The sequence below is a fragment of the Argopecten irradians genome, chromosome 9 (assembly GCF_041381155.1).
Source record: "Argopecten irradians isolate NY chromosome 9, Ai_NY, whole genome shotgun sequence".
Taxonomy (NCBI): Eukaryota; Metazoa; Mollusca; class Bivalvia; order Pectinida; family Pectinidae; genus Argopecten; species Argopecten irradians.
The window spans coordinates 33,910,979-34,025,022 of record NC_091142.1 but is presented as its reverse complement, the minus strand read 5'-3'; the positions used below and the strand labels follow the sequence as shown (position 1 = coordinate 34,025,022).

General features: G+C 35.2%; 2 protein-coding genes and 1 long non-coding RNA gene across 10 annotated transcripts; 1 reads left to right on the top strand and 2 right to left on the bottom strand.

Annotated features, from left to right (window-relative positions):
- Positions 1–5,970: 5,970 nt before the first annotated feature.
- Positions 5,971–86,367, bottom strand: LOC138332133 (septin-2B-like). 8 transcript variants are annotated; one of them, XM_069280116.1, is made up of 13 exons: positions 64,541–64,806; positions 25,886–25,991; positions 24,504–24,590; positions 22,825–22,948; positions 22,259–22,393; positions 21,803–21,920; positions 21,095–21,196; positions 18,104–18,249; positions 17,728–17,835; positions 16,794–16,829; positions 12,359–12,431; positions 11,938–12,066; positions 5,971–7,674 (listed from the first exon to the last, which is right to left on the bottom strand). In XM_069280116.1, the coding sequence occupies exons 1-12, from the start codon at positions 64,601–64,603 to the stop codon at positions 11,953–11,955; spliced, it is 1,212 nt and encodes a 403-aa protein (XP_069136217.1). In that variant the 5' UTR covers positions 64,604–64,806; the 3' UTR covers positions 5,971–7,674; positions 11,938–11,952. The 8 variants fall into 8 exon arrangements, with proteins under 8 accessions (XP_069136217.1, XP_069136215.1, XP_069136212.1 ...); XM_069280114.1 differs by lacking the exon at positions 64,541–64,806 and adding an exon at positions 57,191–58,525; XM_069280111.1 differs by lacking the exon at positions 64,541–64,806 and adding an exon at positions 31,963–32,996 and having other exon boundaries at positions 12,359–12,422.
- Positions 71,424–87,911, top strand: LOC138332135 (uncharacterized). Its single transcript, XR_011209781.1, has 2 exons — positions 71,424–71,747; positions 86,300–87,911. It is a non-coding gene; the product is annotated as an uncharacterized lncRNA (long non-coding RNA).
- On the bottom strand, positions 87,805–113,679 carry LOC138332132 (SH2B adapter protein 1-like). The gene is made up of 7 exons (XM_069280109.1): positions 112,742–113,679; positions 104,760–104,861; positions 97,442–97,572; positions 96,316–96,362; positions 95,773–95,952; positions 93,848–94,062; positions 87,805–93,553 (listed from the first exon to the last, which is right to left on the bottom strand). The coding sequence occupies exons 1-7, from the start codon at positions 113,567–113,569 to the stop codon at positions 93,128–93,130; spliced, it is 1,929 nt and encodes a 642-aa protein (XP_069136210.1). The 5' UTR covers positions 113,570–113,679; the 3' UTR covers positions 87,805–93,127.
- Positions 113,680–114,044: the final 365 nt, after the last annotated feature.

The window sequence follows — 114,044 nt, the reverse complement described above, 5'->3', positions numbered from 1 at the left end:
CAGTACTAGATTCTGATCACTTTGCTGCAGTATAGCTGGGACCTAATTAGTAAACTACAGTCAGTGACAAAACTTCTTCAAGAATTGTACAGTATATGTAGGATATTTCCGATTCCACTTGTCGTAAAACTCACCAGTCTTAATTGACGTTTCTACATACAATTACATACATTAATTACATGCAGTAAGGTCAACCTATGTCGGTCGTTAGAAACCACGATCTTCTTAAGGGAAAGTTTGACCATTGAATTATTAGCATGATAAAATAGTGTAACTGTTTGTGCTGAAACATTGTAAGGGTGAATAGTACTAATTTAGACAATATCATCAAAAATGTCTTTTATGTTTAATTTTGCGGTTACCATACAACTTTTGACGAAGCAATCAGGGACATAAATTATACATATAAATCATAAATCTCTATTAAAATGAAATTCTGCCTTGTTTTTTTAGATGCGTATCCCGCGAAAAGTTCCGATGTTCAATATACATTATTGTCATAACACCTACATACGTATAAAAACGAAGTCTCCAGAAGTGCATGTATATGTTCCATAGTTTCTAAACATACATATATATATACGGGACAAGGAAGCAATTCCAACCGTGTGGACAAAAATATTGTCAAATTTTTAACATCTCCTGAAGAACAGCGGTAGCAGTGAAAGCGCCAGAGATGGCAGATTTGTTTCAGTTTTGTTTTTTCGTCTTTTAATTCCATCACAAGGATATTCAATATATATATATATATTGTATATTCTATTCTAATTACAATACAATGCAATGTTTTATTTATTTAGAATAAAGTATCGATGATAAGAGTGATGTCCAAAAAACTTTTCAAATAGATAAATTACCCCTTATGGAGCCTCTTTTTTTCAAATCGAGAATGGCCTAGATCAATTAACATTACAACTAGTTCGCGTGCACCTCGTTAATCAGACAAAGCGATCAGGTCATAAACTCTGACCCCACTTGACCCTGACGGAGGTTTGACTCGTGGAACCATCTGGATTTGTGAGAGTGTAAAAAAGGGGTAGGGAGATGGAGAAGAACGGAGAGACTCAGAAGAGCAAGAGTGTACAAACTGAAGTCGAGAGATTGTAATACTACACATAATATATGATATGCATAATGAGAAATGGAATGATAGCTATTACGATATTATTGAAGAAATAGAAGATATGAAGAATCATAAACGATTTCTTTTGAACATATGAAAGTCACGAAGATTCGAAATTTTCTATAAATAAACAAACCATAAGACTTTCGAGGGAACGGAAAAGGAAACAATATCACTATTGTACCAATGAGAGTTAAGCAAAGGTAGACAGTACTTAACTCGGCTACACTGACCTTTGTACAAAGGATAGGCCTACTGGTTGAGAGATGTTTCGAAAATGGCACCTTGTTGCTATAACGAGTACTCTTGAAAACATGTACATTTATCTACAGTCGTCTAGGTACTCCTTAGATACAGCTGTACCTAATATCATTTCAGCCTCTACATTATATAATCTTCATAACTTTCCCACACAACTTTTTCATACAATAGTGCCATTGTCGATCTAGATTTAATTTCGTTCTTTCATATAGCCGCACTGTTGTGTGGTTCGAACTGTTGGTGTCTCCATGGTGCTTGTTCTCATATGACCTGGACTGTTGGTGCCCCAGAGATCCCCTGACCTTATATAACACTGACTGTTGTTCATCCTTTGTTGGCTTGATCCAGTGTCTTCACCTCTCCACCAAAGACAAGCACCATCGTTGATGTTCAATAAATTGCTGCTTTCTTATTGTTGCTCCTTGTCCCAAAACCATTCGCCATTGAGATTGGGCTGAATATCTCGACCAGGTAGGTTATCCGATAAAACCATGTTCAAGTCCATCACATTTCTCAGCGCTGTGTACCATTAAGAATCCCACCGTGTTATACCTCAAACATTGCTGGAGTAGATGAACCTGTGGTGTCTTTCATTCTCCATTTGAGGTATATTTTCTAATCGGATCCTCCTACATCTTATCACATGGTACGTGTTCAAGATTTTGGGTTCTCTTCAGGTTGATAATTTTATTTCCGTTGTTGGATCCAGACGTGTCCACAAACCGAAGCTATTTGCAGATTCTCGTATAATGACACATGCTAATTTACACATGGCCGACGTTTGGTCAGATTTACTGTTTTATCCAGCAGTAGCTGGCTGTAATCTGTTTCCACTGAATACTGAGAAAACAACTTCACTTATGTATGACTTATGTGTGATTGTGTTCAATGATTTTAGTGGCTTCAAATTGTTTGCAATCCACCGTATCGGACGTCACCAGTTGCTGGTTGTCTGTTTCCAGCTCCACTTAGATCATCTTATTTACAACCATCTTCGAGTATACGATTACTCAACTGTCATGGATGATCATATACGGTTTTAGACCCTGATTAAGCTAGTGATATTTTGTATGGCTTTATATCGTTTCTATGCAAAGTGCCAACTAAAATCTACAACTCAACAGTAATACCGACGGTTAGGTCTACACATACATACTTTTTATCAACTCAATTATTGGCATACAAAATATCACTAGTTTAAACATGGTCTAAACCTAAACAGCTGCTCATCTGACTAACATAGACTCCAGACGTTTCTGAAACCCCTTGCAAGCTAACGTCATCGGAAAGTCATACATACTGCACGCATTTGGACTTTCATTTCCAAAAGTGCGTCATATTGTTCAAAAGATTTTTGATGCTGCTTTCGATCATTTTAGCATGTAGCCAGGTGCAAAAGTTTATCAGATAACATTTTCTGACACTAACTTATCGAAATCGTTGTCTTCAAATTTCATTTTTAATTTACATTTTATAACCTAGTCCCAGTTTTCTCTCGTTTGCCATTACATTGGTGCTCTTTTTTTATAGCATGACCTCATCTAATTTTTTCCTAGATTTATATGATGCGGATAGGTAGACTCACAGAGGGAACTGATGGAAGATCTGACTGAGCAAGAAGAGAGAAGAAAGCGGCTAAATTTGGCCTTTAGTTTCAACAAGCTACCAAGCTTTAGGCAACATGGTAGAAGTTCGATACGGACGTCGACAATATCCCGAATGTAATGCTAGCTAGGAATAATGATAAGAAGATAAAAAGAATGGCCACATGTATGTACAGCATGAGGATAGAGATTTGACAAGGAGGAAACAGAAAGAAAAGGGGTGGAATCAACCGAAAAATAGAAGAGAGAAGGTAATTGGTGAGCTGAGACTAATAGTGAAGAAACCATTCAAGGAAGAGTCAGACGTCCAGAAACAACCTACATGTATCATCGAGCTGATGCAGGGCCTCCGGGAAGGACTCAAGACACCGTGAAGAGCAAAAAACAATAGCAGGAATCAGTCAGAAACCAGCTAACATTGCACATGTCTTCATATCATATCAGGAGGGAATTTCAGATAGAAGATATACGTGGCGCCATGGCTAGGTCCTTAAGGAGGTAGCAGCAATTCTAGACCATGCAAGGAGGAAAGGAAAACGCGGACATTGCCAAAAGGACCAAAGTTTGCTACCTTTATAAAGTTCAGAACCCATGCTACTGGGACAGTAGATGTTGTGATATACTACATGTAGCAATAGACTGGGAGATGAGGGCAGACATCCAGAAGAGGATGGATTTCCCAGCAGAGGTGGCATAAACACGACATTGTATGTGTTGTGGCCCAGAAGCTCTACGCATGTAGTCGTGGTGGAACTAACCGTGCCATGGGAAGACAGGATTGAGAAAGCCAACAAACGAGGCAGCAAAACTACTGGCAGCTGGTGGTGGAATGAAAACAGCAAGGATGGAAGACATGATGCCTGATGGGTCTGATCAACCCAGCATCTGGTGCACCTCTGGAGGACGTCGTGGAAACTGGCGAGATGACTAAGGAAGGAGGATCCACCAGATGAGGGAACCAGCCAACATAGGATTGGAGTCATCCTGTGTATTCAAGGTCAGGGGATACAAATTTAATCTCAAAGGTAAGAGACTGTAATTGAATCATATGAAAATATTGAAAAAAGACATAAAATTAAATCTGAACACAAGGTCTTGTAGTTGTTGTTTATTAGATCTATACTTCCTTTGTCTTGTATTTTTTTTTATTAGATCTATACTTCCTTTGTTAAAATATGACTATTCTCTATTACCAGGTAATTCAAATCAAACATAACAAACGAAAATGTCTTGCATTTTGGATTAATTTCTTTATTACAATTTTGCAAATAGCAAAGATGAATATGGCTTATCAAAAAGAATAAATTTCCTAATATGGAAATACACATGTACATTCCCTTACAATTATGGTAATACACAATTTACATATTCCCTTATATGGTATTGATACACAACATACAAAAGTCTCCATTTGTTTGTGTAATATTGACAACAGATTTGACATCAAACGTTTTTAAATGTTAACCTTACATAAAACATATGACTCAGCTTATATTGGTAGGATTATTCCTACTTAACTTTATGATTGTGAAATAATGTTAACGTAGGTTATGCTGCCATCAAGCTTACACATTTACAGATGTTACCATGGCTACAGCACGGGTATATAACACAAGCAGCGTTCGCTGTAGGGACAAATTGCTTCAGTTTCTTCTACATTTACGTGCAAGCTAATCAAACACTGTTCATTTATAAAAGTTTTAATGCTGGAAATTGGACATCTGATTTTAAATGACTTTTCTGATGATACTATTCAGTGCAAAAATGAATCAAACAAGAAACAAAGACCATGGTTTTGTAGATTATATTCACAATCTAATGTCTATATTAATGATGTGATCAAGTGAAACAGAAACTCCAGCAAACCAAATCACACATCTACTGAGCATGAAGAACATTTGACACGTGGTCATCTCAAATGTAAAAGGAAAATTATTTATTAAATCTTTTGGAAAATATTTATCGTTTTTGATACATGGTCTAACTTAAGACTTACTTGATGTATGGTGATCTCTGCAGAGTTCTTTCTACATAGACAAGCAAAAAAGCAGTTTTATGCACAAAAGCTGAATGTATGATTATAATGGAATAAATTCAGGTTATATTTTTTCTCTCATTTGGTAAGCTACATACAATTTCTAGTTACTTTAACTTTTTTTCCAAAGCAGAAATTGACAAAAAGCTCGCCTTTGAAATCATAGCTTATCAAACTTAATTTCAAAAAATATTTTTATGTAAGTTTTCTAAAGTCAAGGATTAAATTTTGATAAATGTCTGAAAATTGTATTCATATACCTGGTACATGCAGCTGACTGATTTCTATTTTACATTAATTACAGAGTTTACAAGGTTGCATGATACTTTGGTAAGTAATTACAAATCTTCATGAATTCAGCTTTAAGCTCATTTCTACAGCAAAGCATTAACATAAAAGGATTTACAACTTTTCGCTGAAAACGGCTTTTGATTCTACAAATTGCTATGTTATTATGGATATACAATGTATATTTAAATGAGTTACTTTATCTAAATGCTAAAGATGATTATTATGCATAAATGTAAGATCTTTAAAATGGAAGGTAACATAACGGAGGAGTCAATTCTTGAGATTTATTGTCAATGTTCAGATTTTCCAGCTGTGTTCAAAATATCTTTAAAACATCCTTATAAAAAAATGTTCTTAAATCATTTTCTGAATTAAAGATTTATAAATCTTCAACACCTTTCATAGAAACTTTAAACATACTAAAACAGACATTGGTCAGACAAATCAATGTTCATCACACATCAAAAATGGCACTTATGTGAAAGCAAATCAGTTTATTGTGGAAAATAAATTTGAAGTACAAATTTACAAAGTTTCATTTTTTGGAAGGGGAAACTATAATCCATACAAAACCTTCATTGTTAAAAAATAAACAAAAGACAAGAATCTGGAAGAAATTGGGTACATTTTTACGCAGGAAGGTTACGGTTAAGAATCTGGAAGAAATTGGGTACATTTTTACGCAGGAAGGTTACGGTTAAGTTATTGCACATGTACTGATATTGATTATAGATTTCTCCTCATGTCTAAACATTGACCATTTACTGTAAACCAACTTATTTTCAGACTAACTTAATTTTGTGTGTTCATACCAGATGATACGTCTATTCAAATTTGTGACTAAGACTCTGATCTGTTGTATCTGTGCTTAAAACATTTTCACATTGATTTATTTTCTTGCGTTCAAAGTATGCTAAATGTAATGGCACACAAAAACAAGTTTGTTTACAGTTGATTAAACACTGACCTTTGATTTAATCAAAGGGACATTCAATCATTGCGTGAATCAAAATCTAACGAAAGTTTGAACAGGATTTATGTTTGCTTTGACGCTGACTACAAACAACAATCACACAACACATATACTCCTATCTACAAAACTGAGTTAGAACAACAGTTGGATAACAAACCACCAAGCATTTTCAAATTCTCTTATTTCATTGGTCAGATTAGGAAAAAAATTTGACCAATCACAAAGATGATAGCTTTGAATTTCAACAAATAAAATCACAGACTGATGGAAGTTGATATTTGGTGAATTTGAAACCAAGTGAAGTAATACTATTAGAAATAATAAGATACTATTGGAAACTATATAACTTTGTTAAAATTCATTAACCTTTAATAATATCTATACATATATATTCTATATCAGTTAAATAAATAAAATGTCATAAACTGTCCTATTTCTGATTTCATCAATCAAACAGGACTTTTTTTTAGAAAATATGTGAAATTTCCAAGGGACTTTATACAATATCTTTTTCTCTCACTATTGTCTAAAGAAATTGAGGATAATTATATGTTTAGCCAATAAAATCACAAATACATGTACTGAAGTGGATATTTTTCCTAATTTGTTCCCTTATTAAACTTCACACTCAAATTGTGGAAATAATGAATGACAAATTAAAACCTTTTTAAAGCATGTGATAACCTTAGTTGGCCCAGAAATAACAATTTGAAGCACCTACAATACTAGACTCTACATGACATGTTTTGGCATATTTCAATGTATAATGCTATTGACTGGAACTGCAAATAGTCAACTAAAAATAAATTTACAAACATTCAACATAATATCAACAAAATTGTCTCTAAATGGAAATATATGGTTTTGTAACACAGTTTTCCTAACAATCTTCTCCTTTATCTAACTCTTTCTATTACTATTTGACCTTCCATTTTTATTTTGATGATTCTCAAAACTTTACTAAATTTCAACAGTATTTTATGTGATTTTGACACCGTACATCAATCATACCTTGACTATGACATTTTCACTTCTGTACTCTACACTAAATATGATTAAATGACCAGTAATAATTGCACTGAGTTAAACAACTTGGTATTGGTTTTGTAGGAATACTTAGAGTTATCTCCCTTGACTTAACACACACAGCAGACGAGCAATGAAAAAGTATGATTGTCTACAAGGCAAGTCTCGGTAAAATGTCTCACAGCTCACGATCAAGCCACTCTTATAGCTCCCAAATATACAGGTCTCTGATTGGTGATGCCAGATAAAACACTTCAGTCGGCTGAAGTTATAGATCCTGTTCTCAGCTGGAGTTATTGCCTCTTGCTGCATATCAGCATTTGACGTCAGATGTTGATGGTCAACGAGTACAATTGAAACCCTGAAACAGTATAATCAGTTAAATGTTACGTCAAGGTATCTTGTAAATAAATTGTATTCATGACTAAACCATTTCTTTGATAATTAATCTTGCATTCCACTTAACCTAAAACATGAGCTGGGACCAGTAATTTTTTGGTTGGTTGATGAGGTTAGCCTCAGGGTCATTTAAGGACAAGTTCCTGTGTACGTGGTGTGTTGAGTGTGTTAAGTGTCTGTATATTTTGGGAGACTACAGTATGTTTTTCCTATGTACGTGGTGTGTTGAGTGTGTTAAGTGTCTGTATATTTTGGGAGACTACAGTATGTTTTTCCTATGTACGTGGTGTGTTGAGTGTGTTAAGTGTCTGTATATTTTGGGAGACTACAGTATGTTTTTCCTATGTACGTGGTGTGTTGAGTGTGTTAAGTGTCTGTATATTTTAGGAGACTACAGTATGTTTTTCCTATGTACGTGGTGTGTTGAGTGTGTTAAGTGTCTGTATATTTTGGGAGAGACTACAGTATGTTTTTCCTATGTACGTGGTGTGTTGAGTGTATTAAGTGTCTGTATATTTTGGGAGACTACAGTATGTTTTTCCTATGTACGTGGTGTGTTGAGTGTGTTAAGTGTCTGTATATTTTGGGAGACTACAGTATGTTTTTCCTATGTACGTGGTGTGTTGAGTGTGTTAAGTGTCTGTATATTTTGGGAGACTACAGTATGTTTTTCCTATGTACGTGGTGTGTTGAGTGTGTTAAGTGTCTGTATATTTTGGGAGACTACAGTATGTTTTTCCTATGTACGTGGTGTGTTGAGTGTATTAAGTGTCTGTATATTTTGGGAGACTACAGTATGTTTTTCCTATGTACGTGGTGTGTTGAGTGTGTTAAGTGTCTGTATATTTTGGGAGACTACAGTATGTTTTTCCTATGTACGTGGTGTGTTGAGTGTGTTAAGTGTCTGTATATTTTGGGAGACTACAGTATGTTTTTCCTATGTAAGTGGTGTGTTGAGTGTATTAAGTGTCTGTATATTTTGGGAGAATACAGTATGTTTTTCCTATGTACGTGGTGTGTTGAGTGTGTTAAGTGTCTGTATATTTTGGGAGACTACAGTATGTTTTTCCTATGTACGTGGTGTGTTGAGTGTGTTAAGTGTCTGTATATTTTGGGAGATACAGTATGTTTTTCCTATGTACGTGGTGTGTTGAGTGTGTTAAGTGTCTGTATATTTTGGAACCAGTATGTTTTTCCTATGTACGTGGTGTGTTGAGTGTGTTAAGTGTCTGTATATTTTTTAGACTACAGTATGTTTTTCCTATGTACGTGGTGTGTTGAGTGTATTAAGTGTCTGTATATTTTGGGAGACTACAGTATGTTTTTCCTATGTACGTGGTGTGTTGAGTGTGTTAAGTGTCTGTATATTTTGGGAGACTACAGTATGTTTTTCCTATGTACGTGGTGTGTTGAGTGTGTTAAGTGTCTGTATATTTTGGGAGACTACAGTATGTTTTTCCTATGTACGTGGTGTGTTGAGTGTGTTAAGTGTCTGTATATTTTGGGAGACTACAGTATGTTTTTCCTATGTACGTGGTGTGTTGAGTGTGTTAAGTGTCTGTATATTTTGGGAGACTACAGTATGTTTTTTCCTATGTACTGGTGTGTTGAGTGTATTAAGTGTCTGTATATTTTGGGAGACTACAGTATGTTTTTCCTATGTACGTGGTGTGTTGAGTGTATTAAGTGTCTGTATATTTTGGGAGACTACAGTATGTTTTTCCTATGTACGTGGTGTGTTGAGTGTGTTAAGTGTCTGTATATTTTGGGAGACTACAGTATGTTTTTCCTATGTACGTGGTGTGTTGAGTGTGTTAAGTGTCTGTATATTTTGGGAGACTACAGTATGTTTTTCCTATGTACGTGGTGTGTTGAGTGTGTTAAGTGTCTGTATATTTTGGGAGACTACAGTATGTTTTTCCTATGTACGTGGTGTGTTGAGTGTGTTAAGTGTCTGTATATTTTGGGAGACTACAGTATGTTTTTCCTATGTACGTGGTGTGTTGAGTGTATTAAGTGTCTGTATATTTTGGGAGACTACAGTATGTTTTTCCTATGTACGTGGTGTGTTGAGTGTGTTAAGTGTCTGTATATTTTGGGAGACTACAGTATGTTTTTCCTATGTAAGTGGTGTGTTGAGTGTATTAAGTGTCTGTGTATTTTGGGAGACTACAGTATGTTTTTCCTATGTACGTGGTGTGTTGAGTGTGTTAAGTGTCTGTATATTTTGGGAGACTACAGTATGTTTTTCCTATGTACGTGGTGTGTTGAGTGTGTTAAGTGTCTGTATATTTTGGGAGACTACAGTATGTTTTTCCTATGTACGTGGTGTGTTGAGTGTGTTAAGTGTCTGTATATTTTGGGAGACTACAGTATGTTTTTCCTATGTACGTGGTGTGTTGAGTGTGTTAAGTGTCTGTATATTTTGGGAGACTACAGTATGTTTTTCCTATGTACGTGGTGTGTTGAGTGTGTTAAGTGTCTGTATATTTTGGGAGACTACAGTATGTTTTTCCTATGTACGTGGTGTGTTGAGTGTTTAAGTGTCTGTATATTTTGGGAGACTACAGTATGTTTTTTCCTATGTACGTGGTGTGTTGAGTGTATTAAGTGTCTGTATATTTTGGGAGACTACAGTATGTTTTTCCTATGTACGTGGTGTGTTGAGTGTGTTAAGTGTCTGTATATTTTGGGAGACTACAGTATGTTTTTCCTATGTACGTGGTGTGTTGAGTGTGTTAAGTGTCTGTATATTTTGGGAGACTACAGTATGTTTTTCCTATGTACGTGGTGTGTTGAGTGTGTTAAGTGTCTGTATATTTTGGGAGAATACAGTATGTTTTTCCTATGTACGTGGTGTGTTGAGTGTGTTTAAGTGTCTGTATATTTTGGGAGACTACAGTATGTTTTTCCTATGTACGTGGTGTGTTGAGTGTGTTAAGTGTCTGTATATTTTGGGAGACTACAGTATGTTTTTCCTATGTACGTGGTGTGTTGAGTGTTGTTAAGTGTCTGTATATTTTGGGAGACTACAGTATGTTTTTCCTATGTACGTGGTGTGTTGAGTGTGTTAAGTGTCTGTATATTTTGGGAGACTACAGTATGTTTTTCCTATGTACGTGGTGTGTTGAGTGTGTTAAGTGTCTGTATATTTTGGGAGACTACAGTATGTTTTTCCTATGTACGTGGTGTGTTGAGTGTGTTAAGTGTCTGTATATTTTGGGAGAATACAGTATGTTTTTCCTATGTACGTGGTGTGTTGAGTGTGTTAAGTGTCTGTATATTTTGGGAGACTACAGTATGTTTTTCCTATGTACGTGGTGTGTTGAGTGTGTTTAAGTGTCTGTATATTTTGGGAGACTACAGTATGTTTTTCCTATGTACGTGGTGTGTTGAGTGTATATAAGTGTCTGTATATTTTGGGAGACTACAGTATGTTTTTCCTATGTACGTGGTGTGTTGAGTGTGTTAAGTGTCTGTATATTTTGGGAGACTACAGTATGTTTTTCCTATGTACGTGGTGTGTTGAGTGTGTTAAGTGTCTGTATATTTTGGGAGACTACAGTATGTTTTTCCTATGTAACGTGGTGTGTTGAGTGTGTTAAGTGTCTGTATATTTTGGGAGACTACAGTATGTTTTTCCTATGTACGTGGTGTGTTGAGTGTATTAAGTGTCTGTATATTTTGGGAGACTACAGTATGTTTTTCCTATGTACGTGGTGTGTTGAGTGTGTTAAGTGTCTGTATATTTTGGGAGACTACAGTATGTTTTTCCTATGTACTTGGTGTGTTGAGTGTATTAAGTGTCTGTGTATTTTGGGAGACTACAGTATGTTTTTCCTGTGTACGTGGTGTGTTGAGTGTGTTAAGTGTCTGTATATTTTGGGAGACTACAGTATGTTTTTCCTATGTACGTGGTGTGTTGAGTGTGTTAAGTGTCTGTATATTTTGGGAGACTACAGTATGTTTTTCCTATGTACGTGGTGTGTTGAGTGTATAAGTGTCAGTGTATTTTGGGAGACTACAGTATGTTTTTCCTATGTACGTGGTGTGTGAGTGTATTAAGTGTCCTCTATTTTGGGAGACTACAGTATTTTTTCTATGTACGTGGTGTGTTGATCAGTTACTACCTTGGTTGTATATTTGGAGACTACAGTAAACCAGTAACATCAGTTACTACTTATTGGTATAACATTAACTTAAAAACACACTGATCATATCCTACCTGAGTTTTTATGGCCTATACATCATGTGATTTCACCCCACCATTTTGGGCTTTCTGCGGAGTTCCTCCGTGTTTTTGTGCGTCCATTTCAGCCTGCATGCGAGCCAACATCTCCTGCATCTTACGTAGCTATGACAACAGAGTACAAGTTACTATTAATATGGCACCAAAAATGTTTTATAGTGATTTTAACAATACCTGCATCAACTTGTATTAAACTCAATAACAAACTTGAAATTTGAAATTTTAATTTTGAATGCAAGAACTAAAATTTTCAAGAAAACAGATATTGAAATTAAATAGTCTTAGAACATAATTATTAAAATGCTACCCTCCCCAATGGAGAAGACAGACAATGTTCAATTTAAGCAAATATCTAGAAATCAATAACAAAGTATCGGCAGAGAGATTTTTCGCGTACCTCAGCCTCTTTTTCCACCAACTGTTTCTCACGGTCTGTTAACTCCTGGGCCTGACTCTCAGGTCTACGTTTACTGTAACATAGAAATCACAAACCGTGAAGGAACCATCTTACAGATATACCAGGTATGTCATGTCATTAGAAAAGGTCGTTAGCTAGGTCAAGGTCAATCAGACCAATCTCACGCATCAAACATCTTTTTCAAGACATAGCTCACAAGACTGTTGCAGCATACACATTAACACCAATGTACAGTATGTTTCTCTTCCTAATTTAATTTATGATTAAAAACTTGTCCATTAATTTGCTAAGAAAATAGATAACTTAAGAAAGCAAATCAAACACTTGCTATTTGCCATTTATATGTCACTCAAACCTCAATTCATTATTTGAGATGATTTTCAACTTTTATATTGTCATCTGTAAGAATTAATTAAAATCTGTGTATAATCTAATACTGGTCATTGATATTTTTGTAGCAGATGTGCATGTGTATAATGCAAAAAAAGTGTTGAGAACATTGTGGCCAAAGCTAGGGTCATAGTTTTTAATGAAATATTGCTTTTGTATTATTGTGACAGTCATCATTGAAGAAAAAATTATCGCCATTTGAAACAGAAAATGATTTCCTGAATATCTATGAATTGCTAAGGTGCCAAAGGAGATTACAGGTAAGTTTACAGGTAAGTTTTTTTTTTTTTTTATACTGAGTGTTGGAATGAAAGCTCCTGGTTCAAATATAAAATGTGCTACAAAATAAAGGCTCTTTTTGCAGGTTACAGATATTGACATGCAGGAGTTGATGGAAATATAAAGATGTTTTTAGATATTATAAAGTCAGAAAACATAATAGATTTCCTTTTTGCTGAATAAGATATTTGTATAACCACACATACACGTATATTTTATATCACACAACAAATATCTAAATCTCTGTTGTTAGAACAAACTGGTTTTATTATATTGAAATTCCAGGTACATTTATTCATGCATATTCATATCATGCAACGACAGACACGCCCTCTAATTCTCCCATTAAAGCTCCACCCCTTATTACTGGGAGTCATTAAACTTGATATAACTTAAGTAAATTTAAAGCATCATTATAAATATCATGTCAAAAATGATCAATATTACAAATTATAGAAAATAAAAACTTTAAAGAAATTAAATACAAATTAAATCCAGATTGTAACATGACATTAAACTCTGTTATCAACCACCAACACCCAATCTATGTATACCAACAACCTTCTATTGACAAGCTGCTACCATTTTACATTGTAAGAGTTGTTTCCCTTACATATAGAATCCTCAAACTCATTCACAGATACGATTTATATAAGTTTTATTTCATTTCTACTAATATTTTTACATTAATCCAATCAAATTTATAAAGAAATATTTATATTTACATTAATTCAATTTCATTTAATCTCAATTACATATCTCTCTCCAAGATTAATCTTAATCTATCCTCGCGTTTAATCCATTTTATACTTCTGTCTCTAAGATCAATTACATTAAGATTATTCATTAGTCTACTCATTAGTCTAAATTAATATTTACCCCTAGAGATGAATTAAATTCCAATTAATTGTTGAACTCTCTACTGTTATTATTCCCTCTACCACTTACCGTTTAATAGTACAGAGGAAGTTCATAGAGATACCACTATTAGGTTACCCAGGGTGTGGTTGGTCAATCAGATGTATTGGGTACAAAGAGGGGGTTTGTTGGGAACACATAGGCAGTAACATAGATAGGATTTACATACATACTACAGATCGCACATGCTTACCGTGAAATGTGGCAGGAGCGAAAAAGGTAGGAGAAAAAAAACAAAGAGAAAAGGTGTTTACAATCAAAGACAAAATATAGCTCTCGTTGTAAACTTAAAATGTTTAATAGCTAATTCATGGAAAATATTCATCACCATATTTAACTACTCAGGCAGGAATTAGGTAGGAAGCTAAGTTGGAACTGGCTGCTAAACTCCTAGAATTGTCACTATAAATATCCTAATGCAGCTACATTATTTTATTCTGTCTTTCCATATTACCGAGTTATCTCCCATGCAGGTAGATATCCATTGTAACTGTTATCTTGAAAGCAAAACTGACATTGTTTTCCTTGAAAATTATGATGTTACGCTCACAAACACATGACATCACAATCAATACCTACCTGCAAGGGCAGATAACTCTGTATTATACAAATGCAGAATATTGGCAGGAAGCTACTACATTGGTTTAACTATCGTAACTACAGCAGATCATGAGCTTAGACTGTGGCTAAATATTGAATCTAAAATACTATTGGCTCCATCTGGTAGGGGAAAAATAACATCTTAACTGTCTTGAAAGCTTAAGAATATCAACAGTAGGGTGAGCTGATAACACATTGCATGTAAAACAAACAAGGTATATATCTCAGGGATAAACAACAATAAACTAAACACTTTGTGATAGGCTATAAAATGCTGCAAAGGAAAACAAATTAACAAATTAAATAAAACAATTGTGCTTTGGAAAAAAATTAATATCAACAACCGGTATATATAAGTGAGAAAGTGAAGAGTGATATGGCCCCAGATATCTTCAGTATTGTACAGTAGTAGATCTATATATGTTGTTGTATATTGACATATAGCATAAATATTATTGAGTATTTGAGAAGTTTGAAAACTAGAATCAACCTGCTAAGCTTCTCCAATAGAGAAATTCGACTGAAAAACAAAGTCATTGTAAATGAAACATTTTCACTGCAACTGCGTCGTAAAAACAAGAGAAAAAAAAGGTTATACAATAGTTAAAACATATTTAGATTTCTTTTCAACTATCTTCCGTGGATAACCAGGGAAATTCCTAGTGCAGTGTAAAGTTATTCTATTTGTATTTAATAGTTTTGAATACATATATAGGCTCTATATAAAAATAGCTCCATAAAACCCTCGAGAGGAAGCCTAAAAGCAGTAGGTTTACCATATAGCTAACTACTATACATATCCTGGGCTCCAGTTAATACAAGCTCGATTACAAATCACACTCTTGGTCAAAGAATTAAAATCTTCAATTAAGTAAAGCATGAGGCAGCATATGAAATCATCATTTTTACCTTCTTTTTTATATGATATATTTAATTGTGGCTAATAATTATTGTCACAAATGCATATAAATATAAACAGAGCATTGTCTATCGTGATATACTGAATAGTACTGTTTGGAAGCTAAACTTTCTAATTATACAGAGTAAATCAAACACATGGTTATAAATGTATCACTGCATTCATATCATACAGGGAGAATGAATAAAAAGGCTAAATTTGTCCTACAAATAATTGGTACATCAATTATATTTTTGCATGAAATGCATCAATTCACATACACATACCATTTCATATATTGAGATAATATAAAGTAAAATTCTTCACATCAGTCTATATAAACATGAAAACTTACATTCAACTAAAATCATATAGCAATATGTATATAATATAGAACACAAAATCTGTATGACAAGCACGGCCATCCATCATCTGATATGTACAGGGATTTCTATACATGATTGTGGAGAGGAAGGTGTCTTAGTGGGAACACATATTATAGCGGAGGTCATTGTCCTGATTTGTTTTTTGATATCTTTCTCTTGCATCCTACATCAAAATTGCTAAAACAATTCAGGACATGTAAAATGAATTTTAATTAAATTATGAAATTATTTCTTTGGAATTGTAAATCAGGGAAAATCGCAAAAACAACATGCAGGTGCGAAGGCGCCAGGTATGGCTTGATGAAATGCAAAAAACTGATTATGTCACTTATGTGGCCAAAGGTTTTCTTTTAACAATCGTGAAAATTATTATATATTTTTAAATCTTGTCGTATGATTGATAAGCAAACAAATTAAATTCTGAAAATGCAAATGTTAGACCGATCTGGAGATTGATTCTTACAATTAATTCTTTAATCTGCATTTTACAAAAGCAAAAGTAATTTTTTTTTTTGAAAATTTTTGTGATAAAAGTACAATTATTTAACATACATGAGAGATGTTTTTCTTTCCTTTTTAAAGAAATACCATGGATGTGATTTTTACAGAAGGTGTAAGAAAACCTTTGACAGTGACCTCTCTATAGAGAAGATGCTGTATATCGTTATCAGTTCTCAATCTGTACACAACATCAGCGAGAAAACTGCAGATTATAAACATTTCCTCTTTCAATTTGAAATGGTGAATCTTTCTTTTCTCATTCTTTTTAGCCAGTTTGCTGTAGTTTCTTTCTTCAAATAATTTTCACATATATATATGTGTATAATATAAAATTTGATGAGATTTTAGACTCATTGATTTGCTGATGTAGACATAGTACAGAATGTGACCTTTATTACATGGACATGTTAGAGTCACGCAAAAAAAAGAAAATGACACGTACTCTTGAGCATCAATCTCGTCCCCTCGCACTACCCTTCTGTAAGAAACGTGGCACGCCAATCAAACATGTCTAAACCTAAAGTTATCGCCACACAAAACTCAACAATACAGTGTTCTCATGTGTAAACTGAAAGTTATAACCACACAAAATTCAACAATACAGTGTTCTTTTTATCATTTTATAAACCATTTGATAATGGATTTTATTCATATCTAAATTGATTTGCATGGTCCTTAATTTGTTGCATTTTTTAGCATGCGAACCGCGAAAATAACTCGCCGTGGAAATAACTTGGTTTATAATAACCTTCACATTCCATATATAAGAGTTGACAGGTATGATCTCATGAAAATAACAATATAATGTAAAGTTGAACTTTTAAGGTTCTTGCAAGGTAAAAAAATTTCAATTTGAAGTATTCTGTTTCTTCTTTGAAAAAAATTGGTGATAAAAAGAACACACAAACAAGGTTAAAATTGTCACACCCTGTAAAAAATAATTGATGAGAAACTTTACAATGATATTAGGAATGTCAATAACGTCAGGGAAATGAATGGATGATCTGATGTGGTATTCTACGGGCAATGAGGGAGTATTCTAAAGGTAGAAATCATTAGAAAAAGATATGGATGAAATATCTATTAACTAGCCTACAGGAGGTTACGGAGAATTTAATGTTCTACAGGGAAATAAATTATCAAAAAAAAACATGTGAAAAAAAGCTAGCAGGCTGAACAATTGTGAATATATTTAACAAAGGGATAAAATCACATCACAGAATCGAACAAGACATACAGAGTTAAAAAAAAAACCATGAAGAATATGGAAATGATGACAATAGCAAGCCTCATGTTTCTGCAATACTGGACTCATAAGTAAAATGAGCCTATAATTTACCAGAAGAACATGATTATCTATAAAGCTTTGCCCATACCTGACTGTCTTCTTTGCTGCAGCACCGCCACCCTCAGCAAGTTTTTCAGCTCGGAAGTTCTCATAATGCACTTCTTGCGTTACTTCCTGTAGGTCCTGCATATGTGTACTGTGCAGAAAAAGAATTTCATTCAAATCACAAAATGATTATTGTTAAATAGATTAAGAAATATGACACTATTAACATTGACTATTGACTGATAATGTAGGTAGACACTGAAGTATATCAAATCACGTGTGATATTCAATGAAGATTAACCAAAATATGGAAAATACAATAAAAACTTCATATCAGTAGTATCTGTCTAAAAAATTGCAATAAACTCTAGTCTGATTGGTCTATAAAAGTTAAAATAACCAATCACACAAGTACTTACATCAGCATTGTTCTAAGTTTGATGAAGTCACAGTGTTCTGGGTTTTCCACCTCTACTACTCCCCAAGGATACATGCGACCTCTGACCTTTCGACCTTTGACCTCTATTACTGTATTGGCCCCAATAACTGCAAAAGGCACTGCTTCCTGGAAAAGGAAAGAAAACAATTTTTAGCAATGGAATTATTCTATTTCTTAAAATATTTTTCTCTTGCTTTTATCACTTCAAGTTTTAGCATGTTTAATGGTGACACTGATCGCTATGGTTACCTTGAGTTGATGACACTAATTGCTATGGTTACCTTGAGTTGTTGACACTAATCGCTATGGTTACCTTGAGTTGGTGACACTGATCGCTATGGTTACCTTGAGTTGTGACACTGATCGCTATGTTGGGTTGACACTGCTATGGTTACTTGAGTGGACCGCTATGGTTACCTTGAGTTGGGGACACTGATCGCTATGATCGTATGGTTACCTTGAGTTGGGACACTATGCTATGTACCTTGAGTTGCACTAAGCTTGATCACTGATCGCTATGGTTACCTTGAGTTGAGTAACATGGTGACCTATGGTTACTTTGATTTGACACATGATCGCTATGGTTACCTTGAGTTGGCACATGATCGCTATGGTTACCTTGAGTTGGGACACTGATCACTATGGTTACCTTGAGTTTGGCACGATCACTATGGTTACCTTGAGTTGGACACTGATCTATGTTCCTTGAGTTGGCTACATTGATCACTTGGTACCTTGATTGGCGACACTGATCGCTATGTTACCTTAGTTGGCCACACTGATCGCTATGGTTACCTTGAGTTGGCTACATTGATCACTTGAGTACCTTGAGTTGGCGCACTGATCGATATCATATGATGTTACCTTGAGTTGGCTACATTGATCACTATGGTTACTTAGTTGGCCACACTGATCGCTATGGTTACCTTGAGTTGGCTACATTGATCACTATGGTTACCTTTAGTTGGCACACTGATCGCTATGGTTACCTTGAGTTGGCTACATTGATCACTATGGTTACCTTGAGTTGGCTACATTGATCGCTATGGTTACCTTGAGTTGGCTACATTGATCACTATGGTTACCTTGAGTTGGCTACATTGATCACTATGGTTACCTTGAGTTGGCTACATTGATTGCTATGGTTACCTTGAGTTGGCTACATTGATCACTATGGTTACCTTGAGTTGGCTACATTGATTGCTATGGTTACCTTGAGTTGGCGACACTGAGGCTTTTGGTTACCTTGAGTTGGCCACACTGATCGTTATGTTTCCTTGAGTTGGCTACATTGATCACTATGGTTACCTTAGTTGGCCACACTGATCGCTATGAGTTACTTGATCACTTGAGTTAGCTACATTGATCACTATGGTTACCTTGAGTTAGCTACATTGATCACTATGGTTACCTTGAGTTGGCGACACTGAGGCTATGGTTACCTTGAGTTGGCCACACTGATCGTTATGTTTCCTTGAGTTGGCTACATTGATCACTATGGTTACCTTTAGTTGGCGACACTGATCACTATGGTTACCTTGAGTTGGTGACACTGATCGCTATGGTTACCTTGAGTTAGCTACATTGATCACTATGGTTACCTTGAGTTAGCTACACTGATCACTATGGTTACCTTGAGTTGGCCACACTGATCACTATGGTTACCTTGAGTTGCCTACACTAATCATTATGGTTACCTTTAGTTGGCCACACTGATCGCTATGGTTACCTTGAGTTGGTGACACTGATCATTATGGTTACCTTGAGTTAGCTACATTGATCACTATGGTTACCTTGAGTTAGCTACATTGATCACTATGGTTACCTTGAGTTGGCTACATTGATCACTATGGTTACCTTGAGTTGGCTACACTGATTGCTATGGTTACCTTGAGTTGGCTACATTGATCACTATGGTTACCTTGAGTTGGCTGATCGCTATGGTTACCTTGAGTTAGCTACATTGATCACATGGTTACCTTGAGTTGGCGACACTGATCGCTATGGTTACCTTGAGTTGGTGACACTGATCACTATGGTTACCTTGAGTTGGCTACATTGATCACTATGGTTACCTTGAGTTGGCCACACTGATCGCTATGGTTACCTTGAGTTAGCTACATTGATCACTATGGTTACCTTGAGTTGGCGACACTGATCGCTATGGTTACCTTGAGTTGGCTACATTGATCACTATGGTTACCTTGAGTTGGCGACACTGATCGCTATGGTTACCTTGAGTTGGCTACATTGATCACTTTGAGTACCTTGAGTTGGCGACACTGATCGCTATGGTTACCTTGAGTTGGCTACATTGATCACTATGAGTACCTTGAGTTGGCGACACTGTTCACTATGGTTACCTTGAGTTGGCTACATTGATTGCTATGGTTACCTTGAGTTAGCTACATTGATCACTATGGTTACCTTGAGTTGGCGACACTGATCACTATGGTTACCTTGAGTTGGCCACACTGATCGCTATGGTTACCTTGAGTTGGCTACATTGATCACTATGGTTACCTTGAGTTGGCTACATTGATCACTATGGTTACCTTGAGTTGGCTACATTGATCACTATGGTTACCTTGAGTTGGCTACATTGATTGCTATGGTTACCTTGAGTTGGCTACATTGATCACTATGGTTACCTTGAGTTGGCCACACTGATCGCTATGGTTACCTTGAGTTAGCTACATTGATCACTATGGTTACCTTGAGTTGGCTACATTGATCGCTATGGTTACCTTGAGTTAGCTACATTGATCACTATGGTTACCTTGAGTTGGTGACACTGATCGCTATGGTTACCTTGAGTTAGCTACATTGATCACTATGGTTACCTTGAGTTGGCGACACTGATCGCTATGGTTACCTTGAGTTAGCTACATTGATCACTATGGTTACCTTGAGTTGGCGACACTGATCGCTATGGTTACCTTGAGTTAGCTACATTGATCACTATGGTTACCTTGAGTTGGCGACACTGTTCCCGATAGTCCTCATCTTCGTCAGAGTCACAGTCAGGCAGTGGGTAAATACTGATTCCATGTTCATCTATTTGGTCCATCACCTTCAGGAAAGGATTTCTGATTAGACTTTATATTGTAAATATATATATTTATATATGATATCTTAAATAAATGTTTATTTCATATGAGATTTTATGAAATTAGTCTTCAAAAATTTTATTTTGAGAGTCTTTTGAGAGTTTCTTATCTCAATAAACACAGTTTCATAATTCAATGAACACAAATTCAAGATAATTTTTATCACATGACTACAACATCCAACCTTTCAAAAGAATCTCAATATCAAAATTTGTTGCAAAAATCCAGCCAAAGGCCACCACTTTATCTTGACATCCTTGAATCATGACGTCACATCATTGTTTATTGACATCAAGCCATGCTGATACAGTCAATGAAAAGTGCTCCAGGTTATATTACACTAAAGTCATATGTAATGATGTTACAGGAGTGAATTCACTAGATCTCAGGAAGACTACCTGGGTTTATTCAACATATCTAGAAATACAGTATATGGTATCACTAATTACTTTTTCAGTTTTTCTGCTGATATTGTGTTACTTGTCTAATGGACAGTGTTAATGTGCCAAGTGAAGCATGAAGAAAACTACTTTTATTTCTGTTTATTTTTATTTCAAATTGTATTGTACCTTTTTCTTGAGAGAGAACACTTCCTGTAGTGTGAGGGTGTCAGCCTTGGCAATCACCGGTACAATGTTGACTTTGTTGTGAACGGCCTTCATAAACGCCACATCTAGGGGGCGCAATCTGCTCGTTGAGAAAAATGAATTTAAGTTTTATACAAATTATCTCCCCTTACACTGCTGACTAAATTAAGGATTTTTTTTGCTCAACACTTTCAAAGAGAAGGGTTATTAATATTTCATCATAGAAAAGTAATGCTAGAAACCAAGACACCGGTATACAGGCATACATATCAAATAACTTTTACATAACAGTATAGAAATTAATGTATCACAACCTGAATGTTTTAATCTATTGAAAGGATGTAAGAAGTGTGGCATATGTTGCATTTACCTAGGTGTTTGAACTTTCTATGACCTTGAACTACCCATGACCTTGACCTACATGTGACCTTGACTTACCCATGACCTGAGGGGTTGATGAAATAGAAGCAGCAGTGGACTCGGTTATCGATGATGTGGCGTCGGTTAAGACCACTCTCGTCCTGTAGGTATCGCTCAAACTGGTCATCAACATACTGGATGATTGGTTTAAAACTGTAATAAAGCAATATTACAAGATTACATGTATAAACTTTGTTTATCTTGTCTTTTTGTCAAGCCATTTTGGCAAAATTTTAGAAAATTTTCAACATTTTTTTCAATATCATCGAATAATATCAAATTAAATTATGAAACAGCAAGCATTAGGGGCTGTACATATTTTAAGTAAGATGTAAGCCTCAAACTGTGTGCCTTCCACTGTGTAATGTACCTTATATAACTGACTGTTTATATCTTATATCCTTACCTCATTTTCTATTTATTTCAAGAATTATTGATAACCACAGTATCTACTATATGAAATAAATCCTTAAGTATACATATTATTGACTAGCATCTAGACTGAATTCTCCAGCATTAGATACCAGGTAATACAATATCTGTTCTACTACTACTGAAACCATATCCTTTGACAGACCCCTCACCAGTCACTAGAGTTGAGGGAATCCCCGAAGCCTGGGGTGTCCACTACTGTAAGTCTGAGCTTTACTCCTCTCTCCTCGATCTCTACTGTGGACGCGTCAATTTTTACCGTCTGTTTAATTTTCTCTGAAAAAAAAATTGAAAATGCAATTAAGAAACAAAAGATCTACTTTGTACCTATTGTTTACATTGATGCTGTACCTACATATGATATCTACTTAAGTCTGGAAATGTTTCAAATAAATCTCGGATATTTTAATTGATTTTATAAAATATGGAAAATGTCAATTATTTGTGTCAGTAATAAAGACTTACAGGTAAGACCTTCAATTCACGGTAAGGTGAAGCCAAATTTACCTTTAATCTTTGCTTAATAATAATATGAACACAAAATCAATTTTGAAGAATTTCAAACTGATCGAAACAAAGAACTATATTAAAGCAATAAACTAATACTAGCAGTGCTAAATAGTTGATATCAATGCAATTTGGGAGACAGATCAACAGAATATTTATAATTATAAAGTAATTTAAACATGTCTTTGTAGAGATTTCCATAAGCCTGCATGGAATATCTTGTACTTATTTCTCACAAGTCTCTTTTCAGGTTGCTGGTGCATGCACTTGTATCACATGCTCTCAAATCATTTCTCATTTTAGTAATGTATTCTTTTGAAAAATATTTCTGAAAAGGGCGAACATTTTTCAGCATCTTTTATGGATGATTTCTAATTGAAAAATTTGAAAATGGTTTTTCTTCTGAAAAGAAATAGGCAGCCTAATGATATTTGGACTTAAATTTGAGACACAATTTATTTTTGAAGGAGTGCATGTAGCTCGGGAACATAAAAGTTAAATTTTGGTGTCATATTCTATCTTTTAATTTACATTTAGACTCTAACGCTGTTCCATTGTCACATACTCATGTATTTTTAAAGATATCACTTTGACAGAGAGTCACCTGAAGCATGAAATTGGTGAAATTTAATGAGAGTGATTTCAGATGTAAGCATCCATTGTGGTGAATAATATGATATATTTTCTATGGTAAATGGAGAGTGATTTAACCAGAGAAAACACGCTGCAGTCTGTATCGCATCATCTTTTATCAGGGCTAGATTTTAAAGATAGTCAGCGAATCGGTCATGCATGATGTTTTTTGTTATAAGTTTTGTGCACTACATTATAAAAGACACAGTTATCTAGGTCATATTACATTGTTCGTTCAAAAAAAAATATCAATGAATTAAAGATTTTTTTTTTCTTCTTCTGAAACTGAAACAGAGTTGATTCTGGAAATTAACATTGATTTTTATACTTTTGTTTGTGCATTGTTTACCCAGCCAGACATTGCATGAATACAGTTTAAAAGCATGTGGGCTGTATTCAATGAGATAGAGAAAAAGAAAGAGAGAGCGAAGAGAGTGGAGCCTTGGTCGATCATTTACTGCATGAACAACAGAATATACAGTGTCGATACAAAGACTGAATCAGTGAAATGGAAACTGCTGTAAATTGGTCTTGATGAAACATGTCATGAGATTACCATCAAAATATTGACAAATTGTATTTGGCAATCAGATCAACTAGCTGATATCAATTCTAGCCAATCACAGTCAACATTAATTACAATCAGATCAACTAGCCGATACATTGGTCAGCCAATCACAGCCTATGTTACCTGCAGCAGAGTGTATGTGTCTTTCTGGGTAGAGGTCGGTCAAAAACAGGCTGTTGACCAGTGTAGATTTTCCCAGGCCTGACTCACCTGAAACACAAATGGTCAATTAATCACTGCGGACAAATATGGTCAGTTCATACTCAGTTCAAACTGTATTTCCACATTTATATGATACAAAAGATATCTAAACAAGAGGCACAAAGGGCCTATATCACTTATCCACAAATTTCACTAGATATCACAACATCTGTCTTTGAAAATACTCTTTCCTGGAATGTTCATTTGATGAAGATGCCAGGTTTCAGTGCCAGATGAAAACTGGAGTGCATGTAGAATCAATCAAACTGTAGTGATTTAGTGGTTAAAGTGACATATTATTAACACTACAGCCCTCCAACTGTAAGTTGTGTGTTCAAAACCCATCTGGGGCATTTGTCAGGTAATAACTGTAGGTTTTTCCCTGGGTACTCCTATTTCCCTCCACTCCTACACTTGACACCGTCAACCACTTTTGTTAAAGACTATGGATGGAATCTAAACTAATGGAGTTGGTCATTCTAATCCTTTGTAAAATTCCAGATCAAACCATTATCAAACCATCTACAATTACTTCTGATCCACTATCAGTGATGTTGACGGCTTCTTTTTAGTTTCAGAGAGGTATAAATAAAATGTACAGTTTTATAGTCACATTGCCCTCTTTAGCCTACCCATCACCCCCAGTGTAGCTTAAAGTACAAATCTGGATCCTTGCCACCTTACAAAACTAAGGAGATGTAGAATGTTGACATGTTTGTATAGACTTTGAGTCTACTGACAACAAATGGTAAGCTATCATATTAGGTCCTTAGTTTACCTTGTTATTCTTGATACTCCTGTAGACTAACAAACTAATGGTGGTCAGTTCCAATCTTTCCAGAATGATCTTTGTTAAGTCATTTGTATACCGTATTCGATCTAATAAGTGCTCCCGTCCCTATATATAAGCACCCTCCCTCTTTTTGGGGCCTCAATTTCATTTACGGTACATGGACTTAAAATCAGACTGAAACTATGAAATGAAACTATGAAAACCGTATAGGTTTCTTTATTTATTTGATTTCTTTTTTAAATTTGATTAATGACTTACTCTGTGCAATCATTTTGTGAAATATGAATGTCCAAATGTGGTCCTATTACGCCCTTCTTTCATTTTTCACATTTTGTGAAATATGAATGTCCAAATGTGGTCCTATTAAGCCCTTTTTTCATTTTTCAATCCTTTTACCACCCACTGGCTGCTTATTGGGTAAACTACAGTATGTTATAGAAACTCCTAATCATGAACAACTAAAAGAAATACGATCAGGAAATCAATTCTATTTCCGTATTTCTCCACTTACCCACAACCATGAGTGTGAATTCGAAGCCCTTTTTGACAGACTTCCTGTGAACTTGGTTTGGAAGGTTAGCGAAGCCGACATATCCGGGCTGTTCTGGGCTTGTGAACTGTAAAGACACAGAAAAAACGATCTATAAACTTGTACTGTATTGATAAATTTGTCAATGATTTCTGTCTGTAGGACGTTATTATGATCATAAATGCTGCGGAAATGTGAGAAAATTACACATGGCTGGATCTATTAACACAGTTAGTATATTTATATCATCAGCTTTATCTTTAGACTGACTATCCTCAGCAGAAGTCTAGTAATAGATTATCTCCCCCTAGTTTGAAACCCCTAGTTTGAAACAAAGAATCAGACTTAATGAAAAGACAAAAATATCAAGTCAAATTTAGTGACTTTTTGTCAAAATTTTGTTGAGTCTTATGATCATGAAGCGGGGTCAGCACAGATCCACTAAAGTACACACATGTGCAATACACGGGACTGATTACAGATGTTTTCTAGTAACATGGGTTTTATAGCATATCATTGCATGTTCTCCAGCCAACCATCAAACCACATTCATAAAGTGAACAGAAAAAATTCTTTATGCTTCCACATGAAACCTTGACATAGAAATCATTTTTTACATGTACTAGAGGTCCTGATAGCTGACTGGAAATATAACAAATATCAAGTTTGTATATATGTATTAAGTGAGTTTTAGCTGTTGATTTAAAACCATGCAGGTGGATTCTAATGGTTGGTTTAATCAGTGAACACACCATGGGTTTGATAGAAAGACTGACAACACAGAATCCATTTCTGTACGTCTGCACACCGCCCTGACAGATAAAACATGGAGCTCCACGTGCTGTTACACACATCAGAATACATGTCTATAACATGTTCTCCACATTGAGGAATTCTCATGTTTATCATTTAGTCAGACTTATTATAAAATCATCACCAACAAAGTAATTTTAAGAAACACTTTTCAAAATCGTCATAAAAACAATCCCGCCCCATCCATTCAATTCTACTAATGTTATCTAGATATTAAAACATTGATGAAAATTGGGCAAGGTATCCAATTTTCTTCCAACAGCCTTCATTTAATACACTGCTCAATAATTGCAATCAAATATAGAGACAATAATTGTTCAATAACTTGATCAACCATTTAGTTTATAGAATAAAGTAACATGCATGCACAATGTCTTCTAAGATCTATCCATTGGAACATCTCTTTCCAACGGATAACACTACCCAATCACAAGGTTATAACAAACTTTCTGATATACGATCCTAAACCGGGTATTTAGTTCCGCCCCAATATATTTACACAATTCTGTTGATCTTGCTATGAACCACACTTACATTTTCATCCCCTCCAAGACAGAACATGGTGTACGACTTGGACCGTGAAATCTGCTGCCAATTATCAAAGTGTTTCTGAGATCTTTAGATATAATTTCACACCTCTACTGTAAATTCCAGGCTGATGATATTTCCAGTAAAATCATACAGTGTCTACAGCACTCATCAGCCCTCATACACATATACAGCTTCCATGTTTTCCTGTTCAAATCCAGGATATTTTTTTTGCCTCCCACATAAAGAACTGCTTGTTTTCGACTACAACTGAAGCTTTGGTGATGGATGCAGGGAAACCAGACAGAGAAAAAGAGGGGGAGAAGAAAAAAAAAGATGTGCCAGTTTTAGTATTCAGCTGTATTGAGAAGAGTGTGATAAAACTAGCCTTCCTCCTCACCAAAAATGTGAGATATTTCTTATGGGGTCGGATAACCTCCTGAGACTGACAGCTTGATGCTGAAGAGTAAACAATAGCAATATTACAGGCAGGCATTGTGTACACCAGGAATGGTAAAGTCTGTCTTAGACTGGCCATCTGATCAAACCTTCATATAGTGTTGATATTTACTTCATTCTATATATTCAGTATTCTACGAAATAAACAATTTTAATCAAGTTTCGGAGAAGGGAAATATTTGGATAGAATGCTAGCTAGCACTATATGTAGTTGGTATCAGATATTCAGAAAAGATAAAGCTATGTTAGTTTAAATCATGAACTTGTAAATAAGTATTTTTGTTCAATTAAGTCTATACATGTATATTTCATTGATGTATGTGTCGTTTACCGACTTCAGTTTGAAGGATGTTATTTTTTGTCATATTACATTTCGACAATTTCCTTATCAGCCTTGATCCCGTAAAAATTTCTACTGTGTTTTAAAGTCAAGTTGACCAGACTTGTGTTCAAGTGAAGGCCGGATGAAGGAGTTGGATATCTGTGTAAATATATATCTCAGCTGGTATACCAAGATAAAGTAACATGACTGGTTAGCTTAACCTGTCTCAATATAGCAAGTGACAATGCAATGGTAGCATCAACATACAATCATTGAATTAATCAACACCCCTGAAATTTCTTAATGGACTAGTCTAGTCTTTGGTTTAGATGAGTTCAAATGTGTATTTAGGGGTGAAAGATTTAAAAAGGATTAATATAATCATGATCTATAAGCTATTCAACTTTGGTAATTTTTTTTTTACATTTCATTGGAATGTATTGGGATATATCTAATATATCCCTTATAATGTTAACATGTTAGAGATTTATAACAAAATCACAAAGGTTTATTACAACGTATTTTACACCATGTGCTGTGTTACATCAATAACATGTTATTGTCCCACCATAGACCTGACACAATGGTCTGTTTACCACCAACCATATCAGATCAGACATCAGCATCCTTGGGTAATTCCAACCATATCAGATACAATCAGACATCCAGAATGGGGCCACAGTGGCCGAGTGGTTAAGATGTCTCTACACATTGCCACAAGCCCTCCACCTCTGGGTCGCGAGTTCGAATCCCATGTGGGGCATTTGCCTGGTACTGACCGCTGGTCGGTGGTTTTTCTCCGGGTACTCCGGCTTTCCTCCACCAACAAACCTGGCACGTCCTTACATGACCCTGGCTGTTAATAGGACGTTAAACTAATAAAACCAAAAATCCAGAATCCTTGGGTAATTCCAACCACATCAGATGCAATCAGACAGTCAGTATAAATTGATATTTTGGAACATGAGGTATAAATACTATTGCCAAGGTACATAACTCTTCCTGTAGTGTACAGAAAAATTCCAGAGGAAGGAGGATTAAGGAGGAAAATGAGTACGAACACATTACACTTCATCAAACTTCTACATCAATATGTATCTAGGTTTTATGAATGTCTATGATATCAGGTTGTTGATATATTAAAGTTTCTACATCAATATGTATGTAACTTTGATGAAATCCTATGATATCAGGTTGTTTATATGTACCAGTAATGGTGTGTGGCCCTGTAATGTTACACCAGGGGTCACCAAGGGACATCACCCACAACTCTCACTTTCATATCTATAAACAGTCCCTGAACCATATTAATTGTTGCAATATAGTTTCTGAATCTAAAAACAAAATATGTAATGACCATATTATAACCCCTTTATTGGAACTATAGTAGGACATCCTTAGACCTCTTGTAGGAGTCTAGGACATCTTTGTAGTCCTAGCAGGATATCATTATGATTCTAGTATGACAGATCTATTGTAGGATATTTACATATGATATAATTTACATGCGTGCTACGTGCTATATGATACGCATAATTCACATATGTGGCTACACGTGATTTACCCATGTTGAAATTTACGCATGAGGCACATGCGTTTCTCGCATGATTCTCATATGTGGCTACACATGATTTACTAGGGCTGGGTATTGGAAGGTCTGAAACGATACGATACGTATTGAAAATACACTGAAACAATATACAATACGTCTTGACGATATACTGAACCTTATTTTTCAAATTCAGTTGACCATTGTGTTTTGAATATTGTGACAATAAAAGACAATTTTGATAAAACATTGTATAACCTGGCAAAAACCTACCAAACATTTGATTTGGTTCACCATTTGTGTTGATTAGTTTCTGTCAATTCGTATTCTTAGTTATGAAAAGACATTTCTAATCCATCTAGGTGATACAGATGCTTTAAACACTTCCTTTTGATTGAAATGCTCTTACTTGAATGATGTTTAAGAATAAATTTTGTTTGAATTTCCTCTTTCTATAATGAAAACAGTAGGTTGAGTTGTTAAAACGATACAACGATATACAGCATGTTTGCGTATCGATATTTGATACGCTTCTGAAAACCGATACATATCGGTATATTGATATATTGATCCAGCCCTATGATTTATGCATGTGAAATTTCTCGCATGATTCTCATATAAATTTTATGCATGATATACGGGTGTGCTCAAATACGCATGAAATTTTTGCATGAAAATCATGCGTTTTACACATGTATTTCATGCATGGCACTTTTGCCTGTGTAGGATGTATACATTATTATTGTTTGATTTTTATGCGAATGGTGTTTGGATGTATAGATTATCGTATCTGTACATCATAATTACTGAAGTAAGTGGACATTGTAGACAGGTTTTTACTGACGGCCATACACTTACAGCAAGGGACGGACATCAAACAATATGATAATTAAGCAATAGTAATGACAAGTTGATAACATGTTTTTTAAAATTTTGTTTTTTTAGATAAACTGTACTTTTTACGTAGTGTATCCATCTGTCGCCATTGCCAAGTGTAAAATTGTTGTATCTGTACGTTACCTGGAATAACCTGTATTACACCTGTGATTGACCTTGTTTTACCTGTGTATCTCAAAACACATCCACCACTTTATCTAGGAGAGATGTGCAGGTTTGTGACCTTTAACATACATATCAATCTCTCAGCTCAAATCTTCATATAAAATATATCCTAGGCTATAATGTATGTGTGTACAGTGTTGTTAACCTGGCTCAAATGGACTAGGATCACAGTTTCTCTATACTGTATAACATCAGAGACCATCATCTATAAATATCAATATGTGTATACATTTGTGTTTACTAAAGGAAACACATATTGTTTACTAGACACCACATATCATGATATGTGCTGAAATCATACATCTTAACTCATCCTTGTATGCATATTGTAACCAGTAATTAGATATTTCCTGGTATCTATGCATATTGTAACCAGTAATTAGATATTTCCTGGTATCTATGCATATTGTAACCAGTAATTAGATATTTCCTGGTATCTATGCATATTGTAACCAGTAATTAGACATTTCCTGGTATCTCTCCATCTCCATACACCCTAGTCTATCTGTCTTGCCAAGGAAAAGATACAAAGTGATTAACAATAATATTGGAGCAGTATAAGGTGTGATGGCCCTTCCCTACTACAGACTCCCAATAAACATTCTCTGTTTATGGTACTGGTCCATGTTTGTTGATAATAAACAAAGAAACAGCTGCCTGTCCCTACACCACTGAAGAAATAAATCTAATATTATTCTTTACTCTCCTCCATCCTCCCATTACCACCATACAGGACGTGCTATGTTAAAACCACAACCGGTGCCAAAAATATAGGAGTACAAAATTTTACCCGGAATCAGCGCCCCTCCTAATAAGCGCCCTTCCCTTTTTTTGGCCCAATATTTCATTCTGTACAAATTAAATACAGACTGAAACTATGAAAACTGTGTAGGCTTCTCTATTTTACTGTTTTAGCATATTGATCAATTGCATACTGTTTTCAAATATTCGTCCATTGGTTCGTTCAAGCATCAGCCCCTCCACCCTCCCTCTTTTTTTTTCAATTTTGTAAGTGCCATTTGGGTAGAATACAGTAATGGAAATTATAGTTGTGAGGGACATCAGAGTGGATGTAACCAGGGGTGATTGTGTGGACAGTGACTTGGTAGCCCTGAGGATCAGACTTGTCATACTCCTGATGCTAGTGTTAGGGGACATTAGGCTTATTTGTAATTTGGATGTGGAGACAGGGGCTAATGTCAGAGGTATGAAACCAGGCTTATTAGTGGGCAAAACCCCTAGAAAACAAGACACACTATAAAATAGTTAATTATATAAAACTCACCAAGAGGTAAGTCAGGTTTATTACATTAGAAATACTCTTACCGATTGTTTGGATGAGTTTGTGGTGGCTGATTTGGATGAGCTATTTGAGTGTTGAGATGAAAAAGAGGCTGAACGAGACGGATGCTTTAATTCATCCGGAGATTTCGGACTTTGTGGAGATTTAGGTCCAGTATGTTCTCGGTGATGTTCGCGTTCGCGCAGTAAAATGGACGCTGACGCACTATGTGATGATGACGATGCATTTGATGTTGTCCTGGATGAGAAGGAGGCGCTGGATAGCCCCCCAGTCCTCTGTGTACGTCTAGGAATCATGATGTTTATAGTTACAGTAACACTACAATACAGGGATACAGTTGTAAACTACTGTAACTCAACTACTGTCATACAGACTCTTACAGTTGATTCATGTAATGTTGTATAATCCAATAACCCACAAATTAACTGCCTCTGATGCTTACACAGGTACAAACACTTCCATGTGTTAAACAACCAGGTGATACAGAAGTAAAAGTTCCAGGTGTAAATACATAGGTATACTTCCTTTAGGTACAAGTTAACATCAGAGCACACTTATGTCTCAGCAGTTATTTACAAGAGTTTTACTGACCCACACGTTGTTTGTGTTGTTCACAGCCTCGACACAACGTAATAAGTGGACGTCATGTCATTGTCAACTTTTATGACGTTTACTGCACTTTTGTCTCCCAACGACAAATGAACATCCGACACCAACTATCACAGTCCATATGAACAGGTATAGGGTCGTTAGTGTGGTCTCAGGTGTGCCGTACAGGTAGATATCACTGTTATCATCCGTGGTCATACATCCAACTTTTACCACATCTCTAAATCCTGTATCTAAACTCTCGACATTTGGTAATTGAAATACCAGTCAGGCCTCCTGATGGTCTTGGTAATAGTATATAATCTGATCACTGTCCAGCCCCTACACTGACCGATGGTATAAGTCTAGTGGTGTCTCCCACAGATACACACTGCTAGGTACAGTAAGTCTCTCACCAGGTGTAGTATCCAGGTGAGTACGAATCCTCGGTACCTGTAACACTTGTGTGTTAACTAATACATATCTGATAGTCGAGGGATCAGTGAATGGACAGGAATCTCCTAAACTTTCACCTTGTTATACCAGAATATCCACCCACGTGTTACGAGTCCACAGTCAGAGATTAGGCGGGACAGAGGCAGGTGGCGAATTCTTTAAAAACAGACACAGCCCAGACCACAGAACTCCTGTAATGGGGCCTCACCACTAACTCTTAACATCCTAAACCCTTCATGTGCCTCCCAATTAACACTGCATCGGACACCCCACTGGTGCCCCCCAATTAACTCTTGATCTGTAACAACCATCAACACAAATGTTGAGGTTGATCTGATGCAAACAAAATAATGCTTTTCCCAGGTAGAACTTTGATTGTTATAACAATAATGGTATGGAGGAATAACTGAAAGTCAGTCACAGTAACCAAATAAATCATATAACACTATAAACACATCATCTATGGCGAGAAATTACTGAAAGTCAGCCACTGTAACCAAAACAATCCTATAACACTAAATAGATCATCAAATTGTCATTTTCTACAGCTGTTATTATCATAATTGTCATCATCATGAAGATTCAGCCAATGTTTAAAATGAAAATTGTCATGAAACGATACAATTCACCTTTAGTGATTACTAGAAGAAAGTCTGAGCATTTAGCCGACCACGCTAGAAGAAAATTAAGATTGGAAAAGATATTGACTATAAATTGAGTATCTGTAGGACAATGTCCTGATCATCACCTGCCATTTACAATTTCAACAAAATTTTATTTCAGTTTAATAGAATATGGATTGTACAACAGGCAATGCCTATGTAAATTCTCTCCAATTTAAAAATTGGGACAGGACACAATAGGAATGTGGTGTGGCAGGACGGGACATCTAGCTAGGACAGGCCAGGACACAACAGGAATGGGGTGGCAGGACTGGACATCTAGCTAGGACAGGCCAGTACACAACAGGAATGGGATGTGGCAGGACAGGACATCTAGCTAGGACAGGCCAGGACACAATAGGAATGTGGTGTGGCAGGACGGGACATCTAGCTAGGACAGGCCAGTACACAACAGGAATGGGATGTGGCAGGACGGGACATCTACCTAGGATAGGCCAGGACACAACAGGAATGGGGTGTGGCAGGACGGGACATCTAGCTAGGACAGGCCAGGACACAACAGGAATGGGGTGGCAGGACTGGACATCTAGCTAGGACAGGCCAGGATACAACAGGAATGGGGTGTGGCAGGACGGGACATCTACCTAGGACAGGCCAGGACACAACAGGAATGGGGTGTGGTAAGACGGGACATCTAGCTAGGACAGGCCAGGACACAACAGGAATGTGGTGTGGTAGGACGGGACATCTAGCTAGGACAGGCCAGGACACAACAGGAATGGGGTGTGGCAGGACGGGACATCTACCTAGGACAGGCCAGGACACAACAGGAATGGGGTGTGGTAGGACGGGACATGTAGCTAGGACAGATCAGGACACAACAGGAATGGGATGTGGTAGGACAGGACATGTAGCTAGGACGGATCAGGACAAAACAGGATTGGGGTGTGGTAGGAGGGACATCTAGCTAGGACAGACCAGGACACAACAGGAATGGGGTGTGGTAGGATGGGACATCTAGATAGGACAGACCAGGACACAACAGGATTGGGGTGTGGCAGGATGGGACATCTAGCTAGGACATGCCAGGACACAACAGGAATGGGGTGTGGCAGGATGGGGTGTGGCAGGATGGGACATCTAGCTAGGACATGCCAGGACACAACAGGAATGGGGTGTGGCAGGATGGGACATCTAGATAGGACAGACATGAATAACACTCTAGTCTCTACCGTGATATGAGCATAAAACATGCAAAAAGGATGGTGAGGAATTCTATCAACAAATTTTTATTGTCAAAATGAATTTGTACCGGAAAGTCATAAAATTCTAAATTATTTACCTCATTTGACAAGCTTTTTATAGCGATGATAATCTACAAATTCAATAATGTCTTCCAGCTATCTGTCTATAAATAACCTCAATCATTCTCACAAGATTCCATTAAACCTAGCTTACCCACCACAGATATTGTAAATCAAAACCACAAATATTCTTTCTTCCCTTTCCACAAATTATACATAATACAAAATACAAGTTAGCTTATGATGATGAACCGATAAAATATAATTGTAGGATTGGAATTACCTCCTTTACCAACCCCTGTGAAGTTGCACTTTTTACTAGATTAAGCTGACCAGTAGCTAGATGACCACTGTCTGGCTGTAATAATGAGCTGGACATGGTCAGTCACAATAGATTTGTCTCCTGACATGTATTGTCTGGTCTGAGTCCTTCAGGCGTCCCAGCTAGGCCACAACAAATTAATTCACAAGTGACCAGGACAGAAAACAAATCAGTTATTGCTTGTAAACCTAGAACAAAGCTATTAAATACAAATAAAATGGATTAACTTGTAAAGTCTGTAAAATGTCAATGCACTGAACTCTATATCAAAGTTGGACGTGTATGGGACTTGACAGGATGCAGTGGGACATGACGGGACACGACAGGACGTAACAGGAGGAAATGGGACAACATGGAAAACAATCTACACAACAAATTTACTTATTGCAATCTTGAAAACAGATATTAGGCTAGGGTTTCAGATTAAATCAATGTGGCCTTGAAATATACATAACAGCTAAAAATCAACTTGGCATGACCTTGAAATATTTCGGAAACACATATAAAGGTCAAGGAAACCATGAAACATAAGTGAATATGCATAAAATCTATTGATCAGCGACATATTTCGTTTGGTTTCGCCTGGGTTGTTCCATGCATGAACTGAACAATGAAATCCTGAAACATGTAAAAGAAAACAAAATTTTTTTTATTTGACTGTACAACAATTTAACATCATTTTGTTGATGGGTGTTTAAGTTAAACTACATACATTTACAGCTGTAAACAAATTCACAGCTCTTTATAGACTCTTTAAACTATCCCAACTATGGAAGGAATGAAAATTTAAATTTTATGTAAATTCAACATAATAAGCTATGATTGAGTCACACATAGTTTGTTTGCTGTCCTTTCCTGCCCTGCTACTGTAATTTTCTCTCAAGAATTATGAACTTTATTTTACACTTGCCCCAAAACAGCTCAAGACACATGATGTGCAGTTTTGTGTCACTGCAAAGGTGATAAAATTGGAAACCTGATATTTCAAAGTGCCGCCTTTTTCTGAATCGGAGACAAAAACTGTCTATAAAAATGTTGACCTATCAGAGATGTTATATACATATAACAATGTTAGAGTTATCTAACCAATCGTGGAGTCGATCTGATGATATAAATCGTAAACTGCAGGTGGAAATTCTGTCCCACAACAGGTGAGTGTTTATATCTTGATTATGATATAATATCTTGAGGTATAGCTTTCAAAGAAAAGAGAATTTTCATGAAAACAGAGCTTTAACATGTGAGAAGATAAATAACAGAAATAACTGATGTATTTTACTGTAACAGATCACCGGGGGACATGCATCACTTTCCTGGTTTGGGAAATATATAGTTCATGTCAGCACATGCATACCTGTATAAAGTAGCAGTGATAAATATATGTGTGCATCACAATTAATGCAAAGTGTATATGTATAGAATTCTGAAATTTCTAGAAATGAACCAATCTCTTTGGTGATAGTGAACATGAACATGACATAATAACAATGTATGAGAAATAATCTAGATTAAACACAGGCTGAAACCATAATAAATTTAATTGTCAATTTGCAGTTTGATGACATCACTTAAAGTGATTCATGTTGTTGGATTTTCATCAAAAATATTACAATGTATTTGTGTAAATTTTTTGAAGAAGCCAACGTGTTCAAGCAATGTATGCAAAGCTTGATTATGATATTTCTGTAGTTTGATACATCAAAATACACTTGATGATTTAGAATTGAATTCAGGAGTGTTGAAACATTACCCTTTGAAGATTCAGGGAAATTCTACAAACAGCTGTGTTGTCTGTTTATATCTAGTGGTCCTTGGTTTTTTGTCAATTTGACATCCAGAATACAGTTTGCCCGAGGCCTAGTGGCCATCATTATCATACCCCATTATCATATCTCTGAAGACAAAATGGCCGTCTGCTATAAATGCTTCTCATTGTAGCCATCACATAAAAACTCTCTTCTATTCTCCTGTCACCAGCTCTCGTTACGATGACAACAGCAAAACTTAATGTCAAGTGTCTCAATGTCCAAGGTCAAAGATCACAAATCTATTTATAGTTTGTGTAGATAAATTATTTCAAAAGTTGCATTTTATTTGGTAGTGTTTGCTATAAAATGCCCAATTTGACTTCAAGTAATGAAACATGTGGTAATTAGTTAAGAGTTAATTTGACCAGAAACTCTGTTAGATGATCCTTCACAGAAATGCATGGTGGTCCCCTATCTTAGTCTGAGGGTCATAGGTCAGTTCACATCAGGATGAAATCTACACCAGTCTGTGAGGCCAAAGGTCAAATTAACACAGGTGTAACGTTAGAACCACACAAAATACTACACTCAAGTCCTGTTTCTAGGTGTTTTAAGTCTAAGGGTTTCTGATTTTTATTGGAGGTATGGTATATCCCACATCTATATGACAAAACAGTATACAGACATAATTGTATCAGATATTGTTTATACTGAAATCTTTACAAATGTTTCTATATCAAAATATCAGACAATTTCATCAAAACATTTGATAACCTTTACAATGAATGGACTTTTAAAACAAAAATTTCATACATCTTTATTTTGTACAGTCTATGTTGATATACTTTTTCAACTGAACAGTTATATTACGTCATAGACAAAAAAACAGTACAGGAAATGTTCTCATCACCGGAAGAAACAATGACAAATTTGAAAAGCAGAAAGGTCAATCTTAATCTGTTTTCTTGTCCACAAATATGTCACCAGTCTTAACAATACCATATCTTTCTTTACAATTTTACACCAATGATTTATAAGTTTTCAGAAGTGTATGTGAAGGTCATCTGTCAGAAAAGTGTAAATATTTCAGGTCCAGTCTCTCACCCAATAGTGTTTCTGATGTATCAATACTGGATTTCTTCAAACTTCCTATTATACTCAGTATTTCTGTCCTACGCAACTAAAAACATGCAAACACAAATTGCCTATATCTAAGCTGAAATGATTGAGATGCAGATAAAAAACAGGAGAGTTCCACTTCCTCCCATATGTTGTCAGAAACACATGTTCTAACCTGATCAGGTGGTTAAACACATATACCACCAGTGGATATCCTCACCACATTGCTGCCATGTAAATTTCCACTTCTATAGATCAAATCCTTGTTGATATCTGTACATGTGTGTTCTGAACTCTATGTAAACTACAAAAGCACAAGTTTCAATACGGAGATGTAGAAATGACACATTGCTTATTTTACACCTAAGCAGGAAAACAGATTCTTCAAAATTTTGATACAGGTACAAAAAATTTGTCATTCTATATATAAGCTTAAAGACATGGTCAACAATTAGAAACTGTCACAGACTTAGACCCTGGTATAGATTTGATTAATCTAAGTAAATTTTAGTCAGGACCAACAAAATAAAGTCAAACATGGTCTTAAATGCTGTAAAACATGTCTGAAAGCCAGTTAGTGAATCGATCTATGGACACATATGTCAATTCCTCATATTTTCACCATAAACACAGACTTTAGCAGCAGTATGATGTCTTAACTATAACACGTTATTATGTGTTCATGCTACAATAAAACTTTAATGTCTAATTATACAAGTGTATAGTGGTATAGGTTTTATGTTGAGCATAAATTATCATAATTTAATATCCTTATTACATTCTTTATGGAAACTACATACTCATACAGTCAGTATATTTAAATTTTTCCATCAACATATTTTCAAAGACTAGTTTTTTTCGTTCTGTATTATCTGGAGTAGACTAACATCCTGTTTCCATAATGCATTTCGTTATCCAAACAATTCTTATCAGATCTTATAAAAGATGACAAGTTTTTCACAAACAGATGTTTTATTCAGAAAAAATGTCAACATGTAAATGCTGTATAAGAAAATCAACTTCGACAATGATTTATGAATATTACATACAAGTTATCTGATAGTAAGAATTTCATTCGATTTTAAAAACTGAGACGTTATCCAATCAAGAGTCAGCAATTTTTTTTCAGAGTGACACCGTTATGTCACCACAAAGGCCGTCCTCACTCATCCATCATCGAGCTGAAACCCAATCGTCTAGATTTATACTCTTTCATCTACCTCTGTGACAGAGGATAAGAAACACAAATCGTAAGATGAATAGCTACAGAAGATATATAATTTGATCCCTGTTCACAGGTATATTTCCTGAATCTGTTGTGAAGGGTGACCAGGGTGGTCTTTTATTAAATGTTGAGGTCTAAAGAGATCAGGACAATCAAGGCAGCTTACATATGTATTGGGGGTAAAATGTTGAGGTCTAAAGAGATCATCAGGACAATCAAGGCAGCGTACATATGTATTGGGGGTAAAATGTTGAGGTCTAAAGAGAGCAGGACAATCAAGGCAGCGTACATATGTATTGGGGGTAAAATGTTGAGGTCTAAAGAGAGCAGGACAATCAAGGCAGCGTACATATGTATTGGGGGTAAAATGTTGAGGTCTAAAGAGATCAGGACAATCAAGGCAGCTTACATATGTATTGGGGGTAAAATGTTGAGGTCTAAAGAGATCAGGACAATCAAGGCAGCGACATATGTATTGGGGGTAAAATGTTGAGGTTAAAGAGATCAGGACAATCAAGGCAGCGTACATAGTATTGGGGGTAAAATGTTGAGGTCTAAAGAGATCAGGACAATCAAGGCAGCGTACATATGTATTGGGGGTAAAATGTTGAGGTCTAAAGAGATCAGGACAATCAAGGCAGCGTACATATGTATTGGGGGTAAAATGTTGAGGTCTAAAGAGAGCAGGACAATCAAGGCAGCGTACATATGTATTGGGGGTAAAATGTTGAGGTCTAAAGAGATCAGGACAATCAAGGCAGCGTACATATGTATTGGGGGTAAAATGTTGAGGTCTAAAGAGAGCAGGACAATCAAGGCAGCGTACATATGTATTGAGGGTAAAATGTTGAGGTCTAAAGAGAGCAGGACAATCAAGGCAGCGTACATATGTATTGGGGGTAAAATGTTGAGGTCTAAAGAGGGCAGGACAATCAAGGCAGCGTACATATGTATTGGGGGTAAAATGTTGAGGTCTAAAGAGAGCAGGACAATCAAGGCAGCGTACATATGTATTGGGGGTAAAATGTTGAGGTCTAAAGAGATCAGGACAATCAAGGCAGCGTACATATGTATTGGGGGTAAAATGTTGAGGTCTAAAGAGATCAGGACAATCAAGGCAGCGTACATATGTATTGGGGGTAAAATGTTGAGGTCTAAAGAGTCAGGACAATCAAGGCAGCGTACATATGTATTGGGGGTAAAATGTTGAGGTCTAAAGAGATCAGGACAATCAAGGCAGCGTACATATGTATTGGGGTAAAATGTTGAGGTCTAAAGAGACAGGACAATCAAGGCAGCGTACATATGTATTGGGGTAAAATGTTGAGGTCTAAAGAGAGCAGGACAATCAAGGCAGCGTACATATGTATTGGGGGTAAAATGTTGAGGTCTAAAGAGATCAGGACATCAAGGCAGCGTACATATGTATTGGGGGTAAAATGTTGAGGTCTAAAGAGACAGGACAATCAAGGCAGCGTACATATGTATTGGGGGTAAAATGTTGAGGTCTAAAGAGATCAGGACAATCAAGGCAGCGTACATATGTATTGGGGGTAAAATGTTGAGGTCTAAAGAGATCAGGACAATCAAGGCAGCGTACATATGTATTGGGGGTAAAATGTTGAGGTCTAAAGAGATCAGGACAATCAAGGCAGCGTACATATGTATTGGGGGTAAAATGTTGAGGTCTAAAGAGGGCAGGACAATCAAGGCAGCGTACATATGTATTGGGGGTAAAATGTTGAGGTCTAAAGAGATCAGGACAATCAAGGCAGCGTACATATGTATTGGGGGTAAAATGTTGAGGTCTAAAGAGATCAGGACAATCAAGGCAGCGTACATATGTATTGAGGGTAAAATGTTGAGGTCTAAAGAGAGCAGGACAATCAAGGCAGCGTACATATGTATTGGGGGTAAAATGTTGAGGTCTAAAGAGATCAGGACAATCAAGGCAGCGTACATATGTATTGGGGGTAAAATGTTGAGGTCTAAAGAGATCAGGACAATCAAGGCAGCGTACATATGTATTGGGGGTAAAATGTTGAGGTCTAAAGAGAGCAGGACAATCAAGGCAGCGTACATATGTATTGGGGGTAAAATGTTGAGGTCTAAAGAGAGCAGGACAATCAAGGCAGCGTACATATGTATTGGGGGTAAAATGTTGAGGTCTAAAGAGGGCAGGACAATCAAGGCAGCGTACATATGTATTGGGGGTAAAATGTTGAGGTCTAAAGAGATCAGGACAATCAAGGCAGCGTACATATGTATTGGGGGTAAAATGTTGAGGTCTAAAGAGCAGGAAATCAAGCAGCTAATATGTAGAAATTGAGGTCTAAAGAGATCAGGACAATCAAGGCAGCGTACATATGTATTGGGGGTAAAATGTTGAGGTCTAAAGAGATCAGGACAATCAAGGCAGCGTACATATGTATTGAGGGTAAAATATTGAGGTCTAAAGAGATCAGGACAATCAAGGCAGCTTACATATGTATTGAGGGTAAAATGTTGAGGTCTAAAGAGAGCAGGACAATCAAGGCAGCGTACATATGTATTGGGGGTAAAATGTTGAGGTCTAAAGAGAGCAGGACAATCAAGGCAGCTTACATATGTATTGGGGGTAAAATGTTGAGGTCTAAAGAGATCAGGACAATCAAGGCAGCGTACATATGTATTGGGGGTAAAATGTTGAGGTCTAAAGAGAGCAGGACAATCAAGGCAGCGTACATATGTATTGGGGGGTAAAATGTTGAGGTCTAAAGAGAGCAGGACAATCAAGGCAGCGTACATATGTATTGGGGGTAAAATGTTGAGGTCTAAAGAGATCAGGACGATCAAGGCAGCGTACATATGTATTGGGGTAAAATGTTGAGGTCTAAAGAGATCAGGACGATCGTGACAGAATACATATTATTGGGGTAAAATGTTGAGGTCTAAAGAGATCAGGACGATCAGGCAGCGTACATATATTGGGGGTAAAATGTTGAGGTCTAAAGACGATGCAGTACATTTTGGGGTAAATTTGATCTAAAGAGATCAGACGATACATATGTATTGTGAGGTAAAAAAGTTGAGGTCTAAAGAGATCAGACATCAAGTGTGACAGAATACATATTTGGGGTAAAATGTTGAGGTCTAAAGAGATCAGGACGATCGTGACAGAATACATATTTGGGGTAAAATGTTGAGGTCTAAAGAGAGCAGGACAATCAAGGCAGCGTACATATGTATTGGGGGTAAAATGTTGAGGTCTAAAGAGAGCAGGACGATCAAGGCAGCGTACATATATTGGGGGTAAAACGTTGAGGTCTAAAGAGATCAGGACGATCGTGACATAATACATATTTGGTGTAAAATGTTGAAGTCTAAAGAGAGCAGGACGATCAAAGCAGCGTACATATGTTTTGGGGATAAAATGTAAACCAGCAGTATCGGGACTGGGCACCAGACCCTAAGTTTATATATTGATAAGATCTTCTCAGTAGAATTCTAATAGTAGATTATCTCCCCCTAGTTTGAAACTTAGGCTGCTGTAGAAACAGACATGTCTCAGAAACAATAATTTTAGTGATGTTTTAATATTATAAACTGATAACCAGTCAAGAGAAATTAGAGTGATGAAGAAAATGTATCCCATCAACCAAGTTTTTAAAAGTTTAGGATTCTAATACTAGATTATTTCCCCCTAGTTAGATCTCCTAAAGACTGATAGATGGCTTAGAAAGGACATTAATACTAGAAATTCTGAGCATCTGATGAAAATCTGAAGAAATTCATTACCTGTAGAAAATTTGGTTACTCATGCGTAACTGAATGTGTGATACACAATGACCTGGTCCCTCCTACTACAACATCAAGGCTATCTCGGGTACCACACACATGGGTGGTGTATACAGCCTCAGATATATCAATGTGGGGTACTCATCATAACATTGTGGAAGTCACATTTCAGAGGCAACTACATCAACAACATCAAAACAATTATTTTTATTGGTTACAAGTAGCATGATAAATGATAGTGCAAAGGTTCATTAAATACATTTGAAACAATTATTGCTGGCAAAATGTCTATGATATATAAATGTCCCTGTCTCCATTAAGATAGATCAAAGCGGACTAGTATGTGACAGGACAGGACTGAAGGGGATTGGATATCCCTGTATGTCCCCCTCCGTTTTATATGGCAGTATTGAAAAACATAATTACTTAGATTAGAGGAAGAAAACACAAAGTTTTCATAACTTAAAATGTCCAAAAAACCAAAGTGAAAGCTTTTTAATTTTCACCATACTTTCCAATAGTTCTAAATTCTAAGGTGAATAAGGTGCTAAATGAACACAAAAGCAAATCTAGACAAAAGCTTGAACAATGCATTCTTGTAAGGAGCCTTGCTAGAACTAGCTTACAGCGATCCGACCACAGTGATTCAGCGAAGGTTTCCTGAACTGTTCTAATGCTACAGTTCTCTATTTGCCTAATGTTAGCGTTTTCTCGTCTGACTGAGCAGCATTCATTCAGAAAAGTTTTCTGTTGTACAGAGACATTTACAACTGTTACTACACATTCCTTACAAACACATCACCTGACCCACAGGTACAAACTCATTAGTTACCATGGAAACACTCAGGTAGTATCAGAAAAACGTCTAGTTGGGATTTGAAACACTGACAAAAGTTCATGCTTCAATACTAAGGACAATTCATTTTGCATTTTTTTTTTCATTTGTCAATTGAAAATTAAGATTGAATTGCATTTTCATTTGTTTAACAAAATATTATTGCAATTGTATTTTTATCAATCAAATATTTAGTTTTTAACAAAATATTATTGCAATTGTATTTTTATCAATCAAATATTTAGTTTTTTTTATGTTTATGTATAGCCATATATTATAAATCTTAGGATTAATATACTACATTCAGAAAATTTCACAGCATTGAAATATCTTGCTATTTATACTTTTAAAATGTAAGATAGCAATAGTGTAACACGGTACTCAATACAGCCTTTTTAAGAAGCAGAACTTTTAAATGCTGCTTAAATCTCCAAAATATTTCCTAATTTTAGGTAAGAGAGACGTATAAAAATTTCCTTATGTCCGTGAAATAGTGGTTTGAACCCTTGGTAAACAATGATCAGACTGAGTACAATATACAATCTACCAACTTGACAAAGATCACTGAACTTTATAACAGGGCTGCTTCTCCAACAGAAAAACTCATTACAGCTAGGGTAAAAAGATTTTAGATAGAACCAATAAATGTGGCGAGATTGTCCAAAAGTAGGTCAAGGGTTACCTTAATCATAGCTTTAGTACCTAACAAATATTTCAGTATTTACTTTAAACTACGTGACCTGAAAATGACAGTTGTTCTGTAGTTGTCCACCGGAACCTTTTGGTTATTTGATAGAGCTTTAGACTCGTTCACTAAGAAATCTTAAAAAAAAAAAAAAAAAAAAATTGACGATAAAAAATGCATCTTGTTGTGTGACTGATGTGTTTGATAGGTCAAGGTCTTCCCCACCCCATTTAGATATCCTACTTGTTAATACATTATCATTAAATTACATGGTGTCAAGATTTACCCTCAGAAAGATATACACAGATAGATTTGTATCCAATTTACTAAAAGCGTTTAATTTCAAATTTTATGTCATATCGGGATTTACAGAAGGTTACCTTTTTAGGATGGAAAACAATTCTTTTACAACCAAATCTGATCATTTTTACACCAATTCCATTTCAATTGAAAGTCAAAATGTTGCACCCAGGAACTTATATGGCACAATCATCATTTTTTAGGATTATCTCCCCTTTGCTGTCACCCATTCACATGAAGCCAAGAATGTAGTTATATTAGTCATTAACTGCCAGAACATTTTTTTACAATATCTGCCTACAAAATATCTGTAAAATTTCAAAAACTAAATTTTCTTCTTTCTGTTTTTTTTTTTTTTAAATGACTCGGTTACCCCTGGTATATTACTACATAAAATGTCGACGTCATTTTTGTCTAAGGAGACATAACATCTCGCTGTCATAGCTTAATATATGGCAACTTATATCTTCTTTTGATGCCGATGACAGAATTTTGCAGCTATGTTACAATCATTACAATGCTAGACATACACTTGGCCTCTGACAGTTCCATTCAGGTCATATTTATAGTCACAGGAAAGATAAACGCAGGGTGACAATCTAATGTATCCAGTTACGTAGGATTAAACACGGCAGATGTAACAGCACGTATCTAATTGTTTTTGGTTTCATATACTTGTACTGTATACCTGATACCAGTATAAAATCTTTTCTACAGTTTTATGCCTCCTGTAACCAAAGAAGCAAAATGATAGTGCTTTGTAAGAAAGAGTAAAGTTCAATTTTGACAGGCAGATATATATCTGAAACTTTGTGACATCTAACTGCTTATTACACCAGTGTGTCTGTATGTAACATGTTTTTTGGAAATTTAGCCTATTTATACGAATGAAGAGTGCTGATATGTGGTTTGGAAACTTAATACATTTAATTTCAGAATATGTTTTTCATAAACAAAAATAATGATAATTTTGCAGGAAATATTGATTAAAATCCATACTTTTTTGCAATTGCTGACTTTTAACCAAACTCAATGTTTTATTTAGTAAATCGTACCAGTTATAAAGCCTCAGTACTTTATCTAATGTAGTGTAGTGGAATTTGACGATTTTGTCTTTTGTGAGAATTAATGCGGTATAGTGTAAGCAATTAAAACTGACATGAGAAAAGTCAAATCAAATACATGAGATCTATTGGTGTGTATGAAGTGATCAGTACATTCTCATCAATCTATGCCTGATGTACTCTCTTCTCTTGTTCCTCCTCCCCCTTCAAACTCGCTCCCACCCCCCTCCATACAAACTCCCCCACCTCCTCCCCCTCCATACAAACTCACCACTATCCCCCTCCCTCCATACAAACTCGCCTCCACCCCCCCCCCCTCCTCCCTCCATACAAACTCACCCCTATCCCCCTCCCCCTCCCTCTATACAAACTCGCCTCCACCCCCCTCCCCCTCCCTCCATACAAACTCACCCTACCCCCTCCCTCTCCCTCCATACAAACGCGCCCCCACCCCAACCCCCTCCCTCCATACAAACTCACCCCTCCAAAAATACCCTCCATACCTTACAGAGATACCTCTTAAGCCATTGACTTTCATGAACATGTGATTTTCATTTAAAAAAAATTAAATTCAAGACCCTAAATGACATTTGAAAAATAATGTTTTTATTCAAACATATGAAAAATAACTGACTTTTACTTTTAATATGAATTTGCAATAGGTATTTTATATGAAACCTTTTATAACCTTTCAGATTATCTACCAGATTTCACGTGATGTTTCTTTATAAATATGTAAAATATATCTGTTATCAGCATTATGTAAAGTGAACATAAGTATTATCTAAGTTTTCATCTTATCAGACTTTTATTCCATTTTACAAAATCATCAAAATTATCAGTAGAAAAATGCTCTCAAGTGTCACACTGTTATTCAGATTTCCAGATCAGAAGATGAAAGTGAGATTGTATTAGCCTACGTATAAAAGTTAAGGCTCCAGTCCCACAGTAATGCTGATATGTATGTTAATTAGAAACTAATACAAACGCTTAAAAGATATCCTCTCTTTATCAAGGTAAGTAGGATTCCTCCTAGAAACATATTTAACTAACCATACACGACAAATTGGTTATGTAACTGGTACAGGAATAGTGAGACCTAGACCAGACCTTCTCACACAAACCAACAATGACCAAAAATAAAACATAGGGTCAAGAGTATTAGGACGTTATGCTAAGAAATGTTTTCCATCATCAGCGTCTTGTCTTTAAAAATTACAGAAATCTTATGATGTAATCTGTAACATATGATAGGAATAATCCAATTTTAGTCCTGTTCTTGGTCATGAAATTGATACTTAACACTGATACAAGGTCTGTATTCAGGCTATGAAGGCCTAGGCCTGCTACAGTAAATGTATTTATACATGCGGGTGTCACGTCAGGAAAAGGGGAGTAACTCTTACAGACTACTCCAAAAGCACTAAGACTTTCAGTCACTTTCAGAAATTCAGTCTTAGATCATTCATTAAAAGCATATTAAATCTATAATACAATATAATATAAGACTTTTGATATGTTAAACTTTTTAAAGCTATACAACATCATACATGAATCAATATTCAAAACAAATGAAAATCCAATGGATAAGCCAAATGAATCATTGTAATGATGAAGGCAGAGAAATATTTTGCTAGTGCTGGTTTTACATTAATTCATAGAATCTCAAGTAATGATCACTAAGTAACAAATGTATTGAATCATATTATATCTAGTGTAGTGTATCAGAGAGAGTCACCCTCCATTTCACAATCAGGGCCTGAGTTTGTAATGTCTGCAGTGAAAATCAGATAAATACTTTTTGAGTTGTAGTGAAATGGATTAAAGTTGTAATTGGTAGCCATATTTACATGAAGTGTGTTGGGGGTTGTATTTTAGACAGATGTTACCAAGTTGTAGAAGTCTGGTGAGAGATTGATAAGTTCCACACACTTTCCACCCCACAGTGGTGGCTGATGCTGCTAGATAACCATACTGTATTACACTTCCCAGACTGCCAACACCTCCATATTGTTTCTCTCTTCTTTCTCATTTCCATTTCCAACATTTATACTTCCGTATCTATTTTACATGTGTTTTAATGTACTTTTGTTCTGCTTATAGATTCTGTAGGTGCACAAATTTAGTAATTCAGTCAATGACTACGCATCACATGCTTGGGTCATGACATATTGCTGGGTTAAGATGGTGGAGGAAAGCAGGTCAGCAGCAACTGTCCCAAATGGGATTTGAACTCATCACCCAGAGGTGGTGGGCTTGTGGTAATATGTCAGGACATCTTAATCACTCGGCCACCCTGGGCCCCTTATATAGCAAGCACAAGACAAGTATAAACTATATACTAAACATTAGTCATCTATATCTTATGTCACACATCATTGATACATTGTATATGTACCAGCTAGGTTTTGATGGGTGAAAAAGCCAGAGTTCCCAAGGATAAATCACTGATATAAAGCCTATTTCATTTCTTTTTCATGAGTACTGGAACATTTCGTGTTATACCGTATGAGAAACTAATTACCAAAACATATTTGGGCATCAATGAATATTAAAGATGAGCAACACTACACTTCAACTATTGTTCATTTCAAGTTCAAATCAGTTTTTTCTACAACTTACATTAGAGATTATAAATTGGATCTGAAATATACTTGTATGCCTTTGCTAATTCAGAGCACCTAACCCTATTCTTCTGTTATATATATTCAGGGAACTATTTTATAAGTTTGAAATCCGACTACAGAACAATGGACTATCTTTTGTGTTTAGTTGAACTCAGTCTGAACCTCTGAGCCAATGTTTATCAGGAAGGGAATCAGTCGATGTATAAGATGAATATTGTTCTATTATGATTTGGCATCATCACAGCATATCTACATGCAGTGAAAAGTTTCCTTAGGATCAAGAGCCGAAAGACAAAGATCAAATGAAAATCAAGATTACAGCAACGTTTGAAAGGAATATCAAACATAACCACGAAGATGTTAGTAAATTGACTTATTTTTATTTAACACAACCTGAATACTGATAAAGATGTTCAAACTAGAAGAAGAGACATTTTATACGAGGATGTAGTCTTATCAATACTATCATCAGACTTTGCCAAATGTTGCAGAGTTGATCTGGTACTTTCACCTGTGTATACTTAAAATGTTTCCCAAAACTACATCGATTAAAGATAAGGAAATGAGACTTAGACATTATAGCAAATCTTTGAGGCTTTCTAAACCACAAACAATTTTACTCTCTTTGGCAGAGCTTTTTAGTTCTATGATAAGCCTGACATTGTCGGAGAATATAACCATAACATAAGACTAACTCATGGAATTATGGGTTCTACACCTTGTAAATATATCATACACTTAACTTAATTCTTAGTGCAGATCTCAACAGGAAGTTTCTATACTAGTATAGAATGGAAGAGTGATTCAGGAAGTGGGAAAAAGTTCAATAAAACAATGTACTAATGTGTCTCCAACTCCTTAAGAACCAAACAAAAAATAATTTATTTAATGATTGTCTTGATCTTCATCAATGGTTGAAAAATATCACTTAAGTTTTTAGATGCCACTTGTCATTAAAACTTTTAATATGCTTGTCACTAATAGATATGCTGAATGTTAATTTCTAAACCTTATTTCTCAATTTTTGTCTAAGTTAACTTGTTTTGTGATCAATTTCAAGATTGATAATTTTATAACCAAATGACAACATGCAATCTACATTCAATTAGGAGGGCAGTGTTATTAGTACCATATCAATTGAAAATAGTTCAAATGTTCAAAAATAGTGTTGACATAACATTAACTTCTTGTTAGGCTAAACAGAACTGCATGGGTGTAGTCTAGCTATCTATGTTAACAATACCATCAGATGAGAGGGGTTATATTAGTCTAGCTATCTATGTTAACCATCAGAAGAGAGGAGTTATATAAGTCTAGCTATCTATGTTAACAATACCATCAGAAGAGAGGAGTTATATTAGTCTAGCTATCTATGTTAACAATACCATCAGAAGAGAGGAGTTATATAAGTCTAGCTATCTATGTTAACAATACCATCAGAAGAGAGGAGTTATATTAGTCTAGCTATCTATGTTAACAATACCATCAGAAGAGAGGAGTTATATTAGTCTAGCTATCTATGTTAACAATAACCATCAGATGAGAGGAGTTATATTAGTCTAGCTATCTATGTTACAATACCATCAGATGAGAGGAGTTATATTAGTCTAGCTATCTATGTTAACAATACCATCAGATGAGAGGAGTTATATTAGTCTAGCTATCTATGTTAACAATACCATCAGATGAGAGGAGTTATATTAGTCTAGCTATCTATGTTAACCATCAGAAGAGAGGAGTTATATTAGTCTAGCTATCTATGTTAACAATACCATCAGAAGAGAGGAGTTATATTAGTCTAGCTATCTATGTTAACCATCAGAAGAGAGGAGTTATATTAGTCTAGCTATCTATGTTAACAATACCATCAGAAGAGAGGAGTTATATTAGTCTAGCTATCTATGTTAACAATACCATCAGATGAGAGGAGTTATATTAGTCTAGCTATCTATGTTAACAATACCATCAGAAGAGAGGAGTTATATTAGTCTAGCTATCTATGTTAACAATACCATCAGAAGAGAGGAGTTATATTAGTCTAGCTATCTATGTTAACAATAACCATCAGATGAGAGGAGTTATATTAGTCTAGCTATCTATGTTAACAATACCATCAGAAGAGAGGAGTTATATTAGTCTAGCTATCTATGTTAACAATACCATCAGAAGAGAGGAGTTATTATATTAGTCTAGCTATCTATGTTAACAATACCATCAGAAGAGAGGAGTTATATTAGTCTAGCTATCTATGTTAACAATACCATCAGAAGAGAGGAGTTATATTAGTCTAGCTATCTATGTTAACAATACCATCAGAAGAGAGGGAGTTATATTAGTCTAGCTATCTATGTTAACATCAGAAGAGAGGAGTTATATAGTCTAGCTATCTATGTTAACAATACCATCAGATGAGAGGAGTTATATTAGTCTAGCTATCTATGTTAACAATACCATCAGATGAGAGGAGTTATATTAGTCTAGCTATCTATGTTAACAATACCATCAGAAGAGAGGGGTTTATATTAGTCTAGCTATCTATGTTAACAATACCATCAGAAGAGAGGAGTTATATTAGTCTAGCTATCTATGTTAACAATACCATCAGAAGAGAGGAGTTATATTAGTCTAGCTATCTATGTTACAATACCATCAGAAGAGAGGAGTTATATTAGTCTAGCTATCTATGTTAACCATCAGAAGAGAGGAGTTATATTAGTCTAGCTATCTATGTTAACCATCAGAAGAGAGGAGTTATATTAGTCTAGCTATCTATGTTAACAATACCATCAGATGAGAGGAGTTATATTAGTCTAGCTATCTATGTTAACAATACCATCAGATGAGAGGAGTTATATTAGTCTAGCTATCTATGTTAACAATACCATCAGAAGAGAGGAGTTATATTAGTCTAGCTATCTATGTTAACAATACCATCAGATGAGAGGAGTTATATTAGTCTAGCTATCTATGTTAACAATACCATCAGATGAGAGGAGTTATATTAGTCTAGCTATCTATGTTAACAATACCATCAGAAGAGAGGGGTTATATTAGTCTAGCTATCTATGTTAACAATACCATCAGAAGAGAGGAGTTATATTAGTCTAGCTATCTATGTTAACAATACCATCAGAAGAGAGGAGTTATATTAGTCTAGCTATCTATGTTAACCATCAGAAGAGAGGAGTTATATTAGTCTAGTATCTATGTTAACCATCAGAAGAGAGGAGTTATATTAGTCTAGCTATCTATGTTAACCATACCATCAGAAGAGAGGGGTTATATTAGTCTAGCTATCTATGTTAACAATACCATCAGATGAGAGGAGTTATATTAGTCTAGCTATCTATGTTAACAATACCATCAGAAGAGAGGAGTTATATTAGTCTAGCTATCTATGTTAACCATCAGAAGAGATGAGTTATATTAGTCTAGCTATCTATGTTAGAGAGAGGAGTTATATTAGTCTAGCTATCTATGTTAACAATACCATCAGAAGAGAGGAGTTATATTAGTCTAGATATCTATGTTAACAATACCATCAGATGAGAGGAGTTATATTAGTCTAGCTATCTATGTTAACCATCAGAAGAGAGGAGTTATATTAGTCTAGCTATCTATGTTAACAATACCATCAGAAGAGAGGAGTTATATTAGTCTAGCTATCTATGTTAACAATACCATCAGAAGAGAGGAGTTATATTAGTCTAGCTATCTATGTTAACAATACCATCAGAAGAGAGGAGTTATATTAGTCTAGCTATCTATGTTAACAATACCATCAGAAGAGAGGAGTTATATTAGTCTAGCTATCTATGTTAACAATACCATCAGATGAGAGGAGTTATATTAGTCTAGCTATCTATGTTAACAATACCATCAGATGAGAGGAGTTATATTAGTCTAGCTATCTATGTTAACCAATACCATCAGAAGAGAGGAGTTATATTAGTCTAGCTATCTATGTTAACAATACATCAGAAGAGAGGAGTTATATTAGTCTAGCTATCTATGTTAACAATACCATCAGATGAGAGGAGTTATATTAGTCTAGCTATCTATGTTAACCATCAGATGAGAGGAGTTATATTAGTCTAGCTATCTATGTTAACCATCAGAGAGAGGAGTTATATTAGTCTAGCTATCTATGTTAACCATCAGAAGAGAGGAGTTATATTAGTCTAGCTATCTATGTTAACAATACCATCAGAAGAGAGGAGTTATATAAGTCTAGCTATCTATGTTAACCATCAGAAGAGAGGAGTTATATTAGTCTAGCTATCTATTTTAACAATACCATCAGAAGAGAGGAGTTATATTAGTCTAGCTATCTATGTTAACAATACCATCAGAAGAGAGGAGTTATATAAGTCTAGCTATCTATGTTAACAATACCATTCAGAAGAGAGGAGTTATATAAGTCTAGCTATCTATGTTAACAATACCATCAGAAGAGAGGAGTTATATTAGTCTAGCTATCTATGTTAACAATACCATCAGAAGAGAGGAGTTATATTAGTCTAGCTATCTATGTTAACAATACCATCAGAAGAGAGGAGTTATATTAGTCTAGCTATCTATGTTAACAATACCATCAGAAGAGAGGAGTTATATTAGTCTAGCTATCTATGTTAACAATACCATCAGAAGAGAGGAGTTATATTAGTCTAGCTATCTATGTTAACCATAAGAAGAGAGGAGTTATATAAGTCTAGCTATCTATGTTAACCATCAGAAGAGAGGAGTTATATAAGTCTAGCTATCTATGTTAACAATACCATCAGAAGAGAGGAGTTATATAAGTCTAGCTATCTATGTTAACAATACCATCAGAAGAGAGGAGTTATATAAGTCTAGCTATCTATGTTAACAATACCATCAGAAGAGAGGAGTTATATTAGTCTAGCTATCTATGTTAACAATACCATCAGAAGAGAGGAGTTATATTAGTCTAGCTATCTATGTTAACAATACCACCAGAAGAGAGGAGTTATATTAGTCTAGCTATCTATGTTAACAATACCATCAGAAGAGAGGAGTTATATTAGTCTAGCTATCTATGTTAACCATCAGAAGAGAGGAGTTATATAAATCTAGCTATCTATGTTAACAATCAGAAGAGAGGAGTTATATCAGTCTAGATATCTATGTTAACCATCAGAAGAGAGGAGTTATATTAGTCTAGCTATCTATGTTAACCATCAGAAGAGAGGAGTTATATTAGTCTAGATATCTATGTTAACCATCAGAAGAGAGGAGTTATATTAGTCTAGATATCTATGTTAACCATCAGAAGAGAGGAGTTATATTAGTCTAGATATCTATGTTAACCATCAGAAGAGAGGAGTTATAGTCCAATGTTCTACACCTTGACAACATAACTAAGGTTAAATGGTCCATTATTTACTACACGATGCATCTCTGACCCAGAAAATCTTGACCTAGATGTGAAATTGAGTGATTTTTATTTCAGGGAACATGAATTTTTGAAAAGTGAAAATCACCTTGTTTAATATGAACCCTTGTTACACTCACATCTGTAGCTACCATCCTCATTATCTGTGTGCATGCTATTAAAATGTATAGTAATATTGACCAAAATTTAATGAATCAAATCACAGAGAACAATAAAATAGATCAAAACAGGTCAACATGGAAGTAATCGGTGATAAAAATTGTAAGGCATTGTCTAAATGTCGGGATTGACAGAAGAGAGTGCGGAGGGGGGGGGGATTAAGTGAAAAGGGGATATAAATACATACCCAAGGAAGATAAACAATATAGACAGGGTAAAACTATCATTAATGTCACCATCCTCCACATATACAGCTTATCATGCTAAAAGCATGTACAGTAAACTTACATGCCTGGTACACGGAGTATTTTGTGGTTAAAGCTTTCTCCTATCTATCCAATAGAACTGGTCCTCATCCTATAGGAATGTTCCCTAGCATATCGTGTGAGGACCCTACTTTGATTGCCAGAGAGATTCTGATAGATATATCCAAACTGACAGCATGGTTAAATAAATATTGTTCTATTCTTACTTTTGAAGAATATAAATAAGTTTTTTTCACAACTGTATGTCCACATACAGAATGCAAAATTTCCTCTACAAATGTTCACTGGCTTCAATATTCTGAAAATGTGTAAAATAAAGTCTAAACTTGTAAACTAATTCCTTAATTATACACAAACAATGTACTGGTTTTTTTATTATTTAAGTTTGTTTCCAGAAATCTCTCATTACAAGAGATTAGGTATTATCTGATTACAGAAGAAATTAAGTATTCTCTCATTACAGAAGATATTTGGTGTTCTCTCATTACAGAAGATATTTGGTGTTCTCTCATTACAGAAGATATTTGGTGTTCTCTCATTACAGAAGAGATTTGGTGTTCTGCCTTCTCTCATCGACAATGATTATCTGCTCACAGAACATTACTTACTTAACATGTAATGCTGAACTGAAATTAACATTGTAAAAGAAAGCTAATCAGTCAATTTACATTCATTAAGATAAAATATTGGTAAATATAAATAGATTGACTTATGTATAAGGATAAGAAAGTGTGTACTTGAGTGATTTGATCAATCCAATGGGTATTGGTGTACTGCCCAGACGGTTTCTGGGGTGGTCATCACTACAGATGTCTATCTGTATAATCTGATCAGTCCAGCTGGATACTTAAGTAGCCATTAGTTGTGGTCAGTATCAATTGACCACTGTTTATACATCAGGTACAATTTGTTTGACCTGACCAGACTCATTTGGTTTTTGTTTATATAGCTGGTCATTTTTGTGTTTCTTCCTAAGTGCTTGGACACAGGAGCTAAATTAATGTTATCAGGGTCATGAAAAGGGAAAAGGGATGGAGGTGGGGGAGGCGATTATAGGCTGGAGAAAAGGAGAGCAAAGATGAAAGGGGGAAAGAAAAAAGGCAGGGAGTGGCAAATGGATAATATAAGGAGGGAGATATGGAGCCTAGGGAAAGGAAGAGTGGAAAGAGGCAAAATAGGATAAGGAAAGAGTGATATGGAGAGGGGATGTAAAAGAAAGGGAAATGATAGATAAATATAGGATGAGGAAAGATAGACATAATTGAGAGGAAGGCCAGTGGAATGAAGAAAGACAGAGAGTCTGAGAAGTGGGGAGACAGTAGTTATGGGGTTGGGTAAAAGCATGGAAATAACAAAGGGAACAAACAATTGTGGAGACTCTATCTGGCTACACAAACTAAGCCATTAAAACATGAACGCTGCATGGAAACTGGATTTTATCATAACTATCAACAATCTATGACTTATCAGCATTTATATAAAGAGCATGAAATCATGTTGTGTGGTAACTATAGGGGGAGATAACTCTGAACAGTTAAGCGGCATGTGAAGGGGGGCACATTGGGTGGATGTGGTATCGGAATCAAAAGCAGTAGAAAACATTGGAGGTAAGGGGAGATAACTCATGCAAACACAGGGAGACTTTTGAGGGGACACCCTTAGGAGCAATATCGAAAAGTAGCTCAGAATAATAATAGAATTAAGGGATACTGTGGCAAAAAATAGGAGTACTTTCTGGTGAAATTTTAAACACATTCAATGGAATTTAAATATTTTACCAAAGGAAATCTTGTATTAAAATGACCTTTTATGTTATTATAAACACTACATCTGTACGAGATTATTAATGACATATTTTGATTCTTTTGAGCTAAGCCAGCAGGAGAAGCTCCTCACCAATTGGACATATAGCTAACTCCCAGCTGTGTTTGGATACTCAGATAAGGATGGTTGTAGCGGATCAGAAGTGAAAGCATTACAGATCAAATTTCCTACACCAATTCACTGCCAAATTGACTTCCCATCTTTCTATCTGGTATAAGGTCCAATGTTATTTATTACACCTGTCTAGTTACCATCCAGAGCTGCTGTTCTTTTATATAAATTTTACGTATATACAATTTCAAAAGATTCAATGTCTTGTTGAAAAATTACTTAATATTTTTGTGAAAATCTACATTTTCACATTTCAGTGATATCACTTGCTATGATGGAAGCAAGTTAGTGTAATGGAGATATAATGTAGCTCAGTAAATAAAAAAATAATGACTGAGTCAAGCTTGAGAAGGATTTGCATTTGAATCGATACTGCAGAAGCTTGTAACAATAGAAGTGAGGATGCACCGAGGACTTGCTATGTGATAGCCCCAGTAGGGTAACTGGACAAGGCCTGTGGTGCTCTACGAGTCAAACACCTGTGTTTACAGGAAAACTGATCTTTCTTCTCCTGAGGTATTGTCAACTTTCTTCACAGTGTCTTTCTAAAGACACCCTACATTTACACTGGAAGTGAGGTCGCACAACTCGAAGCAAACTCGGTGTGCCTCAACAAGAGATCATTTCAAGGAGTTAGACCATTTTTATTTATGATTTACAAATGTCTGCACGATGCTAGTACATAAATAAATTTGCTAATCATCCCAAAATAGCACATTTATAAATGGAAATGACCTTATGTATTGTCTAATAATAATATACTTGTTACAACGAAACAACTGAAACAGGAAGCAGCACTCACTTTTTGATATCGAGACAGGAGAATCTCTCCGCAGGTTTTACGTAGTTTTAGTTGTCCAAAGGACTCCGACCCTCCAGGAGACGTGGTCACATGTCGACTAGGACTCTCCTCCCGGGAAAACGAGTTGTCGCTGTCCCCCATTGCACGACGGTCAATACACACAAACAACGCGTGTGCATTTCACATCCTGTGCCACAAGGACATTGTTTGTGTCCGTACCGTGTGGTTACTATCCTTTAAGTCACTCAAGTACAATTTCCTATCATTCACATGTAAACTTTACCAAGTGGTATAGTGTTGTTACATACATGTATAAATACTTTTATCAAAGCAACATGTACGTATCTAAATACTGCACAACTTAAAGGTTCTCCATATTATACTTATATACACGGTATTGACCGGAAGTTTCTCTTCCACACAATGAGTTTGTCGGATCCTGATTAACAATTATAATGATGTATAGAGGATGTTAAAATATGAATTTTTTTTTTTTCCTTAATTCAGCAAGCATCTCAATACAGACAATATTACTAACAGTTCAAACTCACTGTGGATTTTTGTTATCCATACAAGTCACTGAAATAATAATGCCCTGGTCCATATGTTTGATATAGTATAAGATATACGGCACTGTCAAGTAGAACCTTCCTCGACATAAATCAAGAAACTGACTGAGCAGGCGTAGCTGTGTTGAATTACACCAAAATAACGGTCATATGCACAGTTCACATGTTACACAAATGTTCGATTAGATATCAAAGCTTTTTGTACAACCTCTGTTAATCTGTGTCTTTATGGTCTTAATGCACACAATACTCCACGAATGTTCACAGGAAATATAATATTAGTAACTGTAGGTCAACTGGTGTACTTCACCAACGTTTCATAATCAAATCTAATCAAATACAGAAATGGTAGAAATAGGTATCCTGTAGTCTCTTGTTTCGGTCTTATACCACTGAACATCAAAAAGTTGCACTTTAAAATCGGGCAAACACTTCACGGAACTTTGCGTCATATATAAATCACCACCATCACAAATTGCAGTTTAAAATACAGAATTTCACGTCGAATCTAATCGTTTTAGAAAACGTATTAATCTTAAATCCACAGTTGATATTCAGGCAATTCAACCAACTTTCACCTTATGCACACGTCCTATATACACAGGGGTTGTAACTTCAGCGTTAATGTCTGTAGGCCTAACAAGTCTTCAATAGGTGCTATCATGTAATATATGGGAGAAAGTATCAAACCAATTATCACAAAACCCCTGGAGCAGACGTTCAATAATTGACTTAGAAATTTTAGTTTAAATCTGTCTCCCGATCATTACATGTATAACTAAGACCAATGATTAACCCAATCAGTCCACAGAGAGGATGGCGGTTAAGACCATCAGGTATATATAGTCAATGGTTATGAGTAATTGAGTCTTTCTTGTCCTCCCCTCTATAACAGTCATTATCATTAAGTGTGTACATATGTGTTTCTGTGTCACACACGATATTTATATACAGAGAGTGTACACATGTGTCACACAAGATATTGTATACCAGTTGTTTTTAAAACTGCTGATTTCTGATAAATCTTTTGGGTTTCGATAAAAACCTTCACTGATGAACAGCAAACTTCACCTTGGCGATGATAAGACTCCCGAAGTAACCTTATCACTCTTTTATGAAACAACATGCATTTTCATGCACGTCGTTTAGAATCCTCTACGATTAGAGTTCCTATATTCAGAATTCCTTGAATATTTCCTGATAAAGAAGACACTTGATTCACTTCCTCTCCCATCACAATCGGCACTCAAATTCCCAGTGGTTGTACCACACAGTTCAAAAACACACAAATTTCAAAAGGAAAAGTTCAAAATGTTGAATCTGATACCAAGCTCTGTCTTTCTGAGTTTTTAAACACAGAATTCTGCTATCTAATTGCTTTATATTAGTTTTTGGCCTCCAACATACCTTATATCGTGTACAAATATTACAATCAAATCCACATATCTCATCTCACTTAGGATCTGTCCTTCAGCTTGTATAAAAATGTTCATTAATCCGAAAAAAAAAATTTAGGGCAATTTTTTTCATTCAGTACCGAAAAGATGTGATCCTTTAACAATCGTCCATCCGGAACTTTAAATGTCTACTTTCACTTTCATGTGGCGAGTTTTGATGAGGTATATCGACTTTGCTGAGGCCTCCCCTGATATCTGATCACTCAACCATGCCTTGAGAAGGGATATGTTGGGATTATAATGTGCAAGGAACGACTATCCGTAAATCTCTAAAATACACAGGCCTACACCTGTACACTTTACACACCCTCTTATCAACTTCATCAAAGATTCACGATTAAATAATCCAATTTTGAGAACTTCTGAATGCTTTTAAAGGCTAAAGATTTAAAGAAAATATTTGGCTTTAATGAATCATACAAACTGATAACAATTTACTTTTTTATAACAAATTACAAGAATTTTCAATCATTAATTATTCAGATGAAATGCAAACTAATTTAAAAACAATTTAACAAAATAAAATTGAAAAATAAAAGAGTATTTAAAAGATAAAATGAACTAGGCCTAAACTATTAGTCCATATGATATGTAAGAAAATCAAATATTTTAATCTTTGCAGAATTTTGTGGTACCACACATACAATTTTCAAGCAGACAAAAAAAATAGCAGAGAAAAAAAATTTAAAACGTCAAAAATTAACCATCAACACCACAAAAGCCAGAAATTATACCTTCATTACAAGTACATAGAATGATTTGTCCTGATGCTCCCCCTGGACTACATGGTGATGGCCACACAGAGATATTGGGCCTACTCACAGTGAAATGGTCAGGCCCTAAAGTATCAACATTCTCCTGCAACTAAAACATCACCAGAAACCTAAGTATGTTTAGATCCTGTATCGGGCAGCACACCCACTCTAGTGCATGGTAGGGAAAGTAAACTGCGTCAACAGTCAGCACTACTGAAATGGTCCATGATTTATAATATATATCCTTATTATTACATCAAATCCTGGCTAAGTTCAATATCAAATACCCTAATCATTCAAAATGTAATTCATAGTCACTATGGAATAGATCATTTCAAAATGTAATTCATAGTCACTATGGAATAGATAATTTCAAAAGAGAAATATTTTTGTAACACAAGCTACTTGATAATTTTTTAGGGGGGAGGGTGGAGGGGCAGGACACGGTGACAACATGGTGAAGATGACCTCTGGGTTGTGGGTTTGAATCCCATATGAGACAGTACTAGTGTTGATAGGTTCTAACAGCTGATCAGTTGGGTTTTTTTCTCTGAATGCTCCGACTTTCCTCCTCCACAATCTAAACCCTTGATGATTTCAGGCTGATTGACCTTTGTATCAGTAAAAGTCAATTACATGTAAAACTGTACTTAAAATTATAAATATGTATATAGTGGAACTTTTTATGGCTTGTATTATCTTTATAGTACTTCCTGGAACATGATTTCAGTACACTTCTATACCAACAATTTCACAACTAGTTCAGAAGATGAATCTATACATATTTGATATGCAATCTTTTCCAAATACACTATGGTACACTAAGGTAAAATCTGTAATAAGATGATGTCAATCATTATAAAGTATCTTTGCAGTCCCAAATACATTCCCCATTCTTTAGGGGTGAATCAAATATGGTTTCTTTATGTTTCATAATTTGTCCCTTTTTATGGCCTCAATTGACCATCAAACCTCTTCAACTCTATGAATATTTATTAGGTACTGAACAAACGAAAGAAAAGGACTTGAGTATTAAGATGAAAGCTGCCCCTTACATATATAGGATACTGCTTATATGACCTCTCCAGTTCTGTGTTTTGTCACTTGTGTTTTGAGAGGTGTGACATACATTATAATGTTCACATCCACATGTAACCTCACATATACGAACCACTTCAGAACCCTTCCCAAAACTCTCACAGTGCCACAACAAAGTTCCGTATCTTTTAGAACAATATCATGTTTCATTTCCTCGATACCATCTTGTACAACTTTGATTTTTTTTTTTTTTTTTTTTGCAGACCAACTTGGGTATGTAAAGTTTTGGTGAGAAATAAATTTAATGACAACACATTCTGTATGCCAATTAGTTTACCTCGATCCATGTTGAATGCTAGCTGTGTTGTGCTAATTAAGATATCATAGCTAATAGGAATTCTTCCAAGTAATAATGTCAATGACAGATTCTCCAAGGCTTTAATCAGGCCATATAGCAGGTTTTGTTTTACATACGATCTATTATCATAGAAAAAATATTTGAGTAACATATTTCTGCATTCTTACATGTTACACTAGAGAATAACTTAAAAACATCTGGCAACACGAAACTGATAGGTCATACCAGTCTGGATAAGATTTTTACTTTAAAAGTACATATGTAAGTCAATGACAGAAAATATAAATCATGTACAAACAATTAAGAAACAAGGGTTTATTGTATGAAGGAAATAAATAAGTTTTGTTGATGGGTCTGTAGTGTTTAATTTAAAGTTCAACAGAAATCCAATCATTTATCAAATAGGAATATACACTAGTGCAGAAGTCACCAAGTGTAAGCTTACGTAATGACATAATAATGTAGATTTGTACTGGAAGGTTGTCATACACACAAAGAACAGTCTTTATTTCGTTAGAAAATGATTAGCAAAATTGCCCATTTTTGACGTCAATATAATATAAAACAAGTTGCATAGATTGGTTTCTCTGACAATAAAGTACTGATATGCAGAATCTCAATTATTCAGATATGATATTTAAATGTTTCTCTTAGAATATTTTAACACTTAATAGTTTAGGAATCGGACAACTGAAAAAAATCTCTCCATGTGATTTATATGACTCCCCTTGTGGTATGATTACCTCCCTTGAAACTTACACAGATTTGATGTTTTTTATAAGGCTATGTTAATGATCATTCCCCTACTAATATTCTGAGTACATTATATTAGTTTTAGTTGCATTCCATTTACAAAATTGAGGTAGCAAACTTCATGTGTATTTTCACCCCATATATCATCATGGAAAATATTAGCTGTTTTTCTTTCTCTTGGAACAGGATATGTTTTGCATTTGTATCTTAAGAAATACATAGCTCACATATAATTTAAAACTAATTATCAAGAATATTTCTAAGTAAGATGTATTGAATTTAGAATACAACTTTAACTGTTAAATCAAACACACCCAGACTAGACCTCATAAAGAGTGAGTTTGTGCACGTCCTTGTTAGGATGTCCTTGACCATCCCACCAGGCCGACAGTTAATGATAGGTTGTAACTTTAATGTCTGGGTATATGTATGGGTGGGTTTTACCTCAGGCTATATAACCAACCACGTATAAAGTTTTGTCAACTTTTTGTATCAGTACTTACAGATGATATCAATTTTATTCTATCCGACCATTTCTTTCTTCATTAACCTTGCTCTTTCATTTATTCATTCATTTTCATTCATTCTACTTATTTATATCAAATTAAATTAATTAGTTTGTGATTTAGATACTATGATTGATATATCATATTAAATTTATCAAATGCTTTCAATTTTTTTTTTTTATTGAAACTAAACACGCAGTTTCTGTTGCCAAAAAGAATAATACTGAATATCGATCAACCAAAAATGTGTTAAATGTTTAAATCAAGTAAAGATCACCAGGGTGAAATCTCCTGCTAATCTATAAATAACCATCGGTCAGGGGTATGATTTTACCTATCAACTCCTAAAAACCATGTACAATGTATGATATCCTGGGTGGGATTAATGGTCACCATTTTGTATGAAATCAAATCTTTTGATATTTTGTCGAGGTTTAGTGGGTGTCGGGATCATATATCTAGTCTTTATCACTGACATGGCTGAAAATATAGGATTGGACACCAATCTCAAGAGTTTTACAGACCTGGACACACAGGTGGTCATGTCACACCTGTAATGACCTTATTTATACACAGGTACAACTAGGTAATAGGATGGATTTGGTAGAAAACATTTCTTTGTAATTTTATTTCTGTTAAGATGAAATCTTTTATGATTGAGACTGATTCAGTTTTAACTCCGTTTCATAAAACTAATGTACGATGAAGTTCCAAATATACCAATTCTTATGTTTGGAAATAGAGAAAAAAAAAATTCACCATTATATACACCTTTATGTGGTACAAACATTCATTTTGACGATGCTTATATATGAAAAATTTATTCATTCCTTATGTGGTATGTCAAATGACGACAAACACCTTCATTCATTTTATAGTCTGTCAAATGTGGTAAAACACTTTTATTCTTGATATGATGACAAACCACTTTCATTCCTTATAAGGTATGTCAAATGAGGTCAAATTTCTTCTTTCCTTATAAGGTACAGAGACCGGACAGAAGTATTCGGACAAAATGGCCGCCATAACGTCATGTGAACATCTCGCTAGGAAAATAAAACTCTTTATAAAAAATATATGTGTTGTGATACTGACCTAATATTTGGTGATCTGACCCTTGGACTTTCGTACTTCCTTCAGACGATCGGGAATCGATTGGTATAAACCTTGAATGTACTCTACATCAATGCCTTGCCAGATGATTTGTATAGCGTCAAAAAGTTCTGTTTGATAAGTGATGTTGTTGACCACTGTTTTTAGTCGTTTCTTAGTTTTAACCACACAGTTTCGATGATATTTAAATTACGACTTTGTGGGGGCCATTCTAAAACAGGAATACCAAGGTTTGTAAAGTATTCAGACACAACACGAGCCTTGTGAACTGCAGCATTGTCCGTATGACATGTGTCAAATGAGGTCAAACTCCATCATTGCTTGTATGGTATGTGTCAATTAAACTCCATCATTGCTTGCATGGTATGTGTCAAATAAGGTCAAACACCTTCATTCCTTATAAGGTATGTCAAATGAGGTCAAACTCCATCATTGCTTGTATGGTATGTGTCAAATAAGGTCAAACACTTTCATTCCTTATAAGGTATGTCAAATGAGGTCAAACTCCATCATTGCTTGTAGATAAAGCAGGTAAAATGTCATTTCAATACATGTATATGATATATCAAACTGATAAGACAGGTAAAATGATGAATATACCTTACCTTGTTTATAATTACATGTAAATAAGATAGTTCAAAGGTCAAGTCTTACCTTGTTTATAATTACATGTAAATAAGATAGTTCAAAGGTCAAGTCTTACCTTGTTTATTATTACATGCAAATAAGATAGTTCAAACGTCAAGTCTTACCTTGTTTATAATTACATTTAAATAAGATAGTTCAAACATCAAGTCTTACCTTGGCAGGAACCAGACTGAGGAATGGTGCTTTCAGTTTACATGAATGATGAGGGGACGACATGATTGGTCATCAGGTAGATATAAAAATCAATCTGATTGGCTGGTCAACTATCCTGGTTACTAAATGCTAATTCAAGGGAAAGTGGTAATTCCTCTGTTATATATGTGATAACAGTGTGTAATCCTGATGGTGTATCTCAGTAACAGAATGTCCAATAGTGATTTGGTGTGTGTTCCTTTGTTTCGATACCTTGCTGTACTCCACAGACCATGATGAGTAAACCCTAGCCACAGACAAACACACATGGAAGGAATTACATCATCATATCATCAGCCATTCAACCTGCCCAGCCTCCAGTCCGCACACTAACCTCTCACCAATTTCCCACAGTGGAATGTCCCACCTAAAACGATGGGTCAGTCTAGACCTTCTAACGGGGAGATCAGGGTATAACAAGCAGATAATCAGGAATCTGAGTTTAGTTCAAAGGTCAAGTCTTACCTTGTTTATAATTACATGTAAATAAGATAGTTCAAAGGTCAAGTCTTACCTTGTTTATAATTACATGTAAATAAGATAGTTCAAAGGTCAAGTCTTACCTTGTTTATTATTACATGTAAATAAGATAGTTCAAACGTCAAGTCTTACCTTGTTTATAATTACATGTAAATAAGATAGTTCAAAGGTCAAGTCTTACCTTGTTTATTATTACATGCAAATAAGATAGTTCAAACGTCAAGTCTTACCTTGTTTATAATTACATTTAAATAAGATAGTTCAAACGTCAAGTCTTACCTTGGCAGGAACCAGACTGAGGAATGGTGCTTTCAGTTTACATGAATGATGAGGGGACGACATGATTGGTCATCAGGTAGATATAAAAATCAATCTGATTGGCTGGTCAACTATCCTGGTTACTAAATGCTAATTCAAGGGAAAGTGGTAATTCCTCTGTTATATATGTGATAACAGTGTGTAATCCTGATGGTGTATCTCAGTAACAGAATGTCCAATAGTGATTTGGTGTGTGTTCCTTTGTTTCGATACCTTGCTGTACTCCACAGACCATGATGAGTAAACCCTAGCCACAGACAAACACACATGGAAGGAATTACATCATCATATCATCAGCCATTCAACCTGCCCAGCCTCCAGTCCGCACACTAACCTCTCACCAATTTCCCACAGTGGAATGTCCCACCTAAAACGATGGGTCAGTCTAGACCTTCTAACGGGGAGATCAGGTTATAACAAGCAGATAATCAGGAATCTGAGTTGTAAATGTTTCTCCTCCGCCCAAGGGTCAATTTTTATAGCCTTTCATAAATATATATTAACGTGTATACTCCAAGGTTCAAGGAGTCTGTGTTCTCAAAATCATATCACTTCCTCACAAACGCTTCAAAATCATGTCTTTATTCAAACGCTGCAACACAGGCAGATTGAAGCTCAACGCTGAGTTCCTTCAATCAATACATATTAATTATACAGTTATCTCCCTTTCATCAACCTGTCACCATGGCGACTTGAATTTCTTTTTTTTTTTTTAACTGAAACTTTTCCCCCAATCGGTTGTTACTAATGTATTCATTCATTGACTAATGGCAAATCCTTCTGTCATTCATCACTAGATTTAATTTGGTCGAGAACCAGACAGAAAGCTGATTACTGTAATATGATACTGCAGTTGTAGTATGGATTTAATCAAATGACTTCATTTCAATTTAAATCTTTTCCTTTTCATTGGGTTTTCTGCTGTACATCATAACGCTACATCAAATTTAAAATCCATATTTGTATAAAGTATAATTTTTCATTATCTTTAATCAGTTCTTGTCCATTAAATATTTTTACCGTCACATTTTAATCAGTTAAAACATTAGAAACCATGAAACATGGTCGTTTATGGGTAAAGATAAACACTAGATGAGATGGAGAGGGAGCCAAACACATAGCTGTCTAGATCTATACCATCAGACACACACACACAGTCTACACACCTGGGTTTTCCATTTCCAAAACATTCATGATTCAGAATTGCTATGCATGTGTCGGCTGAGATTAAGATTTTTTGAGTGGAGTTTGAAGAGGTGGTTTTTACTTCCAACTGAAGATTATTTCTTTAGGCATGCTGAATCACAAAAGTCACAGAATGATTCTCAGTGTAAATTATTTGTAAATTATTCAATTTGGCATACATAATATTTTGAGCCAAAGCAATTTAACAAGAATAGGTCAACTTTTTGATGTTAAATATTCCATTTGGCATATACACTGTATCATATTTCGAGGCAAAGCAATTAAACAAGAATAGGTCAACATTTTAATAGCTTGATTCCAATCCAGATGATACTTCTATGAAAAATAAAATATCTACAGACATCCATTACATATCAAGAAGCTGATATTATATGCTTATGTTTTTGATAACCAGGAGATAGTTGGTTTAGATTATAGACATAAAATGTATTGCCCTGCGTTCTTAAAAATTGAATCCTGATGAAATCTACATCAATTAAGACGAATCATGCATTATATAAACTTCTCACAGCACTAAACATTTCAAAAAAGAATATCTTTTTAGTTTTCACCATTTTAAGTCAGGATATGATATCAAGAGGTAAAAAGATATGTTACATATAATATAATGTTATTTTCCTTTTCTACAGAAATGAGTACTTCTTCGATTTTGATCAACTACTATTTCAAACTGTAGAATGTCCTTCTTTTCAAAATTATATACTTTAAGTAAATTAAACCTTTCTCCATAACATCGCCAAAGTACTGTACACTATTAAATTGATCTAAAATCTTTGTTTGCCTAACCAAATGGTAAATCTGTTGATCAAATTAAACCACACCTGAATATGACGATAGAGAGTCTTTTAGTTAAATACCAAAGATAACAAGTGCTCTTTACAAATAATCCAAACAAAGATATAATGCACTTTGAAATGTAAAGGAATTTAAAGGCAAACAAATCTGTAAAATTCAGTTCATTTTTGTGTACATGTGAATTTTAAGAATTTTAATTTGCAGGTGTTCAGAATGAGAAGAGTTAATGCTTTACGAAGCCAATGTTTACATTTGGAATATTTTAATAAACTTTATAATAATCACAGTCCTGGTTTAGGTATAGGTATACCACATAAATGTCACAATGAAGTCAAACATTTCCCAATTTTCAGTTTTATTTTGTTATAAAATATAAACTTTATTTATTTTACATCGATTAAGAAACAAGTTATACAACTTATGTAAATCACTCTCGATGGCCCAGATGAAAGCGCGCGAGGGGTCTTAGTGTGGGAGGAAACCGGAGTGCGCGGAGAAAAACCACGTGATCGGGCAGGTGACCCCTGACCTTTTCACGTCCATGCCGGGGATCGAACCCCGGCCGGCTTGGTGAAAGGCGAGTGGCTTAACCACTACACCACCCGAGAACTGAACAACAAATACATCTTTATTTAACCTGACGTTTTGTCACAGGTATATGAAGCTATTTATGTGATTTTGTGTGTTTTTTGTGTATTTTGTGTGAGTGTGTATTTTGTGTGAGTGTGTATTTTGTGTGAGTGCGTATTTTGTGTGAGTGTGTACTTTGTGTGAGCGTGTATTTTGTGTGAGCGTGTATTTTGTGTGCGTGTTTTGTGTGTGAGTGTGTATTTTGTGTGAGTGTGTATTTTGTGTGTGAGTGTGTATTTTGTGTGAGTGTGTTTTTTGTGTGAGTGTGTACTTTGTGTGAGTGTGTATTTTGTGTGAGCGTGTATTTTGTGTGCGTGTGTATTTGTGTGAGTGTGTATTTTGTGTGAGTGTGTATTTTGTGTGAGTGTGTATTTTGTGTGGTGTGTACTTTGTGTGAGTGTGTATTTTGTGTGAGGTGTATTTTGTGTGAGTGTGTATTTTGTGTGCGTGTGTATTTTGTGTGAGTGTGTATTTTGTGTGAGTGTGTATTTTGTGTGCGTGTGTATTTTGTGTGAGTGTGTATTTTGTGTGAGTGTGTATTTTGTGTGCGTGTGTATTTTGTGTGAGTGTGTATTTTGTGTGAGTGTGTATTTTGTGTGCGTGTGTATTTTGTGTGAGCGTGTATTTTGTGTGAGTGTGTGTGAGGTGTATTTGTGTGAGTGTGTATTTTGTGTGAGTGTGTATTTTGTGTGAGTGTGTATTTTGTGTGAGTGTGTATTTTGTGTGAGTGTGTATTTTGTGTGCGTGTGTATTTTGTGTGAGTGTGTATTTTGTGTGAGTGTGTATTTTGTGTGCGTGTGTATTTTGTGTGAGTGTGTATTTTGTGTGAGTGTGTATTTTGTGTGAGTGTGTATTTTGTGTGAGTGTGTATTTTGTGTGAGTGTGTATTTTGTGTGAGCGTGTATTTTGTGTGCGTGTGTATTTTGTGTGAGTGTGTATTTTGTGTGCGTGTGTATTTTGTGTGAGTGTGTATTTTGTGTGAGTGTGTATTTTGTGTGAGTGTGTATTTTGTGTGAGTGTGTATTTTGTGTGAGTGTGTATTTTGTGTGTTTGTGTATTTTGTGTGAGTGTGTATTTTGTGTGAGTGTGTATTTTGTGTGAGTGTGTATTTTGTGTGAGCGTGTATTTTGTGTGCGTGTGTATTCTGTGTGAGTGTGTATTTTGTGTGTGTGTGTGTATTTTGTGTGAGTGTGTATTTTGTGTGAGTGTGTATATTGTGTGTTAGTGTGTATTTTGTGTGAGTGTGTACTTTGTGTGAGTGTGTATTTTGTTTGTTTTTTGTGTATTTTGTGTGAGTGTGTATTTTGTGTGAGTGTGTATTTTGTGTGCGTGTATATTTTGTGTGAGTGTGTACTTTAATTTGTGTGAGTGTGAATTTTGTGTGTCATCCCCATGCAGAGCCCTAGGCACTTATAGTACTGTAATTCAAATTAGGAACATAAAATCAAAAAATCAAAAGTTTCTTTTAGTAAAGTTAATTAGATGAAGTTAATTATATGAAGTTAATTAGAATTTCAAGTGTTGATAATGATAACAGAATATCATCACAGTACAGAAAATAACTGTTGTAAGAAATTAGATACATTTTTTCAATCAAAATGAAGATATACAATGAAGTAATTTTGACCCCCATGGTTTCATAAGTTATATTTACAAAGGGAAAGAAAAAAAGTTTGAATTAATACAACAGCAGATATCTGTCGCCATCATTAGTAGTACATTTTATACCTAAAAAGCTATGTTTCCGGTTAGTAGATTGTTAACTGAATACATTCAGAGGTCGATTAATCTTCTAGTCCAAACCAGGGACTGGTTTCCATATATGGTCAAATCTGACCATAAAGACCATCAAAAGACAAAGAAAAGGGGATCTTTACGGTTAGGTCGTCTAGATAAATTGTCCTTTTGGGACCCTTAGAAAATGGTCTTGTTTAGCAGGTGGTCTTTATACAGAGGTGGCTGTAGTAGCTGGTGGCTATCAAACAGAATATATTACACAAGATGTTTGAATATATCACACAAGATCCAAGACTGTCAACTTTCATTATACCAAAACATTTCATTTTCCCTTCCATAACTTTTGTCATATTTTGATTACATACAGGAGTATATATTTTGATTACATACAGGAGTATATATTTTTATTACATACAGGAGTATATATTTTTATTACATACAGGAGTATATATTTTGATTACATACAGGAGTATATATTTTTATTACTTTACAGGAGTATATATTTTGATTACATACAGGAGTATATATTTTGATTACATACAGGAGTATATATTTTTATTACATACAGGAGTATATATTTTGATTACATACAGGAGTATATATTTTGATTACATACAGGAGTATATATTTTGATTACATACAGGAGTATATATTTTGATTACATACAGGAGTATATATTTTTATTACATACAGGAGTATATATTTTGATTACATACAGGAGTATATATTTTTATTACATACAGGATATAATTATTTTTATTACATACAGGAGTATAATGTGTTATCAATATCAGACTAAGGAACACACTAGGTGGTAGAACACTTTAAAATCTCACATCAGATGATAAACACTCACAACTGTACATCTGTAACTTAACAAATACAGTCTATAGATTTACAGTGTATACATATAAATAATTCCTGATTTCATTTTTGATTGGATACATCTTGATATATATTTTACCTCATTTGCATATCCAGGTTGATCTTTAGATGAATTCGATAGAAAGAAGAACGATGTCTTAAGGATCATAATACAAACATGAAAAGTATCAAGAAATGTATTCACTAAGTAAAACATAGAATTCATGACATCCTCTTGACTATACTCAATCTTGACCTGTATCAATGTTTTATGTAGAGAATAAATTCAAGTAATAAAAAATTGCATTGTGTCATATCCCATGAAATTAACATTAACTTGACATACCAATGAAATAAGATTTTCCACAATTTTATTTTCATTTTTTCTCTCTGAGATATTGAATAATCTCTTGATTCTTGATTTTAAAGTCAAATCAGCAGAGAAATGAAAAGAAAGGTTATAGCCACTAAACCACAATTCACCAACTTGTTTATTGGCAGACACTTACTTTTCCATTAAATCAATTCAAAGTGAATAATTGAGATCTATTTTCTGAAAGAAGATAAAAATGTTAATGTGTAAAAGTAAATCAACATTTTATAAGTAGCCATATCAAATTTTATACCTGTTTTTGCTCTGACTTTGAAACCCTATCCAGCAGATTCCCTTACAAAAAAAATATAAATCAAACTCGGTTTCTGAAACCCCTCAGTTTAATTTAATAACAGAAAAGCCATACAGATATTATGAATTGGTTTCTACCAGCCAATCTCCATACATTACACATTGCTTCTCCACTAGTACTGTAACTGTCCCAAAATCAGGATATTCAGAAATCTGTATCTCCCAGCTGGGCATATAAAGTAATATTATTTCCAATTTGCTTGCTATCAGAATGTAAGCATGTATGCCGTATGAAGTAGAGAGTATTGAGCCATATAAAGAGATAGACAAATGGATGATTTTTAACGGAGTGTAATCATAGAGAGAGCATTAGAGCCTACCTGTGTTGGGTGTACATATATACTACAGTACTGTTAGTGTACAGACCACAACAAACCATCAAGCTGAGTACATACTGAGAGGGGTAACGCATTACTCTGTTCTGTACAACTGGACACAAGAGGAGGTTCTCAGGTAAACTTCTAATATATGTCTTTTTAATTGTGTACAACTTTAAAGATTTGACTTAACTTTTTGTAGTATCACCACATGATATTTCAGTGTAAATCTAAAATTATTGATTTATTACTTCATACTGATAAGAAATAAAAGGTTAAACTGATCTATCATAATACAAATTATCATATTTATGTTTTTAATTAAGTACAAGTTTTACACTGACCAATCATAATACTATTTGTAATATTCATGTTTTTATTAATTTTAAGTTTTAACTGTAGATTAAACTCACAAACTTGTTGTTGCATCATTCTAAATCTAATGATTTATCAGTTAGTTCATAATACAGATCAAAAATTACAATTTGAAGCTGTTATACATAATGTTGGTATTATATTATAATCGTCAGCTTGCTGACTTACAAAATGGAAGTGAATGAAAAAAGGTTCTTTTTTTTCCTTAACATTATAGTATACATTTGTGAAGTTCTCAACAATTTTTTTAAGATATTTATTATGGACTAATAGTGTTAATTCTGTATATCTTTGAATGCCCAAATATCAAATCACAAAAATTATTGCATTAAAACATTAGGTCATGTTTTATCAAGACTTTTATTTCACCTTATAACATCTAGTGAACTTCTAGCTAAATATTTTGCAAGTCATACACAGTTGTCTCCCTTCTAACAAGAAATTCAATTTGTAGAGTTATCTCCCTTCCTCCTAAGTTGAATTCAAGACTACCAATTTCTATTATTTGTTTTTAAATATCAGAAGCACCTGTTCTTGTAATATAAATATTCTTAGTTAATGTTGAAAATGACGATTTGTCAAAATATCTAGACCTCCAGTGCCTGATCTCAGATCTAGAAAGCCTAAAGTGTGTAGGGTGACCCAGAGAAGGGTCAGAGGTCATTTTAGAGTGAGAGGTGGAAGTTGTCTATCTGTAGGATTTAATAATATTGTAAGTTTACTATGTATCTTTTGGGACGGATACAATGTACATAAAATCATCAAATGTATAAAATCTTTATGTTGTTAAAGAATGACATCAGTGCCTCACTTGACACACAAATGTCTCAGTTCAGTTATTTCTCAGGTATTGCAGAGTTGTTCCTCTTTAAACATACACTAACAGGCTTACAACCAGTACTGTTGATGTATCAATAGTTAATCTAAACTTATAAATAAAACAAATGATGGTATAGTGGCTTTGTAACAAAATCAAAAAAATTCTGTAGGCAATAAATCTGGGCCTTGTAGAAAAGAAAATCAGAGAGCCTGTCAATAATTTTAGGAGCTGGTTCCTGGTCCCCAGTCATACATGAATGTGTTAAGAGTTACTTCCCTTTCAACATACACTAAATTATGAAAGTATTACACTTTCCATGTGTTACAGAGTTATGTCCCTTTAACTATCTGCTGTGTTATGATAAGACATTGGAGAGCTTGGTTGTTTATTTGTATTTTTTCTTCACTCTCTACTTGAGAACTTAATCCTCTTAACCTAAAAATGACACACAGAAAAAAACACCAAGTGTTGGCCGGCTCAAAAACCAAGTGGTTTTCTGTCTCCTCAAAGCCAAAGGAGTAGACCATTTACTTCAGATGTATAGTAGAGGGTCTTCATGGGGTGATATGTATGACAAAGATCATTATCATTGCTAAGGGTCTATATGGGGGTACCATGAAAACAGAAAAGGCTTGTGTAGAAGCTATATTATCCAGTCATGATAGCTTATGGTGTTGTACTTGTAGGTAAAAAGATCCTTAAAAGGTTATTCAGCTAATTAAAGTATATGTACGGTAATAAGACCTTGTGTGGAAGCTATATTATCAGTCATGATAGCTTATGGTGTTGTACTTGTAGGTAAAATGATCCTTAAAAGGTTATTCAGCTAATTAAAGTATATGTACGGTAATAAGACCTTGTGTGGAAGCTATACATGCATATTGTTCAGTTAAGACAGGCAATGGAGCTTTAGTATAGCACATACTTCTTATTAAAGCTTACTTGGTTAATAAATGGTACATTGATCTGGAGATTTACAGCTCAATCTGAAATTCAATTTCCACTTTGTCTCATATTCGTTCTGAAACAAAATCTCACCAGAAAAAGAAGTCAGTCTGCACATTACATGTTATTATACAGTGAATCACTTGGTTAATCAGACTTTCAACTACAACGATGATGATATTGCAGATAATGTCTAGATAAGGAGGAGGATGACAAGATGATGATGATGATGAATCTATATGCAATAAGAACTCCATCTTCCAATTTGAATATTTCATTAACTCCCTTTCCCCACTAGAGCCTCCCACCATTTACATCCAACACTGACCAGCTTCTCTCCGATTCTGATCAGAAAACTGTCAGCATGATGATTTTGTATAATGATGACGATAGCTAACAAGAGGCTCAGAGGGCCTGTATCGCTCACCTGGTGTTTTTTTAGTAATTATCACAAGACTCTGACAATTAGAAAAATAAGCAAAATTGACTCCCAAAGTTTAATTTTGAATCACAACCATACAATGATGCTATTGATACCATACAAATATGCTATCCAATACATTGGTTCTGAGACAAAGTAATTTATATGAAAATATTAGCCTAATTGACCTTTTTGACCCCGCATCTATTGCCGTCTAAGGCCCGGGGGGTCAGCCCTATCATTTGTACAATTTCAAATCCCAACCCTATAAGGATGCTACCATTGCATTATGCGTGCTCTTCCATGCTTAGTTGCAGAGAAGAAGTCGTTTATATGGAAATAGCTAAATTGACCCCTTTTGACCCCACCCTTCAGGCCCCCGGAGGGGTCAGCCTCATCATTTGCAAACTTTTGAATCCAAACCCTATAAGAATGTAACCATTGCATTATGAGCGTAATCCCATGTTAAGTTGCAGAGAAAAAGTCATTTATATGGAAATTTACCATTTTTGACCCCGCCCCTCAGGCCCCGTGGGGTCAGCCCTATCATTAGCACAATTTGGAATCCCCACCATATAAGGATGCTACCATTGCATTATGGGTGCTATACCATGCTTAGTTGCAGAGAGTGTCATTTTTATGGAAATAGCCCAATTGACCCCTTTTGACCCCTCCCCTCAGGCCCCCGGGGGGTCAGCCCTATCATTTGCACAATTTTGAATCCCCACCCTATAAGGATGCTACCATTGCATTATGGGTGCTATCCCATGCTTGGTTTCAGAGAAGAAGTCGTTTATATGGAAATAGCCAAATTGACCCCTTTTGACCCCGCCCCTCAGGCCCCCCGGGGGTCAGCCCCATCATTTGTACAATTTTGAATCCCCACCCTATAATTATACTACCATTGCATTCTGAGTGCTATCTCATGCATAGTTTCAGAGAAGAAGTCGTTTATATGGAAATAGCCAAATTGACCCCTTTTGACCCCGCCCCTCAGGCCCCCAGGGGGTCAGCCCCATCATTTGTACAATTTTGAATCCCCACCCTATAAGGATGCTACCATAGCATTATGGGTGCTATCCCATGCTTGGTTTCAGAGAAGAAGTCGTTTATATGGAAATAGCCAAATTGACCCCTTTTGGCCCCACCCCTCAGGCCCCTGGGGGGTTAGCCCCATCATTTGTACAATTTATAGTTAGTAGCCCATAAGGATGCTACCAGTCAAATTTTGTTAAAATCCGACCAGCAGTTATGGAGAAGAAGTCGATTGTTGACGGACGCCGGACGCTGCGGTATCCCATAAAGCTATTACGTTGGTATGAAAGGAAATATTTTCAAAATGAATGAGTACTGTAACAGGCACATTTCTCAACATGTTAAGGGAGGATATTGTAAGAGTTAACTATATAGGCCTGGTAATCTTTAAGTAGGTAATGGAATGAGGAAGGCCACATACATTTGTATATAGTTGATCGATACTTTGACGTAATCTTTAGTATTGACCACTTTAAAATAAGTGCATGTGCATAGAAAGTACCCGTATTTACATAGTGCAGTCATCACTATTGACAGAATATCTTGTCTAGGCTCATATACATCAATTTAGATAATGGTAAAGCTCTTAGAAACTTATATTATTACTCAATGTTTTCATGGTCTGAAGTATCCCATGCAATGGTCTACATAAAATATTTCTTACCCTGCACTCAGTGAAACACAGTAGTAATTCAAAACAAGAAATCTAACCGCTAACGTTTCATTGTTAACAAACCAATAATTTCATTGTTATCTAGGAAATATGTATTCATCACAGACAATGAATGGCACAATTCCATTCAGGAATAAGAATATTAAAAGAAGGGGAAATTATTCAAAACACATTGCAAGCGAATTGGACAGAGAAAATTTCTGTGCTTCAAAATCAATATCTCCTCATTAAGTACAAATCACAGTCATCCCTCATCCATGGCCAGTAGACGGGGATATTGAAGAACTATATTATATTCTAGATCTTTCTGGAGAATCCTTCTGAATCTCACCAACAAGATAAAGGATTGGACCTACTTATCTTTATAAGATTGCTATCAATGACTCAACATTTTCTTCTATTTCTTTTTTTTTTCCCAATCAGTTCACCCATTTGAGGCCCCTTAGATGTATAATACAGATTGTTTACTATATAATGGCAAACTGCTGCATGTCTACAACTGAACTTTGTCTCAGATGCAGGATCAATCAAGGGCTCCCAAGGGATATTATTATAATCATGGCATCAAATCTGATATCTCACCCTATCAGCAGATACTGTTGCATGTCACTGGGTTATAAGATATATCATCAAGAAATAAGAAAACTAGATATATTTTCTCATGTAGACTTTTATTTTATGAGGATGTCTTGAGAGAGTGACATATAAAAAATGTATGAAACATTAACCCAATACTGGTAAGAAGTCTGTTTCCTTTCTTCAGTATGAAGTATCTAGCTATAGCTACTGTCTCACATTTGGCCTTTAACGAAAATCAACCCAATGATTAAAAAACAATGCATTAGTTTAGTGTTCTTATCATGTAAATATGTAGTTCCAGCTAGTAACAGTGAGTTTGACCCTAGAAACAAAATCACCTGTCATGACAGTCAGACATTGGACTATAAAAGGTAGAGTGCCACAATATAGCTATCTCTTGGAATTTTTAGTTAATATTTGAACCAGTATGTGAGCTAGACTGGCTCTAGTATTCCAAATCAACAATACATGTATTTTTTCTCTCTGAATACCCCTTAGGCTTGCTCTCTCAAATAAAAGTCAAGGACCTATACATCTTGTGTCAACGGATCCTGGAGTTCCTACACTTTATAACTCTGCCCTGCTATCGGACACGCTCCTTAATACATCCTTAGCTACTTCAGTAAGCGATTCCAACCTGTAGATTTGTAAATACTGTGTCTGGCCTCTTTGGAGTCAGATGTACTGGTATAATACTATAAGTATATTTTTTTAGTTTTTTTCCCCAGAACTTTCTTACAGTTCTGGTTCGGGCATGAATAACACTAACTTTATGCATACATCATCTTCTCATGGTTAAGGCATAAAATCTCATTTCATTAATTATAGCTTGTTGTATTGCTACGCTCAGTGCAGTACGTGTTATCTTGAAGAAGGGTCTTCATTGGAGAAGATATTGACAGCTTACATTAATGAAACTACTAATCAAATATAAAAACCAGGCTTTATAGATAGAGGATCATTTCAGTAAGATCACTCTTTATCTGGAATGGAAAGTTACTACTTTACAAAGAACAAAGCATCTTATCAATCTTGGAAAGTTACTACTTTACAAAGAACAAAGCATCTATTCACTTATCTGGAATGGAAAGTTACTACTTTACAAAGAACAAAGCATCTTATCAATCTGATACAATTTACAATCCACTTCTTCATATTCAATGTGTAGCAGGATTGGACTGGGTTGATCATCGGTGACCAGGTAGCTCAGTGGTAGAGTATTAGGCTAGGGTTCAAATGTCCCGGGTTCTAATCTTGGTCTGGCCCCTACATTTTTTCCTCTCCTGTTAAAAACTTGACGCACAATTAAAATATGCACAGTGGTTGTATAAGGGTTTCGTATGTCTTTGAAAAGACTTTGAAAAGGGAGGGAGGAGTGTAGTGAAATTGAACTGGGTTGATTATACAGCTTTGAATTCCTGTCTGGCTGTTGCATGTAGTGAAATTGAACTGGGTTGATTATACAGCTTTGAATTCCTGTCTGGCTGTTGCATTTTCTCCTCACATGTTACAAATGTATCAAGTACATATTATGTTAAATTTTAAAAATTATACTCTTTTCACTACCCTGTAAATGCCACAGTGTATTGTAGAGATTGTATAACTTGCCACTACCTCAGTATTACTGTGTGTAGCCCAGTCAGACACTCGTGTAAACATGTAAGCTAACACTGAACATTTCAATTTAACTTTGTTCACAAATTCCTTTCTTCAAATATCTCCATCTCATGTTTCTTAGCATCTTCATGGTTGGTTTGTAATCAATCAAGTTTGCCAATTCAAGGGGATAACATTTGATAAAACAACAGCCGTCCAACAATGGAAGGTGAGCTTGACACATGGCCAACCTGCCTGAAAAATTATCACTGAAAGGTCAAAGGTCATACCACCTCTATAGGGTAAGGGGGTATAAAGGATTACTTCAGCAGAAGTTTACAAACTAACAGAGCAGAGTAGTATGTATACTTTCCTGGAAGCTATACGGGTAAACCATTTTGAATAATTCTCAAAGAATTCCTTTATATTCTACTAGAGTGGGAGATTGATTGGGTAGATCATTGTTGACAAGGCGTAAAGCATCTGGCTAGGGTTTTAGCTTCAGGCTGGCCTCTGCAGAAAAATGTCTACGAGACAGTAAAGCACCCCCCCCCCCCCCCCCCCCCAAATCTCAACCCTCTGCATTTTGTGCAATGTGTGGCAGGTGATGCTTGCTTGTGTTTTTTGGGAGACTGCAGTATATCTATGTTGTGTTCCCCTGTAATGGTGATACAGTGGAACACAGGATGGGACATGAGAAACACCATATACCCCCACACCGGGAGAACATAAAGATGGGTCAGAAGCTTAAGGGAGACTCCATGCAAAGGGAGACTTTAAACCATGTTTACAAGTTAAACCATTCCTCAAGTATTACCTCCATGTGTGCTAGTATCCAGACCAATGATAAAGATTATCATTTTTCATCAATCTGATCTATATATGTGGTGCAGGCACAGACAGACATCATACATGCATGTACAGTCAACTAATATCGGAAAGACATTTGTAAAAGGAGAGGGTTGAATCGGTGTGGTTTGTACATCTTGTTAAATATGGTCTCTGTCACTCAGATGATGTAGCATGCTTATGTGGCTCAGTCATCAGTAATGCCATAGTTTTTCACAACAGAGACCTGGGTTTGATTCCTGGTCAGGGCACTCAACAGGAATCATTTGTGTATTTTGTTTGTTCTTTCTACAAATTCATGGTTGAGAAACTACTAAATTCATGCAGATTACTTAACACAGCAGTTTTTATAAACAATTTTATGAAATAATGAATTTACTGAACATCATATCCATGTGTTTAGGTCATCATATCTCAGTCTTATACAGATACTGAATTACTCCTAAAGATAAGACACTTATTGGACTATGTATATACTAACAGATATAACTGATTGAAGCCCCACCAACATTGTAAGCCTCCTGCTGATCTTAGTCCTACTAACTAGTACTTTATCAGTAATCTATACACACTGAAGTCTACAAAACACCCCATAAAACAGACACCTCCATTCACAATGTCAAAGTCTAACCATCAAGTCAACAGACGTCAAAGATTTTATTGTCAAAATGTCAATCTTAATAACCTTTCCTTGGTTTCACTTTCCTGCAACACAAGAAATGTGAGAAACTTTTTTTTCTAGGGGAGAGGTTAAGAAGGTATTATATGTCTGTAGACAGCTCAATCAGTAGCAATACAATATTGTGATCACTAGTTGTCATGTGTTGATTGTGGACTCTCTATATATGTGACTTGTAATTTTCTCCAAATTATATCTAATTTTGTTTTAAGACATATATAAGATACGTATGTATTTGCTGAACTCAGTCAGGTTTTTTGGTTTTTCTGCCCTGAAAAGGATTTGAAAGTAAAGTCAGTTTCCCAGCAGTCAAGGATATATATATACTCTACATATACTACAGATAGCCTACTCCAACCAAGTAAAGTATTGTATTTAATACCCCTGGCTGGCAAAAGTGCCAAATATCATGCAACATTTCTTCTTTAAAAATTAGTGTGTCTGCAGTATTGAAAAATAAAAATATATAATTGTTTCTGGGTCTTTCATTTTTCAGAAATTTAAGCATATTTATCTGACGTCATACAGTTTCTGATTCAGTCATTTGTCCTTCCTTTAACCTTAAGATAAAATGATATTATGAAAGAATGTCGCATAAATGTTTGACAACGCCAAATGCTTCGGTAGCTTGAAGTCACTACCACAAAGTAATTCTACTCTGTTATTCTACACATTATCAGCTTATGTGGTATGCAGTAAGCATAAAAATATAAAAAAAAGAATACATGTTCACCCCTGATACTCCCTCTTAACATCTGTGGTTTTATCTCGGATCAAAGAGAAGGCAGGGTCCACTTCTGTTATATGGGTAGTGATTTGTCTATCTGATAAGACGAGCTGCATATTTCTGCTTTCTGATCAAATATTTTGTAAACGATAATATCCTACAGTACATCAATTTCGCTTTTTATTTCTTTTTGCTATTTTGGAAAGATAAGTTTTGAAGCTATATTTCCAGTCAGAAACAAGCTGTTTTAGCTGCTAAAAAGGTCAATGTTCACAGAAAGATACAAAATGTATCCAAGATTTATTATACTCTAATAAATAAGATTATTTATTTAGGCTTCACTTTTCAAATGAAATAAACAAAAGTACCAGAATTTGAATCCTTTATATATAGCTTTTCCATGATTTTGTTGTAGTGTAGATTTTACATGTTTTTGCTGTAGTGTAGATTTTACATGTTTTTGCTGTAGTGTAGATTTTACATGTTTTTGCTGTAGTGTAGATTTTACATGTTTTTGCTGTAGTGTAGATTTTACATGTTTTTGTTGTAGTGTAGATTTTACATGTTTTTGTTGTAGTGTAGATTTTACATGTTTTTGTTGTAGTGTAGATTTTACATGTTTTTGCTGTAGTGTAGATTTTACATGTTTTTGTTGTAGTGTAGATTTTACATGTTTTTGCTGTAGTGTAGATTTTACATGTTTTTGCTGTAGTGTAGATTTTACATGTTTTTGCTGTAGTGTAGATTTTACATGTTTTTTGCTGTAGTGTAGATTTTACATGTTTTTGCTGTAGTGTAGATTTTACATGTTTTTGCTGTAGTGTAGATTTTACATGTTTTTGTTGTAGTGTAGATTTTACATGTTTTTGCTGTAGTGTAGATTTTACATGTTTTTGTTGTAGTGTAGATTTTACATGTTTTTGCTGTAGTGTAGATTTTACATGTTTTTGCTGTAGTGTAGATTTTACATGTTTTTGTTGTAGTGTAGATTTTACATGTTTTTGTTGTAGTGTAGATTTTACATGTTTTTGTTGTAGTGTAGATTTTACATGTTTTTGCTGTAGTGTAGATTTTACATGTTTTTGCTGTAGTGTAGATTTTACATGTTTTTGCTGTAGTGTAGATTTTACATGTTTTTGCTGTAGTGTAGATTTTACATGTTTTTGCTGTAGTGTAGATTTTACATGTTTTTGCTGTAGTGTAGATTTTACATGTTTTTGCTGTAGTGTAGATTTTACATGTTTTTGCTGTAGTGTAGATTTTACATGTTTTTGTGTAGTGTGATTTTACATGTTTTTGCTGTAGTGTAGATTTTACATGTTTTTGCTGTAGTGTAGATTTTTATGTTTTTGCTGTAGTGTAGATTTTACATGTTTTTGCTGTAGATTGTTTTTTGATTTTACATGTTTTTGCTGTAGTGTAGATTTTACATGTTTTTGCTGTAGTGTAGATTTTACATGTTTTTTGTTGTAGTTTTTGTGTAGTGTAGATTTTACATGTTTTTGTTGTAGTGTAGATTTTACATGTTTTTGCTGTAGTGTAGATTTTACATGTTTTTGCTGTAGTGTAGATTTTACATGTTTTTGCTGTAGTGTAGATTTTACATGTTTTTGCTGTAGTGTAGATTTTACATGTTTTTGCTGTAGTGTAGATTTTACATGTTTTTGTTGTAGTGTAGATTTTACATGTTTTTGCTGTAGTGTAGATTTTACATGTTTTTGTTGTAGTGTAGATTTTACATGTTTTTGCTGTAGTGTAGATTTTACATGTTTTTGTTGTAGTGTAGATTTTACATGTTTTTGTTGTAGTGTAGATTTTACATGTTTTTGTTGTAGTGTAGATTTTACATGTTTTTGTTGTAGTGTAGATTTTACATGTTTTTGTTGTAGTGTAGATTTTACATGTTTTTGTTGTAGTGTAGATTTTACATTTTTGTTTTTCTGTTGTAGTGTAGATTTTACATGTTTTTGTTGTAGTGTAGATTTTACATGTTTTTGTTGTAGTGTAGATTTTACATGTTTTTGTTGTAGTGTAGATTTTACATGTTTTTGTTGTAGTGTAGATTTTACATGTTTTTGTTGTAGTGTAGATTTTACATGTTTTTGCTGTAGTGTAGATTTTACATGTTTTTGTTGTAGTGTAGATTTTACATGTTTTTGTTGTAGTGTAGTAGATTTTACATGTTTTTGCTGTAGTGTAGATTTTACATGTTTTTGTGTAGTGTGATTTTACATGTTTTTGTTGTAGTGTAGATTTTACATGTTTTTGTTGTAGTGTAGATTTTACATGTTTTTGCTGTAGTGTAGATTTTACATGTTTTTGCTGTAGTGTAGATTTTACATGTTTTTGCTGTAGTGTAGATTTTACATGTTTTTGCTGTAGTGTAGATTTTACATGTTTTTGTGTAGTGTAGATTTTACATGTTTTTGCTGTAGTGTAGATTTTACATGTTTTTGTGTAGTGTATTTTACATGTTTTTGCTGTAGTGTAGATTTTACATGTTTTTGCTGTAGTGTAGATTTTACATGTTTTTGCTGTAGTGTAGATTTTACATGTTTTTGCTGTAGTGTAGATTTTACATGTTTTTTTGCTGTAGTGTAGATTTTACATGTTTTTGCTGTAGTGTAGATTTTACATGTTTTTGTGTAGTGTAGATTTTACATGTTTTTGTTGTAGTGTAGATTTTACATGTTTTTGTTGTAGTGTAGATTTTACATGTTTTTGCTGTAGTGTAGATTTTACATGTTTTTGTTGTAGTGTAGATTTTACATGTTTTTGCTGTAGTGTAGATTTTACATGTTTTTGTTGTAGTGTAGATTTTACATGTTTTTGTTGTAGTGTAGATTTTACATGTTTTTGTTGTAGTGTAGATGTTTTTTACATGTTTTTGTTGTAGTGTAGATTTTACATGTTTTTGCTGTAGTGTAGATTTTACATGTTTTTGCTGTAGTGTTGATTTTACATGTTTTTGTGTAGTGTTTTTTACATGTTTTTGTGTGTGTATTTACATGTTTTTGTTGTAGTGTAGATTTTACATGTTTTTGTTGTAGTGTAGATTTTACATGTTTTTGTTGTAGTGTAGATTTTACATGTTTTTGCTGTAGTGTAGATTTTACATGTTTTTGTTGTAGTGTAGATTTTACATGTTTGTAGTATTACCGTCCTGAAATGTTGAACTACTTTCTACCTGAATCAGTTGTAGCGTGAGAAATATGGTGTAAAGTATGTCAATGCTGTCTGATCTGGCAAGATTTAGCCCCCAGCAAAAACAGAAATAGTTTTAAAATCTAGTACACTTCTGTTAGCCTACATATATACTACTATATGATATTCTTACCTATTTTTATAGGTGCCCCAATTTGTTTTCCTTTCCTTCTTTTACTTTTGCATTTCAATTATAAGATGATATAATTAGTGACATATAGGCAATAAAATAGGCCTCTATATCTTAGGTAAAACAAGGCAGTATTTACAAACATGCTCATAACAAATCCATGCATGGTTATAATTTTAATATAGTATTTTCATTCCTGAACATCAAGGTTCCTATAAGATGATTACAAGATGTGTATAATGAACTACGTCTATTGTTTAATCAAAGCTGTTCTGTTGGTCACCTAGAAGTTCGTTATTACAACGTTTTAGATATCTAAGTTTGAATACGAGAATTGACTGAGAGCCTATTGTATATAATCATAAAATTTCTTTTCTAATCCTTATTTAGATTGATCAGCTTTTGAAGTTTTTGAATCTATAGATCAATTTTATTGACAGTCAGCAAATGTATTAACAGAAATTAAACCTTGCTTCTATATTGCATGCATCTATGTTACATGCTGATTTTTTTCCATATTTACCGTACACAACGTTAACAGCTGACTGAATCATTGTGTGTAATTCTGTTATTTTTACACTACACCTATGAAGTTCTATTGATGATAATAAACAATTGGTAATATTAAACAATAGGCAGATAGAATAGAGATGTGTAGGTATTTACTAAGACGTATTAGGGGACTGTAATATGCCTTTGTAACAGTCCTTTCAGTCAGTCTTGGGAGCTTAAGTACTGGTACATACATTCTGTACATGTAATTAAAATTAGTTCTTGTCATGATTAAACTCGGATATATCAAACAATTCTCTTTAAATATATTTCAAACAGTTCACTGATACATTGAACATGTTGAGTGTTTATATGTTCTAGATCAGGCTGGCTAACGGATATTCACCCAACAAATGGCTAGTACACCACTTGTAATTTGACAGGAACTGTTTCAGCATAATCATACATGCATCCTACATTTACCAAATCATTTACCATCAAGTAGTATATATATATAAATAACTACCAGGAAATCTATAAGTGCGATGCTCGGTGAGACAATTAATGTACATTTTGTTATGATTTCACATTACAAGTTTCATTACTCGATTACAGTAACAGAGACTGTCATTTGATCTGAAGGTATCTTATTACAACTTAAGTCACTGAAGGATGTACATATATTATAATTATGGCCACATGTATACTATGGTTGTGGGGGAAACCCACATCCTTGGAGAGAAAACAAACAAGCCTCAGGACTTAAATTGTGACCTGAAGGTGGAGGATAATTAGTTGAGAAAAGTCACATTCAAGCACTCCACCATTGAAGTGTCACATAATACACTATTATGTCGTTGTATATTAAAGAATTATCTGCCCCTGCAGGTAGATATTGATTGTAACATTATATAACATGATTTTCACTCACATAATGATTTCAAAATATTAAAATGGGGTTTCGAGATACCAAAACCATGTGGGTAAAGTACATTTTACCGACAATTAGTCCCAATTTCCAGTAATATTGTAACATTACATAAATCACTGTAAAAAGTATGTCACAATGAAAGCAAGGTGGGACTAATTGATGGTAAGTTTACTTTCCCACATTGTCTTGTTATCTCAAAATTGACATATTAAAACCATCCTGAATGGTAGATATCTTTGTAATATGCTAAGATGGAATATGATACTGATAGGCCTATTTCATATTTAATGCAAAGAGTTTTTTCAATAATTCTCACATGGATGGGAATAAGATAGCGTACCTAGGTAACCCATCTTATTTAAGTGCAATGTAGTAGCAATTATATTTCCAGTGTCATCAATTTTGGGGTCTTTGCAATTTCCCCCAAAAAAACATGAATAAGAAATGTATGTGATTACTCCAAATTGTGTGAATTACTGAATAGAAAACATTTACTACTCTTCACTCAATATAAATATAAATTTAAGGGCAATAACTCTGGAAAATTACTAATCTTTTTTTTTGACTGATGATAATTGCTGCTGATGATGATGAATTATATGGACTTACGTTAGGTATACACTTTAAAGTTATTTTGATTATCGTCATTTGAACATCATCATCATCATCAATTAGAATCTCTGACTGGTGAAGGTACTGTAATTTACATATCACAGCCATATGACAAACAACCATGGGTATGGTGTCACCGGTTAAGAAACATAACATATCAACATATCAGTACTCTCAGGGCACCATTATAACTTGATTTTGCAATATAAAATCCATTTCATGTGGTTATGGGCCAACTGTCAAACTGAAAAGTTCATCAAGTACAGTACAGTGGGTACTTATCCTCATTCAGTTTGTCCCACAACAAATTTACACTGTTTTAACACAGCATTGTAACTTCTGAAAAAGTCACCATGCATACATTTTTAAGTGATAAACACCGTGTTTGCGAAATCATTCTTTGTCCGGGACCACCCTTTGGGGAGCCCCAGCGTGCATCCCAACAGTTGATGAAACTGGTTGCAGATTTTACAAGTGTCACGTTGACCTAGAATGATCATCTAACATTTGTATGCTTCAATGCCTTTCATTTACATATGAAACAGCTTTAGAAACAAGTGATGGTTACTTTCCATGTTCCCGATCAGTTGATGGACTTGTCATGTTTTTGTTATTTACAGAATTTCGGAATGTTTCATTTGGAGTAGAAAGAAGATGTCACCTACCTGTCTGTTGTCTGTGTGAGGTCGTCCGACATGAAAAATAGACAAGGAGATATCCGTTAGTGACCACAGATCAACGAACACATCCAATGAACGACTAAATTCTCATAAAACTGAGTTTAAAACAAGGATAGAGTATACCAACCTGTCGCCATCTTCGGAGTCTAGCGCCAATAACACCAAAAACTGTTCCGGTGAAGGGAGATAACTCTGACAGAGATGAGTCAGATTACTGTCAGGAAAAAAGGGGTGTGTCCCATGGATAAAATCAATCCTAGGACTGAAGACCTTGTGATAAATCAGGTGTTTTATTATTATGTTAGGCCTGTATTATGTCATTGATTTATTTTCTATACAGATATTTTTTCAAAGTGGTTTCTTGTCAGTTGGTTTATTTTGTTTTTGTTTTTACAATATACAATTTTTTTTTATTATCATTTATTTATTTTCTATAAATATTTTTTCAAAGTCAATTCTTTAAATTTTTGTTGTTTTTATATGATATAAAACTAATTTGCTTCTATCTTGTCATTGATTTATTTTCTATACTGATATATTTTTTTTCAAAGTAATTTCTTTTCTTGTTTTTTTTTTTTTCTATATGATTTTTTCGTAATTTTTAATCTCGCATCTTCTGATGATTTCTTTTGCGTAATTATGATCACTGCATTTTCTGACAATTTTTTTCAATTGAAAATCACTATTTCCTAAAATTATATATATATTAAGCAGGGTGATCGAAATAAAAGTGTTTACTGTACAATATAAATTGTAGTAACTTGATCCAAATTATGCAATTTCTTTGTAATGAATTATTGAAATAATTATGATGCAGTGTATTATGGAAGTAAAACTAAAGCAAAATAATTGAAATCAGGATTACCTTTTTTGTGTGTCTGTTTTCTTCTGTCTTTATCCATGCAGAAACAACTCCTGGAGACGACATGATGTAAGTATGTTTCTGACAACATTATCAATCAGAGAGAGAGTAGCATCTAAGGTCACAGGAATTTTGTATTTCAGGAATATTGAAAAGGATATTGATGTCATGATGTCAGTCTATTCATGTGTAACAGATATGTAGGTTTTTAAGCATCTGCAGACAAAGATTTACTCTGAATGGAAGCTAAATAGCTACAATTATCTTTGCAAATATTTACCAATGATTTTTGGAAAACAGCATTTGATGTTCGTAGGAAGCCTCTGTCACTACTGTCTCTGGGGTATAATAATTATCTCTGGGGTATTATAATTATCTTGGGGTATTATAATTATCAACGAACACAGCTGTAACTTTATAGGATCTACATTATGGTTGATCCAAAGTTTCAAACTAAAGGGGAGATAATTAGGTTAAGTCTGGTCAATCAATACTATCAGATGGATGACAGAAATCTAATTTTCTAACCTTGGTTTGAGAAACAGGTAGGTAGACAAGGGTAAATATAACTCATAAAATCCCACAGTTTACAGTATTTATTTGTTATAACAAAACACATGTATGACAAAGCGTGCTTACATTATGTCATCTTCTAAATCTTTGTAATACATTAAACATGTACTTCACCAATACAGTCTTCTGCTTTCTTATTTAAGTTACACATTGCTTAGTGCAATTTGAAATAAGTCAAAAATAATATTGAACACACACTGCAATACTGTAGACAGTCCAATGTTAGTGGTGCTCTTATTTTTCCTTTTGAAGCAAAAGAATCTTGTTAAAATTCATTTCAGTCAATGTTTTTCTATGGCAAAAATATTACGAATTCTCCAATTTGTCATTATAATGATCCAATGCGCTACATGTAATATTCACCAAAATAAGTCTGTTATAAGTCTATAAGGATGTGTAAACAGAAAGTGTAAGACCTGAATATGTTTTTAGTTGATAACATATCCTGAAATGATCGTAGGAAGATTAAAATGGAAAAGTGGCAGGTGACCAATGGTCAACAGATTACCAGATATCAGTGAAACTGTTATAATGAACTTGAGGTGTTATAAATATTTTATATGATTGGTCAGATAATTCCTGATGAGGTTTGTATTCTTTGTAATTGAGGTAAGATATGCATAAAGTGCAATTTGTTTCAGGTATCAAACATGAATTTGATCTAGTCATTTTTGTTTTGTCACTTCTGAAAAGTTCCAGCATAAAGATACATGTATTTATTTGCAAATATGAGAAATAAAATATTTAAGTTAAAATTTTTAGCATTTAAATACCTTTTTTTAAAATTCTAAATGGCATTTTTCTACTTCCAATACACTATTTACAACCTTCACTTAAATTGTAATCAATTTTATTAATTCTTTTTATATTATATTTTCTTCATAGATTTTCAGGCATATTTTGATATTTTTACAATGTATATATGTAATATGGTAATTATTGTTAATTTTATCTCTACTCCAGTATACAAATTACTTTTCTGTCACAAAATGTTTGGCAGGAGATCTTTTCTATATATACTTTACTGATTCTGATTGACAATTGTTTATCTATACTGTACAGAGTATATATCTTATACCTGAAGTAAAACACCATTCTCTGTGATATGTTTGTTATACTGTATATTGGTATCAGTTTTATTAATTATAAGGTGTAATCAGAGACCTATCTTACAAGGGTTATCATACGTCTGAATGTTACAATTATTAAAAGAATAAATAACTATTGGCAATACAGTCAAACCTCGATGATTCGAACTTCGATGAATCAAATTTCTCGCTGTATCGAACTTTTTGTCTGGTCCCCAATTTCTTCACTATATAACATTACTAACTAACCCATGTATGAATCGAAGTTCTCGATGCATTGAACTTTTTTCATGGACCATTTGCAATAGAATCATAGGTAACTGACACTCGATGATTCGAATAAAAATTTACCTGTACAGATCAGGTGTTCGCCGATACCCCGCGGCATGCTGTCACACCTAGCTGTCTCGCGACGGCCCTTCGCCGGATAATAGGGATTATGACAGCTTGTGTTGCTAGCTTGATATCATCAAAATAATTAATATCACTAATCAGACCGATACCCGGTGCTTTGTTTTTACAAGCTGCGTTATTAAATCATTAGTACGGCAAAGATACAGTTAGTCGTTTTTGATGTTCGCCGCCGCCATTGGTAGCGGTTTGTAGAATTTTACAGAATGGTAAACAGCGAGCCACATTATTAGTAACTCATACTCAAAACTGTTACATCGCACAACTTTGGCATAAATACTGGAGCAAATTGATCATTCTAAATCGAAGTACTTTGAAGGTGGTGTAGCGCTTTCGGTTCCTCCTTTTTAGTTTCGTTTTTACAACATGTTTTCGTTTTTATATTCATTCCGTAATATCAACCATCGCTTAAAAAGTCACCAAATGAACACTTGTACATGGGTTAGGCCTAGTACACGTAGGTCTTGTTTATAATATACGTATGTATTGCTAACGATAGCAATACATGTGATTAATTGCATACTTCGTTTTAATTTTGTTTTGCTTGTGGTAAATACAATGATTATAAAGTTTACGGAACGGAGACGACATGTACACAACTACCACAGTTGGTCATGGTAAAAAAACCATCGGTCTAATTTCAACCACGAATAATTCGAAGTCTCGATGTTTCGAAGTTTTTCTGACGGTCCCTTGAACTTCGATACATCGAGGTTTGACTGTATTTCAATAAAGCATGTTAGCAAAAAATCCTGCAATACAACTCTACACATAGTCAATATCATTCATGCAGTCATACAAAATGTATACTATTAATAAAAGCATCCAAATATCCATACATACAACTCGCATTATAACATGCTTCATATTAATGTTCTACAAATATTGAAGCTCCAATCGATGAACAAGAGTTCCCAAAAGGATTTAGCGCCCACCATTCAATGGGACAATGCATTGGTTAAATGAAAATGTACTTTTGTCTGCTTTCCCAATCTACCCGGTAATTAAAATTAGACTTGTAATTCCGCTCCACTATGATGCTCTATACGATACGCTCCATTACAAGATCTAACAACTCCCCATTCGGGGTCACCTCAGGATGACTCCAATCTTCAGTGTGATTGATTCTCTCAGAAGTATAAACGGCTCCTAGGCCAGGGGTCATCCTGAGGTGACCTTGAACAGGGTGTTGTTAGAGCTTGTATTGGTAAGTATTGTAGGGCATTATAGTGGAGAAGAATTTAATTAGATTGTCTGGCTTCCTTATCTGTTTCTCTTTCAATAAAACCTTTGATGCCATGGGAAATATACATGAAGGCTAAATAATTTAAATTTTTAACCTTCAAGATGGCTGTATGTCCACCATTTTGCTATTCAATAAGCCACCAATACAGATATGAAGAAAGATCGCTATTGGTACATTCTGATATGTTATTATCACAATAACACTGGAGAAAATTTCCTTCAGTACATTGGCAAAAATAGCGAAAATAAAGTCCAAGTCTGTTCATGTGTTTGTTATGCTATTTTCCAGGCAGTCCCATAATCAAATATTCACAACCTGTGATTGAGAGAAATCTACACATGAAATATGAGAAATAAAATTCTTGTCCTTACTGAGAAATATCAGTAACAACGGATGAAGGGTAGACTACAGACGACAAGCCACTGACAATAGACCAAGGACAAAAGGCGATTCAAATAGCCCATCGTATATGGTGAGCTAAAATTCCTTATAAAATGTATATTAGCATACATAGATTGGAGAAAACAACCATTCTGTCCTCCACTGAACTTAATCTCCAAATATATCACATGACCTTCACCTTGTATAAATGACCTTGACCTTTCAACAACTGTAAACATACTTATACTAGCACAATGTAATAGTGTACCTGTACACAGTCCTACTATCTATACATAAATAAAACAGTCATACAATCATAAAATAATGACATTTACAAATATCATATTATTTTGATTAAAAAAACAACTGGTAAGATGTACATAAAGGTCATTAAAAGCTATACCAACAGACATTAACAACAGTGAAGGACCTAGCCTTGCGAGATTAAACGTTATAATTCTATATATTATATATGCTATCAAAAAAATTCATGTATATGCATTTGAATAATTCAAAATATATAGTGAAATATTTCTCTTATATCAACTCTGTTTGTTTCTGTAGTAACTTCCCCTGTACAAGTATATTTGAGCTTTTTGTGATGTTGATATCACTGTTAGATTGTATTAGGTAAATATGCTAGCGTAAGTTACACCCAATTTGTAATGGAAGCGAGTAAGTTTTTTTTTCAAATTGTCCACACTGGCCACAGTAAACATCTGTCACCGTGGTATATCATCTATTCCAATTTTCATCAGAACAAGTTTATATTTTAAGGACACCTGTACTATTGACAATAAAATATTCCGACAGAATAATTATAATGATTCGAGGAGTGAAGCATGTTGTAAATATTTCAACAAAGATTTTAAGTGGAACTGCATCCCAGTATGTAGTAAAATATTTACTTGTACATGTATATATATACAGTAGTCTACATTACAATTATTTTCCCAATTAGAATATGAAAATTAAAGATGTCTTCACTCTTTGATAGGGTACTTTTATTGGGGTTAATTTTGACAACATCAAAATATTTCCACTTTTATTATTTTTCTTTGTATACTAAACATAATCCACTGATAATCAAATGTTTATCTTTCATACATTTTTTTTTCTGAGAAAAAGTCACTTTTGTCAACTGTCTGTTTACCAATACACTAGCTTTACTGTTGAACGTCTTTAATATAACTAATTTTAACCACCAGGATTATCTCCCCCTGGTTGTCAGTATTTATGTTAGCACTAAAACAAGAGAGTTGATCCAGTAATAGAAAACCACTAAAATAAAATACCTCTAAAATAAGTATGTTAACAGCATGGTGGTCGCGGTCTGTAGTGATATAAATAACATGTTGTACAAATTGTAATAATTATACAAAAAATTGCACATCTTTTTTTACATTAAGTATATAATCAATTGCAAGACAATAAGACATTGTTGCGTTTGATGAAGAATAGACAATGTCACAAAAATTCCTAAAATAGCAATGATTACACTGAACAATACATACCAGGTACTCCATTTTCTATCATACTGTATAGCAGATTATTTTTGGGTCAAAGCATTTTTGATTTTCATTATTAGTTGTACCTTTCCATGCTAACAATTTTGTGACCATGCCTATATCGTGTTATTCTTATTATTTAATAGATTAAAATTGTGCAAATTGTGTCATGTCCTAAAAAATCACAATGACATCATCATCACCATGATATCATCATCACAATGATATCATCATCACCATGACATCATCATCACCATGATATCATCATCACAATGATATCATCATCACAATGATATCATCATCACCATGACATCATCATCACCATGATATCATCATCACCATGACATCATCATCACCATTACATCATCATCATCACCATGACATCATCATCATCACCATGACATCATCATCACCATGACATCATCATCATCACCATGACATCATCATCACCATGACATCATCATCATCACCATGACATCATCATCATCACCATGACATCATCATCATCACCATGACAATAACTGGCTATACAGTATAAGGTAACCTTGATATGTGTCTCAGTCTGTTAATAATCTCTTTATATTCTTAGGTATCTTAACAGTTAGTCTCTTGTTCTCTTGACTTTTAATCAACCTCATAATTTCAGCTATAAGATAAAAAGTGGACACAAAAAATGAAGGATTATTTTGACCATGATATTTATACATATGAATACTGGTTTTCTATAGCACGGCCGTGTAGAGTTTGGACTTGACCTTGACCTTGCTCCCTCATCACGTTCTCTATAGATTCAGTCCGTGCCCTCACTGAGCCACTCACAACAATGATATCACGATTAGACAGATCTGATTGGCCACCGACTGCTCCTGGACTCCGCCCCCCTAGATTTGGATTTGACCCCGAATGATTTCCCGCTCCTCGTATCCGAGGTGAGCCTCTACCCATGGTAGGTGTGAGGGGGCGTTCAATAGCAACAACATAGTCTGTAAGTGAAACATCCGATGATCCTCCGGACTCCAAGGGGATAGGATGTGTCCGAAAGTGCTCCAGCATGTCAAAGATGGACTGGAACCAAAGGTGCTGAACACGACACTGGCCGTCCGAGTTTATGGTCATCCGCAGGTGCTGCAAAAATATCACAATTTACAATTACCATACATACTTCAATAATATAAGGCTATGTAATATGTGCCAAACTGTCCTCTAATGCTTTCCATCCTTCTATTTTAATAATTACTAAAAGTGGATAGAAATAAAGGACGTACAAAAATGATGAAAATGATAATCATTGTATTTTTACTTAATTTGCATCAAATTTTGTCCTGTGTCTTGCCATCAGGATATTCATTACATAGTGATAATGAAGCTAAAACATTAATCCAAATGATTTCCTCTACCATAGTATCACTTTACACCTACCTTAGCGCGTCCCTGGAAGTTAAAAGTAAGAACATATTCTCCTTTGCGTGTCTCACTCTGTCGGACGAGGAATATGCCATGGCCCACCTGCCCTTGTTGAAGTACGAGTTGTGCTGCCTCGAGACGAGACAAAGTGCCGTGGAACCATGGGTAATCGTGGAGCAGGACATCAATCTGTGTCTCCATGGATGGTAACGGGTCCCTCTGGGCATCGGCTGAGGATACGAAAAGTTTATAGATACATCGTTACATTACATTTTGAAAGAAACAGATTCCTCTGGGCATCGGCCGAGGATATGAAAAGTTTATAGATACATCATTACATTATAGAAGGCAATGGGCTGTGTTATCTGTATCTTTTATCAAAAGTAGATTAGTAATTTCCTCGGTCAAAGGCAGAGGGAAGCATCGTCTGCCATCCATTTTGTTTATTATCGGAATACTTAGGAGAGTTCTGTTACACAAACAACAACTCTTGCTATAATAAGAGGGTCTCCACATGGAGGAACATGACGTTCAGAGGGATACAAAATGTTTTGTCACTCTCACTTGTGATGTCTCTCGACCAATCAGCGACGGTGATTCATCAGTGAGGTATAATAATACATTAAATCTACAAGTGGTAACATTTCTCTCTGTACATCACCTAAGGATACGAAAAGTTAATGAAATAGATGCATCATTACATTTACATCAATAAGTGGTGACATATGAAAAGTTAATGAAATAAATGCATATTACATTACACCTATAAGTGCTAAATTTTCTCTCTGGACATCACCTAAGGATACGAAAAGCTAATGAAATAAATGCATATTACATTACATCTATAAGTGCTAAATTTTCTCTCTGGACATCACCTAAGGATACGAAAAGCTAATGAAATAAATGCATATTACATTACATCTATAAGTGATAACATTTCTCTCTGGACATCACCTAAGGATATGAAAAGTTATTGAAATAGATGCATCATTACATTTACATCTATAAGTGGTGACATATGAAAAATTAATGAAATAAATGCATCATTACATTACATCTATAAGTGCTAAAATTTCTCTATGGACATCACCTAAGGATACGAAAAGCTAACGAAATAGATGCATCATTACATTACATCTATAAGTGGTAACATTTCTCTCTGGACATTGGGTGAGGATAAGAAAAGTTTATTGATACATCATTACATTTATAGAAGTTAATATAATGGATCCCTCGGGGCATCAGTTGAAGTTATACATCATGTTTCAGGAAACTCTATAACAAGAGATTCCAGAGGGATCTTGGCACATAAGGCCATTGTCTGCAATGTTGTGCTTGGATTGGTTCCAAAATGAATATGCAGAATACATTACAAGTTTAATTTGAAGAAGCTAGATCCTCTTCAATATTTTCTGAGAAAGTCAGAAAATCCTATATGCCTATTTATCAGTCATGTTGTGTTCTATTCATTTACAAAATGCAAAGAACAATCTATAGGGAGAATGAAGAATCTACATATCAAATTTCAGAGAGATCTCTTAGCACTTTTTTGAGAAATAGTGGTAACAAATTATCAATTATCAAAAAGTTGGTGGCCTCTCAGCTATTTTGTTGTCCAATCAGTCCCAAATTACAACAAACGCTCAAGGGGAAGCTACATATAAATCCGAGACAGACCCCTTTAGGACTTTCAAAGAAATAGTGGTAACAAACTCTGACTATCAAAATCCAAGACGGCTGTCTGTCGGCCATTTTGTCAATGGATAAGTGCAAAAATAAAATATGCTCTACTAGGGCCTTAGGCGTACCTATCTATGAAATTTGAGACAGATTCTGTTCGTACTTTATAAGAAATAATGATAACTAAAATTGTTAATGGACAGACAGACACAACGACAATGGACCACTTCTATTGAGTGACAAACTAGCTAGATACCTACCAAGTTCATTACCATAGCGTGGTGAAGGATTTAATTCTGCTGATAGTCGACTGCTATGTTGGATGTCGCCATGGGAACTAAGAGGTCGCTGTGGACCAGGTCGCGGGGGAACGTCTGGAGGATTACTGTTTAGACTTCCTTGTGATGTACTTCGCATGGGAACGCCAAGAGATGAGTTTTCTAAGTGGAAAATAAACATTTCCATAACACACACATGTAATCTGATGCTATTCATTCTAACACATTCATGTACTTAAAACTTAAATTACTTAAGCTCAAAATCTGTGCTTAATTCATATTTTAATTTTGCTGGTCCTGGCCAAACTTTACACTGTTAAAAAACTAAGACATTTGACTGGATATGCTTTTATATTTATGATATCAAACAATTTAACGAAATCAAAGTGTTTTTCCCTCAAAATATTCTACAAGTTCCACTTCTCCATATAGAAAACATTCTATATTAATGCTACTCATGAACCTAAGTGTAACTCTATACCCCCTTATACACTCAGTATCAACCTAAGTTGAGTTCTGTATTACCTTTTCTCTCTATAGACCCACTTGGAGCAGTTGGTAGTCTTGGTCGCCTGAAAGGTAAAATAATCATCAGTTTATCTTGTTACACAGACAGCATGTATAAAATGTAATTTTTAATGATATCACTAAAGAAAGTAGAAATGTGCATGTAAAACTAATAGAATCTTACATGGGTCTGTCAAGTGGACAGGGATATATATCTCAACTCTCATGAAATATTTTGGCTTGTCAACCCGAGGCTTGCCTAGGGTTGACAGCCAATATCTTTCACGAGGGTTGAGATATCCCTGTCCGCTTGACAGCTCCATGTTTGATTCTTTTTCTCCCATACTTAGTTAAAAAAACACTAAATTCCTGTTTGTTTCCAGCTGTTTCGTTGCACCATTATGCAGGAACGTTGTTATGCGTCAAAATTGATGACATCATCTACAATGCGCCGCGGTTACGCCGCATTTATTGGTGATGTTACGTAATTGTCTAGCGCGTGTGAGCTGTCTTATGCCCCCCTGTGTAAGATAGAGATATCTTTTCCCTAGCAACCACAGAATATCCCTGTGAAGTATGGGAGAAAATTAATACCCCCACCTCAATATGAAATCTGAAAAGTACAGTATAAGTTTGGTTTGGTTTAATTTAAAGGCCTATGAGTAATAAAAGAAGGATTGCCTCTCCTGTACATGTGTGTGAAGTAATGAGAGTATCAATATCTATGTTTTTGGGAGGCTGTGGTATACTCAAGTCTTGTCCCCTTGTATCAGACTTGCTGTGACAGGACGTAAAGCACCATGACAAGATGGAGGTGGGGTGTACAAGGGTGACATATTATCTCCCCAGGTATGGTAGGGGCTTCAAAAGTTTCTCAAGGGTGACATTCTATCTCCTCAGGCATGATAGGGGCGTCAAATGTTTCTCAAGAACGAATGGGTTCTGTCTGATTAACAGAAATACTTAAATATTTGTGTAAAATTACCTAAGAGTTGAGACATGCGTATTAAAGGAATATGTTTATATATATGTTATTCTTCCTAACAACAGAATAACATATACTTGTAACTAATTATCTACCCCATATAAATCACCATTCTACTTTGATTTATTAAAAGATGATAATTGTATTAGTGATATTTACATGGCCGCCTCCTGTCCCTCCGATTCCTCCATGATTGTGGGCCGGCTGATGTATCGTCCGATGTCCTCCAGCCATGATCGCAACTCCTGTAAGTCATGAGCCTCTATCACGAACTCGCTGGTACCTTCTCCCTGTAAAATATAAACCATGAGCCTCTATCACAAACTTACTGGTACCTTCTCCCTGTAAAATATAAACCATGAGCCTCTATCACAAACTCGCTGGTACCTTCTCCCTGTAAAATATAAACCATGAGCCTCTATCATAAACTTACTGGTACCTTCTCCCTGTAAAATATAAACCATGAGCCTCTATCACAAACTCGCTGGTACCTTCTCCCTGTAAAATATAAACCATGAGCCTCTATCACAAACTCGCTGGTACCTTCTCCCTGTAAAATATAAACCATGAGCCTCTATCACAAACTCGCTGGTACCTTCTCCCTGTAAAATATAAACCATGAGCCTCTATCACAAACTCGCTGGTACCTTCTCCCTGTAAAATATAAACCATGAGCCTCTATCATAAACTTACTGGTACCTTCTCCCTGTAAAATATAAACCATGAGCCTCTATCACAAACTCGCTGGTACCTTCTCCCTGTAAAATATAAACCATGGCCTCTATCACAAAAAACCTGACTCGCTGGGTACCTTCTCCCTGTAAAATATAAACCATGGGCCTCTATCACAAACTCGCTGGTACCTTCTCCCTGTAAAATATAAACCATGGGCCTCTATCACAAACTCGCTGGTACCTTCTCCCTGTAAAATATGAACCATGAGCCTCTATCACAAACTCGCTGGTACCTTCTCCCTGTAAAATATAAACCATGAGCCTCTATCACAAACTCGCTGGTACCTTCTCCCTGTAAAATATAAACCATGAGCCTCTATCACAAACTCGCTGGTACCTTCTCCCTGTAAAATATAAACCATGAGCCTCTATCACAAACTCGCTGGTACCTTCTCCCTGTAAAATATAAACCATGAGCCTCTATCACAAACTCGCTGGTACCTTCTCCCTGTAAAATATAAACCATGAGCCTCTATCACAAACTCGCTGGTACCTTCTCCCTGTAAAATATAAACCATGAGCCTCTATCACAAACTCGCTGGTACCTTCTCCCTGTAAAATATAAACCATGAGCCTCTATCACAAACTTACTGGTACCTTCTCCCTGTAAAATATAAACCATGGGCCTCTATCACAAACTCGCTGGTACCTTCTCCCTATAAAATATAAACCATGGGCCTCTATCACAAACTAACTGGTACCTTCTCCCTGTAAAATATAAACCATGAGCCTCTATCACAAACTCGCTGGTACCTTCTCCCTGTAAAATATAAACCATGAGCCTCTATCATAAACTTACTGGTACCTTCTCCCTGTAAAATATAAACCATGAGCCTCTATCATAAACTCGCTGGTACCTTCTCCCTATAAAATATAAACCATGAGCCTCTATCATAAACTTACTGGTACCTTCTCCCTGTAAAATATAAACCATGAGCCTCTATCACAAACTCGCTGGTACCTTCTCCCTGTAAAATATAAACCATGAGCCTCTATCATAAACTCGCTGGTACCTTCTCCCTGTAAAATATAAACCATGAGCCTCTATCACAAACTCGCTGGTACCTTCTCCCTGTAAAATATAAACCATGAGCCTCTATCACAAACTCGCTGGTACCTTCTCCCTGTAAAATATAAACCATGAGCCTCTATCACAAACTCGCTGGTACCCTCTCCCTGTAAAATATAAACCATGAGCCTCTATCATAAACTCGCTGGTACCTTCTCCCTGTAAAATATAAACCATGAGCCTCTATCATAAACTTACTGGTACCTTCTCCCTGTAAAATATAAACCATGAGCCTCTATCACAAACTCGCTGGTACCTTCTCCCTGTAAAATATAAACCATGAGCCTCTATCACAAACTCGCTGGTACCTTCTCCCTGTAAAATATAAACCATGAGCCTCTATCACAAACTCGCTGGTACCTTCTCCCTGTAAAATATAAACCATGAGCCTCTATCATAAACTCGCTGGTACCTTCTCCCTGTAAAATATAAACCATGGGCCTCTATCATAAACTCGCTGGTACCTTCTCCCTGTAAAATATAAACCATGAGCCTCTATCACAAACTCGCTGGTACCTTCTCCCTGTAAAATATAAACCATGGGCCTCTATCACAAACTCGCTGGTACCCTCTCCCTGTAAAATATAAACCATGAGCCTCTATCACAAACTCGCTGGTACCTTCTCCCTGTAAAATATAAACCATGAGCCTCTATCACAAACTCGCTGGTACCTTCTCCCTGTAAAATATAAACCATGAGCCTCTATCACCCTACTGAGCTCTATCAAAACTGCTGGTACCTTCTCCCTGTAAAATATAAACCATGGGCCTCTATCATAAACTTACTGGTACCTTCTCCCTGTAAAATATAAACCATGAGCCTCTATCACAAACTCGCTGGTACCTTCTCCCTGTAAAATATAAACCATGAGCCTCTATCACAAACTCGCTGGTACCTTCTCCCTGTAAAAATATAATACCATGAGCCTCTATCACAAACTCGCTGGTACCTTCTCCCTGTAAAATATAAACCATGAGCCTCTATCACAAACTCGCTGGTACCTTCTCCCTGTAAAATATAAACCATGAGCCTCTATCACAAACTCGCTGGTACCTTCTCCCTGTAAAATATAAACCATGAGCCTCTATCACAAACTCGCTGGTACCTTCTCCCTGTAAAATATAAACCATGGGCCTCTATCATAAACTTACTGGTACCTTCTCCCTGTAAAATATAAACCATGAGCCTCTATCACAAACTCGCTGGTACCTTCTCCCTGTAAAATATAAACCATGAGCCTCTATCACAAACTCGCTGGTACCTTCTCCCTGTAAAATATAAACCATGAGCCTCTATCACAAACTCGCTGGTACCTTCTCCCTGTAAAATATAAACCATGAGCCTCTATCACAAACTCGCTGGTACCTTCTCCCTGTAAAATATAAACCATGAGCCTCTATCACAAACTCGCTGGTACCTTCTCCCTGTAAAATATAAACCATGGGCCTCTATCACAAACTCGCTGGTACCTTCTCCCTGTAAAATATAAACCATGAGCCTCTATCACAAACTCGCTGGTACCCTCTCCCTGTAAAATATAAACCATGAGCCTCTATCACAAACTCGCTGGTACCTTCTCCCTGTAAAATATAAACCATGAGCCTCTATCACAAACTCGCTGGTACCTTCTCCCTGTAAAATATAAACCATGAGCCTCTATCACAAACTCGCTGGTACCTTCTCCCTGTAAAATATAAACCATGGGCCTCTATCACAAACTCGCTGGTACCTTCTCCCTGTAAAATATAAACCATGAGCCTCTATCACAAACTCGCTGGTACCTTCTCCCTGTAAAATATAAACCATGGGCCTCTATCACAAACTCGCTGGTACCTTCTCCCTGTAAAATATAAACCATGAGCCTCTATCACAAACTCGCTGGTACCTTCTCCCTGTAAAATATAAACCATGAGCCTCTATCACAAACTCGCTGGTACCTTCTCCCTGTAAAAATATAAACCATGAGCCTCTCTATCACAAACTCGCTGGTACCTCTTTTCCCTGTAAAAAAAATATAAACCATGAGCCTCTACAATGCTGTACTAAAATATAAACCATGAGCCTGGTATACAAATCTGGCCTTCCCTGTAAAATATAAACCATGAGCCTCTATCACAAACTCGCTGGTACCTCTCCCTGTAAAATATATAACCATGAGCCTCTATCACAAATCGCTGCCTCTCCTGTAAACAATATAAACCATGAGCCTCTACAAAACCGCTGTAAAATATAAACCATGGCCCTCTATCATAAAACTGCGCCTCTCCCTCCCTGTAAAATATAAACCATGAGCCTCTATCACAAACTCGCTGTACCTCTCCCTGTATAAATATAAACCATGAGCCTCTATCACAAACTCGCTGGTACCTCTCTCCCTGTAAAATATAAACCATGAGCCTCTATCACAAACTCGCTGGTACCTTCTCCCTGTAAAATATAAACCATGGGCCTCTATCACAAACTCGCTGGTACCTTCTCCCTGTAAAATATAAACCATGAGCCTCTATCACAAACTCGCTGGTACCTTCTCCCTGTAAAATATAAACCATGGGCCTCTATCACAAACTCGCTGGTACCTTCTCCCTGTAAAATATAAACCATGAGCCTCTATCACAAACTCGCTGGTACCTTCTCCCTGTAAAAATATAAACCATGAGCCTCTATCACAAAACTCGCTGGTACCTTCTCCCTGTAAAATATAAACCATGGCCTCTATCACAAACTCGCTGGTACCTTCTCCCTGTAAAATATAAACCATGAGCCTCTATCACAAACTCGCTGGTACCTTCTCCCTGTAAAATATAAACCATGAGCCTCTATCACAAACTCGCTGGTACCTTCTCCCTGTAAAATATAAACCATGAGCCTCTATCACACAAACTCGCTGGTACCTTCTCCCTGTAAAATATAAACCATGAGCCTCTATCACAAACTCGCTGGTACCTTCTCCCTGTAAAATATAAACCATGAGCCTCTATCATAAACTCGCTGGTACCTTCTCCCTGTAAAATATAAACCATGAGCCTCTATCAAAACTGCTGGTACCTTCTCCCTGTAAAATATAAACCATGAGCCTCTATCACAAACTCGCTGGTACCTCTCTCCTGTATAAAATATAAACCATGAGCCTCTGCTATAACAATATAAACTGGTACCTCTCCTGTAAAATATAAACCATGAGCCTCTATACAAAAACTCGCTGGTACCTTCTCCCTGTATAAAATATAAACCATGAGCCTCTATCACAAACTCACTGGTACCTTCTCCCTGTAAAATATAAACCATGAGCCTCTATCACAAACTCGCTGGTACCTTCTCCCTGTAAAATATAAACCATGAGCCTCTATCACAAACTCGCTGGTACCTTCTCCCTGTAAAATATAAACCATGAGCCTCTATCAAACTCGCTGGTACCTTCTCCCTGTAAAATATAAACATGGGCCTTCTGCTGTATAAAATATAAACATGAGCCTCTAGCTGTATAACAATATATACTCGCTGTATACAATAAACATGCCTCCTGTATAAATATAAATCATGAGCCTCTAGCTGTATAACAATCTTCGAGCTCACTGATGCCTTCTCGAGCTCAATGCAAAATATATTTAGTTAATATCTGTATGATCTTCCAAGTATACCTATCTTTAATGATCTGTTATTAAATGATTTCAAATACATGTAGAAACTCTTATAATGTTACAGTTCAGGGTTGGAAGGGAGACAACCCCAACTGCAAAGGAAGTTTACAGAGGAAGGTATAGTGGGAAAATGTTTGGAACATCTCTAGATCTTACTCAAGAAACATTTAAGGACTGACTACAGTTACAGGTTGATGGGGGTATAGATTAAACCCCAATAGATTTGGAGATAAATTTTATGAACTGCTAAACAAGCCATAAACCTGATATAGTGCATTGACAAATGACTCAAACTAACCTAGGTAGGTTCATGAAAATTGAGTTTAGTGGAAATATAGATGTCAAATTATACCATATAGGTATATATAATTAACTGTGCATATTTAAGCATTAAAATATCTTCCTATGGAATCTATGGTCTATATAGATGCCAGAGCTTTGGAAATAATCTTCATAATGTGCGCTAGCCCATCATTAGGTGATTGCCTGCAAAGCTCTAGCTCTGTCATCTATATCTAGACCATATATATATATACAGATTCCAAAAGAAGATAGTTTAATGCTTATGTTTACATTATTTACTCATTCTGGGTTTCTCTACATTGTCATGGTGTAAGTCACACTAGGAAATCTGTTTATCAGCCATTTTTATGGTGATCAGCTAACGTTAACATGTCAACATTAATGACGTCATATATTATGGTCATGTTTTGAGCGACATTTTAACCCATGTAGGCTTCACTTTGACTTGGTTAGTTTATAAAGTAGATGTGACAAGTGAATATAAATATTTAAAGTGAAATTTACATGAACAAAATAGAATTACTGAAAATAAAATTGATTATTAATATTCGGAAACATGTAGTAATATAATCCTGACAAAAATAACACCCGAAGCTTACACAACATAACGAAAAACAGGAAATGATGACAACAAAATCCAGATAACATATTAAACATAAAGGAGGCAAAACCTGTCACTGAATTTAGATTGGACTGTGTTCATAGGCCGACGGATTTAAGGGAGGGATGTAAGACAAAGTTATAATTGGAAAGATAATTAGTCGAGTAGCATGAGCAGTGCAAATCAATAACATAATTTTACAGAGAAATAACAACCCTTTAGGGAGCCCCGGGACTTACCATGGATATAGGAATTATAATTAACTAGTGGTACAGACATTAACACTAATTAAGATCTAGGAGAGCAGGATACAACAATATTAACCGTTATTTATGGAATCAGAGGTAATCAACATCCACTGATCAATTTTTATACTCAGTGATTACAACATCAACTGAAATATGATACAAGCTCGTGTATAAAACTGAAGCATACAGTTAGTTATTCCCGAGGAAATGTTAACAATGATGACGGGTCGAGACAAACAAAAAACAGTGTGGCCTTAGTAGATGCATCATAAGTCTCAATAAGAAGATGGTGTTTAACAACGGAAATTAACACTTGTCAGGATCATATTTATTTTTCAAAATAGCTGCCATCTTCTAATAACACTTATATGGCCATCTCCTTTTATACCTATTGGTCCTCACATATGACTACAATAAAACCCACCTCAGTGACCACCTCTGTATATAGACCATCTGTTGCTTAATGCTCAAGCTTTATAGGGTTCCAAGAAAAAAGATCACTTGGCCATAGATGATGGGTATTTTATAAGATTTGCTTACAGTTGTTATTGCTTTTCTGTGAAAGCTGCTGAATTCGCATTTCAGTAAATATGTGTGTGGTAGTAAAGCTGAATTATAATCTATAACGCTACAGTAAATAACTATTGTTTTCTAAGTGACTGGAAACACAAAAGAGTTTGTGATTTTGTTTAAATTGCTGATCTGATAAACCTTATCAATGTATATATGTTCTTCCTTATGAATATTCTGTTTCCTGTTCACTAAAAACTTCCACAATAAAATAGATTTATCTCTATAGCTAATTGTTTCCTGCTTATTGAACTATCACACAACTTTTCTTAACTTCAGAACAAAAGCATGTTCATCAATCAGTTTTTCTTACCTTTAGAACAAAAGCATGTTCGTGATCCGGCATTTCTAGTGCTGTAGTGACCCGGGCTTCTGTGATCAAGAAGCAGAAGAGACCTGCTTTAGGCTTCACCGACTGAAATCAAACAGAAATTTAGTATTAATAAGCTTCAGTAGTTCAGATACATAAAGAACTTGTCTACCTAGTGTGAAAGTAGAATTATTTACAATGATTGGAACCGGGGACATCATTTAAAGGCCCACTACCTTTCCGAAACAGCTTTAAGTTTAATGTTACATGGGAATTTGACCATGAATGTATAACGAATTTGATAATATTGTAGAGTCACAGAAATTATAAGCTTACTGTTAATATCAAACCTATCATCACTTTCTATCAATGTTATTAAAATAATTAAATGTTGTTTTTCATAAAGCTAGTCTTCTTGTTTCCAACTGTCGTGCTAATTACCGGAAATTAGTTGACTTCACAAGTACTGTATATATTGATTACGCAATAAACCTTGCATTCATTTGATGTTGTAGCCTCATCCTAGGCCATAAATATATACTTTCTTAACAAATTATTATTGTTGTTAAGGGCCTTTAAGGATGTGCCAGGCTTAAGAGGTAGAGCACAGTGGGAGTACCATGAAAAAGCAAATAGGACACAATTTTCTGTTACGTCATTTTTTATTGCCTAAGTCTATAAAATTAAAGACTGTTTTGTAATCTTGGGACTTGATTGCATTGTCACAGAACCTTGTTACAGGTAAAGTGTATAGCTGGTCAATTCAAAATCCTTCCTGAATTTATTCACCTCACTTTCAAACAAGGTTTGGTCACAGAACCTAATGTAATTATAAGAGGAGCAACCATGAATCAAGCTAAGCACAAATCTCAAATTTAACATCAATGGCTGAACCAAATGATGGAAGTATGCCCTAGCTGTCAGCTGAGTGACAGAACTAGCTGCTTTGTTTATTCTATTCCTAAGACTATCCATTTGTTACTAATACTTAGTTGGGTGCCATGCATAATGCCAATGTAGAAGAACAAGAAATATATATATATTCCTGTCAACTGTGTACTGGAAGTATTTTATATCAGTCTCACCCCTGGAAGTTTTTGGGAAAATGCCAGACAAAATGTCAAGTTTAAGACAGTTTTTGTGTAATAAATTAAAGATGCTCCACCGCTGACAAATGGTATTTTTTCACTATCAAAAACAGGAACAGACGATTTAGTATTTTTCTTCAGTTACAAAAGTTACTTACTTTACACCATTACCACCATTGAAAAGTTTCAGCTTCTAATTTTACTTCAAGTTAAAAATATGAAAAATAATTAATTGCATCCTGAAAAAAATCTGTGGCACTATATCTTATATGGAATGAAGTAATGATTGCGCATGCATGAAAGGCGAAATAAATTATTTTATGTTATTTTTTGTTTTAATTAGGCATATATATATAAATACTACTAAACACCAAATATTGTTCAAATGATGTATACCATTTATGCTCTGTCAGCGGTGGAGCATCTTTAAACTTACTTAGAAAATAATCTTACGACTTATTTAAAGTCTGCATCAAGATTTTATTTTGATATTGCAATCTGGAATGAAGGTGCAACGAACCGCAGTTTTGGTTATGACCATAACAAAGTAACAAGGTAAGTGGCGATTCTTGGTGGTAATATTTGTAAATAGTCTGAATCAGAGATGACCTGGCCGATACCAAACGGTGTTGGCTTATCCCACATTTTGATATAGCAGTGCGCTCTGGCCCTAAACCAGACAAATATGTCATGTCTATATCTGGTGTCAGGGCCAGAGTGTCTCGGGCTAGAGGAAAGAGAGAAGGTAAAATCCTGTCGACTATAGTCGATACTGGTACAGAAAGAGTTAAATATTGGAATAGTTTTCATTCAATTGGATGTGATGAACATAATTGTCAAAAGTAGACTTTAACATAAATATTGATACCCCCAGAAAAACATACAGCCTTCGTCTCGACTCTATCAACTTTTACCAAGAGAGATATTGTTCAAGGCAAGACAAAGAGTGTTTTTACATTGGTACTACTTATGGTAAATAAGCTACGACAAAGAGTGTGGTAATAAGACATTGGTACTACTTATGGTAAATAAGCTACGACAAAGAGTGTGGTAATAAGACATTGGTACTACTTATGGTAAATAAGCTACGACAAAGAGTGTGGTGATAAGACATGGGTACTACTTATAGTAAATAAGCTATGACAAAGAGTGTGGTGATAAGACATGGGTACTACTTATGGTAAATAAGCTATGACAAAGAGTGTGGTGATAAGACATGGTACTACTTTGGTAAACTACTTATGGTAAGTAAATAAGCTACGACAAAGAGTGTGGTGATAAGACATGGGTACTACTTATAGTAAATAAGGTACGACAAAGAGTGTGGTGATAAGACATGGGTACTACTTATGGTAAATAAGCTAGCTATGGACAAAGAGTGTGGTGACATGGTACTACTATGGTAAATAAGACATTGGTGATACTACTTATAGTAAATAAGCTACGACAAAGAGTGTGGTGATAAACATGGTACTACTTATAGTAAATAAGCTACGACAAAGAGTGTGGTGATAAGACATGGGTACTACTTATAGTAAATAAGCTACGACAAAGAGTGTGGTGATAAGACATGGGTACTACTTATAGTAAATAAGCTACGACAAAGAGTGTGGTGATAAGACATTGGTACTACTTATAGTAAATAAGCTACGACAAAGAGTGTGGTGATAAGACATGGGTACTACTTACAGTAAATAAGGTACGACAAAGAGTGTGGTGATAAAAGACATGGGTACTACTTATAGTAAATAAGCTACGACAAAGAGTGTGGTGATAAGACATGGTACTACTTATAGTAAATAAGCTAACGACAAAGAGTGTGGTGACGACTAGTGTGGTATATGGTATACTTATGGTAAAATAAGCTACGACAAAGAGTGTGGTGATAAGACATTGGTACTACTTTATAGTAAATAAGCTACGACAAAGAGTGTGGTGATAAGACATGGGTACTACTTATAGTAAATAAGCTACGACAAAGAGTGTGGTAATAAGACATGGGTACTACTTACTATAGGTAAATAAGCTAAATAAGTACGACAAAGAGTGTGGTGATAAGACATTGGTACTACTTATGGTAAATAAGCTACGACAAAGAGTGTGGTAAGTGGTCTATAATGTACACGATTGGTACTACTTATGGTAAATAAGCTACGACAAAGAGTGTGGTGATAAGACATTGGTACTACTTATGGTAAATAAGCTACGACAAAGAGTGTGGTAATAAGACATTGGTACTACTTATGGTAAATAAGCTACGACAAAGAGTGTGGTGATAAGAGACATACTACTTACTACTTATGGTAAATAAGCTACGACAAAGAGTGTGGTGATAAGACATTGGTACTACTAAATAAGCTACGACAAAGAGTGTGGTGATAAGACATTACTTATGGTAAATAAGCTACGACAAAGAGTGTGGTACATACTACTTAGTAATGGTACGAAAAGAGTGTGGTGATAAGACTGTGGTGATAAGACATGGGTAAATAAGCTATAAATAAGCTACGACAAAGAGTGTGGTAATAAGACATTGGTACTACTTATGGTAAATAAGCTACGACAAAGAGTGTGGTGATAAGACATTGGTACTACTTATAGTAAATAAGCTACGACAAAGAGTGTGGTGATAAGACATGGGTACTACTTATAGTAAATAAGCTACGACAAAGAGTGTGGTGATAAGACATGGGTACTACTTATAGTAAATAAGGTACATTTGGATAGTTAAATAGAAGTAACAATTCGGGGCTATTCATTTTTTTCCCAACATTTAAAACGTCTTTAGTTGATGCAAACTTTCTCAGGTGAATATTTTCTCAGGTATGAGTACACCAGTGTGTGACTCAGCGGATCAAATATATATATATGCCTATACATTAACAAGAAAATCAACAACAGGTAAGATGTGCTGGCTGTAAACACACAGGTAAATAGTTGTTGTGATAGGCTTTATAGTATACTGACATTCCTTCCAAGGTCAACCGCCTTAGGGTCAAATTCATTCACAGATGTCTAACGCAGCTGTCTCAAACAGTACAATAATAATATCACTAGCAATATATAGGTGTATTACAATCATTCTGACGCACTTCTTATGACACTTACAATATATTTTGGGGCAGGTTAATCGGAAGATAATTGTGTTCCCATTTTTATGTTGTTTTCGTTTTTATAAGAACATTAAGATTCTATATGCCAGAAAGGACCCCACTAACACCAACTCCTTATAAGGCCCAGTGCCCACAGTGTTTAATGGCTCAAAGTCTTACATAACAGACCAATATGTTTTAACCTACGATGCAACCTTCTTGTTTCAAACACACACAAAACTTTTAACATGACAACGGATATATATATATAATATATATACATTGTATATGGATATCATTGGCTATTACCATGACTGGTGCAATTTTAAAACAATTTCACCTTTAATTTTCATTTTTTTTATCTATGGACACCAATTATGAAACATTTAGACCTCTCAGCCACTGTATGTACAATTAATATTACATTTGAGGTGAATGGATGGTGATTTGTGATTAGTTTTACCCAAAGATGGAGTATAATGGTAAAATATCAAGACACCTCAACCACTAGCTAGCTATAGAGGCAACTATGTTGAGGGTATATTGATGATAGATCTGGAGTGCCAAACGTCTATTTATATAACCACTCCATTACCAAAGAGTGGAAGTGGAAGGTAATACAAATTCAAATGGTCCATGTGTAGTAGGACTGGACAAGGTCGACCATCAGCAACCAGGTATCACTCAATCAGTATAGCTATAGATAGATCAACAGCTAGTGTTCGGAAGTCCCTGATTGAGTCATGATCTGTCCACTTCATGTTCTTCTTTCCTGTTACAAACATATGACATCCAACTAAGAACCAATGGTTGTGGTATAAGGGGGTTGTTTGTCTTTGAGTTCAAAGACTTTGAGAAAGGAGGGAAGAGTGTAGTGGCGACTGTATGATTGGTCAAGCTATCATCTGTGACCAGTTATCTAAATCCGTAGATTGTCCAGCTACATATAAGCTAGCTATATATGTGTTGGGAAGTTCCAGGTTCAAGACCAAATCTGGCTTCTAATTTTTTTCCTCTCCTGTTTCATATGAAAAGTAAGTGTGATTTGCAATCTCAAGCTTCACATAGAGAAATATTACACTAAAGGTACACAAGGTAAGGTTTAATGATAGATAACATCACTTTGTTCAAAATTATCAGTATGGCAGATCTGTCACCATGCTGAATTCTAAGAAAAATTCACAAGTATTTTGAAACATATATCAGCGAATTTCGCTGAAACTACATTGCAAAATTGAAAATATTGGATTTTAATTTTAGAATTTCCTAGATATTTCATTCGAATACAAAAAAAAGTTGGTGCAAATACGCGGAGTTGAAAAACAAAGATCAAGAAGCAAAAAATCGGGACCGCAAAATTTTATAAAAATAACCGAAATATTCAATTAACTACCGAGGTAGTACTGTTATTCGGTTAAGTGGAGTCCTCTATCTATACTAGCTTAGCTAGCTCTTGTGGTAAAAGTAGCACTAAAGTAGTGTTATTTTATACCTTAATGAAATACTGGAAATTTCATCCTGTACAAGACACAGTCAATCACTAACAATTGGCTTTAATTAACAATCCACTGATCATGAATGTTTTAGTACATATCAAACTGGCAAACTATGTTTACTATCTAATATATATATACTTTAGCTGTCATGCATGGTTTTGACATGTTGTTAGTAAAGAGCTGATGACCATGGTGTCACTAACACAAAAACATGAAGATTGCTCTGGATGGGACAATGATAATGATTATTTAGTCTTTGTAAATTATTTAATGACAGATTTCTGGTACTTGATAACATATCCTCTCCACCAGACTCAAATTTTGTACATACTTTATGAATACAGTTATTGATTTTAATATCACCTCAGGTTGTCAATTAGCCTTGAAATCGTAAAATAAATCAATATTTTTCCAATGTCTATCCAGTTCATTTTTAAAACAATTTAAGTTCTTAGCACAAACAACAATCTCTGGTAAGTTGTTCCACACTACTGCAGTATGTAGCGAAAAACTGTTTTTTCTCTTTAAAGATCTGGAGTGTATAGAGTTATCTACCCTTGTGGATATAGGTATCAAAATATAACTCTGTAAAAGAAAACATTGAAATTTAGTTGTCTCTTTGACAATTCACATATTGTAGATAGATGAAATGTTGGTCTTGTAGGGTTTGTGTAAATGTGTGTGTTCAATTGTTACTTGTTACATATATACAAAATTGTAATGTAAGACATATTATTGGTATTGTGATCAATTGTATTCCTTGTTCTGTGTAATAACATGTTCATGAAAATCAATAAAAAATTTGAATGAGAAAAAAATATATAACTCTGTAATATGCACATACAAAATATCATTTTGTTATTCAGTGACTATTTTCTATGCTAGAAAGGCATCATCTATAGCAATTTAAAAAGATGCCTGTAGCTACCTTTATATCATCATGCATATATGACTGTACATATTTGTGAGTCAACAACTTAAATATCTAACTAACACCTTCCTTATACATGAAATTGAATAGAGTTTTGAATTGCTATAAATGCTCATATATTACCAAATGCACATAATACTCTTAGATTTATAGATTTGAAAAAGGTTTTTAAGGAATCGCCACATGTACAATAACTGCCTTATATAAATATTAAGAAACACATTCATATTTTCAATGAAAATGAAAGATGAATTAAATATAGTCAACCATGTCTATAAAGAACATCCAAGGGCAAAAGGAAAATGACTTTATGGCAAATTGGACTTCATACTCAAGTCAAATTGTGTTGAATAAAGTGGTCTTAATAATCAGGTGGTCTTACTCTCTACACGATCACTATGGCAGGTTTGACTGTAGTTTGGTATTTAAAAATTAAATTTAATGATGTTATAAGACTTTGGTAGTGAACGTATATTTTCATGTTTTGGTTATGTAACAGGGTGCAGGATTTACAATAACTTTAATACCTGCCTCTGCTAGGAATTGAACTCGGGACCTCTGGATTACTTGTCTGACGCTTAACCGATCAAGATAAAGAGAAGTTCTCTGTAGCCAAGCGATATATTGCGGCTAGTATTGACCAGGGTTACACACTCCCCCTCTAGGAAACAACTCGTCCTCGAGTTTCCAGGGGTCACAACAATTCCTTTGCAGGTATCGTTAAGTATAGTCCCCGAGTCCCTACATGGGCGCCAATGTAACAGGGTACAGGGTTTCCAATAACTTTAATACCTGCCTCTGCTAGGGATCAAACTCAGGACCTCTGGTTACTTGTCTGCAGACGCTCAACTGATCGAGCTAAAGAGAAGTTCTCTGTAGCCGAGCGATATATTGCAGCTAGTATTGACTAGGGTTATGATTACATTTATATTAGTTTAACATCCCAAGTGCCTGAGTGATTTAGAGACATACGTGCCAGGTTTATATTGTGGAGGAAAGCCAAAGTACCTGGTACCTGGAGAACAACCATGTACCACCCAGTTGTCAGTACCTGGTAACTGCACCAGTTAACATGTGAACTTGTGACCCAGTGATGTGGTAGACGGCTTGTGGTAATGTCGACACATCTTAACCACTAAGCCACCGCAGCATTTTAATTTCATGTATGTAATAAAATAGTTATCTGCTGTTTCAGTTTAAAGTAACATTTTTGTGATGTACGTCATACTTTTCAGGGAAAACTTCATATTTTTTAGCTTACTAAAAGATTATGTCATAAATGAAACCTACCTGCAAGGGCAGATAACTTTGTTCAACAAAAATTAACCGACAGAAATATGTGTAAATATAATTAACAAACGGAAGAAGGATTACCAACCTTTGGAGGAGAGTAGAACTCCAGCAGGATACCACCACTTGTGTTGATTAGTACAAGTCTCGTCTTCTCCCATCGTGATTTTCCTTTGGAATCTTCACCCGTCAACACATTCACCAGTCCATCCTTGATAATTTCACCTTGTAGTGAAGTCCTCGACTTGTCGTGTTTACCTGTATCTGGTTTGGCGTGGTTTCCATGTTTATGTTTTCGGTGCTGACTGTCCATGGATCCATCTTGTTGGCTGGAGCCATTACGAGGACTATTGCTATTACTATGATGGTTACTTTTGTGAAACAAGCCTTTCTTTTTTATATTTCTGAATGAGAGTCTTCTGAAGAACCCTTTGGATTTATGGGTTGTCATTGCCGGGGTAGGGGACGTGGGAGAGAGGGGTGGAGGGCTGGCGCTCGTTACATTGTCAGAGTAATCGTCCGTTAGGGGTCGGTCAATTTCCCCTCCGTTTTGAGATCGTGTGGAACTCGCCACGGATGGACGGCGATCATCGCCAGAACCGTCAGTGTTCCGCGACACAAGTTTTGCATCAGGAGCCTGATCGTGAGAATCCAGGTAGTAGGATGAACGCTTCAATTGTCTATCAAACTGATGAAGAAAATATTCCACAAACTTTTTGGCGAATTCCATTGGATCGCGAGGGGTGGGGCCACATGTCCCCACCCTTGGGCTGGATGGTCGGGATATAAACAAGAGAAAGTCTCGATAAAATTGTTCCGAAATTGAGAGAGCATGACGCTCACAAAATTCCAACCAGCTGCCCGCTGGTTTTGGCGGGCCTGGTATATCTCCGTTTAACGATGCCATATGCGACATACAATCATGATGAGAAAAACAAAGACGAAAACATGTTTACCTGGTTCGCTTCTTCATATCGCTTCCTCCATGTTTTAAAGCGGAAGACAAACATGGAATTTACTGCGCATTGTTGATGCGCATAACACCATGGGGCTCCCAACGGGAAATCTGATAGTCGTTAACTGTAGTCGGTCAACCGGAACACTATTATCTAGACCAATAAACCATGTCTAAGGTTAATTCATGGTTATTTAATGAAGCTATGAAGAGTAGGTATATTACTTAAAGTAATGCAGGTAATACATTTAATAAGATAATAATAATTGTGATATATGAAATTAATAAAGTATTGTGAACAACTATTCTATTATATTCGACTGGGTACGAATTGGTGTCGTAGTGGAGCACTGCCTCCGAAAATCACTCGGGCACAGTTTTCTATACTTTTTTGTAGGTTTCCAATTATTTTATGCGTATACACATGCATTTACAT

Excerpts from the sequence above, each read along its gene's own strand:
- LOC138332133 (XM_069280110.1), bottom strand. The coding sequence starts at position 32,235 with ATGATTCCTAGACGTACACAGAGGACTGGGGGGCTATCCAGCGCCTCC. Across the intron at positions 21,921-22,258 it reads ATCAACCCCTCAGGTCATGG|ATTGCGCCCCCTAGATGTGG; the intron begins GTAAGTCAAGGT and ends CTCAACGAGCAG. Across the intron at positions 21,197-21,802 it reads TGTTCTCTCTCAAGAAAAAG|GTGATGGACCAAATAGATGA; the intron begins GTACAATACAAT and ends CCTTTCCTGAAG.
- LOC138332132 (XM_069280109.1), bottom strand. The coding sequence starts at position 113,569 with ATGTCGCATATGGCATCGTTAAACGGAGATATACCAGGCCCGCCAAAA. Across the intron at positions 95,953-96,315 it reads TGGGTCTATAGAGAGAAAAG|AAAACTCATCTCTTGGCGTT; the intron begins GTAATACAGAAC and ends TTTTCCACTTAG. Across the intron at positions 93,554-93,847 it reads ACTTCCAGGGACGCGCTAAG|CACCTGCGGATGACCATAAA; the intron begins GTAGGTGTAAAG and ends ATATTTTTGCAG.